The sequence below is a fragment of the Sarcophilus harrisii genome, chromosome 4 (genome assembly GCF_902635505.1).
Source record: "Sarcophilus harrisii chromosome 4, mSarHar1.11, whole genome shotgun sequence".
NCBI classification, from domain to species: Eukaryota; Metazoa; Chordata; class Mammalia; order Dasyuromorphia; family Dasyuridae; genus Sarcophilus; species Sarcophilus harrisii.
In genome coordinates, this window is record NC_045429.1 from 279,672,772 (window position 1) to 279,794,667 (window position 121,896).

Consider the following 121,896-nt stretch of genomic DNA (forward strand, 5'->3'; position numbering starts at 1 on the left):
TTGTAACACAGTAGGCTTAAAAAACTTTGCTCTTTGCTTGCCATCTGGGCAAAGGAGTGGAGGGAGGGAGGGGGAAAATCGCAACAGAAGTGAGTGCAAGGGATAATGTAAAAAATTACCCTGGCATGGGTTCTGGCAATAAAAAGTTATTTAAAAAAAAAAAGGTCGAAACACAAAACAAATAAAAAGAAAAATTTCTCAGGAAAAAATAAAAAACCAAACTTTGCTCTAAACCATGCATCCATATTTGCCCAGTAATTCTCCAGAGAATCTTGTTCTTCATGTGACAGCATACTGCTTGGAATAAATTCATTTACTGTTGTTTCGGACACTACTAGCCTGTCTCATCCAGTCACATGTCCTCCCCCAGTGTTTTTTTGGCTTTGTTTTTTAACCAATCATTCTTGCTCTTGAATAAGTTTGTTTTTAATTACTGTATACATTTAGTTGTTTGGTGGGTCATCCCAATTTTGATTCTTCCAATATCATGGTGTACTGTGATTATAGATCCTTAAAACCCACCCAAATACTATATTTCTGCAGCAGTTTGGGATCATTGGAAAACATTAATTTTTCTTAAGACAGATCAATCTTATTCTTTTACTATTCAATTCTACATCCAGAACATGATATATATGCAGCACCCACAAGATACTGGTTAAATTAACTGTCCAATTTGCCTATAGCTTGTGCATGACATACCTGGATAAAGAACTTAAGTCACTGTTCACTAATCCAGTGACATTCACCTCTACAAAGCTCCTTTTTGAATACTTTCTCCCCCCAAAACACTTATGTATTTTCACTGCCTGGAATTCTAACTCTCCTGATCCACACCTGTTGGGATTTTAAGCCCTCTTTAATGATAGCCCCTCTCCTTCACATTCTCAAATTTATCTTGTATATATCCTGTTTGTATCTAATTTATCTTCCCATTTGAACTAATTCCTTTGAGGAGAGACAAGATGTTTTTTTGTTTTTCTTTGATTCTCTACTTTGTGTTGAAGTAATCAATTGGTTAGTAAACATTTAAGCACCTACTACATTGCTAAACAATGTGCTAAATGCTAGGGATTCAAAAGGAGGCAAAAGAAGTTTTTGTCTTTAAGGAGCTTACAATCTAGTGGGGGAGACAAGGTGAACATACACAAAGCTAATTTTGTGGGATAAATAATATTTATCAAAGGAAAGGCACTCTTAAAGAGACTAGGAAAGGCTTCCAGTAAAAGATGGGACGTAACAGAAACCAGGTTAAGCCAGTAGGAGCGGCTGAGGAAAGAAAGCATTACAATTATGGGGTGCCAAGAGAAAATTATTGAAGCTGAGACATGGAATGTCTTGCTCCTGGAATTACCAAGTAGTTAAATATTTGTTGCCTCAAGGGGTAGAGTCACCAGCTCTAACCAAAGAACAGAAGTAGTATAAGACTATACATGGGCAAATACAATTATTTTTAAAAAGTTAAGTTCATCATGACACATAAGCTCAACTGACTTCTTTAAACATTTGGTTGTGTTTTTTTCTTCTTTAAAATCTTGTTATAAGAATGGTTCTGGGAATGGTGATAGATATATATATAAGGTAAAATACAGGTGAGATAAAGATATTAATAAAAAGCAATTTTAAAAGTACAAGTCAGACCAAACCATTTCCTTTTCTGCTGGACAATTATGGGAATGCTGTAGCCTTAATATTCTTGAATTTTGGATTTCTGCAAGTCTTCTAAACAATATGGAAAGATGGAGAGAACTTTCTGGCACAACAAGGAACTCTGTCCATAGTTGACCACCATCTTTATTAAGACATGGAAAGCATGATGAAAAGTTGGTCAAATCTGCAAGTGACACAAAACTGACAAGTAATGATTAACATTTTGCATGACAATCAAGATCTAAAACACTACTTGCCCCAGGATGACATATAACAAGGATTTATTAAATACTAAGTTTTAAGTTTTCCTTCGATCAAGCATTCTCTAGCCATATAGAATGTACTTTGGACTTCTCCCCAAACCTGAAAGTATCTCAAGGACAAGAACTCATACCTCTGTATACTCCACAGCATCCAACATAGGACTGGATATACAATTATCCACAGTAGTGGCCACTCAACATTTCAAGTGAATTTTAGTTGTGCCAAAAATCAAAATTTCAAAGAGTTAGGTTGTCTGTAAAGAGCTATTTGACTGCAGAAACCTTTTGATAATACTAATATGATGATCCCTGTACTAATAACCCATATCAGATTAAGTCATAAGACCTATCTTGGGAAAAACATGTGGGAGGTGCTATTAATATCTTCTGGTTTAACAGATAATTTCTTCATGGAAACTACCTCTCTCCCCAGCAGTAAACATTTATGAAATTAATGAATCTAAGCAGAAGCTTAAGGAGGCAAACTAATGGGATGATGGGATCTACACTCAGGAAGACCAGAGTTCAGATTCAGTCTCAGATATTTACTGCTACTCCAAAGTAATCTGCTTGGGAGGAAAGTGAAGAGGAAATATTTTGTTAAAAACAAAGCAATTGGCACAGCACCTGGCAACAAAGTGAAAAATTTATTTCCTTCCTCCTTCTCCAAGGAAACAGCTAGAAAATGATCTTTTTGTTAGTAGCGAAGAAGTAGAAACCAAGGGGTTGGTGGAAAGTGTCCATTAATTGGGGAATAGCTAAATAAATTATAAGAATATTCTAAGAAATGAACTAGTTTCAGAGAAATGAGAGGGTCTTTACAATGAAGAGTAAAACAGGCAAAGAATCAAGAGAATAATTTACAAAATGAAAACTGGCTTAAGAACTCTTTTATTAATGCAATTTTCAACCAGAAGAGTGTTAAATGAAGCATGCCATCTATGTCCTGACAAGAGGTGAACTCGAGATGTAGAATGAAATATAGTTTGGACATGGCCAAAAGTGATTTTTTTTTTTTTTGGGTCAAATTGCATTCAAGGGCGTTCTTTCCTCCCTTAGCCCCCAAAATGGCTAAGTGGTAGTGGTGAGGGAAAACAAAAATGCTACAACTCATAATCTCAATGCAAAGAATTTCTAGAAGCCTTACTTGACATCACATATAATGACAGTATGCCAAACACAGGAAAGAGTCAAAGCCATTTCCTCTATAATGTATGTATTCTATAACAAATCATTTTCAATGCAATCTTCAAATGCTTTACATTTGTAAAATTCAATCTGGAACTTCAGTCTTCCTTTCATGTAAATTCCTTTTAATGTTGACATGACCTTTTCCACACATATTTACCATTATAGAGGCTGCTGAATGCCAGAGCTTAAGATGATTTGTGTTCTTTTCCCATTTCTACCTCCCACAAAAACAAAATCCAGATTATTATCTCATGGAACAAAAAGACACGTCTGATCACTATTTTCACTGTACTAATAATGTCCTTTAAAATTAATGATTCAGTTTTAGACTTTGCTGGTTTTTTATTATAGCTCTTCCAGATAAGCCTCCATTCTTATTCTTCCTCACAGTAGTGGGACAAATCCTTGAGCTGATATGGCTCCCAATATGGTGGTGCTGGGAGTAGACAGTTGTCTAGGAGCCTGCCTAGTTCAGTTCAAGATTACAGGTTTCTCAACATTGTTGGTCATCAAGTGCCTTTTTAGCCTGCAACAACTACAAACATTGTGGAAGGAATATCTACAATGTCTCTGTCTTCAAATTTTGCATTACCAATGTTTACCTTCTTAGATGTGAACTTTTTGGATTGCAAAAGGTTATTCTTCCAACTTCCAAAGAAGACAAGTCATTTTGCCAGAAATGATATATTTGCCAACTAAATAGCAACTCAAGGGTGAGAAATAAATATCTGGGTTGATGTCATAATATCCAAAGGTTCTCGACTTGTTCAATAATCCAGCCCAAATTCTAAAAGCAAGAATGTTGGTCTGGTTAAGGCATTATACTTTGGAAAAACAATCATTTCATCTTAAATATTTGGCTTCCTTATGACTATAATATATTAGGCAATAAGCCTATACTGAACTATGTTGACATTAAAGCTTTATTTTCTTTAACAGGCATACATTTTAAACAGCAAAAGTAGAACTAAAAGTTAGGCAATTATCAATGTATGCATCTTCTCATTCAAGAACTAATCACATTTTTGCTTCAACTAAAGCTCAATAATAAAAAATATTGCCAGTTTTCCCATTTATTAACAACTTTAATCAAATGTTTATATTTTATGCAAATCTGAAATCAGGGAAGCACAAGACATGAACTTAAACCCCAGCTCTAACAGGAACTAAAAATTATGACCTAAGGATATTAGTGAGGAACTAAGGAACATGAAAGTGCTTTGAAAGTGTTACACAAATACAAAGTATTTGAGAACTATTAACTATGGCAATTAATAACTCTTTTCTTCTCCCATTGCCCTGGCTAGGACTAAATGACATCAACACAGGACACAATAAAAGATCCTGCAGCACAGAAATACTCAACCAAGATGCATAAAAATACCTCTGGGTATTGTTATTTAAAAAAAAAAAAAAACCAATCCCTACACTTTCAATTAGAATGAATCAAAGATTATTAATACAGCGACCCCTAGTGGACACTTTAATCAGTATACCTCAACTCATAATTTCATGTCTAAAAATAATTTCTCAAAATTTTAATGCTGAATACAAACTTAAAACCATAAAGCTCCTTGAAAAATAGAATTGTGTATAAACTTCTCATCACTTAATTTAACTAATGTTGAGTGAACAGCACAAAAGCAGTCTGTTGTAGTATAAAGTGTTTTCAATTATGGCTAGTACTAGTACCATGCTAAGAGTATGCAAATTGGTTTACCTAAATCATATCTTCACCTCCCAGGGTTCTAAGGGAACACACATAACCAAAGCTTCCTTCCCCAAGCCTTCTCTAGCTCTTCTAGAACTATGAACGTTTTAGACAAATATGAAGTCGTGCATATATCTCAAAGGATGTTTTACTTACAGACACCTCCAAGCAGCATTACTTCAGAAGGGGGGGATGGGTAATGATGAGTCTCTACAAATAGGCTAAATTTCATAATTGGAAAACCAAGAAGACAGGCTTCTTGGGGGAACAATGAAATCCCTACCTTGTATTGTGTGATCACAGTGAGACTTTCCCCTCCCCTTAAAGGAGAGTTCTGAAATATTTAAGTGCTGTAGAATAAAAAAATTATTCTTCATTTAAGTAAAATTCTTCCAGTTCCCAATGTAGCTATTTTGGGGGAGGGGGGGTACTCAGGAAGCCTCTTCTGAATAAGTGAACTCTGATTCAAAAATCTTATGGTTAGCTACTGTTGCTACTCATTGGTCTTCTTAGAGGGTGCATAAAATTGTATCCTATTGACACAGTGCAACCACAGCTATCTGAAATAAATTTCACATAATATGAATTTATGGAACGTTCAGGAAATATTTCAAATGAAATTTACTCAGAATTTTATCTCAATGTAATGCCTGAACTGACATTGAGAAAAGAACTTATGATACATTACCCAATACTACTTTAAAAGCACATTTAAGGAAACTAAGCCACAAAACTGTTGCATTATGATTTAATCTAAGTGCACAAAAGTTTGAAATTACAATCCCTCCTAGTATCCAGGAAGGTTAAGCATGCCTCCATATTTTCAGTTCTACACTGTTACATTTGAGCTATAATATGAATTTTACATCATGATGCTTAGTTTGGAATTTCCATGCAAAACCTCAACTTATAGAATGGAAGCAATCTAAATTTAAGTGAGAATTGTTTTCATGCTGAAAGCCTCTTAAGGCCATTTCAATTTGGGTTACAATGAAATATTATCCTGATATTTCTCTGAGCAAATTGCAGTATCATGAACCCTGAACTGGCTTCTCTTTTTAAGGAGAGGGCAACTATGATTACCTAGCAGAACTACTCCTCCCCCAACCAAGAAACCACTCTCAAAGTAATCAAGTCCAACTCAAAGTAGCAGCTTTGTGCAATCAACTGCTTTTATACAAGAACTGTGATGAACAGTGGATTCAACTGGCTACCACACAAATAGGCTAGCTAGTATTTTATTACTTCAAAAGCACTTTAACAAGAAAAATATAAGTATGGCTTCTGATAGGAATGTTTAAACCTGGACTGCATGTACCAAGCTCATAGGCTGAATTAGGTTCTACAAGGAAAACTTTTAAGTATTCAAAAGTTAAGCAACAATTTGTAACCAAAACTTTAATCCCGAAGGTCTCACAAAACATGTTACAAATGACATCATGAAAAAAAATCTTGCACAGTAACTCAAAAAGTTTTATCTCTACAATGTACCCTTAAACTGGGAAGTCTGTGTGAATGGCAAATTTTTATATCACTACTTATTTACTCACAGTGCATCAACTACAAAAAGAATCCATGACCTTAAGTGTAAAAAAAAAAAAAAAAAAAACTAAATTCCTCAAAACCTCTTAAAGGTTTTCACTTAAAGATATGTGTCTACTTAGAATAATTTGTTTTTCTTTTCTAAAATTGCCATCACACATTTGAGCAAAGCAATTATCTTTATTTTTGTATGCTTTTTACTTTCCAATTTACCTGCTGGCCTGTTCTAAGAGGAGCTTTAACAATACATTTCGTTTAACTGATGCTGCACATATAAATCTGCTGTGGACAAAAATCAAGGTTCTCCAATGTAGTCTGTCATTTCCTCCCCAGAAGACACAAGATATTTTTTAGCCATTGCAGGTTTTAGAAATTTGCAAATCGATGCAAAACAATAAAAATCAATAGAAATTAGAATTTCGTTTAAGGGAACACTGTAAAGTTAACAAATTCTTGGTATTACATGCCTTATATGATCTGTTTTAAACCATACAGATACACATCTTTACATGTGTCACTGTTACAAGACAATAAACAAATTTTAACAGCTAAAACATTTTAAAAATGCACTGAGCTTATGAAGGCTCAAACAAAACTTGTAATGTTCTGTACATGCTCCTGTCAAATGAAGGGCTACTTCCTGTACATCACTCCTCTTGAAGGCCGATGTTCTATTTCCTTTCATTTGACCTAGAGCGACTGAACAAGGGGAAAAAAAATTATTATATTTCAATACCTGACTTGAATCAGATAAAAGGTCTATTTTGTACATGTAGTTAAAAAAAAAAATACATAAATATATACATATACACATACACACAGAGCTATTTCTGTAGTTTGCTCAAATTATTTAAGGAACCTACCTGCGAGACCTGGAAAAGGAACGAGAAGGCTTATGATTTCTCTCCCTTGACAGTGATCTCTCTCTTCTTCTATCTCTTGAAAGGGACCTAAAGTAGTAAAAGAAACAAAGATCACTAAGTCTACTCTCACTAAGTCTACTCAAATTTAAGTGTCAAATTATTTCAAAGTACTAGAGATAAGATTTAAAGCTGATCCCACTAACAGAGCATAAAAGAGTAATTCAATATTCATTACACACCTATTATAACTAAAGCACCATGAAAGGCACTAGGAATTTGGGGGGAGGGGGGAGGGGAAAGAGTCTGCTCTCAATACTACAGAATTCTTATTATCTACAGATAAGAGCAGAATTGGAATGGGATTAAAAAGTCAAGACTGCCCAGATGGCAGATAGAACTTGGGTTGGGCTTTGAAGGAAGTTATATATCCTGAAAAGCAGAGAAAAAAAGGGCATTCCAAACAAGGGAATCAGTTTGCATAAATGAAAAGGCTAAGATATAAAATGTTGAATTCAAGGAAAAAGAAAATTGTCCATTTCAACCGAAATAACAAAAAAAAAAAAAAAAAAAAAAGACTTCTAACTGGAAAAATGTAGATCAGAAAGCTTAGAGAACTACAGGCTGAAGATGCCCTGTTCTCCCCCAAAAATTTAGCTTGAAAATTTCTTAATTCACTCACCTAACAAACTTCAACTGACAAGAGAATTACTGACAAAAAACCCCCAAAACAAAATATGTAAACTGCTTTACCTGCTCCGGCTGCGAGAAAAGCTTCTTCTCCGTGGTGATCTACAATCAGAAACAGGACAAATTAGGCTCACTATCAATTTTAGTATTTATGGCGTGAGGCATTTCCCAACTTTTCAATCTCACTGTTGGGCCCAGTGATCGTGCCGAAGAACTGGCACCCATCGTCCAAAACAAAAAAAGCACAGAAGGATTAAGGAACAAAAAGCTCAAGTGAAAAGCAGGTATTCCAACCATGAATTCACTTTAACAAAGAATGCTTCACAGCAGATCTGTCCAATGCAAAACTTCCACGTCAACTAACTTCACTACCCAAACACCACGCCAAAATGTAGTCCCACAAGTAGTTCCAAAAACAGTACCATAGACCAGTATTTGGAACCCATGCAAACCTAGAAGTCCTTGACAAGACTTAAGGTACCAAGTGGATAAAGTGAAAAACCGTGAAAACGCGCTCAGTGTAAATATTGATGCCATTAAGTGATACATTAGAACTGCATATTTGTGATTGTCACATTTTAAGTGTGTGTTTAGGCTTACAAAAAAAATTACCTTAGCTTGGCCCACTTCACCCCAAAAATTGTTTTAAATTTTGAAAACGGTTAGTAAAACCATTTAAAGGTGATAGGATTCAACAAAATTTTGCTAGAAAGGAAAGCTAAATTTGTTAGAGATATTAAATTTTTAGTTTGGCATCTCACACATGCAAATGAGTTTTGCTTGAGGTTCTAGTTACATTATAAGTTCCCTATCACCCTTAAAAGTTTTATTCAAGCAATATCTGTACGTTACCATTCAATTATGCACAGCCAGCCTTTGATCGAGAAAAGTAATTACTTAAGCCGCTTACTCCTTATTTTAACCAGCAGTAAACTGTATAAGCAGGAAAAACTTACTAGTTTTGGGTTTCAACAAGCTAGAAATGGTGAGGTGAGGCTGCCGGACTGACGGCCAGGAAGAATTTGCTGAAAAGGTTTTGCCAGATGTTGCGTTGTATTTAGTTGGTTGGCGAAGGGGGTGTTGTGGATTTTTCCTGCTTTTTTGTTAGCCGAAGGCTGCTGCTGTAGTTGTTGTGAAGACATTTGGTAAATAAACAGCTGAGCTGATTGGCCAGGAATGTGTGGGCGGTCGAGGTGGCTGCTGCCGATTTGGTTAAGGTTGGAGAGAAGGCTGAGAGAAAACAGCATGCTCGGGAACCAAAGGGCGGTGCAACCTGACGACTGGCCATGCCTGGGTCATGTGAAACGACACCAGCCAAGCTGAATGGGGCGCGCTGGTCACATGACGCTGAAAGGGCTAGTTGACTGGCTAATGCAGACTCAGAGGGTGGTGAGAAGAGACATGATGGTGACTCTGTAACGGGGTTCATTTTTATTAATAGATGGACCAAAAAGCACAAAAAAAAAATGAAAAAAACAAGCCATCAGTACAACCATCTATTAGCTAACATATAATCTTATTACGATGGGCAACAAGTGTGGGGTGGATTTTTTTTTTTTTTGGCCTTTTGTTTGTTTTATTTTTAAAATAGCAGAAGGGGCAGTTTCAAACTCCCATCTCCTAAGAAGGACTTCACTCACCTTTTACAGGTAAATTCAGCCCTGTAGAAATCATGTTGGAGATTTGAGGAGGTGCAGATAGCCTCCAGACAACAACATCTGAGTCCAAGAGTGATGTGCCATTTTTTATTACCAAAAAAAAAAACTGAAATGTCAGATTTGGGTTTGAAAAACTTAAGATGATTGGAATTACATCCTGTTTAGCCCCCTTTATTAGTGACCTAAGTTTAAACTAGTTTAAGATTAATTTCTACTTCACCAGTTGTAACATTCTTAATAAATATTACAATTGTGCAAACAAAGTAGAAAGATACATTTGCGTGGAAAGCTAAACTGTTGTATGTTTAGTCTGTCATTGAGTCAAGGAATGGGAAATGGCCTAAAATTGAAGTAAAAGGGAAGACTGGAAAAGATGTGCTAGAAGATGAACTAAAATAACTTGAAGAAGATAGATCCAGGACTGAAGTTACTGACTATCAAACTTGAACAGTGACCTAAAGACCAAAGCCAACATTCAGCATCAACTTAAGATAAAAACTCCCCACTATCGCCCCAGCAAGGCTGTTTTATTTAAAAAAAAAAAAAAAAAACAAAAACAAAAAAATAACAAAAACAAAAAATAACAAAAACAAAAAAATAACAAAAAACACCTCAGAATCTCAGCAATAGATGTTACCCAACAACATGCTTTAGGGAAACACCTGTTCCTATATTGCTCTATGGTTCAACACCAAGGGCTCTAAACACATTCTTTGATTCTGAAGTACCTGCGACGGGGTGGAGGACTTCTTCTCCGATAATCATCCCGTGGGCGACGACCCCAAGAAGGTGGAGGACCACGATTCCGACTTCTTTTCTCCCCATTCGACAGTTCCACCCTTACTCGGCAACCACAAAGTGTTCTTTAAAAGGAAAAAAATATATATTACTAAAAAATGTTCTCAAAACCAAAAACAAACAACAAAAAACCCACCTAACTATAAAAACACACACACACACACAAAAAAAACACCTTAATTACAAACACTTTAGATGCTGATCTTTACTTCAAATCCATCACTTAGTTTTGGCTTCTTAGTGATACAAGAGTTCACTGTTCTCTCTATTCCTTCCCTACCCGATTTCATGCAAAATGCCTATAAGCATGTGCAATACATAAACATACTTATTCAACATTTAAGCAACTATATGGTAAGACACTGGGAGGAATATCAAATTATTAAAACTAAATACCTCCTTTAAGATTATATTACAGAAGAGAGCTGAGACACAAAACTTTACAAGGTATTAAATGCAAAAAAAGGGTCTAAGATGTTGAGCAATTTGCAAGAAGTCTACAAAATGAAAGTCTTAAACTGCTTAAAAACCATGTCTCATCAACTTTGTATCCCAACACAGGAGACAATATTTAAGTTATGGATTCAGCATCTGGGATCCCTAACATTGGTCTTGGTTTACCAATTCTGTTTGTTACCTTAATTATAACCTCATTTCAAAATTATGACTTTACCACACAACTTTATACTCTTAATTATCTGGTTGCCTTTTGTATTTTAAATTAGTTTACAAATATATGTATTAATACGGCACTACTGAAACTTGGTGATTACTATTCCAGTTTAGACAAATGCAATAAAATGGGAAGTACAATGAATATAGCATATATATGTATTTCAGGCCTTTAAAAACTAAGAATTTTTAAACACTAGATGGCACACTACAAATAAGTATTAAAAATCACGAATTTTATAGTTTGATTCATTTTCGATAGTGGCTTTGTAATATCAATGTGCAATGAAATAATTCTGACAATAAGCAAAGTTAGGTGGCCCAGCAACTCTATCCTAACCCTAATATTACTTTTTAAAGTTGCATCAAGAATCATTCTACAAATCAACAAGAAAGAAACCCTATTTTATTAGTTTGTGAATCCTAACTTTATTGTACATGAGAATGATAAAAGTTTGGACTGAATCTGAATGATTTATTTTGATCATTCATATAGTAGTGATCTAAATGTATAGTTGTCACTGGTATCATCCAAGGTTCCTAACCAATTCTAAATGTGCGCTGATAGGCAAATTATATGTACCTCAATTTTTGCTTCTATAAATGAGAATTGCCTTAAAATGCTATAATTGTCACAATTTTATAATGTACAATCCATTAATTACTTCTAGTGAATCCAATGAATAAGTGTATAATTCACATATGAGAGAAACAACTTTACAGAGATAATACATTAAATATTACCTTCCATCTAGTTCTCTAACAGCATCAGCTGCATCTCTGGGATCTTCAAATTCAACAAAAGCAAAGCCGGGAGGATTTCTTGCAACCCACACACTTCGGAGTGGCCCATAATATCCAAAAGCTCGCTCCAATTCGGTCTTGTTGCCATTGTTACCAAGGTTACCTACATAAACCTTACAGTCCAGTGGACAAGAGTCACGATGCATCTCTGTAATGAGATAATGGTAAAAAGGCAAAAAAAAAAAAATTAGTATTTGGAGAACTTTAATAAAATCTTTCATCAGCTTCATATGCCAATATATCAAAAACAAGAAAAGTTGAATGAAATTCAGCTCCCTTCTCCAACTACTCACCAACTCTCCTCCCCAAAACCCTCCACCAAACTATGTAGTGAGTATGTATGGAAGTAGTTCCAGAAGCAGTCTTTGACAAAAAGACCAGTTATTTCAAGATCCCCACCCCTAAACTGGCCCTTAAGTGCCCAGGAAATCCAAGTCTTTGTAGTGTAGTCCATTAGCAGACATTCAAAACCAAAGATTCATTTAATGATCCCTTCTGCCTTTTGCAAATTTAGCTTTCTGCAAGGAGTCTTCCCCACCCCCCACCTTCCTCCTTGAAAGGAGGACTATTTAGTCTCTTCTAATAAAATTTATCTCCAATTTATCCTGTATGTTTTGTTTTCTCTATGCAGTCACCCATTAGATTATGGATTAGGTGAGGCACCTACCCAGGAACTGTTTTTCTTTGTACCCCCAACCCTAAGAATTTCTGGGCTCTGGCGCATAATCGGGACTTAATGTTTGTTAGGCACAATTGCAGATCATCCTTCAAAACTGCAAATCTATACTGACTTTTAATATTCTTATTTAATAATTCTTTATAAAAAGTTATAATTTGTTCTCTACTACACCATTCAATAGTGGGCCACTGATGCTCTTGTGTATTCTTGGTTAAAATACATACAGCTAAAGGGAAATGATGAATATTCTCAAGTACGCTGCCTTCTTGATTGTCACATTTACAGTTAAGTATCTGAGTAACAATCCAATTTTTAACTTCATAGGGCACACGTAGTTAAAACAACCCAAAAGTCAAAAAATTTCAAAAAAGAGGCTCTGAACCAAAACAGTAAAATTGGATGCTGTAAACATCGGGCAAATCGTCTCCCATTTCATCATTTAAGCCAACACAAACACAACTAGGTAGAAAACACGCCACACCCAACCTTCGTATTTTTCTGGAAGCACGTTGGAACAGGCTACAGCAAAATTTAGAGAGCTAAATATAAACGGGTCAAAACCCTCACACAATTTCAAACAAAACAAAAACGGCGAACACCCCTGGCAACAAGTTTCAGGCCTGTGCTGCGGCGCCTCCAAGAGTTTTGGTGCCGATTGAGCGGGAATCTGCGTAATGGATTCTATGTGCGCAGCACCCATTGGCCCACGTTTAATTGGGCGCCGATGGGGGAAGCGCCCGCAGCAACAAAGCGGCCGCCCGGCCCCCTCCTTCCCTCGCTCGCTTCCGGCAGGCCCAAGTACTCTCTCCAGCCCCCGCACTCCGGAGGCCAGGAAGCCGAGGCCGAGGTCTGGCGCCCTCTAACCTACTCCCGCCCCCAGAAGCGCGGGAAGTTTTGCGCAAGGGAGGCTGAGCTATAGGAATCATGGAGCGGGCCGCACGAGAAGAGGCGCCATGAGCCGGAGGCCGCGCCCGCCTCACGTTTCGTCCCCCGATCCCCGTTCCTGGCCTTCCTCACTCCTCAGGCCCAGGATCTCCCCTCCCTGCGCTCCCCAGGCGCCCAATCTCTGGTCAGGACCCTCGAAGTCTTTCCCTGCACTACCCAAGTCACCTCGACCGCCGACCACCGAACGTCACAAAATGGCGGCGGTGCCTCTTTGTCTGCGCTCGGCCTCGCTCTGGCCTCACGACTACAACGGCAGCGAAAAAAACCCCGCACGCCCGCTCCACTGCCTGATTCCTTACCGTCTGCTGTGGCTTAACAAGCGGGGATACGATTCCCACCGCTCGACTGGGTTTTTCCCGCTCCTCCCGGCTCCGTCCCCGCGCAGCTGTTGCGCTACTCCCCCGACGTCCACAAAATGGCGGAACACCTCCTTCGCCTCCTAGCTTATATGCCTCCGCCCCAGGACACGTGACAGAGGGCTGTGGCCAATCAGAGTCCGAGGAACGCTGTGACCGACACCTCGGAAGGGCCCGCCCTTCGTCTTAAGTTGTGAACACCGCTTAGACAGCGGTTGGTTGCTGGGAGCAGGCCTGAGCCTGGAAGCTGTGTTTGTCCCGCCAAGGCAGGCTTCCTTCCCCAGATGCCGAGTGCGCGCGCGCGCATTATGTGTGTTGTTTTGGGTGTGTGTCCACCCCCTTCCCTCCATTTCCTTTCCGTCCTTTTGTTGTTTATCACCTTCTGTGCGCCAATGTATAAAAAATAACTGAAACTCGTCCCACTATTACCGGGTAAACGCTGTAACATGAGCGTCTGGCCAGATGCTCTCGGCATTTAATTCCGGAGCCAAGGTATAGTATTGTCGCCCTCGTGCAGACATTTGGATTGAAACTGAAAACTCGGAAAACATCAATCATCCAGTATTTATGCTAATTGTATGCTAAGCATTATGTATACTGTTATGAGAGGAAAAAAAAAAAAAGAAAGAAAAACCAATCCGTGCTCTCAGGAGTCTATAGACTGATGGAGGAGACGTTATGGCAAACTACTATATAAAAAAAAAAAGTATATTTTATATAGGTTTTACAATATATTAGTAGTTTTTTCATATAGGTTTTATAATACATGAATATAAATATTCATAATATGTGTATGTAAACACACGCATATATTTAATAGATATATGTGTGAGACTGGTGGCCCCGGAAGGAGTAGAGGAGATCGGGAGCCATTTGCACGGAGCAGATAATGTCAACATGGGCGTCGATTGAGGTCACAGTCGGCAGGCAGGATGTGGACGAAGAACGACCAAATAATAGAGGAGAGTAGAAGGAAAAACCGTAAAGAGCAGGGTCTCGAAAATCGTGATTGACAAAGGCTGCAGAGAGCAGGCGAAATTTTGTCTAGTAGATTTGACAAATAAAAAATCATAAGGGATTTCGGAGAGATCCGATTTTGTTGAAACCACAACCCAGGCTCAGCTGGGATAGTTCTTGGAACTCATCTATTAGAATTTTCTCATTTCACAGATAGGAGAATTGAGGTTTATGTCAAGGTAATACCGGATATTGATTCGGACGAATAGTGCTTGACTGGACAGCTCCGTTTCTTTGCTGTATGGACTTGTTGCCTGATAGGATTTTCAGACCGGGAAAATAATAATATGTGTTGTATAAACTAGGATGTTAAATGTGAAATAACAATTAACATGGCTCCTAATCAATACTGGTTAACTAATTCTGATCAGATAACACTAGGGGCTACTCCTGCAGTGGGCAAGAAGAAAAAGATCTTCCCTCTCACAGATTTGTTTATTTATTTAGTCTACTGGGCAACTAGATGATGGAAGCGGATAGAGTACAGAGGCCTGGAGTCAGAATGATGTTTCCTGAATTCAAATCCAGCCTCAGGAACATTGTTGCTGTGTGTCCCTGGGCAAATCACTTAACCCTGTTTTGCCTTGTTAACATCTCCTCCATAAAATAAAGTGGAAAAGGAAATATCAAACCACTCCCCTATCTTTGCAAAGAAAACCCCAAATGAAGTCATGAAGCATCAAGTGTGACTACAACTAAACAGGAAATATATTGCACTGATCATTCTCTCTAATTCTTATCTCATACCATGTTATTTTGATATTTATGGCTTTGTTATATAGTTTGAGATCAGGCCCCCTCTCCCATTTCCCCCCAGTGATTTCCTCGATATTCTTGACCTTTTGTTCCTCCAGCTGCATTTTGTTATTTTTTCCCCCTAGTTCTATAAAGGAAGTGTTTTGCTAGTTTGATATGGCACTGAGTAAATTAAATTAGGTAGTATTATCATTTTTATTATATTGACTCTACATCCACGAACAAGTAATATTTCTCCAGTTTTTTTAGATTTGTCTTTATTTATGTAATGAGTGTTTTGTAATTGTGTTCATAAAGTTCCCTCTGTAGGTCTTGTATTTTACTCTGGCTGTAGTTATTTTAAATGGCATTTCTCTTTCAATCTTTTCCTGCTGGATTTTGTTGAGAATATACAGAAATGCAGATGATTTATGTAAATTAATTTTATATCCTGCAACTTTGATGAAGTTCAAACTAGTTTTATTATTGATTCTGTAGAATTCTCTAAGTGAATCATATCACTTACAAAACATGAAAGTTTTGTTTTCTCATTTTCTATGCTTATTTCTTCAATTTTTTTTCTTATTGTGACAACTAGCATTTCTAGTACATTATTGAATAATAATGGTCATAATGAACATCTTTGTTTACCCACTAATCTTATTGGAAAGACACCCATTACACATAATGCTTGCCTTTTGACTTTAGATTGATTCTGCTTAATATTTTAAGAACAATTCTATTTATTCCCTGCTTTCAATATTTTTAATAGGGATGGTATTGTATTTTGTCAAAAGCTCTTCTATATGGATTGAAATAAATACTTTTTGCCATTTTTGTTATTGATATGGTGAATTATGCTTATAATTCATATATATATGTATGTATATATAATATATATATAATATGCTTATAATATAATATCAGCATTGCATTTCTGGTAGAAGTTCCAACTTGTCATAGCATATGATCTTTGTAATATATTACTGTAAATCCCTTTGCTGGCATTTTATATAAAATATTTGCTTTAATATTAATTAGAAAAATTGATCTATAGTTTCTCTGTTTTTTATCCTTCGTTTAAGTATATAAACCCATGTTTATCTCATAGAAGGAATTTTTCTAATATAGGGTTCTTTAAGCATTCCATTTCTTCTTTTTTTTTTATCCATTTTATTTTTTAACCTCTTTCATTTAGATTGTGTTTTATTAGCATATAGTTGGACAAAATAACTTAATAATTGCTTTAATTTCATCTTCATTGGTTGTGTATTCACTTTTTTCATTTTTGATATTAGTAATTTGATTTTCATTTGTAAAAAATTAGTCTGCTTGCCATCTGGGGAAGGAGGTGGAGGGAGGGAGGGGAAAAATCAGAACAGAAGTGAGTGCAAGGGATAATGTTGTAAAAAATTACCCTGGCATGGGTTCTGTCAATAAAAAGTTATTTGAAAAAAAAAGAAAAAAAATTAGTTAATGATTTTTAAAGCGGCTAATATCTATATTTATTGATTCAATAGCCTTTTAAATTTTATTAATATTTCCTTTGATTTTTTAAGATTTATATTTTTGTATTTAACCTGAGATTTTTAATTTGTTATTCTAGTTTTTTTAATTACATTCCATTTAGTTGATCTGCTCTTTTTCTCTTTTATTAATAACATAAGTTTAGAGATATAAAATTTCGCATAAATACTGCTTCAAATTTTTATGTCCTTTTACTACTTTCACAACTCAGTGGGGTCCTGTAAGTTTTTGATGCCTCCAAAGTGGTGTGATTTAGATTTGATTTGGTCACTCTCCTCCTGGTCCTTAACCAGTTTGGGCTACTGCTCCCTTGTGACTGTAAGCACTCCTCTCTTTCCTAGGACTGCAATCCAGAATTAGATACTGCAATGAAGCTGTCAAATGGCACCCAATTCTGTACCCAGTGATGGCATCAGGGTCTGCCTAGAATCCCTTTCTGACTCTGGATGTTGGGCATACCCTGCGCAGCAGCTACTATTACTCCACCACCACTGTAAGGGCCCACAATAAGGAGATGATGACATGATATGCAAGGGAATTGGATTTAAATGAGGGAGGGCTGTGCAAGGCCACCTGCCTCACAACAGCAACACAATAACAAAGGTTGCTCTTCTGTTATGCCATGTTCTGGGCCAACTCCCTCTCAAGTGTCTCTAGACCCCTCTGTCCCTAAACTGGAAAAAGGATTCATTGTGACTTTTTGTTGGTTAATCCGCTCAGAATTCAATTTGATGTTTAGAAGAGTGAGTTGGGAAAGCTTTGCAAAGTTGCTGACATTGCTGTGCCCTTCCCCCTCAAGTTCAATACAATATTCATTAGAATTTTAAAATAAATTGTAAATAATAGAGTTTAAGGTGAAACCCCTTTCTATATTTTTACATTTAGATGTTTTTATTGAGGGTTAATATTTTTTCCATAGAACCTCAAAGTCACAGATTTAGAGCTGAAAAGGAACGTAGAGGTCATTTAATCCAACCTCTTCTTCTGTGAAGGTGTCAAAAATGTATATAACCATGGACTCAGAGATCCTACTACCAGAAATATACCCCAAGCAGGTCAAAGATAGAAAGAAAAATCCCATATATACCAAAATTTCATAGCAATACTTTTTGGTACCAAAGAGTTGGAAACAAACAGGATGTCCATTGACTGGAGAATGATTAACCAAATTGTGGTACATGAATATAACGAAATGTCCCTGTGCTAGTGTAAGAAATGAATAATTATGAAGTGAAAAAAGTTCAGCACAAGTTAGTTAAGTGACTTGCTCAGGGTTAAGTATCTGAAATGACATTTCTATCTATTTTCCTGATTACAAGTCTTTTCTAACTACAAGTTTTCTACGATATCATATTACTTAGAATAAGAGCTTTATTAAAAGTTTTTTTTAGCGTATTAGCAAAAACATTTTTATCAAGAGAAAGCAGAATGAAGGGAAATTTTAATCAAAGTAATGATTCAATTTTTTAAAAATAGTGTTGGGCCATAGGAGTACAGGTCATTTCAAAGCTTTGCTCCAACTTTCTTCTTTCAGTACATAATCTAGAGGCAGTGTCATAGGTTGAGAAACTCTGTTAAGCAAAGAATTATTTACATGACACTTGATTTTCAAAAATCAACAAACATGATTCAACAACTTTCAACCCTATTTCCTCCTTTCCACTACTCATCTCCATATTACAGTCTATGGAAAGTCAAGTGCATTAATACTTTTTTGGTAGTGGAATGAAATGATCCAACAGTACTGTAAAGCAATTTGGAATTATGGGAGAAAAGGGAACAAATGTCCATAATAACCTTTGACCTGGAGAAAGCTATTGCTAGAGACATGTCCCAAAGTGGTCAAAGGTATATAAAAAATCCCAAAACATCCTGTATATATACCAAAACAGTCATACCTTCATCTTTTGTGGTAACTAAGAACTGGAAACAAAGTGGATAGTCATCAATTGAGGAATGTCTAAACAAATTCTAGTATGGGAATAGGACTGCACTGTAAAGAAATGAGAAATATGAAGGATTCTGAGAAACATGGGAAGACTTATATGAACTGATGCAGACTAAAATAAATTGAATTAGATAGTTGCTCAGATGTTATGAAAAAACAATGAAATGAAAGTAAGCCTATAAAAGTATAATGATCAAGCTTGCCCCTGGAAAAGAGAAAGGGCATTTTCCTTCCTTCCTTTGAACAATTTGGGGAGAGAATACTGCATATTCTATGAGATACAGGTGATGTATCGGTTGATTTTGAGGAACTACTTTTCCCTTTTAAAAATGTTTATTATAAATATCTCTGATTGAAGAGGGGAGAGGGCTATATTTGAAAATGAAAGTTATTTAAATTTGAATATATAAATAAAAATAAAATTGTTAAAGATACTGTCAACATCACCATCTATTTAAAGTGTGAAACCCCTACAATTCAAGAATATATTGGTATTTAAAGGACTTCTATTTATTTAAAACCAGTTTCAGATCATCATTATCGACAATTTTTGGATTATTTTTTGATATTTCCCTTTATAACATAAAACCTAAGTAATCAGATAATACAATGACTGAGTACTGATCTGGAAGAAGGTTTAAATCAGGTTCAAATCGGGGCTTGGGTACTGTGTAGCTTCTGATATGATTTAGCCTCTGGTTGTCTCCATTTCCCCAATTGTAAAATGGGATCAATAAGTTTCTGGCTTTTCTTTTTCTTTTTATTTGCATTGGGTTTTTTGGTGCAATTTTTTTTTCAGTTTTATGTAATCAAAATTATCTATTTTACCTCTTACAAATCTATCTCTTATACATTACTTCTTCCCCATCCATTAGTCTGACTGTTGGAATCCTAGTGTTAATTCAACTTGAAACAAGGTGATAACTCAAGGGAGATATTAGAATCCTAGTGTAACTCAATGGAATTGATACAATGCTTGTGTTCACACCTTTAGCGAGCTCATATAAGCAAGAAGTATTTAAGCACTCATTGGAGTTCATATGGTTGAGAGATTTCAGGGTTTAGAAAAACAGATATCCGAATTCACACCTCCCTTAATCCCTCTCTTGGGATGAGTCAACCTTTGGGAGATCATATATAAAGAGATACTTATAAGGCTTTGGGTTAATTACTTCAAAACATCAACAAGAGTCAGAAAGGAACACTCTGGGAGATTGAGAGCCAGGAGCACTCTGGGAGATACAAGCCCACAAGCCCACTCTAGGAGGTGAAAACAAAATCATTCCATCTTTGTGCTGGCTGGAGGCTGAAGGGAGCAGAGGCAAAGGACTATCTGCAAGAGCTCTTGGAACCAAGCAGAAAGATAGGCCTCTAAAAAAACCTAACTGGGCTATTTTGGAGGAAGCAATAAAAGATCTGAACTTTTAGCACCTGGCTGCATTTGGGTGATTATTTACTTTTAACTGAAACTAAGGCTGCCTCCAGAAAACCTCCCCAAGAAACCTGCTCCCCCAGAGAACCATTATATTCTAAAGAAGAACACCACCACATCTGACAAATAATTTCTTTTATGCTTCTTATTTCTTTATGATGTCATCCTTTATGTCTAAATCATATTCTTATTTGGAGCTTAACTTGATATATGGTGTGAATGTTGGTCTACATCTGGTTTCTGCCAGGCTGTTTTCCAGTTTTTCCTATAATTTTAGTAGAATAGTGAGTTTCTTTCTATTCTATTGATCAACTTCTGTTTCTAATCCAATACCATATGATTTTGACAATTATAGCTCTGTAATATAGTTTGATATTAGGTACTACTAAGTCCCTTTCTTTCTCATTTTTTTTTTTCATTGATTCCCTTGGTATTTTTGACCTTTTGTATCTCCACATACATTTTGTTATTTTTTTCTAACCCTATAAAGGAGTCTTTTGATAGTCTGATATGGCACCAAGTAAATTAATTTGGGTAGTGTTGCTACTTTTATTATTTACTCAGCCAATGAGCAATTAATATTTCTCCAGTTATTTAGAACTGCTTTTATTTGTGTAAAGAGTGTTTTATAATTGTGTTCATAAAGTTCCTTGTGTGTCTTGGCAAGTAGACTCCAAAATACTTCTGATTATAGTTATTTTAAATGGTATTTCTTTTTTTTTTCTCTTACTATTGGATTTTGTTGGTAATATATAGAAATGCATATGATTTGCAACTTTGCCAAAGTTGTTAAATGATTCAACTAGTATTTTTCTTGATTTCTAGGGTTCTCTAACTAAACTATCATGTTATCTTCAAAAAGCAATAGTTTTATTTCCACTTTACCTATGCTTATCCCTTCAATTAATTTTTCTTTTCTTTTTGCTGTGGTATTTTTAGTACAATATTAAATACTAATGGTGAGAATGGATATTCTTGCTTCACTCTTTGCTTTACTAGAAAAACTCCTAGTTTGTCAGGATTTGTTAGGGAGTGCTTTTCTAAAATCCCCAAAAGGTTCAATGAAAGTGATGACCAAGCAGGAGGCCCATCGGTCAAACCTCCACTTAAGGAGTGAACTAGGGAATTCCTTCACGGAAAGGATCTTGGATAGCTATAGGACACTGTTTTTCTTAATATGTGCTAATAAGTCACAATTTTCTACTCTGGGTCAATTCATGATAAGTTTATCCTATTTACCTCCTTCCTTGAATTCTGTGGTTTAGAAAATCCAGCTTTTTGGCCATGTAAGTCCCCTCTCAATGACTGTCATCACTCAGGCCAAGAGGCTCTGCCACTGCCTTTGATAGCTGCTATCTCTAGGGCTGAAGGGAAAGATCCTGAGGGATATAACTGTGTGTGGATGTGTGGGTTGCTACGTAAAACATGAACCTTCCTATTCTCTGCTTTCCCCTCCCCAAAACCCAAGTTTGCTCCCCAGTCTGTGCTCATTTCTCTTAAATCTTTCTTTAGCTCTACTTTCTTTTATAGACTAAAGACTGGGAGAAAATGGTGTCCCCAAAATATGCTACTCAAGCTCCAGCAATATGGAAGGTCAAGGGGAGAAGCTCTCAACACACAGCCCCTATACACATTTCTGGCACACACTCTAAAAGTTTGGTCATCCTGGAAGTCCACTGACTCTAAGAGAAAGGGAAAAACAAAACAAAACCAAACCTCTTCTTTAAGATATGAAGACTGTTTCTTAAGGGTTTTAATATGAAACAAGATACCTAAAGTTTTGTTTGTGATTGCTTGTTGAATTGAAATCAATTTAGAGTTTAGAGTTGACAGGGTGTTTTATATATATGGCAGGAGTAACCAGTCAATCAATAAATACTTATTAAGCCCCTGCTATGTGCCAGGCACTGTGCTTAGCACTGGAGATACAAAAATGGAAAAAAAATTCTAATGGGGAAGAAAACACATAAAAAGAAACTGAAAAGAGTGACAAAAATATTCAGAGTGAAAATATTCAAATGGATAAGTCCAAAAAAATTCAAAAAGGAGTGCAGTCAGGTAGGAAATGAAAAGATGGCTGGCTGGGATCTCCTATTTAAATGAAAGTTTTAGAGAGCTCTTAGTTCCACCCTCCAATCAGAGGGATACAGGGTATTATTGAGGATTAAGTATCAAAGCTGATTCTGTATTATAGGATCATGAAATTCCCCAATGATGAAGTCCTAAGGAATAAGGAAGAAGGGATTCAGCATAATGGAGAAATCCAAGGAAAGCAAGCAGATAAGAAATGAGGATCTCTGCTTGATTTGATGAGTTCCCCAGCTACATTATCCAATTATAGGACATGGACTTTTGCCCACATAAAGGTGTTCTATAGAAGGAGACAATGTGCATTAGTCCTTCTTGGCAGACCTGCTCATATACATACACTAATATGTGTTGTGATATTGGGAAATTTATTTAAGCTGTCTGGCTCAATTTTTCTAAAGTAAAATAAGAATAATAACATTGAACTTCCAGGATTGTGAGTCTCAAATAAGATAATATTTGTAAATATAGCCCATAGTAAGGCACACAATAAGAATTTAATAAGTATTTGTTTCTTTCTTTCTGAGTGTTTTGCTGATATAACAGGGAATTCTTGGTTGGTCCCCAGTGAGTGGGTGCTATGTTGAAGATGGTTGGCCAAACAACATTGGGAGGTAGATTCTAATGAGAGGAACTTCCTTTTCATGTAATCTGTAAACCTGAGGCTCCAATCTCTTTGGGATCCTTCTACCTTAGGACTTTTTTCTAATGTTTTCTTTCTCTTTGACTTCTAGAGAAGTAGCATTCATCAATAATAACTTGCAGCAGAAACTGGCACTTGTCTAGGTGAGCCTGCAAATGGCAAGGGTCTAGTGTGCCTTCTGCTTTTCTGTTTATGTAAGCATAGCTCAGTGACTAGTGCTCTAGAAAAATGGATCATTCCTGTGAGATGCTTAAACAGTGAAGTCCTGGATCAATGCAAAATATCTATTCAACTTCTGAGGGAGTGCAAAATAAATGTAATAGACTGTCTAAGTTTTATGTTTCATATGTATTCATGAATGCCATTGAGCCTTTTAAGGGTGAAATTCCAATATCTGTAGTGTGCCTCTGTGGCAGGTACCCTATTATGGACATCTTGATGAAACCCTAAACTGAGCCATACTTTTGTTTTTGTTTTTTTCTGGGAGAGGGGAGGATGAGAGGGAGGCAATTAGGGTTAAGTGATTTGCCTAGAGTCACATAGTTAGTGCCTAAGGTCAAATTTGAACTCAGATCCTCCTGATTTCAGAGTCCATCCTCTATCTTCCACTGAGCTGCCTCATATCTTTGTTGTAGAGATTACTACTTTAGAGTACAAACAGAATTAGAGAATCTAAACTCTTCAGTAGACAGGCCCTTCCCCTAGAATGAATACAAGTTGGTGTGCCACCTGGATTATGGGAAATATACATTATCTCATCTGAGCTTTAGGAAAACTAGGAGAGGTAGGGACTATTGATGTCCCCATTCACCAAATGGGTGATTTGGCTCAGCATTGGATCACACTGAGTCCAATCAATTTTGAATATTCAGGAGCCCCTTCCCTTACAGGTTTAGTTTTGTCCTTCAAATCCCTGAGCCTACCTTAAGCCTATCCCTGGATGCAGCTTGGGACTCTAATTAAAAGTCTTAGGTAATCATTTTCCTTTCTATGTAGTTTCACTTCCAGGAACAGAAATATAAACAGGCATTCTCCTAAACTTTCCACAATTTGGCCAGCCTCTCCTGATCAACCTTCTACAGAAGAATATTCATGTCAAATTATGTCTTGTTCTAGACAGCATCATGGCCTGATCAGTTCTATTCCAGGAGAGCTCCATCAGACATTATAAATCTTCAATCAAAATAAAAGAGGACTTGGAAATGTAAGATCAGGGTATGGGAAAAATTCCAGTGATTTAGAAGTGAGACGTGACTAAGCAGAGGACAAATCCTGTCCTGCCTTTTAAGGTTAGGATGACCAGAAAACACCAAGCTCAGAGTCAGGGTGGGCTGAGAACAAGGAGTCATCTTTAGCCAGGGGAATTATATTCCAGTTTTCCAAGAAGGTCAAGAACTTAATTTGGTTCTTCTTTCATTTTCTTGAGAAATGTAAATTAGGAATACCTCATCTTCCTTCACCCCACCCTGCCCTGGGTTTTATATATGACTGAAGTTTGAAAAGAGAAGCATTTCCCTTTTCTCAAGGCCTCATTTACAAATGTTTTTGGTACTAATCTTCGTTTGTTTATTTTGTTGCTTCATTAGTGCTCCCATATGTGGGATTTAAGCAAAATTGTGAAGTTGCATAAAATTTATTATGAGGAACTAGCAATAGTATGCCTCTGATTTTGGCTCTTTTGAATCTTAAAGCAGTCCCTTCAACTACAGACCTTTAGAGCTCTGAGAAAAATATGGCTTAATAAACTCATGAATGAATGGAAAAGCATTTATTAAGTTCTCATTACATATTGTGTTAACCTAGAAAATCAAGACAGTTGCTGCTTTCCAGGAGCTCACATTTCTAGGAGGCTTCATTTGCAAGTCATAGGATCATATATGGATAGAGCTAAAAGTAACTTTACAGGCCATCAGAGTCCCACCCTCTCATTTTATAAATAGGAAACTGAAACTCAGAAAAGGTAAGCAGCTTGCCCAGGATTACACAGTTATATGAGGCAGAATTTGAACTTGCATCCAGCATTCTCTCCACTGCTAACCAATGGAAATGCCCCTTGTTTGGGGAGGGTACATCGGTAAAGCAAATGGGAATGCATCTTCTTTAGTGCCATTTCCATTGATAAAACTTTCTAATGGTGAGCCCTTTGACAATGGCAAGGACTTTGGTGGCAATTTTCTTTCCAGATCTTCAGTAACTTTTAGCAGTTGAGGCAGGCACCTACAGAGGTAGTTTCCAGACTGCGTATGGAAGGAGGAAGGAAGGAAAAAAGAAAGAAGAGAAAGAAAGGGAGAAGGGAGTAATCCAGGGAATCTAGGAGTGGATATCAGGAGGAAGAACATTCTAAACATTGGGGACAATTGTAATGGGCCAGAATTCTGGAGAAATTCTTGCAACAAGGTGTTAACTCAGTGGAACTGATAAAACATGTGAGTTCTCTAGTTCAGTACATGTACTCAGTACTTAATATAGTTCTACAAGATTCACACCTACCACAGATGATGTAGAAGACTCAGAGAGACATTCACTCCATCTCCCACCCCAGGAGGCCTATCTTCCTGCTTCCCCCACTGAGACCAAGGCCTGTCTGAAGGGCCTCCACAAAGGGAGTCAAGCCCCAGGCAAGGAGACAATAAAGAATTTGGGCTTTATCCCTGGCTATTCTCATGTGATTACTCTGCTGAAACGTGGAAGGCTGGTCCAGAAACCTCCAAAAAACCAACCAGAACACTACAGTCTGAAAATTTGTGAAGTCAGGAGATGGAATATCTTGTTCAAGGAATAGCAAGGAACTTAGTGTTGCTGGAATGAAGAGTATGTGGTGAATTGTAAAGTATAAAAAGATTTGGATAAGTAATGAGGAGTCAGGTTAAAGAAGGCTGTGGATATGAAATTGAGAATTTTAAATTTGATCTTGAAGGTGATAGGAAACCACTAGAGTTTACTGAGTGAAGTGGGGAGAGGGAGTGACCTGATTGAACCTTTTCTGTAGGAAGATCCCTTTCACAGATAAAAAGAGGTTGGAATAGAATGGGAGGGGCCTTGTGTCAGGGAGACCAACGAGCAGGCTATTTAATTACTCCAGATAAGAGGTGATAAGGGCCAGGGGTGGTGATAAGATCAGACCATGAAAGGAGGTCTACGAGAAATATTTTATGAACGTAAAAGTGACAGGTATTGGCAACAGATTGAATATGGGGAGTAAAAAAACGAGGAGTTGATTTGAATCACTGGGACAAAGTTAATACTCAGTTTAATAGCTTCCAAGATATAATTTTAAATTGCTTTCAAAAATAGCTGGACCAGTTCATAGATCCACTGGGATGAACTAGTTTTCTCACAATCCCTCCAGCATTTGTCACTTTCCTTTTTTTTCCTCGAATTTTTATTTATCTGATAATCATAAGGTGGAACATCAGAATTGTTTTAATTTGCATCCTCTATTACTTATTTGGAATTTATTGATTGCTTTAATTTCTTCCTTTGAAAACTGCCTGTTTTTAGCCTGTGACCATTTATCATCTGGAGAATGTCTGTTTTTATAAATTTGAATCATTTCGCAATATATCTTAGAAATGATATCTTTATCAAAGAAACTTGCTGCAAAGATTCCCACTACCCTGTCTATTTATATGTTTCTTCTCATTTTAGCTGCATTGGTAAAAAGTTTCTAATGTTATGTAATGAAAACTGTCCATTTTATCTGCTGTGATCCTATCACTTGTTTTGTCACAAATGAATTGGCATATTTATAAAGGGCACTAGTTGCTTTTGTTGACACATGAGTATAAAATAGTGTAGGCCTTATTGCTTGTGAACTATTCAAATAAGTTTGGAGCCCTAACAAAGCCGATCAGTAATGGTTGGACCTTGTGTCCAGGGGTGTAATTGTGAATCAGGGTAAAAGGGATCAAAGAGACATTGTTACAGATTCATATGCAAGATCTGGAATCAGAGAAATAAAGTTCATATTCTAAATTATGCTCTTTACTCGCTCTGTAACCATAGGCCTGGACTTCTATTTGCCAATTTGTAAAATGATATGTTTGCCTAGAGAACCTCTGAAGTCCCATCTCCACAGTCACTAAATCAGTGACTCTATGACTTTAGGTATATTATTTAATTTTTCTGGGTCTCAGTTTGCCAATATATAAAATAAGGTGGTTTATAAATCTTTAAGGTTCAGCTGAAACTCAGTGATTCTAGGTTTCAATATTACTGAGGTATATAATAAACAGGTGGGTTCCCTGTGAACATTAGCTACGTGTCTCTTAAATTTTAAATATACCAGTATACTCTCTGAGTCTGAATATTATCTGTCTTAACAAGAAATGGGAGTTGAGTAGTTCTGCTTTTTCTCTGTCATCTGTTAATATCATACTATCTCTCCTAAAGCCAGACTTTTATCTATTCCTTGGCACTGAACAAAACTTTAAAAGCCTTTAGCTTCCCTTTGTATTTTTCCTAAGCTGCCTCTTACTCTAGGCTTTAGCCTTCATGACACTTTTTTTACAGGTCTATGCTACTTTTATATTAATAACTAGTCACCTGGCTCTGTTTCCCCTTTCCTCTACCCTCCACCTTTTTTTTTGTCCCTGTGCTTTTTGAATATGAGTTCATCAGAGAGGTTCCTGTGCAACCATATCATTTTCTTTAGAGGTCTCCCTCATTTGTGATTGTATCATTTAGGTTTTGTTTTTCAAAGCCATTTCATCATTCTTGATCTCTGGGGCTTTCTTCCCTTTGGGGGCTATTGACATAATTGACATTCCCAAGTCTATTTCAAAAACCTTTTTAATGTAATCCTGGACAAATGCTGGACAAATTAAGTATAATCCACTTAATTTTTTTTTTCCTGAGGTACTTGGGGTTAAGTGATTTGCTCAGGGTCATACATCTGGGAAGTATTAAGTGTCTCAGGTCATATTTGAACTCAGGTCCTCCTGACTACAAAAGACTGCACTGTATCCACTATGCCATCTAGCTGCCCCAATCCACTTACTTTCTTTGAGTTGTTTACTCATCTATAGAATGAGAAAGTCAAATTTGACTCAATTTTCAACTGTAAAATGAGGATAATAATAGCACCCACTTCCTTGAGTTGTGAAGATAAAATGAGATTATAGTTTAGCGTGGTACTTGATATATAGGTACCATTGTTTCCCTTCTTCCTTGATGATCTCTGAAGTCCTTTCTAGCTCTACAATTATAATCTTATGACTTATCTATGGTCAGAATTAAATCTTGATTTATCATTTATTTATTTACTGACTAATCAATAAACATTTATTCCAAGTGTCTATTATGTGCTAGGCAATATACTGAACTCTAGGGATACAAAATAGACAAAACACAGTCGTTCCTTCAGGGAGCTCATAATCCACAAGAAAACAAATATGTACCAAGTAGTTATATATAAGATAAATAGGAAATAATTAATAGAAGGAAATCTCTAGAATTCAAAAGAATTGGGAAAGGCTTCTCATAAAAGATGAGATTTTAGTTGGAATTTAAAGAAAGCAAAGGAATCTTATAGATGGAGAATAGAAGAAATTGTAAGAAGTCTCTAATTTTCTAATAATTCCAGAGAAAATGAATGGAGCTGAACATGTCTTTTTCAAGACCACCAATAAAGGATCACTGTCATTGGATCAAAGAATACATATTGGGGAGTAAAGTATAAAAAGACCAGAAGGGTTGAAAGGGCCAGATTATAAGATTATGAATTTGAATGATAAACAGAGCATTTTGTATTTGATCCTCAAGGGTATAGGGTACCAATGGAGTTCATTAGGGTGCAGTGTGTGATGTGGTCAGACCTACACTTTAGGAAAATCACTGGTGGCTAAATGGAGGATGGATTGAAGTGGAGGGAGATTTGAAGCAGACAGATCCAACAGCAGGCTAGTAATAATAATTTAGATGTGAGGTAATGAGGATCAGCACCAGAATGATGGCACAGTGTCAGAGTAGATGAAGGGGATATATTTGAGAGGTATTGCAAAGGGGAAATCAACAGGACTTGGCAAGAGATTGAATATGGTGAATGAGAAATAGTGAAGAATCCAGAATCATTCCTAGGATTTGGGCTTGATTGAGTGTTGAGGTCCTCAGCTAGTGCAGACCTGCTGATCCCAGCTAGTGTCTGAGCACTTACCCACAATTATTGTCGCTTCTATGACTTTCGGAGACACATGTCTCCATCTCCGGATATGACAGAGCAATCTGACACCCTTCATGCAGTTAGAGAAGCTTTATTGTTTGGTTACATCATCTTGTCTCTCCTTCTGCTTCCTCTCTCTCCCTCTGCTGTCCTGTTCTTATACCCCTCTCATCTCCCTTGCCAATGTGCCCCAACAACAAGTATGTGTTTAGTTTGTGTATGCAGGAGCCCAACTCCTGAGACAGTGGGGGCGATCTCGATTTGGTGTGTGCTCGACGCCTGTCCTGGCGTGGCTACAGGGTGTGTACCCCGGACTTTTAGCCAGTCACGAAGAACATACACCAGAGGCCTGGACATCCATTCCCAAGAGTGAGCTGACTGAGATCCAACCAGCCAAAGACCACAAGGGTCAAGTTTGCACAAGACTTGTCTTTGCACAGACTTGTTGCCTATGCAAATGGAGTATTGTGTGCAAGGTACGAGATGAAGGGTCTCAAGATTAACGTAGACTCTTGTTATTCTGTACCCTAGTATTCTTGTTGCTGGGTATCTAGCAATTGAGAATGATGGCTTCATCCTCTACAGCAAAAGGAAAGGTGTGTAAAGAGATCTTAGAGGAAAAGATAAATGATTTCAATTTTGGACATTTTGAGTTTAAGATATCTGTGGTCATCTGACTTGAGATGTCTAAAAGGCAGTTGGAGATGTGAGAGTGGAGGTCAGCAGAAGTGTTTGGTGGTGGTGGTCCTTCATTCTTAAAGAAGACCAAGGACATCAGGAGGGTGATGTCTTGACTTGCAAGTGAGGATTTAAGTGATGCAGTGCTGTGCAAAGTCATCAGCCTTACTCCCTCCAGAGTGAATAGAAAAATCACAACAAGATAGATAGATTTGAGAATTATCAGTATTCAGATGGTAATTAAATCCTTAGGAGCTGAAAAGATCATCAAGTGAGATACTATAGAGGGGGAGAGAAAAAAAAAAAAGTCCAGGACAGAAAGAACCCACTGAGATACCTTTGGTTAGAGAGTGTGATCTGGATGAGCATCTAGCAAAGGAAACCAAAAAGAAGCCATCAGACAGGTACAAAGAAGCCTTCACATAGAGAGAACCCCGAGAAAGTGGTAGTATCCTGAAAATCTAGAGAAAAGATATTATCATGGAAGAGAGAGAGAATGATCAATTGTGTCAAAGGTTACAGAGAAGTTTAAAAAAAAAAAGATGATTGAGATAAGGCCCTTGAATTTTACAATTGAGATAATTCCTTTGAAGCAAACAATTTAAGTAGAATGATGACATTTAAAGATGATTGTAAGGCCTTAAAAAGAATTTTTTTAAGAGGAAATCTCAATTGATGGAGGCATCAACTGTACATGGCCTTTTTGAGAAGTTTAGCTACAAAGTTCAGAAGAGATATAGTTAGAAGGGATGAAAGGATCAAGTGAAGGCCTTTTGAGGACTGATGATACATGGCTACTTTGTTTGTAAGTAGTATAGCAGAAGCCAAAAGAGAGGGCAAAATTGAAAATAAATGATAGAGGAGAGGTGTCAAAATGGGCAATCTGTTGAAAGAGACAGGATAGAATGTGATCAGTTGAGCAGATAGAGAGGCTTTCTCTCTTTATGAGTAATGAAATTGATATATGCTCCTTTAGGATAGGGACTGTTCCTGACACACACACAAAAAGGTGTTTAATAAATATATGTTTGGTTGGTTGATTAGAATAAAGTTCAGGGATAAATTAGATGGTCTAGTTTCATCAAATGGCTGAGTAACTGAAATCCCTTTTAAACTACAACTTGTCTCAGTACCAGCTTAATGATCAACACCAGGAACTCATTATTCATTTCCTTCATTTGATCAGTCAGAAAGTAATATAGTTCCAAACTTCTTCTTTTCTTCTTTCACCATTCACTTATCCCCAATCTCAGGTTTGTGGATTTCCACACAGGTGAGTATCTTCCTGTCCTGTGATGTTTATCTTCTTTAAAAAAAATAGTATTAGCTTTTTTATTTTTCAAAGTACATGCTAAGATAGTTTTCAACATTCACCCCTGCAAAACCTTGTGTTCCAAATTTTCTCCCTCCCTCTTCCCTTTTCCCCTCCCCTATAGAACAAGCACCAACATAGCTTAAAATATGTGCAATTCTTCTAAACATATTTCCACATTTATCATGCTACACAAGAAAAATCAGATCAAAAAGGGGAAAAAATAGAAAGAAAAAAAAAGCAAACAACAACAACAACAAAAAGGTGAAAATACTATGTTGTGATGGGCATTCAGTCCACATAGCTCTCTTTCTAGATACAGATGGCTCTCTCCATCACAAGTCTATTGGAATTGCCCTGGCTTACCAACTTTGATGTTTATGTTCTTGATAGTATGGTGTTTCTTCTTACTCCTTATTTAAGATCTGTTTCTTTTGAATTTAAATTTATTTAAAGTCTATTCAGTTCAACTTAACAAACATTTATTTAGTCCCTACTGTGTCTCATATGTTGGAGGGAAATTTTAAAATTTTTTCAATTTTTAGGAGGTTGAGATGGAAGCAGGTAAATGTGTATTATTTGATAAATGAATCAGAGGACTGCATAACAAAATATAATATATGAAGTTTGAGAGAGGAGAGTCATCCAATGAGGGACAGCTAAAAGGAATTCCTGATATAGTTGTTATAGCCTTGAGTATATGCTTCCATAACTATATTCCAGGCCTTAAACTTTCCTTGATTAGAAATTACAGATATAAATCTGCCACTATAGAATTTATAATCTTAGAAAGCTACCTGGGGCACCTCCAGGTTAAAAGGTACTTCCAAGGGGTCAGAGCCAGTGTATGTATCAGAGACAGAGCTTGAAGTCCTGTCTTTCTGACTCTTAAGATCTATCAACCAATCCATAAACATTAATCTTCTGCTATATGCCAGGCACTGGGGTGCTAAGGATACAAAAAGAGGCAAAAACTAATCCTTGTCCTCAAATAGCTCACAATCTTATGGGGGAGACACTATACAAACTATATGTATAGAATAAATGGAAAATAATTGAAGAAAGACACTAGAATTCAGTTGGAACTAGGAAAGGTTTCTTACAGAACATGGGATTTTAGTTGGAACTTAAAAGCAGAATTGAGGAAGCAGAGGATTTCTTAGATGAACAACAACCAGAGAAAATGCTTGGGGCTCAAAAATAAAGTGCCTTGTTCATGGAATAGCCAAGAGGCCAATGGCAATGGATCTATGATAAAGAGTAAGACATAAGAATTGAAAGATAGGAGGGAATGAGATTATAGAAGACTTTGAGAATTATCTTTTTTTTAAATAAAGATCTACCCACTATATTTATGGTCCTCAAAATGGTGGTCTCTGCTTAACTACAAAGAGGCTATGGCCTGACCCCAAAGATGTTCCATCAGTGGAGAATGGAAAAATGGATCTCATGCCAAATATTTGTTTCTAACATAAACCACACCCATCTCCTTCAGCCATTATAATTTAGCACTTTCTCCCCTATCTCCGGCTGCTGATCTCCTGTGAGCTGAATGTTGGCCCCTCAGGGCATTTGCTAATAATACATTTTGCTCACTTTATAATTTGCCTAAATCAACTTTGTGACATTGCTAACCACCCTCCACCTGGATACTTATTCTATCTTCTCTGGGTAATTGAAAAACAGACCAAGCTGTCACTATAAACATGGAATTTTCTAGTGGATATTAAAAAAAGGTCTTTGTTGGGTTTTGAATCCCATGTGTTAAAAGTAGAAAAAATACAACACTTTTCAATAAGTTTGCAAACACTGTTATGCCCTCAATAAAAAAATTATAGTCACCCTCCCTTCTTTGCCATTAGGACTGGGAGAACTGAGTCAGGAAAAACCTTGGAGCTCCAATTACCTTTACATACCATTATGTGATAAACTCCAGGTGCATTATCTCGATTATTGGAGGATAATTACCCCTCCATTTGAGTATTGCCCCTCACCTTGCTGTCTCCTGCCCTCCACCTTCTTATCTTGACCTCTATATTGTCAGGATTAAGTTATGATCCTTCCTGGAATTAAGACTTGTTCATCCACCCAATATCTAGCCCCCCTTATCTGCCTTTCTTTCCCCTATAAGATTGTATATTCAGATTATGTACCTTGTTTGCAAACCCTAATTAGCTAAAACCCCACATAAGTTCCCTGCCTCGGTTTATCTGGGCCAAATGCTTTGGACATGAATCCCATTTGGTCAGCTAGCCGAAACTCTCCACATTAAAGATTAAAAATCAATCTCTGTCTTGCCTCAGTTTCTCTGGCATTACAGTACAACTGGTTGGCATCAAAGAAGATGGGAATTTATTAGCTAAATTTCAACACAAACTTTTGTGTTGGTATGTGGGATTGAAAAAAATAAGTATGTTTCTAAGGAAGTCCTTATTCCATTTGGATTGACATCTTTCTGAGATATCGTTCTCAGCTATGGCAACCATCAAAATATAGTATCAAAACAAAATAAACTTAGAATAAGTCATCTGAATTTCTGGATCTACAAAGGAGTTAAACCAATATTTTTGAAGACTAATGACATATTCAATCACACTTCTTTCATTAAAATAATGCATATCAAAATACATTTAATGAGTGACAAAAAAGATCCATTCCATTAGTGAGTAAAATTAGCATTAGTATTCTATTAGTAAGTAAAATATTGTTTTCTCTGATCCCATTAATAAATAAAATATTACATCTTTTAAATTTTGATGTAAGAATTTTACAATGTTCCTAATAGTAGAAGTATTATATGAATTTGACTTATTAAAAAGTAAATATTTATATCAATAATTATTTATATTAAATGTTTATAAATTATATTCCTATACAACTATGCTAATATTTAAGTACATTATATAAAATTTCTTCACTAATAATAAATGTTTAAAAATAAACTTTTAAACCAAAGTTATTATCAAACCAGGCTTCCTCTCTGGGCTTACCAACTGTTCCTTGTTAAAATCTACAATTCACCTTGTTTACCTTCCATCCTCTGTGATGATATAAGAAGTATCTGGGGCCACAATTATTGCTTTTTGGCCCCTTTCCCAGTTATTTACTCCTGTGGATTAACTAGGTCCCTCCTTCCCTATTATTCAGTTGTCCTTTAAAGTAAACAGGGTTAAGAGTTTTGTGTGGCATTTCCCACCTTCCTCTTTCATTTTGAGAAGACTATAAGGACTTCTTTGTTCAAAATGGAAATTACCTTTAATATATAAATATCACTGGATCATAGATAAGTTACAAGATAATATAGAATGGGAAGGAAACTTAAAGGTTATCATGTCCAACCCCCTTCATTTTACAAATGAGGAAGCAGGTGAAAAAAATTAAATGACTTGTTCCAGGATCATACAGTTAGCAAATGTCTGACTTGAAGTCATTCTAACTCCAAGCCCCAGATTCTATCCATTGAGCCACCTATATAGCACAGATAAATACGTGGATGAGGCTCTTATATTTTTAGAAATTAGAAAAAATTATTTAGCTTTTATTCCTTCCTATGTCAGTTGTTGGAGAGAGGACATAAATGAGATTTCTAGAGGCAACCAAACTGATGATAGGGGGTGGTCAAGGAGGTCACTCCTTTCCTGCCCCTTCCCATGATGACTCAGGTCTGGTGTCATCTGGATTGTTTAAAAAGAATGTAGCTCACTCCTGCTCCTAAGACACAGTAGTACAAAGATACAATAAAATGAAAAATAAAAATACCCCTTAGCTGTAATTATAACCTCTTGCTCTATTGGCTACTTCTTTAATTTGCTTGGTTGGTTTGTCCCTGAGAGTGCTTGCAAATCCCTGCTGAGCGTAACCAAGGGAGGAGATGTTGACTGGTTTGTATTTGAGAAGAAGGAAGGCAGATAAACAGCCTAAATTTCTATAGCTCTTTTCAGTTTAAAAAATACTTTCTTCACCCAGCACTCTCTTTGAGATACTAAGTAGAGCAAGTGTTATATTCTTCCCTCCTTTCCCCATTTTATAGATGAGAAAACTGAAGTTCAGAAAAAGAAAGTGACTTGCCCTTATTTGCTTGAATTTGGGTCATTGATTCCAAATCCATTTGTTCTCTTTGTGAGCTCTATTGGCTTGGAAGGTGTCTGTACTTAACATCCAAGGTGACTGACTAATACAGACCCATTAAGGAAGAAGAATTTTAGATCTCAAGGCTCAAAAAGGTTTGTTCATGAGGGGTAGCTAGCTAGGTGGCTCAGTGGATAGAGTACTAGCCCTGAAGCCTGGAGGACCTAAGTACAAATCTGACTTCAGACAATTTGTTAATTCTCTTCCTAGCTTCCTACTTCCTAGCAAGTCACTTAACCCCAATTGCCACAACAACAAAAAGATTGGTTCATGAACTTTTTCATCTGATAACAAAATTAGATGTTAGAAAATTAGAACATTTACAATTTGTGTTAATTGACGCATATGCACATTAGCCAATCAATGAAGTCACTAGTATGTGCCAAACACTGAAAATTTAAAGATAAAAATGAGATAGTCCCTGCCTTTAAAAACCTTACATTGAATCTAGAGAAACAGTATATACATAGAAGTATATACAGCATACATAATCCATTACTTAAGTCAACAATTACCTATTAAATGCCTACTATATGCCAGGAACTGGCAAAGATAAAAAGGGAACATTACCTGTTCTTCAAGCGTTTATTATTTATTGGGAAGGGGAAAGAAGGGAACAATTTAGAGAGAGTAAAGGTAAGATAATCAGAGAAAAGGAAACAGATTAACAGGTTCAAGAAAAGTGTAATGTAGAAGGTGATGTTTGAGATGAGCTTTGAAGAATGCTAGGGATTCTTTAAAGAACAGCTGAGAAGAGAGTGGATTCTTGGCATAAAAGAAAATTGGCATGGAGACTGGAGATAGAATGATGTACATATAATTTACCATTTTAAATACTTCTCTAGTAGAAAGAACCAGGAATCAAGAGATCTGGCCCTGTCACTTATTAACTGGGCAAAACATCTCTTCCCTAAGCCTCAGTTTCTCATCTTTTAAAATGAGAAGATTGAACTAACTAATCTCTAAGGTCCCTCCTGGGTTTCAACATTCTCTTCTGTGCTATAACATTCTGAGCTCTAAGGCCTCTTCCAGCTCTGACAGACATTCTATGTTCTGTAACCCCATAACTGGCATTACAGAATTGTTGGCTTTTTTTCATAAACACATTCCTTCGACCCTGGAAACCCTGGGGAAGGAAGCCTAAGGAACAAAGTGTTCCATACACAGGTTTTGTCATCATGAATTCCTCATGCCCCCAGCAGGATAGCTGAATGATTGCCTGAATTCCCCTGGGAAAATTCAAGGCCACTTTTCTCCCTTTTCTTTCAGATCCACACCCTTTTGGTCTCTTACTTCCCTGCTGTAAGTTCCCTCAAACCACATAGCTCTCTGGAAAGAGTACTGCAGCTTTAAATTAAAGCAAATATCTCTTAAGGGACCAGCAGGGAAAGGAATCTTTAATTTCAGGTTCTCTAACTCTCTGTTTAAGATTCAACCCACATAGTGAAAACAGAGAGTGTGACTGAAACAGACAGAGATAAGAAGAAATTGCTTTTTGTGGATTTTACTGACTTGTGATTTAGAATGAGATCTGGAAGTATACAGATAAACAGTAATCTAAGGTTCTTTCCTTTCAGAAGGGCCATTGCCAGGATTTAAAAAAAAACAAAAACTGGAATCATCTACAGGATGAATCTTTATTGTATTATTATTCAACTTTTCAATTAACTAGTTCAATCCCTTCATTTTGCAGATGAGGAAATTGAGGAACAGAGAGCTTATATGGCATAAAAATTTAAAATAAAACAGAATGGGACCTTTGAGGCCATATTATATATATATGGAGTATTGTGTGCAAGGTACGAAAAATGCATAGATAAATTTTCAACATTGATCTTTGCAAAATTGTGTTCCAAATTTTCCCCTTCCTGCCATCCCCTCCCCTAGATTGCAAGTAATCTAGTATATGTTAAACATATACTATATGTATATACATAATTTCTACTATTATCATGCTGCACAAGAAAAATCAGATCAAAAAGAAAAAAAATGAGTAAGAAAACAAAATGCAAGTAAACAACAACAAAAAGAGTGAAAATGCTGTGTTGTGATCCACACTGAGTTTCCACAGTCCTCTCTCTGGATGTGGATGGCTCTTTTCATCACAAGACCATTGGTACTGACCTAAATCATCTCATTGTTGAAAAGAACCAGGTCCATCAGAATTGATCTTATAATCTTGTTGTTGGCCTCAGATATTTATTAGCTATGTGATCCTAGATTGTTATGGGCCAGAATTCTTGTACTTAAAGCAAGGATTCTTACAAGGTGCTAACTCAGTGGAATTGATAAAGACAATGGTGATCTAGTTTAGCATGGTGCTTAATAGTTCTTTAGTTCAGTACACGTACTTAGTACTTAATATAGTTCTACAAGATTCACACCTATGATAATGTAATTATAATAGAGCATAAAAGCTGGGACAAACTCAGCCAGACAGATTCATCCCATCTCACACGACCATGGTGATAGGCCTGTCCTCCTGCATTTCTCCACTGAGACCAAGGCCTGTCTGAGCCAGAGACAGATTCAGAGAAGACAGAGGACTGGAGGCTGGAGCACAAGCTCTCAGACTGAGACAGACTTCAAGACAGAGACCGTGGTGGTGGTCCTCCTGCCTCCCCCAAAATAACCAAGACACATTCTGGAGGACCTCAGGAAAGCTAGTCGAGCCCCGGGTAAGGAGACAATACAGACTTTTGGGCTTTAACACCTGGCTATTCTCGTGGTGATTACTCCACTGAAAGGAAGGCTGGTCCAGAGACCTCCAGAAAACCAACCAGAACACTACACTAGAAAAGTCACTATACCGTGTTTGTCTCAGATTCCTCATTTGTAAAACGAACTAGAGAAAGAAATGGAAAACCACTCCAGTATCTTTTCCCAGAAAACTCCCAAACGGGGTCATGGGCACTTGGACAAGACTGAAATGACTACAAAATAACAAAAGAATTTAAAATGGCAACTAACACACAGCACCACACAATCTTTACATATCTATTGGGGAAATACAAACTGGGGATTTAGGGAACTCCTATATGCCCTCCATGTCCTTTTCCTTTCCCATCCATCAATCTACACAATGAAAGAAAAAATAGGGAGGTCTGAATCAGGGCTAGCCTTTGGCAAAATGGTGAAGTTTTATTTCAGGAGCCTAACTTTCTTCTCCCAGCACCCTTCTTCCCTTCCCAGTTCCCATGGCACCTTCTCTTACTTACAGTAAGATATACTCTTATCTTATCTTATACTTATCTTTTCTCACAGCCTCAAAATCTGTTTCCAAGAAAGGTTTTGTTAAACTCATAGTCTCATAAGAATGTCAAAGCTAGAAGAGAGCTGGAGGATCATTTCATTTTACAGATAATGAAACTGAGGTCTAGAGCAGGCACAGCTAGTAAAATTGTGGACCTTGAGAGGCAGCATAGTATATATAGTGGGGAGCATATTGGCCATTTGCTGTGTGATCCTGAGCAAATCATAGTCTCTCTTGGTCTCAGTCTATCTCTCTGCAAAATGAGGTTGGAGGAGATGACGATTTTTAATATTCTTTTTAGCTCTGAATTTATGATCCTATGATTCAAACCTCATCTGAAGTAAGTTGTAAATGTCTAGATAGTCTAATTTGTGGTGCTTTTTAGGGGCATTTGCTTTTTAATTAGGAATATGATCTGAAATCATAGGAGAAAAGTCATAATGGTTAAATGTCAGTGGCAGTAAGCCGGGAGCTATGAGGGAGAGGTAGGGAGCCTTCCTTTTACCCCGGAGTTTGCGCATTATACATGTTTGGCTACAGACTGGCCACCCCAGATAGGGAGATTAGGGCAAGGTTTCAATGTAGGCAAAACCTTCATTGTACCTAGTTTAGTGTAATGATGCTATTTTTCATCCTGAGAGGAGGCCTATTCCTGACGTAAAGGAAGCTTGTTTTCTGATCTCCCTCCATCTTCTATTTTAGGTTTTAAACCTTGGTTATTCGGTGCCTTTCTGCTGCCCCCTGGTGGTCCTGGACCCCTAACACAACAGTTCCCTTGACTTAATAGTGGGATGGATAGTCCCCATAAACTTTACTGCTGGTGTCAATTAACCCCACTGGAAAGAGGATTGCAGCTATGAATCAAAGAAAAGGAACCAGCAGGAAGAGTTTATTTCTTCGGCTCTCTTGAATATTTGAGATTCAGCCTGCATAATATAGAATTCAGACTCTAGAAACCAGTTTTTTTGTTGTTGTCATTGTTGCTGCTGTTGTTGTTTTGGAGTTGGGAACAGGGAGAGACAGGGGAACAGAATTTAAGGAGCCATAAATCAATAATTTAATACTGTCAGCCTTGCTGGTCGTCTTAGATTACAAGTCATTTGTCATTGGGCCCTAAATTTCCTGTCTAGCACCCCTATTTCTCTGGAATAAGAGTCTTGCAGCATGCTGATCCATGAGACTTTCTAGAAATCATAGGATTATGGCTGGAGTTAGAAGGGATCCCTGCAGTCATCTAGTCCCCTCCCCTTAATTTGTATAGGTGGACAAGTTAAGCAATTTGCCTGAGATCATCCCAGAAGCCCAGCCCTCAATGCTGTATGGTAAGTAATGCAAATATTTTTGTTCCCACTTTATAGGTGAGAAATGGAAGCTTTATGCAATGTAATGCCTCCTCTATGGATCCCAACACAAGATTTGAGCTACAGTTCTTCTGATTTCAAGCCTATTGGCATTCAATCCATCAAGCTGCTGCTTCTGCTACTGAGGAAAAAGAGGAAGGTGCCATTGCATACACAGTGAGGCATTTTTCCTGTCTTTCCTCTAAGCTTCTAAATCTTGGCTGGAATTTTAGATATTATCATTATTATTATTTAGTTTTAGGTATTTTTATGAAAATTTTTCTATTGGGAATAGTTGGTGTATTCCCAATGAGGAGTATTTTAAGAATGGTTCACTCACTCAACAAATATTTATTGATAGTAGGATGATAAAACTATAAAGAGCTCAGCTGCAGTTCGATTCCTTTTCCCTTTTCCCTAATAATAGATCAGATAGCACAACATAGCTATCGTGCAAGTTAACTATTACATGGGCAAAGGCGACTAGGTGGCGCCGTAGTGATAGAGTGCTGGGTCTGGAGTCAAGAAGACTCCCGTTCCTCAGTTCAGATCCAACCTCAGACAATTCCTAGCTGTGCGACTCCAGGCAAGTTATTTACTCCTTTTTGCTTCAGTTTCTTCATCTATAAAATAAGGCAGAAAAAATATGTCAAAATGCTCCAATATCTCAGCAAAGAAAACTCCACATAGAGTCTTGAAGAGTTGAACATGACAGAAATTACTAAACAACATTACATGGGCAAAGAGTGGAGGAAGCATTTGTAGTATTAAAATTATTTGTTTTAAAGTAGGTCAGAGTATGTTATTAAAGTTATGCCATTCCCTAACCCCAAATCACCCGTATAATTCTATTTTTCTAATCTATTCCATGCTCCTTTCCCCCCTTTCTTCCAACCCCAGCCCAGTCTTCTACCTTCACTTGTTTATTTACTCATCTCTCTTTTCTGGCCACCCCCCATCTTCTTCTGAATGCTTAGACCAGAGATCATATCTTGAAGGAACTTCCCTCCTGGAACTTTATTCAGAAGTTTTTTATATGTATATAAAGTTTTGTATAATTAAAAGAACTTTGCAGTTGCCTAGAAACAACTGAGAATGTTTCCCTTTTGGGGCTGCGCGGATGTTGGTTCAACTCTATTTTTAGTGTCTGTTTCCCATATATAGAAATCTATTTATTTATCTATCTGTCTGTCAATCTCTGAATACCTGTCTCTATACACATACACACACATTCATATACTTTTACCTAGATCATCTTATTCCATAGGTTTTTTGTTGTAGTATATTTCACAATCTGTATATATAGTTAGAATGCTTTCCTTCTACCTGTCTCCTTGCTTCAAGTGCCAAGTAAAATCCTCCAAAATCTCCTTAGTGGTATACAGAATCTTTCTAGAACCAAGGACCACAATCACATGAATTCTGTCATTATTCTTGAATGAGATTTGTCAGTGTACTCTTTTTTTTTTTTTCTGCTGAAGCAATTTGGAGTTATGTGACTTGCCCAGGGTTACGCAGCCAGGACATGTTAAGTGTCTGAGGTCAGATTTGAACTCAGGTCATCCTGACTTCAGGTCTTGTATCAGTGTACTCTTTTATGGTCCCACTCACCAAACCTGTACTTTTCTGGACCAACATATCTCACCCTGCCTGCCATTCCCTTTTATTATTGTTGTTGTTATTTCTGTCATTGACAGCAGAGACTGTCTTTGTTTTTCTATTTGTATTTCTGGTACTAGGCTTATAGATATAGACTTAGAATGAACTTCAGAGGACATCTGTTCACATCCCTTCACTTTGCAGATGAAGAAACTGAGGTCCAAAGAGGTGGTTTGCCCAAGAGCATGAAAAACTACCCATGATCAGTATTGTTTCCACTGGACTTCCTTCTTCAGGTATGAGTCCTACCCAAAGCATTTTGTGGATGAGATGGTTGGGTAGGCAGTTCTAAAAACTCCCAATACATATCTATTTACTAGAACACTTCATGTCTTGAGAAGTGGTGTTGATCTGGAGCCATGGTGCTCACTTGTAGTTTGTTACTGGGAGAAGGCTAGTGGATCGATTAAGTTCAGGAGTTCTAGGCAGCAGTAGTCTAAAGCTAATTGAGCATCTTCACTAAGGCAGACACCAATTTGGTGAGCTCTTGGAGAGCTGAATCAGCCTGGGTTAGAAATGTAGCATATCAAAGCTTCTATGCTGCTCAGGGCCAGGATATCTGATTGGCCCCAGGAGAGCCTCTGGACTTCCAAACTGAGAGAGATGGGAGACCCAGTCTCAAAAACAAACACAACAACCCGAAAGAAAGAAATTTGGGTTGTGTTTGAAGGTCCCTTCAAAGTTCCAATAGGAACTCTCCAAAAAAAATTAAGATGAACCCCTTTTGTCTATCCTTATGCAACAACTCACCAGACTAGTCCAGAGAGCTCTAGGGTTTGCTTCAGAGGACCTACATTGCATGCCGACTCTATTACTTCCTAGTTTTGTGATCACTTCCCTTCTGAGCTTCCTCACCTGTAAAAACAGAACATTGGACAAAATCTTTTCCAAGGTTCCTCCTCCAGTAAGAACCCAGATGCTCTTCACTTGTGTGAAAGTGATTCTGAAGAAGCATCCCTCAGCTCATTTAGCTGAATATAAATATGCCTTGCCAAATATGATTAACTGGTTCCCTTTACCACTCCCTTCACTTTCATTAGTGCATTTGATGAAACAGAAGACAGTGAATTCTGTCAGACTATTGCCATACATGATTAATGAGGATACAGTGAATCTTGTCATTTGCATGTAATAATTTTATTAGGGAGAAAAAGATATTGGTCAAGGTAGCCTCAGGCAGGAAGTAGTCTGCTGTCAAGGAAATGGGCTTTCCCAGTAGCAGGTTTTCCTTAGGGATTATTTGGCCAAGATGCAGATTCTCTTATACACATGCCTTTACTCAGACAAACAGGGCACAAACAAAGCTGTAATTAGCCTAGATAAATGTCTCTTCTGAAATGACAATCTCTTCAGTTTGAGGGAGAAGATTTTATTTGCAATCTGGCCAGAAGTTATTAGACTAAGGATAGGTGACTAGGAAGTTTTGTTTTGACAGAAATGGACTGAGACAAAAGCACCCTGGCAACTGTTTGCTTCCAAACGAGTAGACATTTTCTTTTTTTTTTCTGTAGTGTCCAACTCTTCATGATCCCATTTTCTGGGTTTTCTTGGGAATTTACTGGAACAATTTTCCATTTTCTCCTCTAGTTCATTTTACAGTTGAGAAAAATGAGCCTTGCCCAGGATTACCCAGCAAGAAAGTACCTGAAGCCAGATTTGAACACAGGAAGAGGAGTCTTTCTGACTCTAGGCCTATTACTCCATCCACTGTGTCACCTAGGATATCTCATAATCCTTTTTAAATATCTATGCCTTCCTATATTTCTCATGAGTTCTGAATTTCCATTTTAAAAATGTGTGCTCAATACTGTTTTTTTCACCAAGAATGTTTCAAAATCCTCTATTTCATCAAAAGTCTACTTTTTTTTTTTTTTAAACTATAAGCTTGTATTCAATTTTGCCTTTCTTTTGCCTTTTGGAACATTATATTCCCAGTTCTTCTTTTATTTAAATGAAAGCTTCCAAATCTTGTGTGATCCTGACTATGATGACTGAGAGTATGAACTTTCTTTTTGACTTCTTGCAGTATTTTTTCATTGTAGTATTTCACATAAAAGCTAAGATGTTCCTGGAGTTTTCATTTGGTGATTTCTTTCTGAAGATGACTGGTTAATTTTTTCATTAGCTATTCTAAGATATTAATTCACCTTGTCAGTCTTTCCTTTCATTTTATATTTCTTGCTTTTTTTTTTTGTTATTGTTTTAGCAGTCACTCTTGTATTTTTTATGGGTAGGAAATTCTTTTCTCCAAGGTTTTATTTTGACTTATTGTGGAGTTTAGGGTTAGAGTTTACTCTTTGACTTTTCTCTGTCCAAAATATCTCATCATTATATTCTTTAATTTCTTATTCCCATTTGCAGTTCTTAGATTGAAGTATTTTCCTTGGTTCACACAATGCTCCCATACTCCTGGGTAGTCCTGAGTCCTGTGACTAAATGAATGGCTAAGACTAGCTCCTATCTTATGCAGGAACTTGAGGTCTTGTGTCCTACTTCACTTCAGGCTGAAGCTATCTGGATGCTAAGTGGTGCAAAGCGGTCTGTATGCTGGTCTGACATTGATAGCTGGGCTTTCTAGGTTTTCCCTCCCTATCAATGGATGCTGGTCTTCTGCTTCTGCTGAGTTATTTTGCCTTTTATTTTTTCTGGCTTAATTCTTAGTGTCTTTTTATGAAGTTCTGTTATGGATGGAGTTTGTATCTAATTCTATTTGATTTTATCTTTGTATTGGTGCATTTTTAGAAGTTTACTGAGGTGTTTGAGGGGCATATGGACTCCTCTACTTTTTCTACACAATTCAAGCTCTTTTCCAGTTCTACACCTATAATTTTTTGAGGAGGGGCAGGGGAAGCAAGGATATTAGGGGGCAATTGGTATAGCTTAGGCATAAGGTGATAAAGGACGTGAAAGACCACGGGGCAATAAGAAATGGGGAGAAATGAAATTTTACAAATGAAGAATTTACAGAAATAAAATGACTTGAGGTAAGAAAGAGAGAAGTGTCAAAGCTGAATCTTAGATTTCTTTTTTTATACCTGAATAACTGGAAGAATGGCAAAATATTTAAACCAAAAAATGGGGAGGATAATAAGAGGTATTGGCTTCAAGGGGGAAATTATAACAACGGCTCAGCTAGATTGAGCTTCTAGTAGTCAGATAGATAGGAATATGGAACTGGAGGTCAAGATCAGGGATGGAGATAGAAATTTAGTAGCAGTCTTCATAGGATTGATTTTTGACATGGATGAGCTCTCAGAAGGGAAAAACAGAGAGGGAAGTTAGAGAGACTCTTAAGGACTTTAATGGGGTGAGAGAAGGAAATAAGAGACCAGGAAATAAAAGGCCAGGAAAGAGACCAGAAGTAACATAGAATCAGAAGAAGGCAGTGTCATAGAAACCAAAGGGTTTTAAGAAGGAATTGCTTCAGGGAAATCAAGAAGGATAAGAAAAAAAATATTGAATTTTACAAATAGCTTGTTAGTGACCTTAGAGAAAATAGTTTCAGACAAGTGAATGTGGTAGGGAAGATATAGCAACAATCCTCCTGCTACCTGACCCTAAGGCTACCAGGCCTTCAAGTGCTGCAGTTCCACAAACCTTGCTGACTGTCAGATAACAATCTATAGGTCAGTAATAACAAATTCTAAGACAAGAATGAGGTGCATATCAGATCACTCCTCACTTCTACCTCTAAGCCATAAAATTAGCACCTGGTCTCTAACTCTTTCCTATTAATTTATCTTCTTGCTCTAGGTTCTTTGCAAACTCTTTTCAGTACTTAGTCCACTATTAGCCGTGTAATAAATCTTTGCCCTTTAACTTGAAGACAAACTTGAGTTTATTTTTTTTTATTATTTTATTTTTAAATTATTATTTAATTCTTTTGCCATACCTGTGACACCAACCTGGGAATCCTAACATTATTGGGGTGTCTTACACCTCAACATTTGATAGTCTGTACAGGGAATCCCGAATTCTATGTCTTCTTTGTTAAGGTAAGCGCCTTTTCACCCTCTCCTATAATTGGGACACTCCAAACACCTAGGAAGGCTTGTCACACAGAGTGTGCTGAGCTCCTCGCTCAGCAAACTTTCTTTGATGGGGGACATCTGGACTTGGAAATTCTTGCAATTATTGGCATAGTTCCCTCCTGATTAGGGAACATTTGGCACCTTTTCACCTTCTCTGGGACACTAGAGGAGGTGAAGTACCATAGAACTAGGCATTCTAAGGCTTGTGGCAAATATGGGACAATCAACATCTATCTCTATCCCTAAGGGTATCTTTTAAAAAATAGAGAATTTGGCCTAAAAGATCTTAAAGTTAAGAGACTTATTTTCTTTTGCAATACTGCCTGACCTCAATATCCCTTAGAGAACCAAGAAAATGGCCCATTAATTGGTCCATTAACTATAACACTGTCCTGCAGCTTAATTTGTTTTGCTACAGACAAGGCAAGTGGACTGAAGTTCATATGTCCCAATGGACATATGTCCTTGGACCAAGATCCGAAATTACTTCAGAATACTATGATAAAATTTACTGAAGGGGAATTGAAAGTAGACACTGACCCCTTAGATGACCCCCCCCTTTCCACTCCTCCAGAAACATGGGGTTACCCATCTGTGCCTTCATGTAATCCTTATTAGGACTCAGACTTTATTTCCAGCGATATTTCTTCAAATCCCCTTCCTACAGATCCCCTAGATTCTCACCTCTTGAACTGGATTCTGAAACCTCCTGTCCCTGCTTCTTAGGCCCTCCCATACAAGGAATGCATTTTCTCTCCCTCAGGATCCTGATTCAGCCACCCCTACTAAACTGTCCATTGAGAAAAGTAGCAGATGTGCCTTTTTCAATGTTAGATCTTTCCTAGATTAAGGAAAAACTTGGCTATTACTCTGAGGACCCCACTAAATATATTGAGGGCTTTAAAGCCACCCTCCAATTTGATCTTACCTGGAGAGATGTTAATATCATTATCTCCTCTTGGTACACTGAGCCTGGAGCCAGGAAGACCTGAATTCAAGTTTGACCTCAGATACTAACTATGTGACTCTGGGCAAGTCACTTAACTGTGTTTGCTTTAGTTTCTTCATCTGTGAAATGAGCTGGAGAAGAAAATAGCAAACTACTCCTTTATTTTTGCCAAGGAAGCACCAAAAAATTGGGTCACAAAGAGTCAAACAGACTGAAGACAACTGAAAACAATAATGTGAATGTAGATATCTTCGAGAAGATCAGGACATTAAAAATAGATGTTTGTGGGTTCAGGCAGAAACTTCCCAGCATCTTCCTCGATATTGTCTCCATTCCCTCCTCCCCAAAGTTTTTCCCCTTTTGGGCTTGCTGGAGAGATTGACTTTTATTCATAAATGTGTCCCTTTATCCTTTGAATAGAGGAATCAAGAAGGAAGAATTGCAGGATCACAGAAGACAGAAGCTTCATAGACAATAACAACTTTAGGAACTGAGAAAAGGTTATCAGAAGCTGGAACTCAAGGGTTAAAATCATTTGGACTTGAGATTGAGAACATTTACATTTGTTTCCCCCTCAGAACCACAACATTCACTATCCCTTGCATAAACTAACAAAATGCAAGGTAATTTGAATTAGCAGATAGGACTAAGCTGGGGAAGGGCTTCACAGAGCAGGAAATAACAAGTATGAACCTTGAAAGATGATGAGGATTTGCAGAGACAGAGCTGAAGAGGGAGTATATTCTAGGCAATGATGGGACAACCTGTGCATATTCATTGAACCAGAAAATGGGAATGCTGAGTTCAGTTTAGCTAGAACATAGTATTTGAAGTTAAAATTACTTGAAATGAGTCTGGGGTTAGATTGGGAAGGACCTTTAGTGCCCAGGAGTTGTATTTTATCTTAGAACTAATATCCATTGATCCATGGTGATATAGAGGAGACTTTGGGTTCTTAAAGTTTGTACCAGCAGAGTGTAATTCTGCCATATTCCACCAGGATGTATAAGGATCAGTTTAAGGTATTCAGGCTGGAGAAGAGAAGACTTTGAAGGGAACATGATAGTTGTCCCCAAATATCTGAAAATTTGTCTTATGGAAGAACTAGACTTATTCCTCTTGGCTCCCAAGGATAGAACTCATAGCAGTGGAGAGAAGTTTCAGAGAATTAGACATTAGTTTAAGAGGAAGGAAAACTTCCTAATAGTTAGTTGACCCAAAGTGGAATGTACTAGATAAGGAGGGAACTAATACAAATATATAAGAACATTCTGCAGGAGATAAATCGTCAAAGGATACGAATAAGCAATTTTCAAATGAAGAAATCCAAGCTATCAACACTCACATAAAACATATTCCAGATCTCTAATAATAAAGGAAATATAACCCAGAAATACTATTACTAGGCTTATGTCCCAAAGACATAGGGAATGCACAAAAATATTTATAGTGACAATATTTTTTTTTTTTTTGCAAAGAACTGGAAATAAATCCCTATCATCTATTGGAGAATGGCTGAGTAAATTATAGTATATGAATATAATGAATAATTATAGCATCTTCAGAAATAATGAAATGATAGAGAAAGTTGGGGGATTGTATGAATTGATACAGAGTCAAGTAAACAGAACCAAGAGAACAATTTATATGACTCTAACAATGTAAAGGAAAACCACCAAATCACCTAAGAACTATAATTAGTTCTAATTACTACTCTAGAAGACTGATCAGTCATGTTTCCCAGCTCTTGACAGAAGAGGTGATGGACAGGAGGTATAGAATGACATGCACATTTTCGACAGTACCAATGTATAGAATTATTTTGCTTGACTATGCTTATTTGTTACAAGGTGGGTCTTTCCAAAGGTGTGGAGGAAAAGCATGTGTGTGCATGGGTAATGATTACATTTTTAAAAAGGAAAAAGAGAAAAATGTAAAAATAAGCAGAAGAGAGTAGAAGAGGATACAGAATGTAGAATACAGTAGAACTACCAAATTAAATTATATAAATTAAAAAACTAAACTGTAGGGGCAGTTAGGGGTGCAGTGGATAGAACACCAACCTTGAAGTCAGGAGGATCTGAGTCAAATCTGGCCTCAGACACTTAACACTTCCTAGCTGTGTGATGCTGGCCAAGTCACTTAACCCCAATTGCCTCAAACAAACAAACAAACAAACAAAAAACACAACTAAACTGTACATAATAGAGATCCACAGAGTCAATATAGTCCTTTTTTCTGTTCTTCATATAAGAAAATTCATATAATTTGCTTTTTCCAATACCTAGGTTACATGTAAAAACCAGCTCAAGCCTCATGTTTCTCGTCTCATTAACAATAGAGCCATAAGAATTTAGGAACCCATAGTTTACTTGAAACTTTAAAAAATTTTAATTATCATATACCACTTTTTATTTCTATCTTCTTCATAATTATTAATGCAATTTTATATGTAAACTCCTAAACCTAATTTCTAAACCTTATAACTTGCATAATGCCTTTTCAGAACTTGTTATAAGATATGCTTAAGGTCTATATATTCCATTAGAATTATTTATTTAACATATAAATCATCTCATGTTGTTACTTTCTTAAAATTTCCACTCCTGCTAATTGTTCCTTAGAAGCAGTTCCCATGCATATAGCTCCTAGTACTCATGGTAAGTGAATGCTTTTCATCCCTAGGTTCAACATTATACAAATGAATTTTCTTAAAGATGCTTAATAACAAATATCAAAAGACTAGAGAATCTTAAATTGTATGCAAAAGAACAATTTATATAAAATGAGCTGTCCATAGTAAAACATGTTCAGTAATTAGCCATGTTCAAATGGATATAAACACAGACTACTCTCAGAAGCCCTTTAAGCAATGGAGACATCTCTAAGGTAATTGCATGCATTTCAGTACATACTTTACATATGAGTTCAAATCTCAAAATAAGTAACAAAAATAAGTAAAATCAGATTCTCTGTTAACATAAACTACCACCAAGATAACTGACCACACTGAAATCCTATTCCCTAAAACAATAACAAAAGAAGTTTCTGTTTTTCACCTCACAAATCACAACTTTTTAACCTTTTCTAATTATTCCCTTATCATTTTGAAAGAAAGAGACACTTCACGAACTTATTCTTAAACACATGACAAGTTCAAAGAACAAATTTAATTCTTGCTTAGGCCATGGAATGACTATAAATTGAGATCAAAACAGCAAGCTCTTTTCAACTTTCAGCTTATTACAGTAGTTCAAATGCCTTAGTATTTTTAATCTAATAACTAATAGATTTAGTCTTGCAATGACAATTTGCTGTGATAGTAGAAAGCAGAAATATAGTTATGATAGCATCAAAACTAGTCCACCAGGGCCAAGCCTAAGGGTACATATAATCATAACATACATATAATCATAACAAAGCATCCTTAATTCAGTTTGAGTTCAGGTATAGTCATAGTTAAATTTTAGGTAAAGTCTGGTCAAAGCCAGAGTCAGTATTTAACCAGATGGGAAATATTCCTGTTTAAAAGGAAGTGATATAATAGGAAAATCAAGTCAAAAGTTCCATGCTAAGATTGTCTTCTCAGCAGCCTTTTTCAGATATAAACATTTTATCTGTAATAGTTCCCACACTGCACTGCCTCTGAGCAGTACATACATCCTCTTGAGTGGTGTACTATTGGCCATAGGACAGTTCAAATAACCAAACCTGAAATCATAACTCTGAATAATATCAGATTATAGTCTTATGAAATTTCACTTCAAATAGCAAGTTTCATTAAACACAGTCTAGGGTTAAGTATTATTATTTCTCTCCTGGTACTGCAAGTTTAGCAACCTTTAAAAATTTACTCAATTTTTTTTCTTCCTTGTCTTTGTCTTTTTCTCCTAGAATCTCAACTTATCCTGGTATAAAATAAATTACTAGAAATTAAGAAAATAATAACTTTCTGGAACCCTACATTGCTAATGAATATGTGATAGTTTACCTAGAAAACACCAGAAAAACAGTACTGGCCAATTGCTGAAAAACTCCAGATTAAGAGATATGCCCATCTCTTAAATTATTGTATTTTCTCTTAAAGCAAAATAAATTTTAAGACTGGAATTTATTAAGACTAAATTGGTTCAAGATATACATAATCTTCATAGGTCATAGACAAATAACCTTAGTTAAAATTCACTCTATATTATAAACAAGTTTGAAAATCCTCATCCCTATTTTGTGCAAGTAGTGTTTGTATCCCATTTACTTTACAGGAATTCCACAGCAGAGAAAGCTCTTGCAGAGATTTGATAAGAGTTTATGACCAGATGGTCCCAAGAAAACTAGTAAGTTTTCTTGTAAGTAGGAAATTTACTTGTAAGTAAGCAGATTTTATAAGGTCTTTTCTTTTCCTGCATAGTAATCAATAAATAATTTTCTCTTTTAAAATATATTCATAACTATGTTGGAGGGGATGTGGGAAAGCTGGGACACTGATGCATTCTTGGTGGCGCTGTGAACTGATCCAAGCATCATGGAGAGCAATCTGGGATTATGCCCCAAAAGTTATCAAACTGTGCATATCCTTTGATCCAGCAGTGCTACTACTGGGCTTATACTCCAAAGAGATGCTAAAGAAGGGAAAGGGATGTATGTGCCAAAATGTTTGCGGCAGCCCTGTTTGTAGTGGCCAGAAACTGGAAACTGAGTGGATGCCCATCAGTTGGAGAATGGCTGAATAAATTATGGTATATGAATATTATGGAATATTATTGTTCTGTAAGAAATGACCAGTAGGATGAATACAGAGAGGCCTGGAGAGACTTTCATGAACTGACACTAAGTGAAATGAGCAGAACCAGGAGACCATTATATACTTCAACAACGATACTGTATGAGGATCAATTCTAATGGAAGTGGATTTCTTCAACAAAGAGAAGATCTCATTCAGTTCCAGTTGATCAGTGATGGACAGAAGCAGCTACACCCAGAGAAGGAACACTGGAAAATGAATGTAAACTGTTTGCATTTTTGTTTTTCTTCCTGGGTTATTTTTACCTTCCGAATCCAATTCTTCCTGTGCAACAAGAGAACTGTTCGATTCTGCACATATATATTGTACCTAGGATATACTGTAACATATTTAACATAAGACTGCTTGCCATTTAGGGGAGGGGGTGAAGGGAGGGAGGGGAAAAGTCAGAACAGAAGTGAGTACAAGGGATAATGTTGTAAAAAATTATGGGTTCTGTCAATAAAAAGTTATAATTATTAAAAATATATATTCATAACTAATGCTAAGTGAAATGAGCAGAATCAGGAGATCATTGTACATGACAATATTAATATTATGCAACAATCAATTCTAATGAATGTGACTCTTTCAACAATGGGAAGATTGATGCCAGTTCCAATGATCTTGTAATGAAGAAAGCCATCTACACCCAGAGAAAGGACTATAGGAACTGAATGTGGATTACAACGTAACATTTTCACTCTTTTTGTTGTTGTTCATTTGCATTTTGTTTTCCTACTCACTTTCTTTTTTTGATTCGATTTCTCTTGTGCAGCAAGAGAATTGTATAAATTTGTTTACACATATTGGATTTGACATATATTTTAATATGCTTAACATATATCGAATTTCTTGCCATCTGAGGGAGGGGGTGGTGGGAAGGAGGAGAAAATTTGAAACACAAGGGCTATGCAAGGGTTAGTGTTGTCAAATTATCCATGCATATGTTTGAAAATAAAAAGCTTTATATATATATTCTCATAGAGGGTCAGCTAAATGGCACAGTGGATAGAGTTCTAGCCCTGAATTCAGGAGGACCTGAGTTCAAATTTGACCTAACACACTTAATAAATACTTCCTAGCTGTGTGACCATGATCAAGTCACTTAACCCTAATTACCTCAAAAAAAAAAAAAAAAAAATATATATATATATATATATATATATATATACTCATAGGACCCACATGTGCAAGAGTGTTTGGAGCAGCTTTTTTTGTAGCGGCTAGGAACTGAAAACTGAATGAATGCCCCAGTGGATGCCCTTTAGTTGGGGAATGGCTGAATAAGCTATGGTATATGAATATAATGGAATATTATTGTTCTGTAAGAAATGATGAGCAGGCTGATTTCAGAAAAGCCTGGACAGATTTATATGAACTGTGCTAAGTGAAATTAGTAGAACTAAGAGAACATTGTGCATAGTAACAAGATTATGTGATGGTCAACTATGATGAATTTGGCTCTTTTCAACAGAGAAAAGATTCAAGACTTTTCCAATAAACTGGGATGGAAAGTGTCATCCACATCCAGAGAGATAACCATGGAGACTGAATGTAGATCAAAGCATAGTATTATGCTTTATAAACAACCTTTTTGTTGTTGTTATTTATTTTTTTTCCTTTCTCATTTTTTCCTTTTTGATCTGATTTTTATTTTGTTCAGCATGATGAATTTATTTATTTATTTATTTATTTTTTATTTAATAGCCTTTTATTTACAGGATATATATACATGGGTAATGATGAATTTATTTAGAAGAATCCCACACATTTAACTTATGGGAAGCCAGGAAGGGAGAGGAAAGGGAGAAAAATCTGGAACACAAGGTTTTGCAAAGATAGATATTGGAAACTATCTTTGCATGTATTTGGAAAAATAAAATACCATTAAAAGAAAAAATATATATTCATAAGCTGAAGTTTCCAATTTCTCAAATTACAGATGGTAGAATGTTACAAAATGTAGTCTGCAGGATTGGTAAAGTAACATATCGGTTTTTAAACATTTTCCCACATTTTTAAACAGTACAATTCATAATCTAACATTATAAGAAAATTCGCTTTTCTAACAGCATTATCTGATACAATAGTTTGCCAAATTTTACAATATAAGAAAAATTAGAAACAGAATAATACCATAAATGATATTATAATATCATATATTATAATTATTATATTATATTTGAAACTTTAAACAAAACCTATTACCATTTAGGTGACTTCATTGGTGCTTCATTCTTGAAGGGGAGAAAATCTGTATGTTAGAATGAAGTTATGATGTGTCTGATTGTAGCTGATCAGACTGATTTGCTCTGTCACAGGTCAGATACAAATGGTCCATTTGAACATTTGGGGTGGATTCCCTAACTTTGTGCATCTCACATTTCTTCTGAGTTACTTCAATTCAATTCAGAATTGAACCTTTTCATATGAGGGCACACCATACTGGACAATCTTGTGTTAATGTTTCCCATATTACGCAATAAATTCTAAATTTCTTGAGAGAGCCCTTGAAAGAATTCTTATATTGCTTTTACTGATCACCAAGTGAGTACTTGTTTTGTGAGTTCTCCACAAAATTGTCTTTTTGGCAAGTGTACATTTGGCATTCAAACAATGTGACCAGCCCAACAGAGTTGCACGCTCTGCAGTAGAGTTTGAGTGCTTGGCAGTTTAGTTTAAGAAAGGACTGCAATATCTGGTATATTATCCAGCCAGGTACGCTTTAGAATCAGGTAAACTTAATTCAATTGAATGAATTTCCAAATTACCTTACACAGAAAATTTTATTCATCTTATCACCATTGGCATTGCATAGTGATCACATTGGTCATTGTCCATCTCTACAAAGTTCAAGGACACAGGCTGTCTTGTGACAACTACAGGATGATCTCTTGTCTAGTTTTTTTCTGGTAAGATCCTTCTCAGTGTCCTCTTTAGTTGCATGGAAAATAGTTACCTTCATGAGAGTGGATGTGACTTAGAAAGGTCTGAGGAATAGTCACCATGATATTTGCTGACCAACAATTCCAGGAAAAATGCCAGGAGCAGAACAGAGGTCTATCAACCTGACCAAGGCCTTTGATAGTCAGTCATGAGGGCTGTGGAAGAACATGGTGAAATTGTGTTGCCCACTGAAGTTCATCAGCATTGTACTGCAGTTTCATGATGCATGCTTGCACAGATTTTGGATGAAGGATCATGTTCACATACCAATAAGAACTGAAAAAAAAAGCCAGGAGGTTTTCTTGTTGGTATTTTTGGGTTTTTTCCTTTTGAAAAAGCAGTTTTAAATTGCTCTGGAGAGAGGTAGGAGGAGTGAGAAAGAAAGATGGAAAGAGTGAGCAGCAGCAACAGTAAATGGAGAATATTTTCCAGGAGAATTACTTTAATCCTTTTGGATGCTCAAACTGTATCCTCTCCCTGGCTCTCTCCTTGACTTACTAATCTAGCAAGGAGTGGCTGTACTTACTCAAGGTGAGTGAATAGATACTCAAAGAAACAGCTGGCACAAGGATGAACATATTCCAATTTTTGTTTCTTCCTTCTGTTTTATAACCATATGCTGTTGGTGGTATGGTTCATTACTAAGTGTTTCTCTGCTATTGCATGAGCTGATTACTGGCATTTTATATCTTTTTTTTTTTTTTTTTTTTTTTTTTTTTTTTACAATAGATTTCTATGCAAATTAAGACATCTTTGAGGTCTTCCCACCTTTCAGATAATGATGAATGTTGCAGGGTATATGGGAAAACTGATTCACTAATGCATTGTTGGTGGAGTTGTGAATCATCTCACATTCTGGAGAACAATTGAAACTATGCCCAAAGGGCTAGCAAACTGTGTATATATCCTTTGATTGTGCTGTGTCTCTCCTGGGTCTGCATTCCAAAGAAATCATAAAAGAGGGAAAAGGACCCATATGTGCAAAAATCTTTGTAGTAGCCTTTTTTGTAGTATCATGGAATTGGAAATTGAGTGGCTATCCTTCAGGTGGGCAATGGCTGAATAAACTATGGTATATGAATGTAATGGAATATTATTTTTCTATAAGAAATGATGAATGGGCTGATTTCAGAAAAGCACCTGGAAAGTTTTACATGAACTGATGCTAAGTGAAGTGAACAGAACCAAAAGAACATTGTATGTAGTAATAAGAAGATTATGTTTTGATCAACTGTATTGGACTTGGTTCTTTTCAACAATGAAGTGATTTAAGACAATTCCAATTACTTGTGCTGGAGGGTGCCATCCACTTCCGAAGAGTTGAACTATGGGGACTGAATATATATCAAAATATTATGGTATTTTCACTTTTTGTTGTTGTTGTTTGGTTGATTTTTTCTAGTTTTTTTTAAACTTTTAATCTGCTCAGCTTCACAAATATGGAAATATGTTTAGAAGAATTGTGTATGTTTAATTTATATTAGATAGCTTGCTGTCTTGGGAAGAGGGGAAGGAGGGAGAAAAATTTAGAGGTTTTGAAAAAGTGAATGTTAAAAGTTTTCTTTGCATAGAAAAATAAAATACTATAATAAATATTCAAATAAATATATTTTTTAAACTCCTATGGATTTCTAGATAAAGATGATTTTTATTATATCCTGAATTGATGTTTTTGTTACAGAGTATGTTTAGGGGTGGGAGGGAAGTCTATGAAAAACTGATTGCACAAAATTTAACTGACTGGAAAACCTCTTTTCTAGCCTAGTAATCATAAGAATTTCCTGGGGTTTCAGCACTTTTATGAACTTAATTAATGATCTGTATTTTTAATCTTTCTAACTTGGCAGAGAAGGGAAGCCCTGTGGAGCTGGGATTCTTGCCCTAGAATAAAAACAAAGCAAAGTAAAAAACCTCTTAAGTCAATTACTTTTTTCTCCTAGTTAACAGATTACTCTGCACTAGAATCTTTTTTTTTTCCCCCTCAACTCAATCTTCCACAAGAGAGGTAATGGATAATAGAAGGTCCTCCAGAGGAAGTCCTGCCCTAAGCTGCCTCCCATGGGTAGAGAAATATGTGATGAAGAAAAATCATTTCTACCTATTCCCCTGAAGGGAGAAAGTAGGAAAGTGCCTCTGAGGCAAACTGTCCTCTAGAATGACATTTGCTGAGCAACAATATATTGGGGAGTGGTAAAGAAAAATTTGCCAGACAATTAACTATGCATTTTTTGTTTCTGTACATGTAAGTTATCTTTTATCTTAATAGAGACAACTAGGTGGTGCCCTGGGTCTAGAATCAGGAACTGTTGTTCAGTCCTGTCTGAGTCTTCCTAGTCCTATTTGGAGTTTTCTTGACAAAAATAATGGAGTGTCTTGCCATTTCCTTCTCCAGCTCATTTTACAGATAGGAGACTGAGGTAAACAGGGTTAAGTGTCTTTTCCAAAGTCACATAGCTAGTATTTGAGACCATATTTGAATTTAGAAAAATAAAGTCTTCCTGACCCTAGACCTCTATCCACTGAGCCACCTAGAATCCAGAAGATTTGAGTTCAAATATGAACTCAAACATTTACTAGCTATGTGACCCTGGGAAAATCATTTTATCTCACTCTCCTCAACTGTAAAATGGAGATAATAATAGCACTTACCCCTAAGATTAAATGAGAAAATGTTTATAAAACATTTAGGATTCCTGTTGTTACCTTCTTTCTAGGACCTTTGGATGTCTATTTCTTAATCATTCCCCAAAAGACAGACCCTAATGCATATTTGAGTCTGGATAGTCAGTAATGCCTATATGATTTGTATCCATTCTGGTAGGAAAGTAAAATCCTTAGTCATTGGAAGAGCTAGTCAGCCTATTGAGGTAGAATTTCTAAGTGGGTATCAGATACTGCAAAACACCCACAGAAAACCTGGACCATTTGTACTTCCTTTTAGCTCTACCAGCCAGATGAGCTTTATTAGCAAGGAGTCATAAGGATCAACAGTGAGTATTTGCCAATAAGTGACTTAATGTGATCTTGGCATGTGCACCTTAAGTTAATCTTCCCAAATTAGATCTGTGCCTTCTAAAAACAAATGCCTCCATCCAGATTTACATAGGGATGATCATTCTATTTTAGGAATTTCCTTTTCTGATTATCCATGAGTTTTCATTTTTATTTTTTACTGATATTATATGTTATTGTATTTGATATGTTTTTCTAATAGATTTAGAGATCTCAGCCAGAAAAAAAATTCAACCGTTTATGGATACTTAGAGACATGCAGATAATTAATGGTTAACTGAATTTAGGTGCAGTGTGGGCTTAATTTAACTATGCCATCACCTTGACAACTACATTATAATAGAAAATTTACATTTTCCTTCCCCCAAAATATAATATTGCAGATGAAATTCTGCATGCTTGACTAACAGAAAGATGATAAGATTTTGCTATTCAGCTGCTTTCATATTATTTTCTTCAGCAGGTTTCAAGATACCTCAAAATGCTGATGCCTCAGAGATCTCTAAAGACTATTATATTTCTAATTATCTTTGTCTGTGCTTGTTTGGATATATCTCATGAAGCTCAAAAGTAAGAAAAATTTTTGCTAATTGATAGTTTCAGTTATAAATGAGTGGGGTTCTCTGTCAAGTTCATTCTTTTTTTTTCTTTAATTGACTTACTAGCTTTTATGCTGCCTATTAAATTATTATTATTTGGTTAGAACTCTTGATTTTATTGATGCAAGGAATTCCCAGCATGAAAAGCATCTCCACTGATTGCATAGTAGCAACTTCTTTGAATCTTATACATATAGAAGTTATTTAGAGTCTCTTAGAGGTTATGACTTGCCCATGATCCTAAGGCTGGTATGTATCGTAAGATTTTGGTTTCAGATTTGATTTCAGGGTATTTTTTGTCTATTGTGCTATACAGCAAATAATTTAGGCAGATCAATGATATCAAAGAAAAGGACACTGGCAAGAATTAGAAATCTGAGAAAAAGATACTGAAATCTCAGCATATGTGTGTGTGTGTGTGTGTGTGTGTGTGTGTGTGTGTATGAGTGAGTGTGTGTTTTTGGACCAAGGAAGAATAGAAGAATATTGATTCTTAGAAATATAATGCTAGAATTGGTAGAGACTTGAGACAGTAGGGTATGATAGAAAATGAGAAAGATTTGGGGGCTAAGGACCAGATCATCAAATCTTGACTCTTCTAGTTAATACCTGTGTTCTCTTGGGGAAAGTTCCTAAACCAATATGGATTTCAGTTTCCTCCTCTGTAAAATGAAGGGATTAGGTTCAATGACCTTTAAGGTTTCTTTCATCACTAACTCTATGATATTATGATTTTTTTAATAAATGGAGGAAAGAGGGAGAATTTTTTTGTATTTTTTTATTATATAGCTTTTAATTTACAAGATACATGCATGGGTAATTTTTCAGCATTGACAGTTGCAAAACCTTTTGTTCCAATTTTTCCCCTCCTTCCCTCTACCCCCTCCCCCAGATGATGGCAGGTTGACAAATATGTTAACTTATAAGTCAAATACAATACATGCATACACGTCCATACAGTTATTTTGCTGTACAAAAAGAATCGGACTTTGAAATATTGTACAGTTAGCCTGTCAAGGAAATAAAAAAGATGCAGGCAGACAAAAATAGAGAGATTGGGAATTCTATGTAGTGGTTCATAGTCATCTCCCAGAGTTCTTTTGCTGGGCGTAACTGGTTCAGTTCATTACTGCTCTATTGGAACTGATTTGGTTCATCTCATTGTTGAAGAGGGCCACGTCCATCAGAATTGATCATCATATAGTATTATTGTTGAAGTATATAATGATCTCCTGGTCCTGCTCATTTCACTGAACATCAGTTCATGTAAGTCTCTTCAAGCCTTTCTGAAATCATCCTGTTGGTCATTTCTTACAGAACAATAATATTCCATAACATTCATATACCACCATTTATTCAGCCATTCTCCAATTGATGGGCATCCACTCAGTTTCCAGTTTCTGGCCACTACAAAGAGGGCTGCCACAAACATTCTTGCACATACAAGTCCCTTCTTTAAAATAAGAGGGAGAGTTTTGAGAGAATCAAAGCAAGAGGGGCAGAGAAATCTAGAACATCTCACACATCTTAGTTTTCTAATTCCCTAATGCACTTTTCTAATATATTCTTATGTTTTCCAATGGTCTGTGTTGGGATTTTCTCTGCTTACCAGATTGGCAGCTCCATGAAGGCAGGAACTGAATCTTATCCTACCTTTCAACCCCCTAACACAATGTATTCTGCACGGCAAGTGCTTGAATTAAATCAAATAGAATAGAATTTAGGCTTCCTGACTATGTCCAGGGCTTAAAAAGCACAAAAGTGATAGAAAGAAGAAAAAAAAGAAATGGTCAAATTAAAAGGTAGCTAATTTAAATCTAAAAGCATTTAAGAGGACAGAGCAGTTCTATATAAGTTGTTCACTTACAAAATGGTGACATTTTCCAGTGGTTTATTCATCATTAATCTCTAAAGGTAGGAGGGAAATTCAGACTGTCCTTATATTTACTGTGAAATCTAACCATACTACAACTATGCATGTAACTCAAGGCAGTCGAAGACAGATGGGAAGGTTCAATATATGTATAGTACTTGTCACAGAAAAAAATTTGGAAGGAGAGTAGTGTCCATTGATGAAGAATAATTGAACACATTTTATAAGAATAAATTATATTCTACTATGAAACAAAGGATATAAAGTTTCCTGAGAAACTTGGGAAGACTTTTGTAAACTGATATACAAGAAAGTAGGTGAAACCAAGAAAATAATTATATCATAATCACAATAACACAAAGGAAAACAACTTGAAAAGTTTTCAGAATTTTGCTCAATGCAGGGGCACACTGTAATTTCAGAACAGGCCTCCCACCATCAATCAGAGAGAGGATGGATGATAGGGTCAGAATGATGCATACATTTTCAGACATGGTTGACTTGTTGACTTGTATTGCTTAACTTTCCACCTTTGTTACAAAAAGGTGTTCTATGGGGAGGGATTGAGAAGGAGAAAAGTCATTACAAAGTGACAATGACAAAAAAATGCTTCAAGGAAAGGAATCTGAGGCTTAAAGATAAAGTGATTTGTTTATGATCTACAATTCTAGCCCTTCAAAAAAAGTATTACTGATTTTAATTGCTTTGTGGTTTGGGGGAGAACATATTTCTATCTGTTTGTGAATCTTTCCTCCCACCATGCATTGTGATACAAAACAAATTGCATATACTTTTGATTTTTTTTCCCTGAGGCAATTGGGGTTAAGTGACTTGCCCAAGATCACACAGCTAGGAAGTGTTAAGTGTCCGAGGTCAGATTTGAACACAGGTCATCCTGACTTCAGGACTGGTACTCTATTCACTGTGTCATCTAGCTACCCCTGTACTTTTGATTTATATAATAGTTCTTTAAAAAAATTATAAGTAAATTAAATTTGAGAGAAATGCAGTACTGGAGCTCACTCTTTAAAAGAGTTCCTTGGTGAATTTTTTTATAAAACAAAATTTATTTGGTAACAGAGTCATTTCCTAAATTATTTGTTTTGTAAATTCCAGTGTGTGTGTGTGTGTGTGTGTGTGTGTGTGTGTGTGTGTTTCTTAAATTAAGGCACACCCATATTTTTGGTTTCTGATTTTGGGAGGAACCAAAAAACTAGCCATGACACTGTAATTCATTGCTGGCAGAATTGAAAATTAGTTCAACTATTTTGAAAAACAATATGGAATTGTGCAAGAAAGGTTACCAAATTGTTAATACCCCATGACCCAGAATTTATACTTGTGAAACTATTCCCTTCCAAGGAGATTACTGAGAGCAAGAAAATACATACATACAAGGGTGTGCTAGAGTTACGGATTACCAGCTCACAAGAACTGATAGTTAAATTTTCAATGTGAGCATTTATACCTTAGAAATCACCAAATGCTACAAATCAAAGCTTAATTTGTTGTTTTGTTGATTGTCTGGACTTAAGAAAATTATGGAGGAAATGTTAATAATTCAGATTAAATTTAAAAGTCTGACCTGCATACAGTTTTCTCCCCAGAAAACCAGTTTTTAACATTGACAAAAAAACCCTGCACACATACATATATTTTTTGGTTCAATCATTAAGTCATGTCTGACTCTTCATAATCCCATTTTGGAGCTTTCTTTGCAAAGATCCTGGAGTGGTTTGTCATTTTCTTCTCCATCTTATTTTACAGATGAGGAAACTGAGGCAAACAGGATCATGTGACTTGCCCAGGGTCACACAGCTAAGGAAGTATCTGAGGCCAGATTTGAAATCACAATGAATCTTCCTGACTCCAGGCTTGGTGTTCTATCCACTATGCTCCCTAGTTGTTTACATACATACACATGTATATATAAATATGCATACATACATCTACACAAAATGTTGATAGCATTATTTGTGATAATAAAAATCTGGAAATGATATGTGCCCATCAACTGGAGAATAAATCATACTATATAAACAAATATAATGGAATATTATAGCACATTAAGGAATAACAAATATGGAAAAATTCAGAAAAATATGGGAAGACTCCTATAAAATGATTCAGAGTAGAAAAAGGGGGGCCAAAAGAACATTATAAATAATGACTACAATTGTGCAAATAAAAATAAGGAGAAGCAGCAAATCTCATGTTAGATAAAATTCTCAGTATTGGCACCAAAGAGAAAGTATACATTTTTCCTTTCTATTAATAATTGATGATGTTTCCTCACCTATTTAACCCTCTTGCCCAATCAGGAAATATACTATATAAAGAATTGTCTGACTTTTTATTGGGAAGTAATTGTTGTGTCAAAAGATAAGGCTAAGGACTGGGTATGTTTTTACTGGTATAAGGAACTCTGAAGTAAGGAAACTCTTTTTTATCAATGCAGGGGGATACCTTTTTTGCAACTTAAAGTCTGCCTAACAGAATTGCCTAAAGAATCGAAAACTTATGTGAATTGTGAGCTGGCTGATTTTATTTTATTTTAATATTTTTATTTTTCTAATTACATTTAAAACATTTTTACATTTATTTTTAAAACTTTGACTTCTATATTATCTCCCTTATCCCCACCTCTAACCCCCATTAACAAGGCACATATGAAGTTATGCAAAGCATTTCCATAAAAATCACATTGTGAAAGAAAACATATCTCTCCCACCCTTAAAAAAACCCTTAAGAAAAATAAAGTTATGGAAAATCATTGCCTTTGATGTGAAATTGTACAAAATACTTCATTTTTCTAGACCTTTTTAATATAAAAACTAAGGAAATTGGACTAGAAAAAAAATTAGAGAGAGAATAAGTATCCTTATAAGTATTGTATTTAGACACAATCTGCTCTTTCTCTGGGTATGGATAGGATTTTTCTTCTTAAGTCCTTCAGAGTAGTCATGGATCATTGTATTGCCGAGAACAGCAAAGTCATTCACAGCTGATCATCCCAGAACATTGCTATTACTTTGTACACAGTACATTTCACTTTGCTTCAGTTCTTGTAGGGTTTTCTAGGCTTTTCTGAGAGCATTCTATTCATTTCCCATAGAACAATAATAACCCCATAACTTATTTAGCCATTCTCTAGTTGAGGGGAAGACCCTCAGTTTCCAGAGTTTTTGCCCTGAAAGCTGCTGTAAATATTTTTTGTACATATAAGGACCTTTTCCTTTTTTTTTTTTTTAATATCTTTTGGGATTATTGCCTAGTAGTGGTATTGTGGGCCAAAGGATATGCGTGATTTTATATCCTTTTGGCTATAGTTCACATCTTTTGATTCTTTCTCTATTGGGGCATGGCTCTTATTTTTTAAAAATTTGATTCATCTCCCTTTGTGTTTGGGAAATGAGGCTCTATCAGATAAATTTGCTTCAAAAATCTTTTTACAATTATTATTGCTATTTGTTTTTCCTCCTATTTATTCTATTCTGTTCCTTTTTTCATCCTATCCCTCCTTAAGTATTTTGCTATTGATCACTTCCTCCCCCAATATGCCCTCCTTTACATCACTTTCTGCTCTTCCTTATCCCATTTCCCATTTCTTCCAAAGATAGATTTCTATACCCATATTGAATGTACATGTTATTTCCTCTTTGAGTTAATTCTGATGAGAGTTAAGTTTACTCACTTTCCCTCTCTTCTTCCTCTTCCCCTCCACTGCAAAAGCCTCTTTTTATGGCAGATAATTTATACCATTCCACCGCCTTTCCCTTTCCCTTCCTGAAAGTACATTCCTCTCTCATCCCTTAATTTCTTTTTTTTAAAAGACATTATCCTTTCATATTCAACTCACATCTGTGCCTATATATACTCCTTCTAACTGCCATAATAATGAAAAAGTTAAAATGAGTTACAAGTATTATCCTCCCGTGTAGGAATGTTAAGAGATAAATCTTATTGAGTCCTTTATGATATCATATCATTTTTCTGATGACCTCCTTCTCCTTCTCCTAGGAGAGTCCTGTATTTGAAAATTAGATATCCTATTCAGCTCTGGTCTTTTCATCATCAGTGCTTGAAAATCCTCTATTTCATTGAGTATCCACCTTTTCTCCAGAATGATTATACTTAGTTTTGCTGGGTAGGTGATTCTTGGTTGTAATCCTAGCTCCATTGATCTTTGGAATATTATATCTATATCTATAGTCTAAGATTTCTAGTCCTTTAATGTAGAAACTGCTAAGTTTTGGAACAGGTTGATGATAGAAAAGCTTGAAAAGATTTACATGAACTGAGTGAAGCAAGCAGAACCAGGAAAACATTTCACACAGCAAAAACAAGATTGTGTGATGATCAACTGTGAGAGACTTGGTTCTTTTCAGTAATTCAGAGATCCAAGGCAATCCCAATAAACTTTGGATGGAAAACACTATCGTCATCCAGAGAGAGACCTATGGAGACTGTGAATCAACACAGTCACTTTTCTTTTCTTTTTTCTTTCTTATGGTTTATTCCTTTTGTTTTGATTTTTTTCTCCCAACCTGACTCATATGGAAATATGTTTTAAAAAATGAATGTACATGTATAACTTAAATTTTTTAAAAAAAAATTTAAAAAGAAAGAAAATTTAAATGACTTGACCAAGTTCACAAAGACTGAAGGCAGAATATCATCTTGCTTCTTGGTTATTAATCAACAACAACAATTATCAAATACCTAGTATGTCCCAGGCCCTGTGCTAGGCATTAAAGATACAAATATAATGAATGAAACAATCTTTTCATGTAAAGGAATGTATAAGGATAATAATAATAATAAAACTAATGGTGGCTATAAAACTGGTTTTATAGGTGGGTGGTATAGTAGATAGAATGTTAGGCTTGGAGTCAGGAAGACTTGAGTTCCAATCCTGCCTCAGACACTGAGAAATATGACCCTGAGCCAGTCACTTTACCTTTGTTTGCTGTAATTTCCTCATTTATAAAATGGAGATGAGTAATTATAGCATCTGCCTCCTAGGATTATTGTGAGGATCAAATGACATAATAACTGTGAAGCATTTAGTACCATCTGGAATATAGCAGATTCTATAAAAATGCTTATTCCCTCTCCTTCCTTTCCCTATTCTATAACATCCTATTTTTGTGATATCAAATAAGTCACTTGATCCCTCTGGATTTTGATTTCCTCATCCAAATTTAATTTCATTATCTGCTAGTTGGGGATATTAAGGCTTTTTTTTTCTATGTCTAAAAATATACATTTCAATGCCAAGCAATGGGATAAATTTCATTATCAGCTTTCTGGAGTTGAGATGATGGGTCACTAGCTTGATTAGAGTTCTTAAATCTTTCAAAGTTGTGGGACTTTAATAATTTTGCTGCTTTTCTCATGGAGTTGTGAGATTCAGTTGTGAGAATGCAAGTAAAAGAGCATATAAAAACATATGATATAAATATGCTTTATAAATATAAAACATAATTGTAAATTTGTAAATTATACATTTATAAATACAATATTTAACATATAAACATACATATATATTTGACATATATAAAATTTATAAATTACAAAATGTATATTAAATTATATAGCATAATAAAAAAGTGGCATCTCCATTTAAAATATTTGGGTGGACTATTTGTGCTATTCTAAACTTGTATAGGTCTGATCAGTCACAGATACACACACTGTACCTTGACATAGTGATGCCATTTTGGTCCTTGTCAAGAAATAAAGGACAACAACCACCCAACTATATGCATGTGTTTTGCAAATCATTATATAAATTTTAGCCTACAGAGCACATAAATGGTAAATAGAAGGCCAGACTTTGGAGCCACGAGGACCTGATTCAAGTCCTCCTTCTGATATATGCTATAATTGTGTGGCCATGAATAAATCATCTATCCTCTCAAAACTCCAGGCAAGTCTTTAAGACTAGGAGTTAGAAGAATAGTTAATTTTCTATCTTATTTGAGCAACACCAATTGGGGGAGGGGGGGAACAGAGCACCACCACCATTACCATCTCCAAAACCATTAAGCAAAACAATTTAAAAACAATGATGATGAATGATTGTATATCCAATCACATCCTTCCCTTATTTACCCAGAACCAGAAGAACTGAATGCCACCTACATTAAATTTATCAAAGCAGCATTAACATGTTCTATTGTATTTACTATGAGTTTTGTTGCTTTTTATATTAGGACCATATTTATTTCAAAGCATCTATTTTTGAAAACCATTTATATACGACAGGGATTATTTATTTTTTAAATGTTTTAATCTATCTGACTTTGGAACTTATACACCCACATACCCACACCATTTCATTTAAATTAGTTATTTAGTTTCTTTTTCTGAGATTGGCTTATTTTAGGTTTTCTTTTTCTTGTTTTATAAATATTTTTGTAACTATTCATCTATTTTATTTAAACTACCAATCTTGTTAGGATGTTGTCATCTATGAGTTTTGATCATTTCCTCCTTCTATTCATTGTGATTTTCTCTTTATTTTTGATTTTTGATCATTTTTATATTCATTCTCTTCTTTAAAAATAGTACTACTGTGTTCTTTGATCCACTCATAACTTAGCGAATAGACCTAATTCTTTTGCTCATATCCTCCAGGGCAAGCTCTCTTCACCTCAAGCCTGGACTTTTGCAACAATCCGATGGTGGGTCTCTCTGCCTCAACCCTTTTCCCAATCTAGTCTATCCTTCATTAATCTGTCAAAGAGATTTTTCTAAAATACAGATCTGATCGAATCACTCTCTGACCTTTCAATAAAATTCAATGGCTTCTTATAGCCACCAGGATTAACTATGATAACATCCTGTTTGATTTTTAAAGCTTCTTTTAACCTGGTTCCTTTCTATCTTTCCAGTCTTACTCCCTGCTACCTTACTTCCTTCCACATACTCATCTTTCCAAAAACATTGACCTTTTTCCTGTTCCTTATGAAAAACATTCAATCTCCTCACTCCAGGCTTTTTACCAGTTGTCCTCAATTTCTGAAATGCTCTTTCTCTTTGTCATATTGCGTGGAAAAGGTAAAGAACTTACAGATCAAACACAAATTGATCAGAGACTGTTAGCTAAATTAATTGAAGCCTTAAGGCCTCAGCCTCGGCTTCTCTGGAGTCATGTGATTTTAGATAAGGCCTGGACTACATTACATTGTCCAAAGAAAGATACATGGCCGGAAAAGCTATCCATTACCTTATCTACTGCATTCCACTGACTAAAGGGGAATAGAGACTTATGTGACCAATCACACCATATAGAGGTGGGATTTTGGGGGTTCTTTGTCTGAAATGTATAAAAGCTGTGAGCACTCTCAAGGGAGTGACTCTCTCCTGCTGTGAACTTCAGCTCACAGACCGGGATGGCCCACTTGTCGAGATTCTAATAAATAATTCTGCTTTTTTATGAGTGATCTCTGAGTAGTCAATTTGGGTAGGTGTATTCGTCCTGAACAATACCTCTCAGCCTCCTTCAAATATTAGCTAAAATTCAGCTCTCCAACACTAAGGCCCTCTTGCTGAGATTACCTCCAATTTATCTTATATATCTTAATTATGCATAGTTATTTGCATATTGTCTCCCCATTACACTGTGAGATTCTTGAGAGCAATGACTGTTTTTGCCTTTCTTTATGCCTCACAGTACATGCCTGATACATAGTAGACATTATGTAAGGGTTAACTATCATCATCATTATCGTTATTAAGCTTAAGGGAATAGCTAGGTGACAGTGGATATAGCGCCAGACTTGGAGTTAGGAGGACCGGAATTAAAATCCACCCTAAGATAGTTAATAGTTGTGTGACTCTGGGCAAGTCACTTCATCCTGTCTGCCTCAGTTTCCTCATTTGTAAAATGAACTAGAGAAAGAAATGGCAAACTACTCTAGTCTCTTTGCCAAGAAAACCCCAAAATGGGGTCACACAGAGTTGGGTAAGAAATATTAAGTTTGAAACTTGAAACTTCCTGCATGTTCTGTTAAAGTGTTCCAGTTTTGGAAACTGAGTGGATGCCCATCAATTAGAGAATGGCTGAATAAATTGTGGTATATGAATATTATAGAATATTATTGTTCAGTAAAAAATGACCAGCAGGATGATTTTGGAAAGACCTGGAGAGACTTACATGAACTGATGCTGAGTGAATGAGCAGGGCCACGAGATCATTATATACTTCAACAACAATACTATATGATGACCTGGCCATCCTCAGTAATGAGATGAACTAAATCAGTTCCAATAGAGCAGTAATGAACCGAACCAGCTCCATCCAATGAAAGAACTCTGGGAGATGACTAAGAACCATTACATTGAATTCCCAATCCTTATATTTTTGCCTGCCTGCACTTTGGATTTCCTTCACAGGCTAATTGTACAATATTTCAGAGTCCGGTTCTTTTTGTACAGCAAAATAACGGTTTGGTCACATATTGTGTATCTAATTTATACTTTAATATATTTAACATCTACTGGTCATCCTGCCATCTAGGGGCAAGGAGGGGAAAAATTGGAATAAAAGGTTTGGCAATTGTCAATGCTGTAAAATTACCCATGCATATGACTTGTAAATAAAAAGCTATTAAAAATAAATAAATAAAAAATAAAAATAAAATGTTCCAGTTTTGATACAGGAAAGTTAAATTATCCTCTTTTCAATGCCTTGCTGCTATGTAGTCTTTTTGCATTGAAGTTAACAGTTCCTTTAAATATTTAGCTGCTATTCCATTCAATGCATCTATATTGAATACTGATATCATTTTATCACCTTACTTTAAATCTGTCATAATGTTTGTACTGTGAGACTCTGAACTTAATCTTTCTACCCACATATAGCCTAGAAAGGTGGGTTATTCAGATTATTACTGCCTACATTTTCCCTTCAGGATTCTAGGGGTACTTCCAGTTAGAATCAATTAACTGTTAGAAAGAAATGATTACTGAAAAGTTATAAGACACAAAGTACAAAAATGCACACCCTCCCCTCTCTAACTTTGGTTCTTAGGAAGATTCAGTTCAGTCTTATAGAAGTAGCTATAAACATTCATCCCACTACTGAGTTTACTTCTGAGTGTGACGTAAGGGTTGTTATTCCCTTGCTTGAAGGACATTGTATCTTGGCTGCAAGATTGATCCATTGCTGAACTAGGTCAAGCATGTCACTCTACAGATTCAGTTACTAGACTCTTTCTCAGATTTGATTACTAGATTCTCACAAAGCCTTTTCCCAAAGGAAAAAAGGCACAAAGAAGAGGTAGTCTCATTCAGAGGCTTGCCTAGGAGACCATATTTTCACTGACCCTCTAGAGCTCCAAAAATCATCTTTTCCATTAAGTGGTGGGCAGTCCTCAAGAGTAGGGGCTATCTTTTGCTTCTCTGTATCTCCAGAGCTTAGTACAATGCCCAGCCCATAGTGGACATTTAATAAATACTTACGGATTGATTGACTTCCACCTCAAGCCTAGAGGAAAAAAAATCAAATGTCTTCATTGGAACCTTTGAGTATATTTTTAGCCTACCAGTTATGGTAGTAAAAGTACACTTTTAGCAACCAGATAAAGAGATTTTCTTCGTCATGTAATGAACAGATAAGAAATATTCATAGCATACCTACACATGGTCTGAATCCAGCAGCAGGGACCCTCCATTACATGATATTACTCACTTTTAGGACTAAGTCCACTAAACTCTCTTATGTGGATTAGTGACAGGCTGAGTCTACTGCTCATGTTATCCAGGGCTGGACCTCATTAACCAGTTCCACTTATTTCTGCATGATTTCTCTTTGTCTCTTTTTCTCTCTACTTTATCTCTTTAAAATTCTTCTTTTAGTACCTGGCAAAAGCCTAAGCTAAATCTAGCCTCTTCCTTGAAAATATTTGGAAGGCCTCGAGTGCACTAAAAGGTTTAGTTCTGCTAGATATACAATTTAGGGTATCAGAATAATTTCCTTCACTTTTTAATATATTGTATTCCATATCCTTTCATCTCTTGTCTGGATTGGAATTTAAGTATAATTCAAATTGATGAGGAGCTTTTCCTTAGTTTTGTTTCTGGGTTTTTTGTTTTTGTTTTTGTTGCTATTTGATTTGTTCTAGGTTACTTGAAATATCCTCTATATTTCTGAGTTAGTTGAATTTGAAGCTCATTTCTGTTGGAATCCTGTGTTTTCTGTTAATTTTCTAACCATCTTCTGTAAAACCTCTGGAAATTTTGTTGTGCATTTCCTTGAAATGTGACTCAAATTTTTGTTTCTTGGGCTTCTAAATTCTTTATTTCTTGATTTTAACCTGGACAATTGCAATATTGCTGGTCATCTGCCTCCTTCAAGTCTCTCCCCACTTCAATCCATATTCCATTTAGCCACCAAAGTGAATTTCTTAAAGTGCCAGTCTAACCATTGTCACTCTCCTAAGCCTACAGTGGCTTCTTATTAGCTCAGAGCAAAATGCTGTGTTTGTTATTTAAAGCTTTTTATGATTTGATTTTCTCCTGTTTTTCCAGTCTTCTTACACCTTATTCCCTGCTACCTACTCTCTATTCATTAACACTTCCCTCCTGGATGTTCCACAAACATGATTCTCTCTCAGCTCTGGACAGTTTTTGGCTGTCCCCCTTGCCTGGAAAGTTCTCCCTCCTCATCTCAGATCCAATAGAATCATTCTATTATTCATAATTTCTCTTGTTAAAGATCACTGTTGAATTTTCCAGACTGTTGAGTTTCCTTATTCAAGTATCATTGCTGTTCATTCATTGATTTAAATTCCATTCTTAAAGATGTCAAAAATTCCTGAATTTCTCCTATTGAGCCTATTAGACATTTTGAAAAATGTTATATTAAATCCATTTTTGCTTTTAGGATATTTTTCTTTTTGTGTTGTTCTATAGTTTCTTTTACCCCATGTTGTTGTTGTTCAGTTGTTTCAATTGTATCTGACTTTCCATGACCCAACATTTGGGGTTTTCCTGGCAGAGATACAATAGTGATTTGTCATTTCCTCCTCCAGTTCATTTTCTAGATTTGGAAACTGAGGTAAACAGAGTTAAGTGACTTGCTTAGGATCCTACAGCTAATAAGTGTATGAGGTTGAATCTGAACTCAGGAAGAGGAGTCTTCCTGACTCCAGGCCCTGTGTTCTATGCTCTATGGCACCACCTATTTGTCCAATATTTATTGTATTAGAGTCTTTTTGTTTACTCATGTCTGATTTTCATGACTTTCCTTCTCTCTGAGATACTTTTCCTTGTGGGAATTTTTATTCTTTTACTTTGGTGTCTTTCTTGCTATTCCTTTCTATTATAGTACTATTATAGTACAATGATGTCTTTCCATTCAGAACAATATATTGTGTTCTCTCACTGTAACTTCAAAAGCCTATAAAAGTAGGATTATCCCCTTGACAAAATTGCTCTAACATGATTCTACTGTATTTGGTGTAAGGGGATTTCATCTTGAATAGTTGGCCATACCACTTAGTATCTTCCTGGAATTATAAGGAAACCCGTAGGTGAGTAATGGTAACAGCTGTCAAGTTATTATTGAGAGGTCTCTGAATACTTGTGTGGGGGAGGGGGTAAGGAGAAATGCTTCAGAAAGTCCTAGAGGAACTACAGGGAAGTCTTATGATTCATCCTGGGTTTCTTACCCTTTCTCCACCCCCATCTCCCTAACCCAGAAAACCAAATAACATTCCTAAGACTAGTAGGGAGGCTCAGCATGTTGCTCTTCCTGAAAGATGGCTCTCTTCCAAACAGGATGATGTCAGTGAGCAATTTCTCCTGTTTACTTCTTGTTCTTAAGTTAATTTTTATTTTTTGTTCTTTGGCTTACTTTCCCAACTCTTTTCCCTAAGAAATTATAGATCTCTCTGTCTCTTTCCAATGGACACTATAATTACTTGCCAAACTTCCTCCCTTTTCCCTTCTGATAGCTATACTTTAGAACAGGTAAGATAAGTAGGTAGGAAGAATTATTCAAGCTCATCTGTCCCAATCTTCCTTTACTCCCATTGACTAAAAAATAGAGATTAACTAAGTTGATTTCAAGCTAGATCTCCAAAGAACATTTGTTTGCTCTTCAACTCAAGTTTGAAATCCTAAAAATGGTCACCTATAGTGAAAGTGCTTTGAGCAAGTAATTTCACAGGAAAATATGCCTGTGAAAGCATAAATTATACACCCAAATGTAATACACACACACACACACACACAATGTATAATTATTTTTTTTCGGGCTTATACTTTTAGGCTTCTCATCAAACACAGTGTCCAAAGTCTGTTTATCTGTCTCTCTCCATGCATCTGGTATATGAACATAATGGAATATTATTGTATAATAATTTTTTTCTTTGAATAGTATTTTATTTTTCCAAATACATGCAAAGATAAGTTTTCAACATTCACCTTTGCAAAATCTTGTGTTCCAAATTTTTCTCCCTCTCCTTCCCCTTCTCCTCTACTCTGACAGCAGGCAATCTGATGTAGGTTAAACGTGCAATTCTTTTAAATATATTTCCATATTCATTATGTTGAGCAAAAAAAAAAAAAAATCAGATCAAAAGGAGAAAAAAAAAACACGAGAAAGGGGAAAAAACAAGTAAGCAAACAAACAACAACAACAACAAAAGTTGAAAATACTATACTTTGATCCATATTCAGTCTCCATAGTTCTCTCTCTGGCTGAGTGTAATGTTCTGGTTGGTTTTCTGGAGGTCTTTGGACCAGCCTTTATTTCAGCAAAGTAATTACCACGAAAATAATCCAGGGAAAAAGTTCAAAATTCTTTATTGTCTCCTTCACAGTCTTGTTTCCTTGACTGGGGCTGGGGCTAGCTTTCTGGAGGCCCTTCAGCCCAGCCTTAGTCTCAGTGAAGGAAATGCAGGAGGAGGACAGGCCAACCACCAAGATGGTCCTTGTCAGCTGTTATACACGCTATTATAATTACATCATTGTAGGTGTGAATCTTGTTAGAATAGGTGTCAATCTTGAAGAACTATATTAAGTACTAAGTACATGTACTGAACTAGAGAACTATCAATCACCATGATAAACTAGATCACCATTGTCTTATCAATTCCTCTGAGTTAACACCTTGTTTCAAGTGTGCTTCTCCAGAGTTCTGGCTCATTACAGTTGAGGATGGCACCCTCCATCATAAGTCTATTGGAATTTCTTTGAATCAGCACAATGCTGAAAAGAGCCAAGTCAATCCCAGTTGATCATCACATAATCTTGTGTACAATGATCTCCTGGTTCTATTCATTTCACTTAGCATCAATTCATTTAAGTCTTTCCAGGCTTTTCTGAAATCAGCCTGCTGATAATTTCTTATAGAACAATAATATTCCATTATATTTATATGCCAGATGCATGGAGAGAGACAGATAAACAGACTTTGGACACTGTGTTTGATGGGAAGCCTAGAGGTATAAGCCTGAAGCAAGCCTCCACTCTCCCAGCCCCTTAAGTTTGAACAGAAAAGTAGCCTTTTATTTTGAATCAATTGTTCTCCTGGTTGGTTGTTGTCTTTCATTTCTTGAAGTCTCAAAGAGGAACAAAATGACATCACTATGTTAGAGTCAAATTATAGTGTGGTTGATCAGACCAATATGAGCTTGGAATGTTCTGCCACCAGTTGGACACAAATAGTCCCTATGAACTTTTGGGGTAGCATCTCTAATTTTCATCTCGTGTTTCTTTTGGGCTAATTCAATTTTGCTTTGCTCACAGCGCCCAGCACCTTCTCTGATGAGGGCACACCTATCCTGAATGCTCCTAAATCAGTGTCTCCCATGTCATACAATCAGTTCTAAAGTTCTTAATAGATATACTAAGTATCTTAGATTCTTAAGAGTTTCGTTTTTTTTTCTGACCACTTTGTGAGCACTTGCACTGTGGCACTTGTTGCTTCCTCAGAAGTTGAAGAATAAATACCTTCCTTAGCTATACTCCGGGGGACTTACTTGTTCCTCCCTCCTCATTGTGCCAATTCTTCTCCTTTTTAGTAGTCCAAATCTCAGATCACAGCTATCAGTGCCTCCCAGGAGAAGCAGTCTACTCCAATCTTCTTAAAACTGTGGTTCTCAACCCCATATGAGGTTTTGTAACTGAATGTGGAGATTGCAAAATTACAACTTGTTATCAGTAAATGTTTAATTTGCATACCTATTTTATATACCTGTATTCTTGGGATCATGAAATTTCTCAGATGAAAAGGGGTTAAGAGTAGAAAAAGTTTAAGAAACCTTGATTTAAACTACCCAAGTGAACACACATATCTTTACAATATACCTTACAATACCAAAATATTCAAAGCAACATTTTAGAGAGGAGCAAAGAATTGAAATCCAAGTGGGTACTCAAAGATTCGAAAATAGTTGAAAAGATGAATATGTGAATGGAATAGCATATTGTTTTGCAAAAAGAAATGACAAATGAGGAATTCAGAGAAATATGAAAATATATGTATGAAGAAATGTAGAGTGAAATAAACAGAACCTAAAGAACAATGTATACAATGTAAATGAAAATATTACTAAAAGAAAGATAAAGTCTGAGCAACTGAAAAACTATTAAGGGTTTTAGAGAACTGGTAATGAAATATACCTCTTTCCTTTAGGCAAATGAGGAGAGGACTACTAAGAAGAGGTGGCCACTGTTATCATTCAATTGTTTTTTGGTTGTGTCTGACTCTTCATGACCCTATTTGAGGTTTTCTTGACAAAGAGACTGGAGTGGTTTGGCACTTCCTTCTCCAGCTCATATTACAGATGAGGAACTGAGGCAAACAGGGTTAAGTGATTTACTTATCCAGAATCACACAGCTACTAATTGTCTGAAGCCAGAATTAAACTCAGAAAGATGAGCTTCCTAACCCCAAGTCTGGCACTTTATTCACTGGCCACTTAGCTGCCCTAGCTGTGGCTGCTATCAGATATATTTGTTGACCTATTTTTTTTTTTTTAAAGAAAAAGTTTAATTTAGAAAAAAATATTCTAGAAACTGCCATAAATAATTTTTTTTAAACTTTTGACTAATCAGGAAATATGTTGTACATGATCCCACATATATAATTCATATCAAATTGCTTACTATCTTAGGGGAGGAGAAGATAGAGGAAGAGAATTTGGAACTTCAATGTTTTTTTAAAGTTGTGTCACAAATTGTCTTCACATATAATTGGGAAAAATAAAGTGATGTTTACAATTTAGACTTTTTTTTTTACCTTTCCAAATGTTAAGGCTTATGTAGTTATTTTTCATCAGAGAAGTACCAGCTGTGACACTGAAAACCAATCTGGGGTCAGGAAGATCTGTATTCAAGTTCAGCTTTGTGTTATATACTGGTTATAGAAATCTGGACTATCTTTAAATAAACCTTTGGTGGTGCAATCATTTCCTAAGATTATAAATTGGAGAAGAGTTGTCTATGTGTAGGAGCTGAGATTTATTTAAAATGTGTACCTTCTTTAGTCCATAAAACATCAAGTTCTTAATGCTTTTAAATGAACGAATGAAGCAATTTATCATTTTTAAAGCATCATATAGATCAGAGGTAGCTAGTTGGTATAGTGTATAGAATGGTGGGCTTGAAGTCAGGAGAATATGAGTTAAAATCTGGATGTATGACCTTGACCAAGTCATTTAACTTATACCTACCTCAATTTCCTCAGCTGTAAAATGTGGATAACTGCACCAACCTTCTAGTATTGCTGAGAGGATCAAATGAGATAATAATTGTAAAGAGTACTTAGGACAGTGCCTGGTACAAAGCAGGTGCTTAATAAATACTTGTCATCTCTAGATATGAATTACTATTTATTTTCTCTAGCACTTAATCCAATGAACTTTTCATTCGTTATTATCAATAGTAGTGCCTAAACAATACCACTCAATTACCTGCTCAGATCCTACTCATATCCAATGACTCTTTGTGTTTCTTTCTCAACAGGAAAAGAACAGTGTCTGAATACCAGTTTATGCACGACAAAGGGAAGACTGTGCAGTCCTTGAAAAGATTGATGTGGTTATACAATATCATGGGTGAGGTACATTCTGCCAATGGCAGAGCTCCTTCCTACTCAAACAGTCTGTGGAGACTACAGAAGCGCCTGATCCATCCCCATCTATACAGAAATGCAAGTGGGGTGAACACTTCTAATCTGGCAAAACAAATATTGATTAGCCTAATGATTGATGCCCATCCTATGAAACTATAAAATCTGTTAGGACAGAAGTGATTTCTTATCCAAGTTTTGTACCTAGAATAGTGCTCTGTTTATAGGAATTGATTAAAAAATGCTGGTTGAATGAGTGCAATTGAATGATGATAGAGCATGTGTTTCCCACTCTTTTTAAAAACTTTTATTTTCAAAACATATGCATGGTTTTCAACATTCACCCTTGCAAAACCTTGTGTTCCAAATTTTTTCTCCCTCCCTCCCTTCTCCCATTCCCCTCCCCTGAACAGCAAGTAATCCAATATATATTAAACATGTACAATTTTTCTATACATATTTCCACATTTATCATGCTGCACAAGAAAAATCAGATCAAAAAGGGAAAAAATGAGAAAGAAAAAAAATGCAGGCAAACAAAAACAAAGAAAGTGAAAATGTTATGTTGTGATCCACACTCAGTACCCACAGTTTTCAGGGTGTAAATGGCTCTCTTCATCCTAAGACCATTAGAACTGGTCTGAATCACTTCATTGTTGAAAAGAGCCACATCCATCAGAACTGATCATTGTATAATTTTGTTGTTGCCACTCACTTCACTTATAGCATCAGTTCATTTAAGTCTCTCCAAACCTTTCTTGAAATCATCTTGCTGATAGTTTCTCATAGAACAAAAATATTCCATAACATTTATATACCATAACTTATTCAGCCATTCTCCAACTGATGGGCATCTACTCAGTTTCCAATTCCTTGCCACTCCAAAAAAGGCTGCCACAAATACTTTTGCACATTTGGATCCTTTCCCCTTTTTTATAATCTCTTTGGGATACAGTCCCAATAGAGACACTGCTAGATGAAAGGGTATGCACAGTTTGATAGCCCTTTGGGCACAGTTGCATTTTGCTCTCCAGAATAGTTGGATCAGTTCACAACTCCACCAACAATGTATTAGTGTGTCAATTTTCCCACATCCTTCTCCAGCATTCATCATTATCTTTTCCTTACATCTTAGCCAATCTAAGAGATGTGTAATGGTACTTCAGAATGTCTTAATTTGCATTTCTCTGATCAATAGTGATTTAGAGCACCTTTTCATATAACTAGAATTTAATTTCTTCATCTGAAAATTGTCTGTTCATATTCTTTGGCAACTTATCAATTGGAGAATGGCTTATATTCTTATAAATTTGAGTCAATTCTCTATATATTTTAGAAATGAGGCCTTTATCAGAAATCTTGGATGTAAATTTTCCCCCCAGTTTAATGTTTCCCTTCTAATTTTGTCTGCATTGGTTTTGTTTGCTTGCATAAAATCTTTTTAACTTGATATAATAAAAATTAGCCATTTTCATTCCATAATGTATTCTAGCTCTTGTTTGGCCACAAATTCATTCCTTTTCCATAGATCTGAGAGATAGACTATCTTCTAATTTGCTTATAGTATCACTCATGTCTAAATCATGAACCCTTTTCTATTTCGTATTTCTCATGTTAATAAAGAAAATAATACAGGGCATCTAGATATGACAGAAGTATCTCCATCAGTTGAACCTGATGGGAATATTAGGAAGAAAAAATTGTTATGCCCAGAAAAGTAAGCCTTCCCCTGTACCAAGAGTACTTAATCTTTATGTTTATTTGTTTTTCATGGACCCCTTTGGCAATATGGTGATTCTCAGAATAAATGTTTTTTAAATGCATTCACTTTGTGTATCATCTGGTATAACTTTTCATCATTCTTCTATTACCCTACCCAGCCAGCCTTCCATGGTAAATAAAGATAAAAAGAAAGAAAGATCAGTTCAGTAAAAAATCAACTGACACATAATGCTATAAAATACATTGGATTTCAAAGGAAGACAATTATATTGAAATACAGTTATCAAAATATTAAAAATACAAGTTTGACAAGTCATAATATATGATTGTGATAAAATATAATTACATTATAAGAAATGATGGAAGGAAATGGTTTACAAAAAACCTGGAAAGATTCTAAGCTGATAACCTGATGCAAAGTGAAATGAACAGAACTAGGAGAACATTGTAACACAGAAACAGTATTGTTGTAGCAATAATCAACTGTGAAAGACTTAAGTACTCTGATCAATACAATGATCCACCCCAATTTCAAAGACCCATGATAAAAAAAAAAAAAGTTATCTACTTTCAGAGAGAGAACTGATGAACTGAGAGAAGCTTGTTTTTTTTCCTCACTTTTTTTTTTTTTTTTTTTTTGGCAACATGACTACTATGGAAATATGTTTCCATGATTCCACATCCATAATTAAGTATCATATTGCTTGTCTTCTCAATGGATTGGGGGAGGGACAGGAAGGAGGAAGAAAATTTGGAACTCAAAATAAAAATGAATGCCCCAAAATGAAAGATTAGCATTATAAATACATAAATCTCATATTAAACAAAGCATCTGTCCTGTGCTGAAATGAGCACAACTTCTTATAATTTCGATTTTCCCAGGTTACATAGATACATGTTAAATATAGTGTAATAATTTAAAAAACACTGTCATGTTCAAGGAGGGTGCACCCTCTACTTTCCTATTAAGTCTGTGGTCTGGCTTGGGTTGAGTTCAAGGGGAGTCTGACCATTTCTACCCATTTTTGTTTAGTTATATCCCCACTGTGGTGTCCTGAGAAGAAATTTCTTAAAACTTAAATTTTCCTCACATCTAAGATCTCGCCAAATGAGAGTAAAATGGTACTCTGTGCACAATATAAATCAGTTATGGGACAGGTATTTATTTCCTCCGTACAAAAGGTTCTTACAAGTACATATTGATAGAAACATAAACATGCAGCAAATAATTACTGTTATAGTAGGAGGTTGAGATTGCAATATTAGAACATGAAGCAGTTTGTGGAATTGCTGAATAGGCAATGTTACATTTCACTCCAATTCTTCCCTAAATGACTCTCTCTAGGTTCAAGTCCAGGACTTGAGCAATTGCTCTTTTTGATGTTACCTAGTTTGATATTGAACTCCTGAAGCTAGTCAACTCTGACTGAGGACCTGACACTTCTGAACACCTCAACCTCACAAAGTTGCTTCCAAGACTGGACATACTTAACCTGGGATTGCTGTTCAATGATCTATATTCAGGAAAGGAAACAAAAAAAGGAAAAGTCAGTCCAGGGCTCCAAAACCAACCCTCAGCTTGCATAATTGAATGACATCTGGCTGCTCACGTGAGAAGAGTTGCAGTGCTGCCGGAATAGGGAGAAGGATGGTTTCTCCTCTAAATTCCTCGTAGGAGCATTAACTTTCCAGGTCAAAAGAAGGAGAGAAACAAGGTTTATAGGCACTCCCTTTTAAAATTTAAGCCTTTACATGAATTGATGCAAAGTGAAATGAGCAGAACCAGAAGAACATTATACACAATAACACAAAATTGTATGCTGCTATATACTGTGAAGACCATTTTTCTCAGCAATACAATGATCCAAGACAATTCTGAAGAACTTACAATGAAAGATTCTATTTAAAGAGAAAGAACTGGTAGAGCTTGAATATAGATCAAAACATATTTTTTTTTTCTTTATTCTTGTTGTTGGGTTGGTTTTTTTTTTTTTTTTTTTTTTGGTGGTGGTGGGGGGTGCTGTCTATTTTCTTTCATAGCATGACATACATGGAACTGTTTTGCATGACTATACAAATATAACATGTCAAATTGCTTGTCTTCTCAATTGGGGTAAGGGTGGAAAGGAAGGGAGAGAATTTTGGAACCCACAATTTGAAAAATAACACATTAAAATTGTTTTTACATGTAATTGGGGGAATAATAAATTATTAAATTAAAAGTTAAGTCCTTCTTAGAGGTCAATAATTTCCTAGCCTCAAAATGCTTTTGTTTTTCAATACTAAGTCACACTTGTCAAGCCAGAATCAATCAGGAATTTCATCATCCCCAAAGAACTGAATGTTGAGCTAGCAGGCAGGATAGTTATATTCATACTCCCAGCACCTTTTTCAAACATTGCTTTCAAACCTCCACCTGATTTTCATTATATTTCAACTTTTCATCCCCCTCCCCCAGAACTTTGTATTCTGCCCTGGAATCTCTGGCTCTGATAGATGGATTTTTGTGGCATTTTGCCTAAAATTAGGCCCCCTGTTATTTCCTGGCCACCATTTCCAAACTTTGTCACTATATGTATCCTTTTTGTATTGTCTTCTTCTATTAAGATAGAAGCTCCTTAAGGATAGAAACAATCTTGCTTGCTTGATTTTGGATCCCCAGAGCCTGGCACAACTGCCTGACATCAAGTGTTTTATCTACCTACCTACCTTCCTATCTAATCTATCTATCTATCTGACATATAGCACATGGTAGGGACCTAATAAATATTTATTGATTGTGTTACCCAAAGCTTGGATTAGATGAAGGAAAATGGTTGAATAAAGGGAGAACCAAAATGGGGTAATGTGAAAAACAATTTCATTTATGAAATTGGGGGAAATGTTTTGCCATAAATAGAGAATTGCAATGGGATGGAATGGTGAATATAATATTCCAAGGTGCTCTCATCTATGCATAAGTTAGCTTTTGTTCAAAAGGTATTAAAACTGTTCTTAAATTTATCTATTTCAGGGAAGTAAGATTTTTGGTTATTAATTTAACTTCCTAGTCACTTGAATACAGTCCAGGAGATGAAAAGCTAGAGATCCTTCAGATCTCTGATAGTACACTAGTCTCTTAATCACAGGAAGATTGTGCTCAGCTGAATCAAGGCTGTATCTTATAACAATCAGTCAGTAAACATTTTTTAGGTGCTTCTCTGCACCTAACACTGTGCTATGCTAAGCTCCAGGGACACAAAGCAAGGTAAAAAGATACCTTGTACTGTGAATCAGTATGTCCACTTTGGAAAGCAACTTAGAGTAATGTAAGGAAAGTGATTAAAATGTCCATTATCTTTTGACCAAGAGACTCCAATATTGGGTATATACCCCAAGGAGGCCATAGATAAGAAAATCCCCATTCAAAATATCTACAATAGTACTTTTTTGTGATGGCAGAAAATTGGAAATAATACAGATACCTATAGAAGGAGAAATGGCTAAACAAATTGTGATATTATGAATATGATGGAATAGTATGGAATATTACTATGCTGTATATATGTGATGAATACAGAGAAATATGGACACATCTATATGAATTGATACATGAAGTAAGCATATAAGAAAAAATATACGCAATAACTTTTTATTGTCATCCAATCATTTAAGATTTTAAGATTTTCTTGGCAGAGATGTTAGAGTAGTTTGCAATTTCCTTCTCCAGCTCACATTGTCTTAGAAAACTGAGGCAAACAGGTTGAAGGGTCACATAGCTAGTAAGTGTTTGAGATAAGATTTGCATTCAGAAAGTTGAGTTTTCCTGACCACAGGCCAGGCACTACAGTAAACAGAACAATCACATACCTACAATCAAAAGTGAATGTTGCAAAATTACAAAAACTAAGCATGGCTCAGAAGAAAATGAAAAGATATCTCCATCCTACTCCTTTGTAGAGACTTATTCAGCGCTGGGGGCAACATGGATCCTGTTTTGATGCTACAACTAAAGGGCTTATTACTTTAAACATAAGTGTCTGTAGGCAAAAAAAAAAAAAAAAAAAAAAAAAGATTAAGTGACTTCCCCAACATTACCCAACTAGTATGGGGTAGAGATGGGACTAAAACCCCTGGCTTCTTGATTCTCAGGTCAGCTGTTCATCTACTAGGCCCCGCTGTCCCTCACATTACAGAGCAAAGAAGGATATCTTTCCTATGTGAGGTTGGGCCAGAGACAGGAAGACCTAAGTTCAATCTTGACTCAGATACTTGTTAGCTGTATAATCTTAAACAAATCATTTGTTTGTCTCAGTTTCCTCAACTGCAAACAGGGATATTAATAGCACCTAAGTCCCAGAGTTGTTGTGAAGATCAAATGAGATACTATTTGTAAAGTACTTAGCCGAGTAGTTTGCACATAATTTCTTTTTTTTTTTTTTTTTTAATAGCCTTTTATTTACAGGATATATACATGGGTAACTTTACAGCATTAACAATTGCCAAACCTCTTGTTCCAATTTTTCACCTCTTACCCCCCCCCACCCCCTCCCCTAGATGGCAGGATGACCAGTAGATGTTAAATATATTAAAATATAACTTAGATACACAATAAGTATACATGACCAAAACATTATTTTGCTGTACAAAAAGAATCCGACTCTGAATTATTGTACAATTAGCTTGTGAAGGAAATCAAAAATGCAGGTGATTGCACATAATTTCTATATGTTATCAATTAAGTTATGCCCCTTTCCTTTGACACTTTGGTACCATCACTAGGTACAGAGCCTGATCACAATTCTTGGCCGTTGCAATAGCCTTTTGTTGGTCTTTCTGCCTCAAGTCTTCCTTTTGTATGCTCTCCTTTAGAAGGTAGACTCCACGAGGGGAGGGTCTGCCTTTTTGTATTTATTTATATTCTTAGCCCAAAGCCCAGCACCATGTGACCTTGATTTTGTGGCTCCGTCCTGGCTCGCTCTTTATGACCCCAAGGACCAAGCATACCAAGCTTTTTTTATCTCCCACTAGCTCTCAAGCTAGAACTTCTCTCTCTAAGTTCACGGTTCATGTTACTCATCTTCTGCCATTACTTCCCTCCTCGTTTTGCCTTCAATCTTTCCCAACATCAGGCTCTTTTTAAACGAGTCCCGCCTTCTTATTTTGCGGCATTTCTTAGGTCGCTTCAGTCATACTGGACTTTCCTGACAACGTTCGGCGTTTTTCTTGGCAGAGAAACTGTAACGGTTTTGCCATGTCCTTCTCCGGCTCATTTTACAGATGAGGAAACTAAATAAATCGTTCCCTTTCTCCTTCGTCCCGCGCCGGTCAGGCGTCTCAATCACCGAATTAGTTTTTCTAATGAGCAGGTCTGGCCGTCGCTCCCCCCATCCCAATTCAATATACTTCAGTAGTTCCCTGTCCGTCACCTCCAGGATCAAATGGAAAACACGTCTATCCTTCATAACCCGGCTCCTTGCTGCCTTTCCCCTCTTCCGCTAACCACTCTCTCTCCCACGCAGCGGCGCTGGCCGGCTGGCTCCGACCCCTCACACGGCTGTCCCCCTGCCCGGAAGGCGACCGCTCCTCACCCCGCCAGCAAAGGCTCCCCCTGCAGGCGCCTTCCCGCGCGACCATTGCCAGCGCACCCTCCCTATGTTTCCGGTACACAGTTGTTTACATCACGCCTCTCCGCGGGAACGAGACTCCCCAGCGGGCAGGAGCGACGTTTGCGCTTCCCTTTCAGCCCTCACAAGTTTAACCCCTCGCGAAGAGCCCGGGAGGCGCTTTAATAGATGCTCGCCCCGAAGGGCGGGGCCGGGAATCGGAACCAAGTTTCCTGTTTGCTAACAAGCGCCTTTCCGCCGCGGAGAGCTGCCGGGGAGCGCTTCAGGAAGGAGGGAACTCGTTACATTCACGGATACAAGCGCGGCTCAGTCCGACCCCAAGCGCTACAAAAACAGGGGAAGAGGGGGGCCCAAGGTTACTGCCACGTGCAGATGTGCCGCCGAAGCCGCAGCCTCTTCCAGGAACGTTCCACCCCCCCCCCCCCCCCGCCCGCGGCGGGAAGAGGAGCTCGCGGAGGCGGGGCCGCGCATGCGCACCCCGTCCTCGGGCCCCTCCGCCCTCTACCCCTCTCACCTCCGTCTGTTCTCCGAGCCTGAAGCGCCGCCGCCGCCCCCGGGGAGGGAGTCTTGGACCTTCTCCGCCGCCGTCTTTTTCCGGCAGTTAGAGGCGCTTCCTGTTGTCCTCGCCTTCCCCAATAGCCTCTTTTCTCCTTCTGCGGAGGACCTCCCCGAACGGCCGACGAGAGGCTCCTCCCCTCTTCCGGCAGGCTGGCAGCCGCCGGGGGTCTCGGCCTGACAACGAAGCCAGCTGGGAGGCACCGACGCCGGGGCTCGATCCTGCGGCCCGGCGGTCTCTGGTGAGCGGCTTCTCTTTGTCACCCCGCCTCGCGTCCCAGACCTCCGCTTCTGCAAGCCCCGAGCCCTCCTCCTCCGGCTCCGTCCCTTTTCGAGTCCGCCTCACCCTCCCCTCTCCCAGTCCTGCTCTCTTCCCTCCGTCTTCTGGTCCCCTTTGAAGCCACCTCTGCCCCTCCGTTCCAGACCCACCTTCAGCTTCCCTCTCTCCCAGCCCGGCTCTCTCCCACTCCCTTCTTTGTCCCTTCCAAGCCGGCCCCTACCTTCCTCTCGTCCCGTCCCTGCTCCCTCCCTCACCCTGGCTGCCCCTTTCCTAACCTCCCCAGTTCTGCGCCCTCCCTCTCCCCCCTGTCCTCGGTGTCCCCTCCCAAACCTGCCCTTGCCCTCCGCTTCTTTCAGTCCTGCCCCTTCTCTCCCCGCTCCCCTCCATCCGCAGCCTCTCCTCTCCCTCAGCCCTGCGCCTTCCTTCTTCAGCGCTTCCCCTCCTTCCACCTGCCGCCAGAGTTTCGCCCTCAGCTCCTTGCTCCCGCCCTCCTCACCGTCCGCGTCTGGGTCCTGCTCTAGCTTGTGTTCCCTCCTCCTCCCCCCAATCCCCCCTCTGCTACTTCCCTGGCCTCCCCTTTCAAGCTCTCTCTGCCTGACTTCTCCCCCTTCGCTGCCCTGCCCCGCCCCAAACCTCTGCCTTCCCTCACCCACACTTACCACCTCCCCCACAGGTAACTCCCACTCCCCGCTTTCCCTTCTCCCAGTCCTTGTCCAACTCTCCCCAAAACGCTTCCTAAGGTTCGTCCCCTCCTCCTAGGCATGCCTATTCCTCCACCCTCCCGATCCCAGAAGCGTACCCGTTCCCAGAATTTCTCCTGCCTACCCAGTTACCCCCCAACCGCTGCTCCCCGCTCTGAGGGAAGAACACTTCTATAAAATCTTCCGTTCCTCCTCTTCTCCAGTCCCACCTCCCACTAGTTCTCCAAGTCTGTATCTTCTATTTATCCCCTCCTAAAAATACTACCGCTTCCTAGGCACCCCTTCCTCTCACCTTTCATGCACACCTTCCTTCTTATCCTGAGCTTTTCATTTAGAATCTCCCCTCCCAATCTTCCTCTCTGAACAACCCCATAATTCCTTTTGAATTCTCCTTTCCCTCTGTCTAATCTCTGTATCTGATAAGCTCTTGCGCTCTCTCCTCATTGCCCCGTCCCTGACCCTTCTGTTCCCCTGCAAACCCTCCAACTGCTTCCTCTTCCAATGCCTTCCTTGCAGAATAACTTCTTTGTTGTCCCTTCAACAACCGAAGGCCTAGTCCCTAACCCATCTGTGAAATCCCCTGTATGCTATTCCCCTTATTCTCCAAATCCTCATTTATTCTGTATTCCTCCCTCCAACTCCTCCATACCTTTGAATCCTTTGGAAGGGAGTAAATACCCTGTTCTTTTTTTCTCTGTTCTCTCCATATTTTAAGCTAATCTGTGTCTCTATTTCCGAGTCTTCTTATAGTACCTTTAATCCCCTTCCCTTTTCCAGGTTGAATGGAAAAGGAATGTTTCAAACTTTCTTCCTCCCTCCCAAGCCTTGGTACTTTTCAGACTGCCTATTTCTTCCTAAATATCCTGTTAATTTTTAGAATACCAGAGTTTTGATTAAGAGGATAAGGGAAGGTAGGAATGGCTGTGATGAAATAATACAGTAAGGAACAATGTTTTACAGCTATAAAGATAATAGTTGATTTTGTTAAAAAGATAAAGAAAATAGAATAACAGTCGATCATTATTAAGTTTTTAACGTACATTATTGTAAACAACTCTTAGGTAAAAGGTACAGGTATAATTTCCATTTTTTAGATGTGGTGATAGGCACAGAAAGGTTTTTGCACAGATTTCGAGCAGAAAAGGATCTTAAAGATCATGTAATCCAATTCTCATATTTTACAGATGAAGAAAATGAGGCTTGGAGAGATTAGATGACCTGCCTAAAGTCACACAGGTAGTAAGTGGCAGAAGCTGATTTGAATTTAGATCTTCTGACTACACTCAGTGTTTCTGCCACTCTACCAGCTACTCAGTGCCAGACCTGGGATTTGAATCTCTGAACAGAGGAGAGAATACAGATAAAATATTGAGCGAAGGTGGAGTAGTAGAAAGTGTATAGAAAAGGTAGTCCCTACCCCCAGTAAGGAATGAAACTCAAAGGATTTTTAAAAGCTAAAAACAAGGAAGGGGAGAAGGGCATCCACTTTTCATGTGATTCAGAGGGCAGTCTTGTAGATTGGGATTGCAATTTCTCAAAATTGTTTGTTTTAATTTCTCTGTTTACATGCTACTTTTTCCATGTGTATTTAAGCATTTTGAGAACAGGGACTCTTTTATCTTTGGATCTCCATCTCTCAGCAAAGTATCTAGCACATAGAGTAGAAACTTTAAAAATGGTCCTCCTGTGAATGAAAGAGAAACCCTTCTTGTTCAGAATATAAAGACAGAGAAGGTAACATTGGGATGAAGAAAATGCTCAATCTTCCTTGTTTGTTATTGTATCACTCCCAGAGAAGGATGGGTTAAAGGAACAGTCACTTACACTCTGAATCAATCTAATCTATATAGGAAAAAAAAATTCCCTAAATCTAAAAAAAAATACATAAACTTAAATCAGCTAGGTAATAGCTTACTTTTTACTTGTGTGACTGAGCAAGGATTCTGTCCTCTGGTTCTTTATAGCTACTAGCTCTCTTCCCCATTATCTTTATATACACACACAAGCATCTTAACATAAGAGAACCAGAAATCAACAAGAATTTTTGAGTGCTTTTGTGTAGGAGCCACTGTTTATCAGAAGAGAATAAGTATACACATATAAAACATTTAAGTGACAAGTTAACTTGATGAATAATTCTTTGTATATGTAATATTGGCCTCAAATGCAAAATAGTAATCTAAGTGAGACATTTTCAAAATTTCAGTGGAACTATATATGGGTACTCTAATCATCAATACAGATCCTACCCATCCTTTCTCATTAAGTGTTGGCTATGTTGTACCACATATCCCACCAATATGCTGGTTTAAAGGATTCATAATATAAAATAGGTACCAGTGTAACTTTGGATTGTCTATTATTCCTCACATTCGGTACATGACTGACCTTTCTTCTTTCTCACCAAATCTCTTTTATATTACTTACCTCTCTCCTTTTGCATAATTTGTTGGTAATATTAAGCTTATTTACCTGGCTATTAAAAATAATAGCTAATATACAGCACTTTAAGTTTTCAAAGCATTTATTATCTCACATTATCTCACACAATAACCTATGTTGTTAGTCCCTTTTTTTTATAGATATTGAAATTGAGGCTCAGGTCAATCAATTTAACTATGATATTGATAAAAATCTGAGACAGATTAAGACTTTTGCTGACTTCCAGTATAGCACTCTTTCTACTCTACCATACAAAGCTTCTTATAAATCACAGGGTTAGACAAGATGTTGCTAGGAAAAATGTTTAGAGTAAGTTTAATATAATGACCATCTCTGCTAACATGACAGTGCTAACCAACTTGATTTTTAGAGCTGACCTCTTTTAGGGTTTGGGGTTTTTCCTTCATTATTTTCCTTATAGTTTCATCTAAATGTTCAGAATGGAAACATTTGGATTTGTCTGTATCAGTGATTATCAAGTTTGTTGAAGTTGTTACCAATTGTTAGTTGTTTTCCTCTAGAAGGAAAAACCATATTGAAAATCCTCCCCCCATCTCAAATGCCTGACTTTTTTCCAAAAGAAAGAGAAAATGTTCAAGAAATACCCTCCTCCCCTCAAAAAACACTGATTTTTTTTTTCAAAAAAAAATTGTATAAAGATTTCTTAAGAAATCTGAATTTGGGGGCAGCACTTCCTAGCTATGTGAACCTGGGCAAGTCACTTAACTCCAATTGCCGCATTTAAAAAAAAAAAAAAAAACAGAATAAGAAATTTGAATTTTAATTGAAAAAACAAAGCCCCTTAGTGGATCCAGGAGCTTTAGAAAGCTTTAGACAGACAACTTCCTTTGATGCACATTGTCACCCTTCCAAGTTATCTAATCCTATGTCATTCCCTCCCCTCCCCCCCCACCCATCTTTCTATAAATCCTCCACCAAAGTACCAGCAGCCTTTCTCTGATTCTCATAATATTTTATGGATACAAATGCAGTTGTATCAGGTACTTCTTGCTATGTGACCAATCTACCTTCTTTTTGGTCTCAGAGGACCTCGGTAATGCTTTTTAAAAAGGCTGCTTCTCCTGAACAGATCATTACATGTTAGCCTTCTTACATCCACTTTTTGTTTTCTTCCAAGTCAGTTGCAATGTGATTCTTACAGTATTGCATAATTCCCAACTAGGTAAGATAAGTGTTTATGTTCCAATGTTAATGACAAAAAGATGAGTTTTTGAGAAAGGGACAGCTTGGGATAGATGAGAGTGCTATATATTTTCCCAGGTATGGTGTAGCCCTAGCTATTTTTCCTATTCAAATCCTATCAGACTTCTTGTTTACTCTTAGTCTTTCAGATCTATGATCTTGATGGATTGCTTTTCAAAACTGCACATTATAATGTTGGCAATATAAGGCTTTAATCTGCCTTATTATTCCCATATGAATGACAAGACTAATTTCTTTTGAACAACCATGGCTTTAAAGACAAATTAATTAAAAAAAATAATTTATTTTGAGATAACCAAAGAAAAGTTGTTGGGGGTTTTAAAATCTAGGCTAAGAATCACTCATATAGACCATGCTATGTTTTGTTTATTCCTGTTTAAACTGTAGTAGTTTCTCAAGCTATTTTCAAAATAAAATTTTACTGTTACATTCTTACCACTTAATTGTTAATTTTTTGGTTTCTCTTTTCCTTCTCAGTGATCCTTATCTCCTGTCGCACTAGAGATATTCTGCCTAGCCTGGGGAAACCTAGAACAGAAAAGGTCAAGGGCTACCAAAGACCTGCAAGTTGGAACATGAGGAAATTTTAAATGAAAACATTTAGTCCATAAAAGCAAGAGGAAATGCATTGGCATAAAAATCAGAGCAGTTTTCTTGGTTTTGGGGGAGTCAAGGTGGGGATAGGAAATAGTTACTCACTGAATATGTGAATTGATACAGAGCAATAGTATCTTTTTACTAGATGATTAGGATTGAGCTTAAACGATGTTACTATTGTAGAAAGAGGAAGTTTAAAGAAAGGTCAAAGGGAGTGAAAATGTAGCCTTTAAAACTGGAAGAAGCCTGTGTTTGAAAGTTGGAAACTATATTATTAGAAGATTCATTGTGCTTAGAAAAGTTTGACTTTTTTCCTTATATAACCTCCTGCTGGCTTAAAATATATAGAAAATAATATTGAGGAGCTGATGTTTCAAAAGCACTGAATCTGCCACTTACTGACTTAATGACCTTGGACAAGTCACTTTTTCTCTGGGCTTTAGTTTCCTCCTCTGAAATATGGGGGAAGAAGGGGAGTTGGGTTTCCAGCTCTAAATGATGTGAGCCTATAGCAGTTTTTTTCTTGAAATCAATATTTTACTGCTTTTATTTTCCTTTTTGTCTAGACCCTTACGCATATGTTGAAGAGTATCATCTTTGTTCTTTAACTCTGATCTCTGAAGTAATGGGGAAAATCTGGCCTGACAGTAAAATGATACTATTTAGTTTTGTGATTTTTCTTTCATTTGTTAAAACAAATAAAGGCACATAGGGCCTAAAATTTTAATCACATTCTCTGACAGGAGAGTCCCTACACAGAGGTACAATTAAATGCAATTCTCACTTCTGAATTATAAAAAAAGAGAGACAAAGGACTGAGTTAAAATTTTCCTCAAAAATGTAGTTTTACATGTGGTTTTCATTGTGGGTGGAGAGGGCATAAGAGTGACAAATAAGGAACCACACCCAAGCTTCACAAACCAAGCAGAGGTTTCTAAATTCTTTCTGGTAGTGTAGATCTCTGAAAAACATTAGAACTTACTTCCCTTCTGTAAAAATGTAAGTTGGTATGTTATGATGAATTAAATCTATAGTATTTTGGAGCCTGTATGTATTGCTTATCTTGGCACATTAGAGCCTGGGTTTTGAATCTTTTTCCTTTTATGAAATTAACCTTTGTTCATTGCCTGTGTTTCAAAAAATTGGTGAACTTTACCATTTTATTTTATAGTTATAACAAATACATGTTCATGCTTGACTTTTTAGATTTTAAATCTTAATCTAAAAAAGCAAATTATCTTTAAAAAAACAACCAAAAGGTTGGAGGCAGAAGGGAATCTAGTAAGCTTTCCATTAAATCGTCCCTTGATTTGTCTATTAGTCTCTCTTGGTTTTCACTTTTTCGCCTTTATGTTGGAGTGAAAGGAGGCTGATTTAGAGGAAGCTTGGGGGAGGGGGAAGGAGTAAAGTGCTAGAGATGGGAAAGGTTGAACTCTTTTAGCCATCTGGCAAAGAATAAGAACACTGGTTGGCAAAACTGTCTGGAAAAAATATGGCTTTCATTTTAGAAGAAAAATATCCCTGATTTTTTGCTTCTGAAAGCTAGACATTTTTTCTGCAAAATTATGGTAAGAAGTGTGATGTTGTGGAGATGGGAGTAGATGGAAAGCTAGGTATTTTGTGGCCCCAACTGCCACTGAGAAGCTGTAGAACCCTGCCTGATTCACTTTGTTCTTCCAGACTTCCTTATCAGTAAAATGAAAAGTTTGATCCTGGTTGTCTATGAAGATTTCTTTGAGTTCTGAAGTTTTATGAATCTTTTTATGTGTATTGCAGATTCTGGGATAGATAGCTAGCATCCCTCATTGTCTATGATAATTGAATTTGTATATAAACTTAACTCTGGAAGTTGGAAGGATTCTTATCTTATGGTTATTTTCATAGTAAGAAATGGCAAAATTAATTGAATAACCAACATCTCCATTTTTCTTTCCAGCAGCCATGGCAATGACAGGCTCAACACCTTGTTCATCCATGAGTAATCATACAAAGGAACGTGTTACTATGACAAAAGTGACTTTGGAGAATTTTTACAGCAACCTTATTGCACAACATGAGGAACGGGAGATGAGGTAAAAATATTTATTTGAAGATATATGTTGTAAGCACAAAATGAAATTTTCATAGTAAAAACCCATTATAATCATCATTTGTAGACCTAACTAATAGCAATGAGATGTCTCTTTACAACAAAAAGGTTTTCACACCTTAGCCTTTGATTTAAATTAATCATTGAGTAAACATTGTAATACAGCTGAGCAATTGGAACAGTTTCTTAGAGTTCACTAGTAAAATTGTGTGTGTGTGTGTGTGTGTGTGTACGCCTGTTTATACATAGGTAAAGATGATGTAAATTGAAAATGAAAAAGCATGAACATTTGAGAATGAGGTGGGCTAGGAATTTAAGAAAGTTTTACAGAAAAGCTGAATCTTAAAGGTAATAATTTTGAGAGGTGGATATAAGGAAGAAGTACATGAAGAAGTACATCTTGCATTGGCAAATGGACTGAAGCTGCAAATAAAATGTTAAGTTTGAGGAATAGCTAGTAGTCTAGCTTGACTGGGATATAGGTGCTATATAAACTAAGATGTAAGGGTTACACAGTGGTTTTAAAGTTATTGAAGAATTTGTATTTTATCATCAAGCATTAAGGAGTCCCTGAAGATTTTGGAGTAGGACAGTGACCTAGTCAGATAAGTGCCTTAGAAATTGAAATCATTTTGGCAACTATATATGGAGGATGGGTTGGAAAAGAAAGAGGTTGGAAGCAGGAAAACCAATTAAGTGCCCAATAGAGTAGTCCAGGTAAGAGGTGATAAAGGCTAGATTTAGGAAAGAAGTTTTGTGAATTCATAGAAGGGGATAGATGTGTAAAATGCTCTGGAGGTGGAATTGATGAGACTTAGCAACTAATTGGATAATGGGGAGTTGGATGGAAAAATCTAGATGGCTGATAATGTTCTTATTTAGTGTTGTTTTCTTCTTATACCATGATCTTGGCTTTAGTGCAAAGTTAGCCTGTCCAGCACTTTTCAGAAGTGCTTAATAGTACCATTTGTGATAAGAGCAAAATTCCATCATTTTGGTTACATATAACAAGGCTAGTTCTATGTTTTAACCACTTATTTTTACAAATTAAGTTAAATTCATTTTGTTACATTTTAAGTTTTAAACTGTCTCCCTTTCTACCTTGCATTAAAGAAGGCCATTATGCATACTTTTATTTATACTTTCTCTGCAAGTAGATAACATCTTCCTTCATAGTTCATAGTTCTCTTTTAGTTATATTTAGAATAACTTGTTTATTCATATTATTCTTTGAATGATATTGCTCTTCCCATGTACAGCTTTGTCTTCTGCTCATTTCACTTTTCATTATTTCATGAAGTTTTTCAATGTTTTCCTAAAATCAGTCTCTCATCATGTCTTACAACACAGTAGTATTCCATCACAATTATATACCACAGCTTGTTTAACCATTCAGTTTCCATTTCTTTGCCACTGCAAAGAGAGCTGCTCTAAATATTTTAGAACATGTAGGTTCTTTTTCTTTTCCCTTGATCATTTTGGGAAACAGATGTACTTATTGACTTATCCATCAAATGTGTAAATTTGTTTACAACTTGTGTGCAGAGCATGATACTTTTAAAGCCTGGAGAAGAGAAATTTAGATGTTTTCATTTTAACTTCATGGAACTTATAGTCTAGTAGTGGAGATTATATATAAGAAGAGCCCATAGAAACAATCCTTGGTTTACCTAGTTGTCCTTGAAGCTTTATAAGGAATACTATTTTATTTTATTTTATTTTCTGCTGAGACAATTGGAGTTAAGTGACTTGCCTAGGATAACAATTAGAAAGCGTTAAGTATCTACGTTCAGATTTGAACTGGGGTCCTCCTGACTTCAGGGCTGGTGCTCTATCCACTGCGCCACCTAGCTGCCTCAGGAATACTATTTTAAACAGATTTGTTCTTGATCTTAGTGTCTTTCTATAATGAAAGAACCTGATTACTTTGACAGAAGTCCTCCCCTAATGCCTTAATGTAGCATGACAATGTGACTTTGGTAACTAGAGGACTTATATATCTTAGCATAAATTCTAGAATGTCTTACCAAAATGGAAAGGAAATTTTTGAGGATGTTGGTTCAGTGACAAACCGTTTTGTCCTCAGAGGACCAGCCTAGATAAGTTCAGAGACAGAGGTGATCACAGTTCTCATGCAGACCATTCATAAACATGTTTTTGGCATAAATGAGATCTGTACTAATGAACAGGAGAACCCACACCATCTCTGAAGTACCAAAGAAGTAATTCTGAAAAATTCACTGTCAGACCAGTTTTATACTGAATGAACATGGGTGAATGAAGCATTTGCTAAGTGCTTAGAAGATGCAAAGCATTATGTTAAAGGTTGGAAATACAAATTAAAAAGCTAGACAGTTCCTACTCTCAAGATAGTTACATTCTAACAGGGAAGACAACACATGGATGGTTTCAGCTTCAAGTCAGATGGAAGAGTCCTATGGTCCTTAGGGGGTAACATCAAAGCAGATGGTGGTGTTTCTTTGTCATTTCCATTTAGAAAATCATTATTTTCTGATGCAGAACTTCTTGCTGGTGATAACTTTTCCTCAAACATAGGTAGCCATCAGTAATATGCTCTAAAAATTAGATTGTGTGTGTATATAATTATATGTAAATATAAATATGTGTGTGTACACATATATAGACATATAGATACTTACACATGTATATATGTAATTTAACTTTAAAATATATCAGTTTGTTTAATAGAATGCATAATTTTTAATAGAGAAAAGAAAAACTAATATAGTTTATACAGTTCTTTTTTTTTTTTTGCTACCAAGAAATGTAAGTTTTTAAATTCCCCTCATCTCCTAAATCATCTACTAAAAAAGAAAAAAAAAACATGCAAAAAGATATTCAAGAATTAGGAAAAGAAAGTGGGAAGTTAGGAAACAGAGATGCTATGAGTATCTAATATTCACTTGCCAGAGAGGAAAGGTATCTACTGTATTGGATCTGCTGATCTTATAGATTGAGAATGCAGTTTCTAGAACTATTGATTTTATTTTGCTTTTAAGCTTTTTTATTGATAGCTTTTCTCCTTATATTACCTTTATTCTAAGAATGAAAGAAAAAAAGAAAGAAGCAGTTCAGAAAGACTAACCAATGTGTCAGCTGTCATGTAGGGTTCCACACCTAATCTTCAACTCTTCAGGGCCAAACTTAATCTTCATGGTTATAGTGTTCAGTTTTGATTTTTGTTGTTAATTTCCCTTTACATTCTTGGAGTCATTGTATATAGTGTTTTCTTGACTTTACTGATTTTACTTTGCCTCAATACATTTAAGTCTTCCCCATGTTTCTTTATAATAAATGTGTTCATTTTAATTAAATCTTGTGTTGACTGATACTGCTATTATCTACATGGTGTTTTCTATCAAAGAATGTAAGCTCCTTGTGGTCACCAAAGTCTAGTATAATGCTTAGCACATAGAGAGTATTTAATTAATAAATGAATTAAATTACCTCAAAACCTATGCAGGTCAATATTATGGCAGTTGATTTTTTTTTTTTTTTAATAACTTTTTATTGACAGAATCCATGCCAGGGTAATTTTTTACAACATTATCCCTTACACTCACTTCTGTTCCGACTTTTCCCCTCCCCCCCTCCATCCCCTCCCCCAGATGGCAAGCAGTCCTATACATGTTAAATAGGTTACAGTACATCCTAGATATAATGTATGTGTGCAGAACCGAACAGTTCTCTTGTTATACAGGGAGAATTGGATTCAGAAGGTATAAATAACCCGGGAAGAAAAACAAAAATGCAAACAGTTTACATTCCTTTCCCAGTGTTCTTTCTTTGGGTGTAGCTGCTTCTGTCCATCCTTGATCAATTGAAACTGAGTTAGATCTCTTTGTCAAAGAAATCCACTTCCATCAGAATTGATCCTCATATAGTATTGTTGTTGAAGTGTATAATGATCTCCTGGTTCTGCTCATTTCAGTTAGCATCAGTTCATGTAAGTCTCATGGCAGTTGATTTTAATTCACTTATGTATGAACTAATTAATATCAACCTGGAGATTACAAATGAACTTGGCTACAGATTTCCAAAATAAAGATATGAAATCACATGAAATCTCTTCTTATGCATCATGGGAACACCTTAACTTCAAATTCTGGGAGTGGTGCCAAACTGTCACCTTTTGACCCCCAAGTGACTGGGTTCTGATGCCTTTAATAGTTATTGTTTACCATTCTCTTTGCTTTGGTAATGATGATGTGGCTTTGAGGAGAAGGAAGATGTGAAAATAAAGGAAGTAGATTTCATTTTATGAGAGAAAGAGTATATAAGTTTATGTTTGTGCATATGCTTGTTATGAAAGGTTATCAAATACCAGCTGTTTTGTGGTTTGGTGAAGAGGAAATTCTGAAACACACACACGCGTGCGCACACATACACACACACACTCTCATGCGCCCGTGCACACACACACACACACACTTTAATTTTGAACAGGATTTTCTGTTAAATTAGTATCTTTTAGCACAACATAAAATTAACAAGCATTAACTTTCCCATTTTGGGGTAGTAAATGTATTTCTGAGTGAAAAATTTGAGTTTACGATATAAAAATTAATTTAGAAGTCTTATGGGTTTTGAAAGAATGTCATCTAAAAGTTATTTCACAATCTTATGTCAGCATGTTTTTGTTGCTTTTGTATGTATGTGTGTCTAGACAAAAGAAGCTAGAGAAAGTGATGGAAGAAGAAGGTTTAAAAGATGAAGAGGTAATTAATGATTGAAAATATATCCTTTGAAAACAATGTAATAGATTATGTATTGTTAAACAAGTTCTTAAAGGGGACTTTAGAGGAGATAGTGTTCTGATTCAGAGAAATAAGAATTTATTGAGCTGTCACACTTTTTTTTTTTTAGCTATGGTACTTTATACAGGGATTTATTTAATTGAGGATCCAAAGACAAAAAAAAAAAAATGACTTTAATAAGTATGATAATAAATAGTTAGATTTCCTAGAAGAGGGAGCACTAAAATTTGTAAAATGGAGTCATATTTTGCAAAAGCTTTTCTCAGGCATATAGAATTTTTTGAAAGAGCCTTGAGTCAAAACTGAATGTTCCTCAGACACACAACGCTGAAGACATGATTAATTCTTTCCTTCCATCCAAAAACCTGAAAGAGGTGAAGAAGTATACTTGACTAATCAAATGACAACATAGAGAGCTGAAGCAAATCAGAAAAGCCAGAAAAAGGAAACATGGGGATGAATGAAATTGAATAATTGTAAAGAAATTGTTCTTGTGAGAGTGAGTAGAAGGAAATATTCAAGTAGAAGGAAATGAACCACAGAGACTAGAAAAGAACTAAAAGCATTTAATTTGGAGTCAGTGGACCTGTCCTCAAATTCCATCTCTGATCTTAATACTTGTGTGACTTGAGGGAAGCCACTTACCCTCAATTTCCTCATATGTAAAATGAGAGAGAGTTGGATGATAGAACTTTGAGGTCCCTCACAGCTCCAGATTTATAAGCCTGTGATTAATGGCTTACTTTTTTATCTTTAAGATTTACAAAGTTCTTTCTTCATAACAATCCTAGTTATTAACAGGATAGTGCAGGGAAAAGAGCTCTGGATTTCTAGTTAGATCATCTGGCGTCAGATCTCTCAGCCTTTCTGCTTACCACCTGTGTATCAGTAGGCAAGTCATGTCTCCTTTCTGGGCTTGAATTTGCTCCTCTACAAAGTCTATTCCAACTCTACAGAAGAAGGAGCTGAGGAAGAAGGAGTACCTCATACTGGAAAAATCCTAGAATCAGAAAACATCTCAGAGATATATCTCATCCTACTGCCCTGTGAATATAAAACCTAACCACTTACTTCATGAGCAACATATTTGGGAATGGAGTGTAGAAAACAATAGCGTTTTAAAATTGGCCACGTATTTTGCTTAAAACAAGCCTCCTCTGAAATCAGACAAGTTGTGCACTTGTCCTCATCACACAGACAGATAGATGGCAGCTCTTGGAGTGCTGAAGTGATGTGGTCAACATCATGTAGCATAAAGGCTGGCATTGGGACTCAAGTTTTCAGATTTCAGATGTCTCTTTAACTTCCTATTGAGGTAAATGAAATGTTTGTCATTGTTTACCCTTTAATTAGAAAAATAGAAAATGTGGATATAATGGATAAATTTAGTCCTGAAAGAGGTTGTTTAAAAGTGTTAGGTCTAGTCTCTAAACTTGTTTTCTAATGTGTTTTATTATAAATTTGTTGCTTATTGAGTGTTGTGAGGATTTCTCTTAGACTTTCTGGGTAGCATAGAATAGGAGGAAATATTGTTTGCAACCCTTGTTTCTCCTCAGTACAATGAGAAAGATGGATGTTAGGATTTCTAAGGTGTCCCACAGTTCTTTGTTATTCGAAGGCTCTATGAGGTGTCCCAATGTGAGATACTGTTATTTTGCTAAAAAACAGGGGGAGGGGTGATTGAAAATGATAATGAACATTAACCCTTGGTCCATATGTACAGATGGTTCAGTAGTAAATGAAAATTTTGTTTGAAGTTGCAGAATTCTAATTTTATTCCCCTAATTTAACCACTTAGAAGCGACTCAGGAGATCAGCACATGCTCGGAAGGAAACAGAGTTTCTTCGATTAAAAAGAACAAGACTTGGACTGGAAGACTTCGAGTCCTTGAAAGTAATAGGCAGAGGAGCATTTGGTGAGGTAAAAACATGCAACTGCTCAACAAATATAATATAATAATGGTTGTACATAAGGGCTTCAAAGCTATTTACAGGATAATATCAGGGGTAGGGGGAAAACAGGGTATAAATCAGGAGGTAGAATTGCTGTGTCTATCATCCCCGGGTCATGTTGATCAGTTTGTTCAGTTGTATCTGACTCTTTTGTGATCCCATAGACATATCAGACCCTTTTATCTTCCACTGTCTCTTGAAAGTTCCTGTTCATTGTTTTCATGACACTATCCACCCAATCATCATCTCCCTTTCCTTTTCCCTTTTGCTTTCAATCTTTCCCAATATCAGAGTCTTTTTTATGATTTCATCTCAATATATGGCCAAAGTATTTAAACTTTAGCTTTCGTATTTGAGCATCTAGTGAATACTCTGAATTAATTTCTTTTAAGTATTGACTGATTTGATCTCCTTGCTGTCCAGGAGACTCTCAAAAGTATTTTCCAGCACCACAATGCAAAAATATTAATTCCATGGTGCTCAGTTTTTCTTATTATTCAACTATCACAGCCATGCCTTGGAAAAGCAACTGGCTTCTTACTTTTGCCCATGTCAGCATTCTGACTCCTCTGTTTCCTCTTGGGCTTTTATTTTCTTTCACTACTTCAGGCTCCCAGAAACTCATTCTCATTTGTCATAGTGGCCATTTGTGTTCGGTCAGAGCTGTTCATGGTAGTGCTGCATTTCCCCATTTCCAACCCCCTTCCCCAACCTAGTAGATTAGCATTTAATCAGTAAGATTTCCTTACTTAATAGAATGTATGGAAGAGAATTACATGTGGTCATAGTAGGGAAATGAAATCATTTGTTATTTAACCCATAGGAAAGAGAAGAAACCATCCTTACTTTCAGTCCCTGAAGGCCATATGGAAGGCCATAGTTTGGTGGAGGGGAGAAGGAAGGGGGAGAGAAGATATTGCAGGTAGGCAGCATAGCATTTGGAATAGCCCAGAGTGGTGAGACTCATTCACAAGACATGTAAAATAGTCTTCTTGGCAGGAACAAAGAACATGAACTAGGATATAATCAGTGATAAAAATCATTAAATAAGTTGGTCTAGGGGATAAGGGTGGTCTATTCTTATTTGAAGTCTTTAAAACCCAAATTAGATTTTAGTCAGGCAGATATATGAAAAGTGATTGAAATTCATTTTATTTGCCAGAATTCCTATGTGTTAGTTTTTGTATCTGATAAATGGATTTTTTGTCAAGTAGGCAGTATTGGGGAGGAAAAAATTTAAACAAATCATGATCTTTATCATAATTATAATTTGGATACCAATAATAATAATAATAGTTATGTCCATTAAAACTGGAAAAAACACAATGCTATGCCAGTTCTAGGAAAGCACTGGCGAGGCTTAGGGAGAAAAGAGATCAGGGAATATTTCAAGGAGTATAGCATTTTTGTTGAACTTTAAGTGATTGGGCAGAATTTTAAGTAAATATAGCATTTCTTCTCTGAAGATGTAAGACAAATATTTTCTCTTTAAATATTAAAATTACTTCTTATAATATTTTTAAAAATTAACTTTGTGGTTTGTTGTGATTTTGTATTTCCTTTACAATTCTTTAGGTGAGACTTGTTCAGAAGAAAGATACAGGCCATGTATATGCAATGAAAATACTTCGCAAAGCGGATATGCTTGAAAAAGAGCAGGTAAGAAGAAACTGCAGCTATTACTCTTTGGGTTATGTGAGTATCTGTTGTTAAAAGCTTCTCAACTTGATTGTAAATTCAAATGAATTTTTTCTCTGATATTTGTATTATAGTGTGTACAATTTTAAATGAATGAACATTTCTATATACAGATTTTTAAAGGAAATAGTTCCTATTGTGTCAGCATATTAAAAGGTAAAAGTGTAAATAACTGTAGCTTGTTAATTAATCATAACACATCAATACTTGTCATTGGAACTAAAAATTAAGTGTTGAGACCTGATTTGGGAGAGAGCTAGTAGCAAGCAGCTGCTGAATGTTTGAACTTCTTTATATGTAGTGTTTGTAACTGAGAGCAAGGAGTTAGGAATTGGGATTTTGAGTCTTTCTATCCCATTTTATTTTCTTGAGTACATACAAATTAAGGTTTGGACTTAAGTTTGTCAATGGAGTTGAGAAGTATAGTGAATGTGAACACATGCTGGAGTAACCATGTTAATCTTTCTTTAATGATTGAATTCTTTATATCCAAAATCAAATTCCATCTTGAAAACTGATCAGTAAAAGTACAAGTATTATAACTATGAGAACAAACTATTAGAATTTGAAATGAAATTTGCAGTTTTTTTGAAAAGACAAATTTGAATGAGAACTTATTTTAATTAACTCACACTTCTAGGTTTTTTGACTAAGTATGTCATAGGAAGAAGTTGGCCATCTGAGGTTAGATTTTGGTAGTCCATGATGTACATCTGCATGCTGGAAGTTCATATGGCAAAGTTGGAGCAAAGAATTTGCTGAAGATCATAGCTTCATGGAAGGGCTCTTGGGGAAGGGACAAGGACTCTTCCTCACTCGCTCCTGTATGGTTCTAGAGAAGATGTGTGTAAGGAGGATGAAGAATTCAGTCTGACTTACACTTAAAATTTTGTTAAGCTCTAAGTTATTGAAGATTTTCTAAAAATGGAGTTTTCTACTCTCAGTGCCATATGCTAACAACTCCTAAAATGTCTTTTGAGGATTCAGCAATAATTTTCAAGTTCTGCCAAAAATGAACTTGACATAAAACTCATCTCTATGAAGTATGTTTAAACTAGTCTATGATTTGCTACTTGTGTAGTGTTGAGTATCCAATAGCTGCTAGAGATATATAAAATAGAAGAAAACACAATGTAGTAAAGACCAGATAATTACTAGAATGATAAAATTTTCACAATGCTCATGGATGCAATTAATTTATGTTGGGGGATTTATGTAACGATTTCTTATTGTACATAATTTAAAAAAATCCTACCAAATTAAAATGAGAGTTTTTGCATTGGTTTTTAAATGAAAGTATGTTTGTATTTCACAAGTATGTATTTGTTTCACATTCATATTTCCTATCAGGGACATAGTTTCATGTAGTAACAACTTTTTCCAAATAAAAAGACCCCAGTTCAAAAAATAACTTTAAAATAAATATGTAAAAAACCCCTAAAAACCTCAGCTCATTCATTTCTTTATTCATGTTGTAAATCATTATATAGTTAACATAGCTAAATATGCCTTTACCCAAATGTTTCTCTGCTTTGGGCATAGTAATTCAGTTTGGTACAATGAGTGCATCTGTTAAGTATGAAGACTGAAATATATAATGGAGGATAATGTATAACAACCCTTTAGTAGGTTCATTACAGTTCTAATATTTCACATTTATAGAGCAATTTTCTGTTTCCCAAATGCTCCCCTCATAACAATCCTATTAGATAGACAAAGCAAGAAATTTTTGTCCCATTTTACAAATAAGGAACCCAGGAGAGGTCAGGGCCTTACTCATGGCTCTAGCTCTAATGAGTAACAAGTCTAGTATTTGAAGGCAGGTATTATATTTGCAGGTACAATGTTTTCTTTCCATTGCATTGCATTGGCCCGTTTTCCTATTGATGTTGTTGTGCTGGTTAATAGAAAGACTGATTAAAATTAGAATTCCATGAGGTGTATTTGTGTCTTCTTAGCTGAGTTGTTAGAATGCTGTGCTGATGGGGCCCAGATCAAGACTTTTATATTTGCATAGACTGGGTATCATTGCTGTGTCTAGACCACAGACTTTACCACTCCCCCTGGCCAATTGTCTTATAAGTACTTGTTAGAGACTCAGACTTTTTTTTAGAGCTAGAAGGGTCTAGTTCCTTAATTTCTGACTAAGCTGGCATGTAATTAGTAGAAATTAGTAGAAAGTCATTACTTCTGTCAGAAAAAACATTGGCATAGGACAGTAGGTCAGTAGGTCAGTAGAACCATCTCTGCATATAAAAGATAGCATTTTAAATTTACCTGCAACATAACTATGAAGAAAACTGAACATTTTATTTTATGCTTCTCCATTTACAATAATGGTTTTGATGCATAGAGACTGGTTTGTTAGAGGCATGAGTAGTATTTTTTGCAAGGGAAAAAGGAGTCCAGTTTTTGGCCAACTGATATCAAGACTAGATGTGTTCTCTGTGGTTTAGAGTTCTGTCATGTTGCTAATCAGAAAGCAAACTAGGTAAAGTGTTAACGCAATTTCTTTGTATTTTTCTTTTTACTTTAAGAGAAAGAGCTATATGTAGTAAAACACCAGTATATTGCAGGTAAAAGAACATAAAAACCCTATAACTTTACCTGATTTTTATATTGTTTTAGAAGACTGACCACTAGTTCTGCATTTCTTCTTCATATCCTGCCTTTACCTCTTGAGAGCTTGACTGCTGCTTTAGCCACAGAGTAAGACCAGAAGATAGTAGTAATGACCTGCCTGCCCTTCCTTAACTTAACAGGATATTCTGTGGCATATGTAGAAATGGCTAGAAATTGTAGTATTTCCCAAGAGGCATACAGGGAACCAGGGAGAGGGGACAAAAGCCTTCACCTCTCTTTCCATTCTGATTCACAGAATAAGTAGGAACCCAAAGATATAAAATAAAGTATCCAATACCTGTGGAGAAAGAGTGACTTTCCATCAGGAAAAGATATGATTCTTTCCGTGTCATATTCTAAAAAATGATACTGTAATGGGATTCTCTGAGGTCTATGTAGGATCACTCAAACCTTAAGATAGTACTGAAGTCAAATATACATGGGATAGAGATTAAGAAGGAAAGAAATTCATTCTTTAGTGTTGATGCCCTTTCCTTCTTCATTCTCCATCTCTCTATCTTTCCTAGTCAAGGAGTAGGTATTTCACATTTTTGAAACTTGAGAAATGGGGGAAGAAAAGCTAAAAATGAAAGTATATGTACTTGACATGTTTTTAAGATAACTTTGTTAGTTTGGGAGCACAGAAATACATGTTCAGTTTGCTCATAAATTAACAAATTTGATATATTTAAAAGTGTAAAAGACAAGAAAAAGTGAAATTAAGAAAATAAAGGTTTTCTTTGGTCCATCCTTCCCTTTATCTGTTTTGAATTTTTCCATATTTTTTACTATGGTCCTCTAAGGTACTCTGTCCCAAATATCACATTTCTGTCAAGGAACACATTTTGAAACTTAAGCTTTCAGAGATAGTATGTTGAGATTAAAAGACAAATGTTCTAAACTGGAATGTAGACATTGGCTCTGGGCCTAACTCAGATCTTTCACTTGAGTTCAGTCATCATTTGTTGAATCCCTTCTGTAAATGTAGACTTAAACTAGTCAAGCACTAATACTTGAAGACTCATAAAGTGCTGATTCACAGTCATATTTTTAAGGAGGAAGTTTCTCATTCCATTTCTTTACCCTGAGTTGGAAGTTATCCAAAGAGCCCCAGTCTTATTCCCATTGCTAAGGATTGTTTTGGAAGAAGAGTCCCTGGGAAAAGTAATGGCAGTTATGGGCAATTCTAACCGAAAAGTTCTTATTAGAGCAATGGATTCTTTTGTGAATTGTGATTTGCTTAAAAACTACCTGTATGGCTGTTGTTTTTTTCCCTCCTTTTCATCCATCAAGCCCTCATCACTGAAGGACCTTCAAGTCGGTGTCTCAATGTTTCCAACTAGGGGTTGGGAGGTTTGACTGCTTTCAGCAGAAGTCCATTCCCTCTTGCATCATTTCACAACTGAATCTTCAGGTGCTTGAATTGTTTGAACAAAAATGCATCTAATAAAGCAGAGCAAGGCTTGTCATTAATCAAATGCATATACCTCCAGGTTGGCCACATTCGTGCGGAGCGTGACATTCTAGTGGAGGCAGACAGTTTGTGGGTTGTGAAAATGTTCTATAGTTTTCAGGATAAGCTAAACCTCTACCTAATCATGGAGTTCCTGCCTGGAGGTAATTACTTGATGATGAAAAGGTCATTTTTCCTTTTTGTTCTGTGGCTGTTTTCTCTCTCACCAATTAACCCTCCTTCCTACTTCTCATTGTGCTCACTAAAGGTACTCTCTGTATTTTATTTTATTTATTTATTTATTTATTTTTTAGGTTTATAAAGGAGAACACTAACCTGTCCAGTTGGGTTGAGTTGCTATCTATAATCTTAGTATCACAAAAGTCACTTTCTCATCCATTCTGATGGATATTCCACTTTTTTTTTAGTAGTTGTTTACTGGGGGCCCCTTTCTATATGATTTCCTGCCAGTGAGAATCATTTTATAAGTCCCTAAGTAACAGTGCCAATGCTACACAATTATTTGAATTAATACCTTTTAAAAACCTAATTAATGACCATCCAGACTGACAGCTAGAAGTTTACATATTCATAAGCACCAAACTTTACCTTATCCAACATGTGCATCTTCCAGACAAATCAGTAGTAAATCTCAGTGATTGTAGGCTGATACCATCTGTTTTTATGAACATGAGTTACTCCCCAGTGGGCAGATGAACTTTCAGCAGGTTTTCTTGGGGAAAAGAAAATAGCATTTTTGTTTCCTAGAGCAAAATAAAAGCAATATTTGCTAACAATAATTTTTATTGTTATAATTCCCATTATATGCGATTTCCGTCTTGTTATTGTTTGTATTTTAGTAACAGTCTATGAAAATTAAGAAAGTAGATTGGCACATAGTAAGATAGAGACATTTTAAAAATTGAGTGTGAGTGGATCAGATGGTGCAGTGGATAGAGCATCAGCCCTGGAGTCAGGGGCACTTGAGTTCAACTTTGACCTCAGGCACTTGATATTTATTAGTCATGTGACATGACACTGGACCGGTCACTCAACCCCAAGTGCCTTGCCAAAAAAAAAAATTTTTTTTTTTGATATGATGCTTAGGAATTTAAAGAGGTCCAGTGATCATTGGCACTCGATCTTGGTTTTAACTCTTCTTCACCTGCCCACAGTTCTGCTCTTTATACTCTCTTCAGTCTCATGTCCTCAGTTCCCCTGTGTTCTTCCTTCTCCCCTCCCCATAGCTTTCTTCACATTCTTTGGACTCTGCATCTGGCATTGTCTAAGTGGATTTGGGCTGTATGTACCAAGTCCTCTGCTTGAGTCCCCTGATCACCTGAATGTGTTTGAGTGTGGTTAGCTTCACTCCTCAGTGATGCCAAGGCCATGTTGCTGAAGTATGCCTAAATGTGTTTGAGGGAATGTCACCTGCCATATGGGCAGCTCACAGCATTGACTGGGGAGATCAGATTTTTCAAGATCTGATCAGAAAAAAAGTAAGGACTTGGATTATTTAATAATCATTTTTAATCTTTTTTGCTCCAGAAGTAATTTTCCTCTCCTTCTAAATTGTGGGTGAGATAAAATATAGAAAATAACATGGTACTAAATTCAAATCCAAGGTTTTTTTCCTCTTGATTATTGCCTCTTTTGCTATAATCACATATAAATTCTGTACTGTGTATTTCATCTCTTATTCTTAGCTTTAAATGTACTTTCTGTGCATATTTTCCTAATTTTTGCTTTGTTCTTACTCCTGATTTGGGGTTGGAATTTTCCATTTGCCCTTTTGTTTTAAAAAAAAAAAAAGAATAACAAAACTTTGACTTCACAGAAACTTAAAGGAAATTAACTTTTGACTGGTAAAATTTTTTATATTGTTTTCATAATATTGTAGACAGTGTAACTTTATTCACCTTTAATATGGCTTTTTATGAAATTGAAAATTAGTAAATCTGACAAATTAGATGTGTCTAGGGAACCAAATTTTTTTTTAAGATCCCAGTATGTAGTTTATTATTATTATCATTCATTTTTAATTTTGTCAACTAACATTTATGTGAGTGCCAACTTTGTGTTTTTTGTTTGGTGTCCCAATTCAGAGTTGTGAACAAAAATTCAGGGAACAGCCTTAAAAATGAAGAATATTCACATATTTGCCTAATAGCACACATGTTTATAACCTTTGTGAAAGTACTGTTTAATGTTACATATATGTATGTGTGTGTTTAAAAAGAGAGGAATAGAATTGTGACCATTAGAATAGACAAATTAAAACAGAGTAGACAATTCTGCTCTGGATCCTTATGCAGAAAATTACACACAAGACCCCTTACAATAAACATGACGCACATTTAACAACTCTTATCATCTCATTAAAGTCATAAGAAATTCCTTTGGTGTTCTAAATCAGAATCCCAGCCCTATAAACAAATTTAGTTAATTTAATGGCAAAAGCCATTTTGTATTTTGGAGTAGTATCTTTTTTTCTTTAAATCTTTTAAGCAATATTTACATTTCCACCCTAAGCTTCGAGTGCAAATGAATTTCAGAACACAGAAAAGTACTCATTATTCCAACTGTGTGACCATAGAACAGAATGGCCAGCTGTTCAAATTTATGTAACATTTTATGGTTAACTCAGCATGTTGCCTATCTTCTGCAGTTTGATCCCCACAGTAACTCTGAGGTGGGGAGGGTTTTATTGCTCCCATTTTGCAGATAAGAAAACTGATGTTCAAAGAGATGAGTGCTTTGCTCAAACTCGTAGAGCTTAGTACGAAGCTAAACCAAGATTTGACCCCTGATTTCCTGGCTTCACGTCTGGGGCTCCTTTCATTAGAAGTAGCAGGAGCAAAAGTCAGATAACCAGGTCTTACTCATTTTTTGTTGTTTTTGTGTGTGGTTGTTTTGTGTCTTTTTCTAGGTGACATGATGACCTTATTGATGAAAAAAGATACTCTGACTGAAGAAGAGACTCAGTTCTACATAGCAGAAACAGTTTTGGCAATAGACTCAATTCATCAACTTGGATTTATTCATAGAGACATCAAACCAGATAACCTCCTTTTGGATAGCAAGGTATGGAAGAATAATTTAAATGATTTGTGTTTTAACACCAATCCTACTTGTAGTAAATAGGATAAGGCAACTGGTTGAAGGACCTAGTTTGAATATAGATTTGAAGGATAAAAGGCCATTTCTGATTTTGGCAAATTATGAGAGGTCCAAAAGATGATATTATTGTGCTGATTAGGTATTATTAACTGTTTAATAACATTTCACTTATTCAGAGTCACAGTCAAGACAGGAAATAGATCTTAAAACAGATGTTATAAAGCCTGTGCCTGAAAACCCATGTACATCTCTAATTCACAGCAAAACCATCAGCCACTCATAAATACTCTGTTTAGTCTTAAGCCATGAATGGCTCTAATAAACTTAGTTTTATGATCTTCAAAATGCATAGCATTTGTGAAGAAACAAATATAAAAGGAGGACTGACACAAAAACATACAGATAACAATGAAAAGTGGCAACTAGAAGCTTGCCAGCAAAAGAGAAAGAAACCATAAAAAGTCTACCAAAGAACTCACAGAGCAATCTGGAACTATCTTGTGTAGAGACAAATGTCAGCAGCTCCTGGAGGTATGACTGAATTACAATTTGTTATAATGAATTTAATATTTCTAATGATGACCAAGAGTCATCAAGATATTATTAAATTATATTAATATGCTGTTTAAGACGCAGAAGTGAGGTACATGATAAAAAGTTTTGGTTATATAACACTTTAATTCTTATTAGGCTAAAAAAAACTAATGTTTTCCAGTTTGTTGGAAAATTTGGCTATCAAAAATAATTCATTTTCTAAAGATTCCAGAGATCTTAAGATTTTACTGTTATAGTGTTTGGCATGTTCTGACACATTGAAAAAACTGCTGAATGATATAATATCAATTTGCTTGACATAAGCTCGTTGTCTAGGTTGTTTATCTGAATGCTTAATTTTATTATATGGGAAGATGGGTGTGTGTTTTATAGACTCTAGGCTTCTGAAATAAACAGAACTTATACTTAATTGTTTGAAAGCAATATTCTGAGGGAAAAGAGTAGAATTTGTTTGTTTTTTGGACACTGGAAACATTGCCTGTGGTATTCTGCCTTTAACTGCATGGTTGCTTTTCTGGGCCTCAGTTTCTTGAATTTCCTTCATCTTTTAAATGATTTCTAAAATCCATTTCAGCTCTGACATTCTTTGATTCTGTGAAATCCATATTTAACTGAATGAATTTTTATGAGTTTTTTACCTAACATTACTTTCTCTTAGCCCATTTCAAACCAGGCTGTCATGCTTTGGGGCTCAAAGGTGCTCTAGAGCTAGGCTCTGTTTTCTAGAAAAGATTTTCTGGAAGCAAGATAACTGAGGCTAAAATAATGAAGAGGTTAAGTAGGGGAAAGAAAGTTTTTAAGATGCAAATCTTGCCTTTATCTTGTATACCAGTGACTTGGACATCAAGAAAAAGTCTAGTTTTTTAATGCTTACCTCAGAATTCAAGTTGTAGGATCAAATAATATAATAAAGCTGTAATGTGGTAAAGTTCTGCATTTCAATATTTAATTTATATATTTAACTTGCTGTGGAAATGTATTCTTTCATGCTGAATTTTACATTTACTCACAACTATAGACTTCCCTGCAATTTAAGGTTGGAAAGTATATTCTGGTGGGACTAATTTAGAGGTCTTCTCTGTTTGTGGATGACCTTTAAAGGATCCACTCTCCTGCTTTTGGAAACTCATTTTTATCCCAGAGAGCTGCAGTTCCTACTACTTTGACACTTTTAAATTGGATTCTTTTCCTTCACTTATAGAACAAGATAATTTACCATTCTTAAGAAGAAAGAAAAAGGGAAACAAAGCTGTTAGATCAAAAACTTGCCCTAGAAATGATCTATTTTATCTGTTATTACCTCATCACATTCAGATATGCCAAGCTATTTTTTTGTGAAAGTGTAGACCCAATTCCATAGCTTTGATAGCTTGCTCCAGATGATCATGGCTCCTCAATTAACCAGACAAGCTTTTCTGGCTTTGTGCCCTGGGAAGTTAGTTCCATTTGAGTATAAAGCCACCTTGAAGGAGATGCAGAATTCTTCAGAAATTAGATTCATTTTTTAAAAATCATCACCCATTCACTTCAATGTAATGGGCACTACAAGTATAGGTCATTTTCTGTTGCTTTCTCTATTATTTCTGGTCTTCATTTGCCTTGTTGTTTTCTCCTTAGGGTCATGTGAAGCTTTCTGACTTTGGCCTCTGCACAGGACTAAAGAAAGCTCATAGGACAGAATTTTATAGGAACTTGAATCACAGTCTTCCCAGTGACTTCAGTAAGTATCTAAAATCTCAAAGGAATTGCTCACAAGTAGTTAACATAAAGTGGTTAAGTTGAGAAAGTCAGATTCGTTGTCTTATCTTGGTGTAGGTGTACTCATGAAAGAGAAGCATTTTTTCCCCCTCAGGTTTCTCTTTCAGTTATATTGTTGTTTAGATTCTGGAAAGCAATTTGACATAGATGACCTCTTGTGTGAATGTGGGGTTATAAACTCTTGTCTCCGATACTCCCAATATCAGAGTAACTCAGTGTTACTGCAAAGTGAGAAGGTTAGATGACCTTTGAGCCATTCCAGTCTTAGTTCCATAACCTATGAATGTACAAGACAAGTAGATCCATAAGAAGTGCCTTTGCCTATCCATTTTTCAGATGACTGGGAATGATCATGGGCAAAAATCAAGAGGGGAAAATCAGGTCACTGGCTCCTAGCATTACCAAGCATTGCTCAGTTCAAACTGTAAGCATTTTATCTTGATCAAGTCAAATCAATAAGCAATATTATGAAGGAAGGCAAAAAGTTCTTTCTTTCAAGGAGCTCAAAAGGCGATGGGGGAGATAGCATGTGATTAGCTATTATCAAAATACTTTTCCTCAGGTATCAAATAAGTACTTAAAATAAAGACTTCTCAAGTGAGTGTATATGTTCCCTTCATACTTTATAATAAAACCTCACTAATTTAATAAAGGAGGGCTGGTATAGAGGTTCCGAGTTATTATTATTTTTTAAAATGTGATTGTATTTTAGATAAAATAACAATAATGAGTTATAAATAGGTACTAATAAGTAAAAGGCAGGTTAATTTTTAAATTTGTTTTTGCCACTAAAGTTTATTCCCATACTTCATCATGGTATGGGCATGACCTTGGCGTTCTTTCGGTCCCTGGCAGTACAGATAATAGTAGAACTGAGCAAGTTCCCAGTATACATTTAGTGGTGAGCCAGGCACTGTGCTAAAGAAAGCACTTTAGAATTATCATCTCATTTGATCCTCAAAACAACAACAAAAATAGTTAATATTTATATAGTGCTTATTATGTTCCAGGCACTGTGCTAAGTACTCTATAATTAATATCTCATTTAATTCTCACAACAATTCTTGGAAGTAAGTACTGTGATTATTCCTATTTTACACATGAGGAAATTGAGACAAACATAGGTTAAATGAGTTTCGCAGGTTAAATGGCTGACAGATTAAAATTCCTATATGAATCTTAAGTGGAAAAAAATTTTAAGTAAACTTTACCCAGAAGTTTTATTTGTTTTTCCTAATATTACTTTCTCTTCCTTAATTTCTTACTTTGTTTTCTCTTTGATCTTTCTCTTTTATTCATTAAATATTTATTAAATGCCTACTATGTGCAGAGCACTGATTGAGGGGATCAAAATTTAGGTGACTCAATCCCTGCCCTTTTGAAACTTATAACCTAAATTCCTGAAGATAGATTTTAATATATCTTTAATTTCAGAATCCTTAGTTTAGGTTTGTTTGCTTTTTAAAGTAATTTAATTTAGGTCTTCCTTTCCTGTAAATGAAACTTTGAAAATTTTCAAAAGGGAAAAATTATTTAAAATTTTTTTATTTTCATTTAGTGACTCTATATGCAGCTTAGCTGTGTAAATCACATGGCAGGGTTATTTAGTCCATATGAACTATAGTACAGTAATGAGTGCTCATGAAATCTCATATGTTCAGAAACTTTGATGGTATTAATGTTAGATTATCTGTAGACCTGTTACCTGTTTCTCCCTCACCTTCCCCACTAATTTACCAATTTATTTATATTCTTGTTCTCTACCTTTGCATGGGTTATACAAGGCAAATTCAGGAAGAGGTTAGATGACTTCTTGTCCAGAATATTGTAAAAGGGATTTTTGCTTCTGGGAGAGGTTTGGATTACGTGATCTCTAAGAAATAAAGACTTGGGAAATAGAGTTTATTTCTTTTCATAATCTGTCATTCTATGTATCTGAATTACTGAAAATTCTGAATATAGAGAATTAGATTTTCAGAGTACGCTTATTTTATAGTCTGACACCAAAAAAAAAAAAAAAGTAAGATTAGGGTTTAGTTACAGGTGAGTCAAATTAGCAGAACTTTAGAGTACCTCTCGAAGAATTTGAAAACTAAGGATGAGATAAAGCTGTCAAAATCTTGATTCATGCTAATTTTTTCCTATCTCTAGCTTTCCAGAATATGAATTCCAAAAGGAAAGCAGAAACTTGGAAAAGAAATAGACGTCAGCTAGTAAGTAATCTTTGGGACATGTTATTTGATGAATGCTGAACAAGCATTGGGAATTCCTTTACTTGAGCTGGTATTCAAAATGAAAAAAGATTCAAGAAGGATTTTGATAAATAATTTATAGATGTTTGGAACTTTGGTGTTTGTTATTGTCTCCTCTTTCCACAGCTCAGAATTAATTGAGAGCTAGAAATTGATATGGGATGTTATTTACTTTTACACAGCTTCAGTTATCTCCAAAATAAAAATGTTAGCCTAGTGGCTTTTAAAGTTAAATCTGATCCTCAAAAGCAAAATTTTATAAAGGCCACCACTCACACTTTAAGAAATTCAGTAGTTGCTTGGAAAGGACTGAATTAAAATTCATTTCTAAATAAAAAAAAAAAAAGCTAAACTTCCTGTCTAATTGTGATTCAGCTATGAGTTTAAAGAGAATAAATGTCAGTATGTACTAAAGAAGTTCTTTTTTTATTACCATAAGGTCTGCTACACAGACAGTGCAGATTAACTGGAAGTTTATTTTACATCTAACAGGATGAGGAAGCCCCTCTTAAGATCTTTTCTTTAAAAAATAGTCTTTTGCTTTAACATCACCCTCATTTCCAAATATATGGACTTTCCAGTCCCTTGTAAAGGGAGAATAAGAAAAGAGTGAGAGAGAAAAAGTTGAACAAAATTAACCAGCACTTATCTGAACATGACTATGTACACTATGGTCTGCATACAGTGGCTCCTCCCCACTGTCCATTCATTACCTTTGCTGAGGATATTTTCTCATCTCTTCCCTGGGGCCAAACTTGTTATAATTACACAGCCTTAAGTTTCTGTTTTGTTGTTTTATGTTGTTAGAATTGTTGCCTATGTTGTTTTTCCTGGTTCTGCTTGCTTTACTTTGTATCGGTTCATATAAATCTTCTATGTTTATATTTTTCATAGTTTCTTACAGCATTGTAATTAAAGACCCCAAATTCAGCTTTATTTCACTGTGTTAATTTTAAAAATATATTTAATCTAAGTTTCATGAAAGCAGGGACAATGTATTGTTTAGTTTTTTATTTTCAGTCCCTAGCAGAGGCCTTTATATATAGTAAGCACTTGTTAAGTGTTTGAGTCATTAAGTACAAATACTAAAATTAGCCTTTGAGATCCATGAAGTATAGCCTGGGAGCCACTTCTAGATTGTCCAGAAAGATTTTGCAATTTCCTATTGCAGTGTTTGACAACTCTTAGTACTTAAAAATCTTTTTTAACATGTAAACCAAATCCTTCATGCTGTTATTTAGGGCCATGGCATTTTTCTCTGTTGAAATAGAGAACAGATGGCTAAGATCCTTATAATATCCTGTTTTAGAGCTGAAGCCATGCCACCTGCTAGTCTTATCAAACCAGGGCAAAGAACTTTATCTTTTGACCTTTCATAATAAATCTGGTTAGTCTACAAGCTAGGTATGGGCTTTAAGCTAATGTATAACAAGAGACAGTCTAGTAACAGCAGAATAACTTCCTTTATTCCACTATCATTTTCCCCAATTGTCTCAAGCTGAGAAAGAGACAGAGACAGAGATGGCAGAAGGGAAAGAAGGGAGGAGAAGAGAGAGAGAGTGTGTTGTGTGTGTTTATGTTGTGTGTGTATGCATATTTATGCATTCATGTGTGTGTGTTTGAAAATATGAGCACCCCAGGGTGTCTTTTCAAAACATGGAAGTAGGTGAATATCCTTGCTGATATACTTTATATATACTTATATATATATAAAGTCTATACTTTAGAGATGAATGAATAAGAATGAAAATGAAAGTTTTCCCAAAGTGACTCCAAAAGTCAAATACATATATGTCCATTGTTCTCAGTAAATTCATTTCTGTGAAATACGTAAAAGTGGTCAAGCAGAGAAACGCATTTGATTTATATAATCTGAAGCTTTGATACGAATTAACATACAGACTAGCATATAACATATGGTTTAGATAGCTATAATAAAGGTCAAACTAAAACTATTATGAGTAACAAGAGAAAGATAATAAAATTTTGGAAATTGTGAATGTCAAGATGAAGCAGATCTTTGCATGAGAAAAATTGCCAAGCATGTTCTGAGGAAGAAGGATTGATCAAATAATGGAGGGGAAAGATTTCAAAGTTAGAGACATAGCCTAAAGAAAAGTGAACTCAGGTGGTGAGTACATCTCCCAATATAGACCTGCTGTTAACCATACCACATTCTACAAGTCTAGTTACCATCTTTACCAAGAGTATTTAGTTGTCTAGTAAAAAGGTTTATTTTCTAGAGGAATACTTTAATTATATAACGTAAGTCACTAGGGAAAATAGAATTTCATTTACTGTCAACTTTGTTGAAACTTATCTATTCTTTAAAACAGAGGATACCTATTTCTAGCTTCTTTTATCTGCAGTTGGCATTGCAAATATCTACTTTTCTTACTTAATCTGTAAATATCAAGCCTAAAATTTATGATGAACTTTAAACAAAACAAAGCAACTTTTCCCTTAAATACACAGATATACTTCTTACTAATACCTTGCTCTCTAATGGCTTACTGGTACCACCCAATTGAGATTTAGAAAACATGCCTTTTATATGGACAAAACATTTTAAATACAGCATTTAGGTTTTCTAAACAAGTACAGGAGGACCTCAATCATATCTTAAAATGAAACTTTTAGACATAAATGTTACTAACCAAAGCTAAGCCTTTTGACTTTGTTAAATACAAGAAACTAATAATTTCATAAAATCCAAGATGGAGTCAGAAGGGACCTACCTCCAAAGCCATCTCCTCCAACCTTATCATTTAGAAATATGGGAGCTGAGATCCAGGGAAGTCAAGGAAGCTGCAAGCTCACACAAGTACCACTAAATGGGATTTGAATCTAGATACTCTAACTCCAGAGCCAGTAGTCTTTCCATTCTACTATATTCTCTCATCATCACCAAGATTCCTTTGGATTCAGTAAATTACCAGTTTTTAGACTTATTGGGGAAAACTTCCCTTTCAGTAACAAACCTATGTCTATGAAGTTTAAAAAAATTCATTGGGCAAATCAAAAAATTGATATGAAGATACTTGAAGTCCTTTGTTTAGGTTAGGATGAAAATGGATATGTTTACCCTCTGCATTTTCCTCTGACCTTTGGTAAATATTTCAGGCTTTCTCCACAGTGGGTACTCCAGATTACATTGCTCCTGAGGTGTTTATGCAAACTGGATACAATAAGCTCTGTGATTGGTGGTCTCTTGGGGTTATCATGTATGAAATGCTCATTGGTAAGTTACATACTATCTGAGAAACTGATTCTGTCTGACTAAAGAAGATTTCCCCAGTGACCTTAGAATCAGTTGTCTCTTAGGAAAACCTTAGGGGTCCCTTTTGCATATATCCCTTTTGGTTCCAATGGTAAAAATTCCTCCTACTGATTTCTCAAATTGAGACAAATCTGGGACTAGTCACTTGTTCCTGAGATTATTCTTAGTGGTTGCTTTTAAACTTCACATTATTTCTCAATCTCTTTTTTCATTCATTTTATCTCTCTGTTCTTTTCATTCACTTAAATTTATAAAGCACTTGCTTTCTATGGAGGAATTTAGTGGATATAGTTCCACTTATCCTTTACCTTCATTCATCTTTATATTTATTCATCTCATTTTCATTTATGAAACATATATGTATATATATATATATGTATATATATATATTCCCCACCAGTTTTAATTCTGTGTTTAGGGTTGCATACATTTGTATACTTTTCTGGGTATAGGCTGAATATATGTGTATATACACAAACATATACACCTGGATAAAGATGAACATTTTCAAGTGTGGTCTTTTGAATGATAGTATCTTTCTTTGACTAGGTAGTTACCTGGGTGAGGATATATATAGATGGAGTAAAAGTGAGAAGGAACAAGAATAGGTAGTGGATAAGAACGTGCTGTGTATGCATCGTCAGGAGTCTTCAGACTGAGAAATGAAGGTCATCTTAAACCCTGGACTTTCTTCCCAGACCTACTTAAGTTCTGCGTTCTATTTCCATATAAGAATGACCCCCTTAGTATTGCTTCATTTCTGTTTCAATAGTTTAAGTTTTTCTCTTCTGGGCTAATTCCTTCTTTTTTTTTTTTGTCACCCTAAGGGTTTTTTTTTTAATAGTTTTTTTAATATACAAAACATATGCATGGGTAATTTTTCAAAATTGACCCTTGCAAAAACTTCTGAAAAAGCTGAAAGCTTTTCCCCTCCTTCCTCAACCTCCTCCCCTAGATGGCAAGTAGTCCCATACATGTTAAATATGTTAAAGTATATGTTAAATACAATATGTGTATACATATTTAGACAGTTATCTTGTTGGACAAGAAAGATCGTCACCCTAAATTTTTGATTGGCTTCTCCCTAGCTGCATCAAGGAGGGTAACCAGTCCTACTGGTTCAGGAATTCTGAGAAAATGTGATAGATCAGATTTTTTCAGCATCAATGAGAATCTTCTATGCCATAGCAAAATACATTGTTAAGTTTAGTTAAAGTTTGTGATTATTAGCAGTTAAGGAAAGTAATCGTAATTAGCCAGTTTGGAAATACCGAACTTTGGACAGGCACCTTCATATTATTTTTCTTATTCCAGGTTACCCTCCTTTTTGTTCTGAGACTCCTCAAGAAACTTATAAGAAGGTGATGAATTGGAAAGAAACACTGACTTTTCCTCCAGAAGTTCCAATCTCTGAGAAAGCCAAGGATCTTATTTTAAGGTATCCATTAAAGAAAGTTCTTCAGTCTTTGGTGCTTAAGAATCAAATTGCAAATTTAACATTTGATTCCTTCTTTTAAAGAAGGAAATTTTAAAAATCATCTCTAATGATAAAGACAAAAAAAAAAAAAATGATAAAGGCATCATGGCATAGTGGATAGAGTGTTACTTTCTAACTCAGGAAGACCTGGATTCAATCTTGTCTCTTATATGTACTGGATGTGTGATCTTGGGCAATTCACCCTGCAACTCTTTTAAGACCAGAAATTGCAGAGCAGATGCTGATCTGCTTTGGTAGGAGAGTTTTTTATTTATTTATTTTTTTTTTAAGAGAGCATTTAATAATTTATTAAATGGAGAGATATACTGGAATTAAATGGATCCATGGTTTGGTTCTAGGGCTGAATGAGACTATGGTTGGTAGGAGAGTTTTTTCATTGGGAGTTCCTTCTACCAATTAAGTCTTAGATTTGATTCATCCTGGGTTTGTGTGTGTATGTCTGTGTGTATGCATGCATGAGTGCACCTGCATACACACACTCACTTGCACTCGCATGCATATACCCCTACATATACAAATATGTGTATGTACGTATATCTAAAATATCCTAATATGTATGGAAGAGAAAGAGAATGCATATGAACTTTATTTTTTAGATTCTGTTGCGAATGGGAACATAGAATTGGAGCACCTGGAGTTGAAGAAATTAAGAGTAATCCCTTTTTTGAAGGAGTTGACTGGGAACATATCAGGTAATACTATTGAAAACCATTTATGCAATGTGGCTTTTTAGAAAGTTTGTTCTCATTTGGAAATTTAACTCACACCATTGCCAAGATATGTACTTGGAGAGATCATCTGAAAAATTTTGGATTTACATTCCTACAAAGACTGGAAATCTGCCATTCTTGATATCTGTATCCTATATGATTATGTTTAAAGGAGTAATGATGGGTAGATTGTTGATTTCCTAGATTAAAGAATCAGACTCAGAAAATAATTTTTCTTACTTAGAGCTAAGTAATCTCTATATTACTCAGTAAATAAAGCTCAATAAATGTTAAACTTTTTCAGAAATTGAATTTAAAAATTGAGGTCTATGATTAGGGCCAAGTGATGCAAATGAGGCATTTGTTGGGCCTGAGACATATTTGGAGAAAAGGAAAAAAAAGGGAGTAGGAAAGAGAAAAGAAGGAATAAAGATATATATATATATATATATATATATATATATATATATATATGGTTTGGGGCAAGGATAGAGTGCTATTTACAGAAAAATGAGGTGCTCAAAAATAACGATTTGGACATGTATACTTATTTTGTATTTAATTTATACTTTAATATATTTAACATGTATTGGTCATCCTGCCATCTAGGGGAGGGGTGGGGGGAAAGAGGGAAAAATTGGAACAAAAGGTTGGCAATTGTCAATGCTGTAAAATTATCCAGGCATATAACTTGTAAATAAAAAGCTATTTAAAAAAAAAAAAAATGAGGTGCTCAGGCCTCCAGTGGCTGTTCAGCATTGAACACACTTGGTATTGAATAAGACATTGAAAAATCATGCTTTCTTCTGCCCCTTGGCATTCAAGAATCAGTTCTCCAGGCATTTTTTCTGTTGCAAGCAGCTCTTGATTCAGAAGAAAATGAACCAGATCTATGGTTTTCCTTTTCCTTTCCATAGTCTTCTTTTTAGATTTCTCATACCTAGAAGGTAGACAGGAGGGAGAAGCAAGGTTAAATGCACATTTGCCCCTTATATCCTTTTCTAGCTGATAGTAAAAGGGACAGAAATTGAAATGTCTAGTGTGGTTTTGGTTTTCATTTACTCTTTCTCTCCTTGCCCTGCCCAATAATCATGAAAGATTACGAGTTATCCATGTGTTTGTTTTATTTAGGTGGAGCCCTTTCATTGCCCTTCCTTGATTAGCTTTCACAGGTCTAGTAGAAGTGCATGCCATTTATTAGGAGTTGCCTTTGTTGTGAAAAGACTTTGGTTTCCTAGTCCAAATCCTGAGGTTGACAAGATAATTGTTCTTATTTAGACCTAAGCAACTCCTGGAGAACTTTTATCAAAGTAATGAAGCTCATTTTGATCAATATTGTCCCTACAATTATAGATACCTTTTCCACATTGTGAGGGTTTGGGATACAGCATCAACCATGATCTAGAAAATCTACATAAACAATTTTGGTCCTTTCTTTGTATCAGAGGAAAAAATCTGAATTTTATCTTTTTCTTTTAGGAGGTGTTTCCAGTACCATATTGTAAAATTTAGAGTAAGGATTTGGTTGTAAGCTTTGTCTCATTTCTGGCTGTCATGTATGTTATCTGTGGCTTCCATAAAAGTATCCCAAAATTCCCATTTAATTTCTAATTCTGACCTGTAATATATTGAAACCATGATGGAAAAAGTTGCAATGTAGTAGGAATAACTGTACCAATTTTATTATTCTTGATATATATTTTCTTGGTAGGGAGAGGCCTGCTGCAATATCAATTGAGATAAGGAGCATTGATGACACCTCAAACTTCGATGAATTTCCCGAATCTGATATTCTTAAGCCAACAGGTACCAATACTCTCTACTTTCCTTTTAGTTTATTTTTCCCAACAGTTTCCACAGTTTTCCCCAGATTTGGAATAATAATAACCAAATCATAAGGGTATAGCGCAAATATATAAGCTAAAGTTCTTTTAATCCTTCCTAAGTATTGTTTCCTTCAGCATCAAGCTACATTAGCCCCTAGAGCAGTGATACATTGAAGGATATGGAAGGATGAAGATGTGGGTTAGTTCAGAGATGTCAAGAACATGACTGAACCTAATCCTAAAGCAGCTCAACCAGATTAAAGTGTAGTTGGGAAATAGTTAACAAAATAAGTAAAAATAGAACAGAACATAGATAATGTTAATATGCAGTTTTCTAAGTTTTTGTGCACCTACAGGGATTCTTATATACTGTTTAGCAGCCCTATTTTTATTTGCATTTGATAGCTACTGCTCTAGAAAAAGGAATACTGGACTGAAGGTAAAGCCTAGGATTTGAAGATTGATTGACTCTGCTATCTGCAGATCTCGGGGCCTCTTTTTCCTTATCTGTAAAATCAAGTGGTTAAAACAAATGATCTTCCAGCTTTAAAGTCTGTTATTTTTGTGACAGGAAGTGAATAAAAAAAATAATACAACTCAGTCAGTCTCTCTCTCAAGGCCTGCTTTGCTTTAAAATTTAATTGGAATGCCAGAAAGTAAAAGCAAATGCTTCTGACTTTTATCTTTCATGGGACATTTTTAGGAGATGATTCTTAGGTATAAAAATTTAAATGAGAGCCAAATGTAGTGTCTTGCAGGGCAACAAAGTAAGGTTTCCTCTTTAGAAACTTGTTCAGAGTTGATGGAGCATCTAGGCAGCAGATAAGTTAACCCCAGTGTCTGTTTTATTCCAGTGGCAACAAGTAACCATCCAGAAACAGACTACAAGAACAAAGATTGGGTCTTCATCAATTACACTTACAAACGTTTTGAGGGCCTGACAGCACGAGGAGCAATACCTTCCTATATGAAAGCAGGAAAATAGCCAGCAATGAAATAGGACCGTTTGGGGAACATGGTTCTGTGTACAGCCCTGGGGCCTTCTTCTCTCTCACTCATGTGTAAGGGCTGTGAGCTTCCAAGAGGTTTTACAGAACCTGCTCTATCCTGGTGAACAGTGAACCTTCTGAAATGTGATAGGTGGATTTCTTCTTTTGTGGTATTTGAAGACTCCAACCAAACATTTCTACTGTATCAGCTGTAGACAACTGTCTTGCTTCTTCAGAAGCAGGATGAGCCGGTTTCACACGTACTCAGAAGTTCTTTAGAGTGAAGAAAATTCTGTCATCCAACATGACTGAGCCTGTAGTTCATTCTTGTCCAGTCCCAACCAAGTCCCATGTCTTTGTGATGTGTCTTTGCCAGGCCTCCTGGTTGTCCTCCCATCGTGGCTAAATAGCCCTGCAGTTCCCAGGAAATCAAGCAATAATGAAAGTGGAGGACATGGTCTGGCTTCTCTGTTGTGTGAAGTGATGGTAATATTTTCCCAGGCCTCATTAGATACCCCTCCCTCATTGCCATCTTTGATGGTATTCTCACTTTTCTTCGTGGCTTCCATTTGTGATGATGCACTTTACTTATGGTACTAGGAGAAGGATACATTTAGGCCTCGATTATTCACCTGGCCCCCCTGAACTAAAATAGTCATACTCCATTTTTGAGTTGTGATAGTGGCTCCCAGTTGGGTCCGCTAAATAACCAGAAAAGCCATTATACATTGCCAAGGAGTCCTGGATCATGTGGAAAAAAAATAAGCCCCTACTTCCTTTTCACTGCTGTATGTGAAAACCTTCAGGCAGGCAGGCCAGCCAGTCACTGTCTCATCTCGTCATGCTGCCAATAGGAACCCACTTTCCCTGAAAAAACCCCAGCCCAGCTGGAAGACTTGCAGATTCACAAGGGCCACCCTGGGACTCAACAAGGGAATGGTGCACTAGCCACTGCCATCTCTTGGCTGCTCTGCTTATGCTGATTCCTCCAACCCTTCTGGAAGGAAGTTAAGGAATCAGTTTATTGGAATGGTGCAGAGATACCTTTGTCCTTGTTTATTGCTGTTTCTCCTCACTTCCTCTGTGTTTCTCCTTTCCCAACTTTAGGTAGACTTTTCACTTTGGTACCATGATTGAAAATTGTTTTTCTTTTCAGATGCCTTTCTAAGAGACCCTTCCTTCCTCAAAAAGGGTCTCATGGATTGGATGTAATGTGTCTAAAGGACACCGGGTAATGTCTATAAGCACATTCATCCATATCTGCTATAGGGTACTCTCCATGAGAGACCCTGAAATTAGCACAAAGTGCCTTCTCTTTTACAGCTGCCACCTCTAGAGGAATATTGCTTGATCAGAAAATTGTGGAGGCTTCATATTAATGCATTATTTTTTTTTAAACTTTTGATAATTCTTAAAGCATTATTTTGCACCTGTTTGGTAAATTTGCCTGTGCAAGAGGGTCATGGCTGATCTATAGTTGGGAGGCTCATTTCTGTCCATCTTAAAGCTGTGTTTCGATCAGTTTTAAAAGGAAAGTGTGTTAATATAGCCATTCTCAAAAAGGAATGCCCCTGTTCTGTTTGGGGAGCAAGATATAATAATGGTAGCAAATGAAACTGCTCCAGATTTAATGTTTGAAAGGAAAAAATTAAATTAGGAAAGTCTCAACTCCAGATGGAGAAAACATGTTTGGCACTAGGCTTCTTAGTTGCTCAGTAATAGCTTGTTTAGCAGAAAGGGATTCAAAGGGATTTTAACATGTACATTTGTAGTCCTTTGTATTATAAAGTAGTCACTGTAATGTCTTGGATCCACCTTGTTTAGCAGAGTGGTAAATGAAGAGAGAAATACAGGGTATATATCCTGTGTGCTTGGACAGTAGGGGGTGGGAGGTTGTGATTTGTTTAGGGAGAAGACATCCACATTTTAACCATTAAAAACTTCTGAATAAATTGTGTGGTAATTGTAGTTTGAATTTATCATGTGTATTTTTAAATTGATTTGGCCTGCTAGTCATTATGGGACATTGATACTCTCTTAAACTTCGTACATTCCCTTACACCATTATGATCTGTAAAGTGAGCTAGAAAGGGAAATAGCAAACCACTCCAGTATCTTTGCATCTTTGCCAAGAAAACCTCAAATGAGGTCATGAACAGTTGAACA

The 121,896-nt window shown here is 36.2% G+C and overlaps 2 protein-coding genes and 1 long non-coding RNA gene across 4 annotated transcripts; 2 read left to right on the forward strand and 1 right to left on the reverse strand.

Annotated features, from left to right (window-relative positions):
- Positions 1 to 2,788: 2,788 nt before the first annotated feature.
- Positions 2,789 to 14,122, reverse strand: SRSF3 (serine and arginine rich splicing factor 3). The gene is made up of 6 exons (XM_003769004.4): positions 13,763 to 14,122; positions 11,780 to 11,987; positions 10,294 to 10,428; positions 7,971 to 8,009; positions 7,221 to 7,307; positions 2,789 to 7,056 (listed from the first exon to the last, which is right to left on the reverse strand). Exons 2-6 carry the CDS (start codon positions 11,983 to 11,985, stop codon positions 7,029 to 7,031), a joined length of 495 nt encoding a protein of 164 aa, XP_003769052.1. The 5' UTR covers positions 11,986 to 11,987; positions 13,763 to 14,122; the 3' UTR covers positions 2,789 to 7,028.
- A 43,157-nt stretch (positions 14,123 to 57,279) lies between these two features.
- LOC116423206 lies at positions 57,280 to 79,698 on the forward strand. The gene is made up of 3 exons (XR_004233710.1): positions 57,280 to 57,438; positions 75,917 to 76,008; positions 79,090 to 79,698. It is a non-coding gene; the product is annotated as an uncharacterized LOC116423206 (long non-coding RNA).
- A 4,174-nt stretch (positions 79,699 to 83,872) lies between these two features.
- STK38 (serine/threonine kinase 38) lies at positions 83,873 to 121,682 on the forward strand. Of its 2 annotated transcripts, none has more exons than XM_031964974.1 (14): positions 83,873 to 84,147; positions 91,086 to 91,221; positions 95,926 to 95,977; positions 97,815 to 97,937; positions 99,545 to 99,628; positions 103,783 to 103,906; positions 106,672 to 106,826; positions 109,035 to 109,137; positions 111,327 to 111,388; positions 114,551 to 114,668; positions 116,022 to 116,145; positions 116,802 to 116,897; positions 118,627 to 118,721; positions 119,596 to 121,682. In XM_031964974.1, the coding sequence occupies exons 2-14, from the start codon at positions 91,091 to 91,093 to the stop codon at positions 119,724 to 119,726; spliced, it is 1,398 nt and encodes a 465-aa protein (XP_031820834.1). In that variant the 5' UTR covers positions 83,873 to 84,147; positions 91,086 to 91,090; the 3' UTR covers positions 119,727 to 121,682. The 2 variants fall into 2 exon arrangements, with proteins under 2 accessions (XP_031820834.1, XP_031820833.1); XM_031964973.1 differs by having other exon boundaries at positions 91,089 to 91,221.
- The last annotated feature ends 214 nt before the right edge of the window (positions 121,683 to 121,896 follow it).

Excerpts from the sequence above, each read along its gene's own strand:
- STK38 (XM_031964974.1), top strand. The coding sequence starts at position 91,091 with ATGGCAATGACAGGCTCAACACCTTGTTCATCCATGAGTAATCATACA. Across the intron at positions 111,389-114,550 it reads AAAGAAATAGACGTCAGCTA|GCTTTCTCCACAGTGGGTAC; the intron begins GTAAGTAATCTT and ends TAAATATTTCAG. Across the intron at positions 116,146-116,801 it reads GCCAAGGATCTTATTTTAAG|ATTCTGTTGCGAATGGGAAC; the intron begins GTATCCATTAAA and ends TTTATTTTTTAG.
- SRSF3 (XM_003769004.4), bottom strand. The coding sequence starts at position 11,985 with ATGCATCGTGACTCTTGTCCACTGGACTGTAAGGTTTATGTAGGTAAC. Across the intron at positions 8,010-10,293 it reads AGTCCTCCACCCCGTCGCAG|ATCACCACGGAGAAGAAGCT; the intron begins GTACTTCAGAAT and ends TTCTGATTGTAG. Across the intron at positions 7,308-7,970 it reads TTTTCTCGCAGCCGGAGCAG|GTCCCTTTCAAGAGATAGAA; the intron begins GTAAAGCAGTTT and ends TTACTACTTTAG.